This window comes from Mus caroli, unplaced genomic scaffold, assembly GCF_978045245.1.
Source record: "Mus caroli unplaced genomic scaffold, Mus_caroli_1 scaffold_13, whole genome shotgun sequence".
NCBI lineage: Eukaryota > Metazoa > Chordata > Mammalia > Rodentia > Muridae > Mus > Mus caroli.
This window is the reverse complement of record NW_028227268.1, coordinates 20,701,238-20,819,366: the sequence shown is the minus strand read 5'-3', so window position 1 is coordinate 20,819,366 and position 118,129 is coordinate 20,701,238. Positions and strand designations below refer to the sequence as shown.

At 47.7% G+C, this 118,129-nt stretch overlaps 8 protein-coding genes, 1 non-coding gene and 1 pseudogene across 10 annotated transcripts; 6 read left to right on the top strand and 4 right to left on the bottom strand.

Annotated features, from left to right (window-relative positions):
- Window positions 1-6,511: 6,511 nt before the first annotated feature.
- G6pc1 (glucose-6-phosphatase catalytic subunit 1) lies at window positions 6,512-16,973 on the top strand. Its single transcript, XM_021176916.3, has 5 exons — window positions 6,512-6,850; window positions 9,568-9,677; window positions 11,511-11,616; window positions 13,405-13,520; window positions 15,357-16,973. Exons 1-5 carry the CDS (start codon window positions 6,621-6,623, stop codon window positions 15,866-15,868), a joined length of 1,074 nt encoding a protein of 357 aa, XP_021032575.1. The 5' UTR covers window positions 6,512-6,620; the 3' UTR covers window positions 15,869-16,973.
- Window positions 16,974-36,278: 19,305 nt separating this feature from the next.
- On the bottom strand, window positions 36,279-36,469 carry LOC115032731 (U2 spliceosomal RNA). Its single transcript, XR_003838346.1, has one exon. It is a non-coding gene; the product is annotated as a U2 spliceosomal RNA (small nuclear RNA).
- Window positions 36,470-44,706: 8,237 nt separating this feature from the next.
- Aarsd1 (alanyl-tRNA synthetase domain containing 1) lies at window positions 44,707-55,983 on the bottom strand. Its single transcript, XM_021176377.3, has 12 exons — window positions 55,881-55,983; window positions 55,634-55,765; window positions 52,621-52,780; window positions 50,013-50,070; window positions 49,362-49,518; window positions 49,151-49,267; window positions 48,830-48,960; window positions 48,433-48,499; window positions 48,192-48,283; window positions 47,728-47,782; window positions 46,124-46,218; window positions 44,707-44,906 (listed from the first exon to the last, which is right to left on the bottom strand). The coding sequence occupies exons 1-12, from the start codon at window positions 55,917-55,919 to the stop codon at window positions 44,771-44,773; spliced, it is 1,239 nt and encodes a 412-aa protein (XP_021032036.1). The 5' UTR covers window positions 55,920-55,983; the 3' UTR covers window positions 44,707-44,770.
- Window positions 55,984-57,093: 1,110 nt separating this feature from the next.
- Ptges3l (prostaglandin E synthase 3 like) lies at window positions 57,094-64,057 on the bottom strand. The gene is made up of 7 exons (XM_021176378.3): window positions 63,694-64,057; window positions 63,236-63,349; window positions 63,058-63,124; window positions 62,868-62,966; window positions 60,945-61,034; window positions 58,332-58,385; window positions 57,094-57,836 (listed from the first exon to the last, which is right to left on the bottom strand). Exons 1-7 carry the CDS (start codon window positions 63,699-63,701, stop codon window positions 57,819-57,821), a joined length of 450 nt encoding a protein of 149 aa, XP_021032037.1. The 5' UTR covers window positions 63,702-64,057; the 3' UTR covers window positions 57,094-57,818.
- Window positions 64,058-64,139: 82 nt separating this feature from the next.
- Rundc1 (RUN domain containing 1) lies at window positions 64,140-74,942 on the top strand. The gene is made up of 5 exons (XM_021176376.3): window positions 64,140-64,690; window positions 68,496-68,654; window positions 70,371-70,569; window positions 71,110-71,226; window positions 72,503-74,942. The coding sequence occupies exons 1-5, from the start codon at window positions 64,181-64,183 to the stop codon at window positions 73,366-73,368; spliced, it is 1,851 nt and encodes a 616-aa protein (XP_021032035.1). The 5' UTR covers window positions 64,140-64,180; the 3' UTR covers window positions 73,369-74,942.
- A 5,250-nt stretch (window positions 74,943-80,192) lies between these two features.
- Rpl27 (ribosomal protein L27) lies at window positions 80,193-83,253 on the top strand. Of its 2 annotated transcripts, none has more exons than XM_021176974.2 (5): window positions 80,193-80,264; window positions 80,531-80,613; window positions 81,317-81,486; window positions 82,948-83,058; window positions 83,166-83,253. In XM_021176974.2, exons 2-5 carry the CDS (start codon window positions 80,533-80,535, stop codon window positions 83,212-83,214), a joined length of 411 nt encoding a protein of 136 aa, XP_021032633.1. In that variant the 5' UTR covers window positions 80,193-80,264; window positions 80,531-80,532; the 3' UTR covers window positions 83,215-83,253. The 2 variants fall into 2 exon arrangements, with proteins under 2 accessions (XP_021032633.1, XP_029338903.1); XM_029483043.2 differs by having other exon boundaries at window positions 80,224-80,458.
- Window positions 83,254-85,491: 2,238 nt separating this feature from the next.
- Window positions 85,492-96,365, top strand: Ifi35 (interferon induced protein 35). The gene is made up of 7 exons (XM_021177650.3): window positions 85,492-85,712; window positions 94,277-94,375; window positions 95,084-95,231; window positions 95,310-95,416; window positions 95,514-95,700; window positions 95,792-95,898; window positions 96,102-96,365. Exons 1-7 carry the CDS (start codon window positions 85,692-85,694, stop codon window positions 96,291-96,293), a joined length of 861 nt encoding a protein of 286 aa, XP_021033309.1. The 5' UTR covers window positions 85,492-85,691; the 3' UTR covers window positions 96,294-96,365.
- Window positions 96,366-96,585: 220 nt separating this feature from the next.
- On the bottom strand, window positions 96,586-104,247 carry Vat1 (vesicle amine transport 1). Its single transcript, XM_021177267.2, has 6 exons — window positions 103,719-104,247; window positions 100,940-101,147; window positions 100,418-100,588; window positions 100,214-100,303; window positions 98,271-98,512; window positions 96,586-98,121 (listed from the first exon to the last, which is right to left on the bottom strand). The coding sequence occupies exons 1-6, from the start codon at window positions 104,145-104,147 to the stop codon at window positions 98,038-98,040; spliced, it is 1,224 nt and encodes a 407-aa protein (XP_021032926.1). The 5' UTR covers window positions 104,148-104,247; the 3' UTR covers window positions 96,586-98,037.
- A 2,079-nt stretch (window positions 104,248-106,326) lies between these two features.
- Window positions 106,327-109,824, top strand: Rnd2 (Rho family GTPase 2). The gene is made up of 5 exons (XM_021177237.3): window positions 106,327-106,469; window positions 106,961-107,048; window positions 107,813-107,922; window positions 108,529-108,663; window positions 108,870-109,824. Exons 1-5 carry the CDS (start codon window positions 106,368-106,370, stop codon window positions 109,116-109,118), a joined length of 684 nt encoding a protein of 227 aa, XP_021032896.1. The 5' UTR covers window positions 106,327-106,367; the 3' UTR covers window positions 109,119-109,824.
- Window positions 109,825-113,601: 3,777 nt separating this feature from the next.
- Window positions 113,602-114,102, top strand: LOC147001393 (cytochrome c, somatic pseudogene; annotated as a pseudogene).
- The last annotated feature ends 4,027 nt before the right edge of the window (window positions 114,103-118,129 follow it).

Below are 118,129 nucleotides of genomic sequence, written 5' to 3'. Positions count from 1 at the left end.
CTACCATGGGGGTCCTGGGGATTGAACTCGAGTTCTCAGGCTTGGCCGCAGTCACCTTTACCTGTTGAGTCATCTCACCCAGAATCATTAGGGTTTGGGTGGAGCGGTGCCCGGGGACACAGTTTTCACAATTAGACAGGGCCTTGCTTTGTCACTCAGGCTGGCCCTGAACTGCTTGAGCTCAGGCAATCCACCTGCCTCAGTCTCTTGAGTAGCTGGCACTTAGAGGTACAGGTCATTGCACCCAGCAGACAGTATCTCAGTTTTCAGATTAGAGCTCTGTGGTGTGGGGAGTGTGGTGGGACATCTGAGCAGTGTCTTCCTAGAGGCTAACACACACAGACTATAGACTAACTTATCTTTTCTGTTAGCCCTGTGGCAGAGGACTTGCTGTCTAGGCACAGAGCCCTGGGTTCTAAAAGAAATAAGTTAGGCACTTTCTCTCGGGGAACACTTTCAGAGGGTATTACATCATCAGAATGGGAAGAGAAAGCCGGGCGAGGTGGCGCACGCCTTTAATCCCAGCACTCGGGAGGCAGAGGCAGGCAGATTTCTGAGTTCGAGGCCAGCCTGGTCTACAGAGTGAGTTCCAGGACAGCCAGGGCTACACAGAGAAACCCTGTCTCGGAAAACCGGAAAAAAAAAAAAAAAAGAGGGCTGGTGAGATGGCTCAGTGGGTAAGAGCACCCAACTGCTCTTCTGAAGGTCAGGAGTTCAAATCCCAGCAACCACATGGTGGCTCACAACCATCCGTAATGAGATCTGACTCCCTCTTCTGGAGTGTCTGAAGACAGCTACAGTGTACTTAGATAATAATAAATAAATAAATAAAGAAAGAAAGAATGGGAAGAGAAGATCCTCTGTGGTGTGTCACCAACCAGAGGACTAGCAGGAAGGACCAAATTTGACAGAAGGAATGATCCCTAAATACTGGAGGGTTTGGCATCACCAAAAGTTGTGTTGGGAATGAATAAAGACATCTGTCCCTGAGGGAACGGCTTGGTTGTCCTGGCAGAATCAGTTACTTCTTTCGGGGAGGGAACTTAGAAGGGATTGGCTTTGATTTGGAGAGAAGGCAGATCCTGGGCTGGCAGAAGGAAGGGAGAGAGCGGCTAGCTCTTCCTTGTTTGCAGTGGAGCAAGCTGCCTTTGGGTATTTTTCAGTGAACAAAATGTCCAGTCACTCCTGAGAGCCAGGCTTCGGCTGCCTGGTCAACAGGTGCTCAGGTCAAGGTCCTCAGCCTGAACTTTCTCACCGGACAGAGATAAGTCAGCCATTCTCAGCGGCTAGCAATCATTAACCCACCTCCACCTGGATCCCCGACTTGTTTTTCTATCGAATGAATTGGGTCACTCACTCTGAAGGTGACAACTGCTGAGCCAGCCTGTTTCCACAGACTATTGTGGCCTCCCCCATAGATTGTTTGATCGGAGAGAGGAAAAAAAAAAACAACTCAAACTTGTAAAGAAAAGAAATACTAACTTAAAATTATATGGCTTGCTTGTGTGCCTTGCCTAGCATGCACAAGTGAGTTCCTATAAACCAGAAGTTGTGGTACAAGGCAGTAATGCCAATACTCAGGAGGGGGAGGTCATTCAAGGTTATTCTTGGCTACAGAGAGAATTTAAGGTCAGCCTGGCTGGAGACACTGTTTTAGCACAGAGAGAGAGAGGAGACAGAGACAGAGACAGAGACAGAGACAGAGACAGAGAGACAGAGAGATGTTTATCTTTCCATTTTCACCTGATCCACACACTTCAGGGATACCTATCTACAGCTCAGAACCAGCTGTGCAGTGAATTCTGGTTACAATTTGTAAACAAGACTTATTCCAGCAACACTAATTTATAAAGTACAAGATGCCCCACTCTCCACAGAGCCCGGGGTCCCAGCCAGAATACAGGATTGTGCTTCTGATAAAATGAGACTTTCTTTCTGGCAGTAAATGCAGTTTCTGCTACTGTGCGTAGTGAATCACACTCCCTTCCTCTCTGCTCATCTGCCGGCAAGGAAACCAGAAGGAATGAGTCTCGGCAGAAGGTGGCAGCCCGGGCACTGTGCTACTTACCGATGAGCCAGACTGTACTTTCTGGCCCCTTCCCCTCATGTTCTTCTCAAACTCCTGGATGTCTGTCTATGGAAAAAATGCCCAGTGTCCTTGCTGGTTAGTGTCCCTAACAAAGCAAGCTCTAGGCTTTGTTATTTCTTAGGCTTCAGTGGATCCTCCCAGCGGGCATGCGTATGTCTTCCCCATTGAGGACTCATAAGGGGCTCACTGACATTTATACAAATAGAAGACAACTTCAATACCAGGAGCTCCAAGTCTTGGTCACTAGGTCTGGCTCCCTGACACCCCGCCCCCCCAGTGCCCCGGGGATCACTCAATGTTTAACTTGGAGTGCCTGTGGGTTCATGAAGCATTGTGCTCTGGAAATGTTGGTAAAATTGAACTGGAATTTTTTTTTTTCTCTGTGTAGGTCCTACTCTCCTGAAACTCGCTCGGTGGACCAGGCTGTGTGCTACCACTTCTGAGTGGAGAAAACAAAACAAAACAAAACAAAAGGCAAGACTTGGAGGGGCCTAGAGAGATGGCTCAGTGGTTGGGAGCATGTCCTAGTCCCACAGAGGACCCATGTTCAGTTCCCAGCACCCACACAGAAGCCCACAACTGCCGGGAACTCCAACTTTACACTTGGTACACAACCACACACACAACCACACACACACACACACGACCACAACCATACAAACACACACCCACAAACACACACACACACACAACCACATATACACAGATAAACTATACACATACACACAAACGCACACACACAAATACACACTCACAAACACAAATAAACATTACAATAAGTCTTGGAAAAAGAATCAATCTTTTAAAAAATTATTTAAAAAATAATGAGAGGCAGAGGGCAAGGTTTTTATCTTTGGAAATAGATTTCTGTTATTTTGTTTGCGTTGGCTTTTTATTTATTTGTTTGTTTATTTCTGTAGTGCAGCTGATCAAACACGGACGTGCATGCGCTCCACACAACTGCTACAACGCTGAGTTATCCTCTCCACCCGCAAGACAATCTGTTTGTTCTTTTTGAGACAGGGTCTTACTGTGTAACCCAAGCTGGTCTTGAACTTACAGCCTCCTGGGTTCACCTCCTACTAGGTTTACAAGTGTGCACCGTCATAGCAGATGAAATAATTCTTTAAACACCTAGACCCTTCACAATGCCTCTAGAAAACCAACTGTTTTGTGCACAGGGTTTGTGTTTTGTGACTAAGAGACTAGGAGGATCCACGGCTTCTCCTGTCAGTTTCCCAACAGGCTCAGGTCCTCTGGGGTTCACCTCTTTCTGCACATGATAAAAATTTGCTGGAAGCAGCAAAGAGCTGAGAGGTCAAAGGCAAGGCCTAGCAAATGGTCTCATGATGTAATCCACACTTGACCTACAGGGCCCCCCACCCAGCAGGCAGGCTGCAACAGAGGCTCCCACAGCCTCTTCACGATCAACCCTTATCAGCACTGGCGGGCAGTGCTCCCAGAGTTCCTCTGAAGATAGCGCTCTAGGTTCCCTCTCCATATACCGAGCACATGGCAGAACCCTGCCTGACACAGACAGCCCTGCTCCTCACCCTGCACAGACACAGACAGTGGCCTTTGGATGCTTTGTCAGAGAGTCTACTTTGCCCTCAACTCCTCTCAAACCACAGAAACTCCAGTCCGAGAATCACCACGGCTGTTACTCAATAACCTCTAGGAAGAGTTACCTGTAGAGGGAAGGGGCTGTCTCTTCTGGTGAGACACATTCCCTATGGCCCCCAAAGTCCTGACAGTGGAGGATGCTGTCCACCTTGTGTCCCAAGGCACTGAGCATTTGCCTTCTCTGTGGCCACGCAGAGCCAACACTACCTCGCCCTCCCTCCACTTTAGCAACAGCCTGCGTAGGGCAATCAGAGTCCGCTTGAGATAGCGGGTAGAGACGAGAAGCCAGGTCTCACCTCCAGGTGCAAGGCACACATCCCGGAAGATGTGCGGATGGATCATTTCCAGTGTGGGATGCTGTCAGCTTTTTCTACAGATTTATGAACTCTGAATTTCTTCTCACTGGCCCCAATCTAATCCGTATGTGAGAATGAATATGAGTTTAATGCTGGGAAAATCATGCGGGTTTTAAAGTATTTTATTCCTATTAGTTGTGTCCTTGAAAAATGCATGGTCTGTCATTGTATCCACTTCCCTGCTGCTCTCCAAGTCCTCTGTGACCTTGGAGTGAGGTTTTTGGTCTGTCCCTTGCTTGAGTGATTGTATAAACATATATGAAAGAATAATCAAGATAAAGATTTTTTCTTTTGTTCTTTTTTCCTTCCTTTCTTCCTTCCTTCCTTCCTTCCTTCCTTCCTTCCTTCCTTCCTTCCTTCCAAAGCAGGGACTCTCTATGTAGTTCTGACTATCTTGGAACTCAATACATAGACCAGGCTGTTCTTGAACTCACAGAGATCCTCCTGCCTCTGCCTCTGCCTCACGAGTATTGGAATTGAATGCAAGTACCACCACACCTGGCCCTAAAGCCTTTTTTCAATAATAACTGAGTTGAGGCTAAAAGGCCTAGCACACTTGCTGGAGTACATGGGAAACATGCATGAAGCCTTGGGCTGAAAAATCTCACACTACATGAACAAGGGCATGACTGTGGTCCAACACCTGAGCGACCCGAAGGTTAGAAGAGCATGGATAGCCTTTTGAACAGAGTAAATTGGAGACTTGAGATATATGAGATGGGGTGTCAAAGAGCAAAACCTTTTCAATAATTTAAAAAGTAGGCCTGGAGAGATGGCTTAGCAGTTAAGAGCACTGACTACTCTTCCAGAGGTCCTGAGTTCAATTCTCAGCAACCACATGGTGGCTCACAACCATCTGTAATGGGATCTGATGCCCTCATCTTATGTGTTTGAAGAGAGTGATTGATGGTGTACTCACATACAATAAATAAATGAATATTTTTTTAATTAAAAACTAAAAATTTCTAACACTTTCTCTAGAGTCTCTAGTTACCAATTTACTACATTCTAATTTCTAATCAAATGACACCAGATCATTTTAGTGTTATTGTATGAACATAGATTTGTTGTATCAATTAAAGGGCTGGAGACATAGCCCAGAGAGGACATGGTTGTCTAGCATGCTTGAGGCCCTACATTGAATTCCCAGCAACACATACCTTAAAATTCAAAATATCTTAAGCTTAAGGTAACTAAATTAGTGCATTAAAAAGTGACTGGTCAGGTTGGAGAGTTGGCTCAGTAATTGAGAGCACTGGCTGCTCTTCTAGAGGACCCAGACTCAATTCCCAGTATCCACATGGCAGCTCACAGCTGTCTATAACTCCAAGAGCTGACATCTTCACACAAACATACATGCAGGTAAAACACCAATGCACATAAGAAATAAATAATTTTTAAAAAGGATTGCTATTGGACTACATGAGATGACTCATGTAGTTCAATCCTCAATACCCACGTGGTGGGAGGAGAGACAAGAATGAACGTTCTCCACGACTTTAGGATCCAGTTGACTCATTACCTCCAAGTGAATTACACTCTCCAGACTGGTTCATCTTAGTGTCTGTGATCACTGACCTCAGAGACACCTTCTGTGTCCTCTTTCCTATCTGGAATCATCCCCTAATCTATACACACATGTGTACACACTAGATGAAAAAACATTTTAAATCTTTTAAAATGTTTTTTTAAATATTTTTATCTCATGTGCATTGGTGGTTTTTTGCTGCGGGTATATCTGTGTGAAGCTGTTGGATCCTCTAGAACTGAGTCAGTTACAGACATTTGTCATGTGGGTGCTGGAAACTGACTCCAGGTCCTCTTGAAGACCATCCAGTGCTCTTAACCACTGAGCCATCTCTCCAACCCAGGGGAAAAAAACATTTTTAAAGGATTGTTTTCTTGCCCTAAGAAGTATAAAACTCAATATTGGAGACACGGTTGGCTGCCCAAATCAGAGTCGGACCCCAGATCCACGTGAACTTGGTGAAAGTCCAAGAGAGTGAGCATTTCCAGGACAACAAAGCCCTACTGCTGTGTATTTTGTATATTTTAAATTAATAACTTAAAAGGTCACTTCTGGCAGTAGCAAACTTCCCTTTGTCTCCAAATAGATACAGTTGCAGACTTCAAAAAGCAGATTTCCTTGCAAGAGTCATGGTTGAAACAGACTCTGCCCTGAGCCTCTGGCCTGGCTTCAAGGACCAGGAAGGAGGGCAGCCTCTAGCACTGTCAAGCAGTGTGCCCAAGTTAATAATTGGCTCTGCCAATGGCCGATCAGGCTGTTTTTGTGTGCCTGTTTTGCTATTTTACGTAAATCACCCTGAACATGTTTGCATCAACCTACTGATGATGCACCTTTGATCAATAGATTTTAGACAAAAGTGGTTTTTTGAGTCCAAAGATCAGGGCTGGGTTGACCTACAGACTGAATCCAGGGCATATAAAACAGGGGCAAGGCACAGACTGATAGCAGAGGGATCAAGGCCAACCGGGCTGGACTCACTGCACAGGCTCTGCTGGCAGCTTCCTGAGGTACCAAGGGAGGAAGGATGGAGGAAGGAATGAACATTCTCCATGACTTTGGGATCCAGTCGACTCGCTACCTCCAAGCAAATTACCAAGACTCCCAGGACTGGTTCGTCTTAGTGTCTGTGATCGCTGATCTCAGGAATGCCTTCTATGTCCTCTTTCCCATCTGGTTCCATCTTAAAGAGACTGTAGGCATCAATCTCCTCTGGGTGGCAGTGGTCGGAGACTGGTTCAACCTCGTCTTTAAGTGGTAAGAACCATCCCGAGGGGTGATGGGTAGAGAAATGGCTGTCCTCCAGCAGGGGTACCCCATACTGTTCACCAAGCTACAGGTTAGTCCTCATTGGCTTGAGAGTCTCTACAGAATCCCACCTGTGCCTGGCAATGAGGAATGGCTATTTTGTCAGACCCGAGGGATGGAAAGACAGCTGCGTTTAATGAGAAGTCTGAGTGTAGCCTTTACGCTGGTTTATTTGACTTTATTATTTAGAGTTAGGGTCTTGTGTAGCCCAGGCTGGCCTCAAACTTACAAATTAAGAGACAACGACCTTGAATTGCTCAACTTCTGAGTGCTGGGATTACAGGTGTGTGCTCCCATGTGTAGTTTAGCATTGAACCTGGGGCTTGGAGCATGAGAGCAAAGACTCCCCCATGAGGCTATATCCCAGCTCCTGAGCACAGATGTTAAACCCTTTTATTACTATTTCTATGGGTGCTATAGAAACAGAGGTGGAAAAGAAGCAGTGAGGGGAGAGGGGAGTGATTTCTAATCTTTGGGTTAAGCGGTGAAAAGTGATCTGGATAGCCAGGACCTTCCAACTGGTCAATTACATAAACTCGCTGAACTTCTGTTTTAGAATCTATAAACCTTGGTTCTCTCCAGGATCTTAATAATATGCACAATCAACATTTATTGATCAGCTACTATGTGCCAGGCTCGCACTGTCTCTCCCTGTGTCTGTCTCAGTCTGTGTGTATGTGCACATGTTCATCAGGCTCGCACTGTCTCTCCCTGTGTCTGTCTCAGTCTGTGTGTGTGTGCACATGTTCATCTGCGTACATGCATGTGGCTGTGTTTGTGGAAGCCAGCGCAGTCATTCCTCAAAACTTATTAAGATAAAGTCTCTGATTGAACTGGAGCTCCAGAGTAAATTAGACCAATGAGCACTGGAGGTCTACCTGCCTGTATTCCCATAGCTATATGCCACCATGCCCAGAATTTCTTTTGATAGGATGGGGATGGAATTCAGGTTTTCTGTTTCATAGCAGGCACTTGATCTACTGAGCCTTCACCCAGTTCCCGATTCCCAGATTTGCTTGTGGATTTTTTGTTTGGTTTGTTTGTTTGTTTGTTTGTTTGTTTTGAGACAGAATCTCCCCTGGCTGTCCTGAAACTTACTGTGTAGACCGGGCTAGCCTCAAACTCACAGAGATCTGCCTGCTTCTGATTCCAGAGTATTGGGATTAAAGATGTGCACCAACAAGCCTGGCTTTTGCGTGTGCTTTTTAAGATGGAGGATGGGGTCTCTTCTCATTCAGTAACTCAGCCTGGCCTGGAACTGATTGAATAGTCCTGTCTGGTCTCAACACATGCCTGTTCTCAAGGGCTGGGATTACAAGTGTGAGCCACCATGCTTAGCGTGTTGGCTTTTAAGTTCTAGATCCTGAGTGTAGAGCCTGAACACGCTCTTTGTTACTGAACTATACCCTCAGCCCCATGAGATTATTTTTTTCTTACAAGACAAGGTCTCTTGCTGTGTAACCTAGACTAGCGTCCAGTTTGTAATCCTCAAGCCTCAGACTGCAGAGGGATTAGAGGTGTGTATAACTCTCCCCAGCTCCAGGGCATTTTTGTTTTGGTTTGGTTTTGAGTCAAAGACTTGGGTGACATGGGTTGGCCTGAAGTAGCTGATAATCACTGTGGGTTTTCAATTCTCCTCTTTCATCAGACTCAGGCTAGAATTACAGGTGTGTTCCTTTCTATCAGGTGTGTGTGTTTACACATATGCACACGTGCACGAATTCTTATACATATGGACCTCAGAGGACGGCTTACAGGAATCTATTCTCTCCTTTCACCATGTGGGTCTCAAAAACAGAACTCAGGTCATCAGGTTTGTGGGCAAGCACCTTTACATGTTAGCTATCTTGCTGCTGGCCTGACATCTTCAGATCTCACATTCTTTGCCCATAAATAGTAAAAGTCCTTAAGAGAAGAACAAATGAGGTTCAAGACTGAATCTAGGGCCTCATATATACTGATCCAGTGATATGCCACTGAGATATACCCCCAGCCCTCTTTTAATTTATCTTTATTATGAAGTGGGTTCTTGGGGTTGAGGTCGTGGCTCAGCCACTGTTTGTCTTATAAACCCAAGTTCTTGAACCGCTGGGCACCATGGTGTGCATTTGTAACCCCAATAGTGGTAAGGTGAAGACCAGTGGAGCCGATCCCTGGAGCTAATCTAACCTGATTGGTGAGCTACATTCAGATCAATGTGAGACCGGATGTCAAAAGAGACAGGTGGCCTTTCTGAGGTTGTCCTCTGGCCTCCACACCACTTCTCCTCGTACACACATACACACACACACACACACACACACACACACATCAGATTTGGAAAGGGCATGGGCAGGTGAAGAGGGATAGAGAAAAGGAAGGGCAGGACCTAGGCTAGCTCCAAAGTCTTAGTCTCAAATGATCTTTCTGTGTCAGCCTCCCCAGTAGCTAAGTCCACCACTGCATCGAACCTCTGAAGCTCTATGTTTATGTTTGAGTAGATAGGACATTCATTCACTGTTCAAATTTCAGAAATCATCTACTTATCATACATAGCACCCCCCAGACCTCTCCCCAGGCACCTCCAAAGGCAATAAACACTCAAGCTTCCTTCTCTCCTTGAAACTGTGGGCTTCCAGTAAAATCAGATACTGACTCACTCCAGACATTGGCTCTGCTCTCCACAGGATTCTGTTTGGACAACGCCCGTATTGGTGGGTCCTGGACACCGACTACTACAGCAACAGCTCCGTGCCTGTGATAAAGCAGTTCCCTGTCACCTGTGAGACCGGACCAGGTGAGAGTCCCAACCCTCACTGAGGTGGGGTGGACGTTGATCTTCATAGACTGACGCTAATGTCATGTGTGTGGGTCTGCACTGACCTTGGGGGTGGGGGGTGGGGTGGGGCTTCATGACAGCCATTGGTTTGTTCTATTGTCACAGTCAATTTGTCTTTCATGTAGCACAAATTCACCTTAAATCATGGCACCAGGGCTTTGCATTGCTAGTTTGGAAATCTAAAAATGATGCTCCCAGGATTAAAGTTACTACTCCAAAAGAGGCAATGGTATACCCACGGGCAATGGCTAGTTAGAGTAACTGAGCCAGAGCACTGTATCAGGCCTTGAGTGTCCTTCCTAGCAGCCTGCTCCAGTGAACAAGTTCTTCTAAGCGGATCGTTCCATACCTAATGCTACCTGCAGTTTTTGTCTTATTTGGGGGAGTCAGTTTCTTTGTTTTGAGGGATGTCCTCATATAGACCAGACTGGTCCTAAATTCTCTATGTAATTGAAGATGACCTTGAACTTCTGATCCTCTTTCCTCCATAACAAATCAGTAAAGCAATGTATTAGAAGATCGCCAGGATCTAATTGGCATCTCACAGCTGCCTGTAACTCTAGTTTTCGGGGATCTAATTCTTCTGTGAATACTGCATGATTGTGGTGAACAGACATACATGTAGGAAAAGCACACATACACATGATTTTTGCTTGTTTGTTTTTTGTTTCTGAGACAGGGTTTCTCTGTATAGCCCTGGCTGCCTGGAACTCACTCTGTAGACCAGGCTGGTCTCGAACTCAGAAATCCACCTGCCTCTGCCTCCCAAGTGCTGGGACTAAAGGTGTGTGCTACCACTGCCCGGCCCACATGATTATTTTTTAAATAGGAGAGAGAGAGAGAGAGAGAGAGAGAGAGAGAGAGAGAGAGAGAGAGAGAGAGAGAGAAAGAGAATATATTTGTCCACGAGACCTTCTGAATGTTGTGTGGAGTGGAGTTGAGAGAGCAGTTGACACCCACCAGAGCCACAATTGTTTGGGGAAGGGATGTGCTGATGGGCTGATGAACGCCAGTTGAGGCTAAACCTCACATGACCCCACAAAGAGAGCCCAACTAGAGATTTCTCTTCAAAAACTGTTCTGAACAGGTTGAGGGCACCAGCCTTTATGACATGATACAGACTAGTCATGGGAAACAGGCTATAGTTAGGTATAGGGTATACCATCGACCAAGATAGCTGTCTTCAGCCCAAAGACATGCCCATAAAAGGCTAAGAGTTAAGGAGCACCCACAACCAGCCGGAAAACTATCACTCCATCCAGGATGGGGTGTGGATGGCAGGTCAGGAGTGGGAAGCGACTTAAATTGGTTGGAGTGGGTCTTATTGAAAAAGTGAGTCTGAGACAAGATTTGAAGAAGCCAGGGAGTTGACCAGAGGAACTTTGGGAGAAAAGCATCCGTGATTCATTTAGGGGCAAGCAATGAGACAGTGTGGCTAGAGAAGAGAGAGAAGGAAAATATAGGGAAGCTGAGGGTGGACGGATCAGTGTGTAACTTACACCCTCCGGATTCCTGTGCAATCTGCAGACTGTCTGCAACCTCAAGAGCAATGGAGGACCTCTCTGGTCTGAGCACAGTCCTCCCACACCCCTGCACAATGCTTGGCACACGGTGTGAATTCCATATGTTAAATAAGTGAATTACAGTAAAGGAGTGGATAGTGAGATGGGTGGATAGCTAGTTAGACGGAAGGCATGATGACTGGATGGGCTTGATGGATGGATGCCTTGGCAGTCTCTCAGATTAACGTCTTTCCATCTTAAGTCCATTCATCTCTTTTCTTCCATGTAGGGAGTCCCTCTGGCCATGCCATGGGCGCAGCAGGTGTATACTATGTTATGGTTACTTCTACTCTCGCTATCTTTCGAGGAAAGAAAAAGCCAACGTATGGACTCCGGTAAGAACTCACCACTGGGGCTGGGGGTGAACAGGAAACTGCACACTCTGTAGCTGACCCAAGGGGTTCTTCCACCTTGCTAGCTCATTCTCACACCTACGGTTGGCACTAGTAAGGGGTGTCACATTTCTGCTGTGAGTTAGCATCACAGGATGCTTGGGCCAGAAGGGATCCACTAGGGTAGCCCTCGTTTTAGACTCTTACGGGTTTGGTTCTGGGTATCAAACTTGGGGCTTTGTGCATGTTGTATAACTAGTCTATCACAGAGCTATATGTCTAGCATTAAAAAAAAAAATCCTTTTCTGTATCATCCTGGAGTCACCTCATATAGGTTAAAATAAACAGACATAAGTTCCTAATGTGGGGATCCTGGGTATGCAGACATAGTGTAAATCCTTAGTTATTAAATGGTTAAAAATGGGCAGTTCCGATGCATACAAAGGGGAGCTAGTGAAATGGCTCAGTAGTTAGGAGCACTGGAAGCTCTTCCGGAGGACTTAGACTCAGTTCCCAGCACCCACTTGGTGGTTCACAGCAGCCTAGAACCCCAGTTCCAGGAGATCTGATTCCACCCCTGTGGACTCCAGGCACACACGTGGTATACACACATCCATGCAGGCAAACACACATACACATAGAAATGGAAGTAGATGATGCAGGTGTGATGGCTGGCACCTGAGAACTGGAGGATCAGGAGTTCAATGTCTCCTTGGTTACCTAGTGAGTTTGAAGCCAACCTAGGCTATATAAGGCCCTCCAGAAGAAAATTTAACTATTAAAAAAAAACAAAAACAAAAACAAAAACAACCCTCAGGGCTGGAGAGATGGCTCAGTCAGTAAGACCCTTGCTCTGCGGTCCCCATGAAGGTGAAGGAGAAAACCATTGCCAAGATGATCCTCTAACTTTCATACACGTGCTGTCACACATGCATCCCACGCCCACCACGGCAGGGAAGCATGGGAGCAGGAACATCTTCGAGCTCACGTGTTAAACTGCAAGCACCAAGCAGAGAGAACAGGCTCAGAGTCTCACACACACATACACACACACACACACACACGAGAAAATCTCTCTCACACACACACAAACACACAGAGAGAAAATATCTCTCTCTCTCTCTCTCATACACACACACACACACACGCACACATACAAAGAGACACAGAATCTCTCATACACACACAGAATCACTCTCACACACACATACACAGAGCCCTCCATCTATCACACACACATATACACAGATACACAAAGAATCCCTCTTACACACACACAGAATCTCTCTCTCTGTCTCTCACACACACACACTCACACAAAGTCTTTAAACTCTCAAAATCTGCAAGACCACACCTCCTAATCCTACCCAAAAAGAGCCCTAACTGGAGACCAAGTATTCAAATACCTGAGAATGGGGGCTCGGGGATTTCATTCAAAACATGACAAGCACCATGCATTTTTGAGCTTTTGGGTAAGACTTCCACTTTCGGGCTGGTGAGATGGCTCAGCAGGTAAGAGCACCCGACTGCTCTTCCAAAGGTCCTTAGTTCAAATCCCAGCAACCACATGGTGGCTCACAACCATCTGTAACAAGATCTGACTCCCTCTTCTGGTGTGTCTGAAGACAGCTACAGTGTACTTACATATAATAAATAAATCTTTAAAAAAAAAAAAAAAAAGACTTTCAGTTTCTAAAAGTTCCTCTGACGGAGCCTGGCAAACCCACCGGGACTTTTCTTTGCTGAAGGGTCTCCATCTGGGTTCTGGAGTGCTTGCCTATTGTCTTGCAGGTGTTTGAACATCATCTTGTGGTTGGGATACTGGGCTGTGCAGCTGAATGTCTGTCTGTCCCGGATCTACCTGGCTGCTCACTTTCCCCACCAGGTCGTGGCTGGAGTCTTGTCAGGTATCAGCAGCTCCGATTCCTTCCCCACCCACGTCCTATTTCTTCTGGATCTTCCTTGCTTAGCCTTTCAGAGTCAAAGGCCAGAGGTTGGGAGACTAAGGGTGTGGTTTTTCTGTAAACCAGCATGAGAACCTGCTGTGTAGATTTACCTGCCTTTATTCCAGGGTAGACAGAGGTGGGAGGATCCCCAGAGTTCAGGAACAAGCCAGCCTAGGCTAATTGGTGAGCCCCAGGTCTCAGTGACAGACTATACACATACACATGCACACGCACGCACACACACATACACACACACACGGTGGATGCTCCAAAGAACAATACCTGAGGCTGACCTCTGGCTCTGCATGCACATACATACATGCACACACACACACACACACACACACATACATGGTGGATGCTCCAGAGAACAACACCTGAGGCTGACCTCTGGCTCTGCATGCACATACATGCACACACACACACACACACAGTGGATGCTCCAAAGAACAATACCTGAGGCTGACCTCTGGCTCTGCATGCACATACATACATGCACACACACACACACATACATGGTGGATGCTCCAGAGAACAACACCTGAGGCTGACCTCTGGCTCTGCATGCACATACATGCACACACACACACACACATATACAGACACACACAATTTGAAATTATTAGTTTCCACAGCAGGCCCAGAACTATACAGCTAAAGTGTCCCAGGAAAGTTGCGTTGCATCGAGCTCAACTCACTCAACTGAGTTTGTTTAAAGTCTCCATGCTTCTGACATCTTTGTCTCCGATCTTCAATTTGAACTGGCTCTCAAGCTTCTTTCCAGAGAATCTCCCAAATGTACAGTGTCTTGGGGAGAACTCATTATTGAAATACATTCGTTTGCAGACCTAACATGTCTGCAGCAGATGTTTTCTCAGAGAGGTTTGTGCGTTTGCAATTTCTGAGATCCAGTTAGGAAGAGAAAGAAAAGATTTAGGTTAAGCATTAAAAACAAGACAAACAAACAAACAAAAACATTGTCTAGATTTGGAGCTGGGGGAGGGAGCAGAACAGATCAGTTGCAAGCCTGAGGATCTGAGTTCGGTCCCTGGAATCCACATGGCAGAAAAAAACCCACCCCAACCAATTATCCTCTGACTCCCACATGTGTGCTGTGGCACACATGCCCACACACATACACACAAAGACAGAATAAACAAAATGTGTAAATAAATAAATAAAAATGCCTGGTGAGTGAGCATACCCTTGGAGAGGCTATGTCACACAACAAAGATTAATGTCGTCAGCTGTGTGACAGCTTACTAGCTTCTGTGGAAGGAACTGAGAGCAATAGGTAGCATTCAAGGACAACAGTGATGTGATCTGATGGCTCAGCGGGCTACCTCATTTGTTACCAAGCCTGACAACCTGAGTTTGAGCCTGGGCCCCACAGGGTAGAAAGAACCAACTCCTGTCACTTGCCTTTTGACCTCCACACAGATACCGTGTCACAGGTGTGCCTGCCCACACAGAGACATACCTACATACACATACCCAATAAATATATAGATGTGAGGACATTTTAAATAAATAAATAGGATAAGTCCATTCAATTAGGTTGTCTGGCGGGACTACTCTCTGCACCCCCATCTTGAGAATATGCAAGATGAAACAGGATCCCATACACACAACAGGAAACTTAAGACTCGGTGGGAAGATGTATGTGATACGATTCTTCCATCCGAAAGACACTATGCTGGGACCCTCCACTTTGGTGTGTGATTTAGATTTATCTGTGGTATGATGGCATGTCACCCATAGCCGACCCTATTCATCGCGGCTCTTTCTCCCACACAGGCATTGCAGTGGCTGAAACTTTCAGCCACATCCGGGGCATCTACAATGCCAGCCTCCGGAAGTACTGTCTCATCACGGTCTTCCTGTTTGGTTTCGCGCTTGGATTCTACCTGCTGCTAAAAGGGCTAGGGGTGGACCTCCTGTGGACTTTGGAGAAAGCCAAGAGATGGTGTGAGCGGCCAGAATGGGTCCACCTTGACACCACACCCTTTGCCAGCCTCTTCAAAAACCTGGGGACCCTCTTGGGGTTGGGGCTGGCCCTCAACTCCAGCATGTACCGGAAGAGCTGCAAGGGAGAACTCAGCAAGTCGCTCCCGTTCCGCTTCGCCTGCATTGTGGCCTCCTTGGTCCTCCTGCATCTCTTTGACTCTCTGAAGCCCCCATCCCAGGTTGAGTTGATCTTTTACATCTTGTCTTTCTGCAAGAGCGCGACAGTTCCCTTCGCATCCGTCAGTCTTATCCCGTACTGCCTAGCCCGGATCCTGGGACAGACACACAAGAAGTCTTTGTAAGGCATGGGGAGTCTTTGGTATTTAAAGTCAACCTCCCTGCAAAGGACTAGGAGCAACTAAAGCCTCCGAAACCCATTGTGAGGCCAGAGGTGTTGATATCGGCCCTGGTAGCCCTGTCTTTCTTTGCTATCTTTACCAAAAAGGTGAATTTTTACAAAGCTTACAGGGCTGTTTGAGGAAAGTGTGAATGCTGGAAACTGAGTCATTCTGGATGGTTCCCTGAAGACTCGCTTACCAGCCTCCTGTCGGATACAGAAGAGCAAGCCCAGGCTAGAGATCCCAACTGAGAATGCTCTTGTGGTGTAGAATCTTCCGGCTGGGAAAAGTTTTGAGCACCATGCATTTGCCAGGAAGAGAAAGAAGGATCGGGAGGAGGGGGAGTGTTTTATGTATCCAGCAAACCAGATGCAATCTATGTCTAACCGGCTTCAGTTGTGTCTGTGTCTTTAGATACGACACATTCAATAATAATAATAGACCAACTAGTATAATGAGTAGCCAGTTAAAGGCGATTGATTCTGCTTCCAGATAGTCTCCACTGTACATAAAAGTCACACTGTGTGCTTGCATTCCTGTATGGTAGTGGTGACTGTCTCTCACACCACCTTCTCTATCATGTCACAGCTTTCTCCTTCTCAGCCTACCTCTGCATTCCCCAGAATTCTCCACGTGTTCCCTGGCCCTGCTGCTGGACCCTGCGGTGTTCCGTAGGCAACTGTGTGTTGGTGCTTTTGTAGGGTTAAGTTAAACTCTAAGATCTTGGGCAAAAAGGCAAGGAGTCCCAGGATTCCTCTCTCCAAAGGTCACTCCGATGTTACTTTAGATTCCTGGGGCAGAAATATGACTCCTTTCCCTAGCCCAAGCCAGCCAAGAGCTCATTCTTAGAGGAAAAGGCAGCCCCTTGGTGCCTGTCCTCCAGCCTCGGCTGATTTGCAGAGTACTTCTTCAAAAAGAAAAAAATGGTAAAGCTATTTATTAAAAATTCTTTGTTTTTTGCTACAAATGATGCATATGTTTTCACCCACACCAAGCACTTTGTTCCTAATATCTTTGAAAAGAAAACTACATGTGCAGTATTTTATTAAAGCAACATTTTATTTAAGAATGGAGTCTTGCTTATTACTCTATTTTATCTTGTTTTAATTATTTTTCTTTTTGTTTTATGTGTATGGGTGTTTTGTCTGCATATATGTCTATGCACCATGTGCGTGCTTGGTGCTTGCAGATTCCAGATCTCCTGGGGCTGGGTGCTAGGAATTGAACCCAGGTCCTCAAAATGCGTGTAAAAATACCAAGTCTGGAGCCGGGTGTGGTGGCGCACGCCTTTAATCCCAGCACTTGGGAGGCAGAGGCAGGCAGATTTCTGAGTTCAAGGCCAGCCTGGTCTACAAAGTGAGTTCCAGGATAGCCAGGGCTATACAGAGAAACCCTGTCTCGAAAAACAAAAAACAAAACAAAACAAAAAAAGAAACAGCACATGAGGTTACACACACACACACACTACAATACAATAAAAACCCTCCCTCCCTCCTTTAACCAAGTCATGGAATGACTATGCCATCATCCATTTATACGTTGCCTAGCCAATCTAAGTTTGGTGAACTACAGATTCAATGAGAGACCCTGCCTCAAAAAAAAAATAATGTGGAGAGGGATTGAGGAAGACAGAGAACATTGACCCCTGCTCTACACACAAACACACACACTCACACACTTTGGGAATCTGGTTCAGTGACCAGAGTGTATGCAAGGTCTTAAGTTCATCCCCCTAGTACCAAAGGCATTGAGGCTAAGAGTTTTTATTTCCTCACACTCTTCTCGTGCCCATTTCCCCATGTGCAGCTCCTGAGGTGTTATACAATCGACAGGCTGGGGCAGGGTGAGGGATCTACCTGAAGGCTCTCTTGCTGATCACTAAAGTCACCCTAACAATCATTGTGAAAGACAAGGGTCAGGAGAGGTTGAATGAGCAGGCAGAATACAATCTGGCCTCAGTGCTGAGCATCAGACCAAGTGGCCAAGACAAGACACTGGTTACCAGACCACAGGTCAGTAGGCACTGCTCTGGGATTACATCGCAATTTGGAGGAGCACGGGGCAGAGCCACTGCCAAGTGAAGCAATTGCATGAAAGCTGTGGGTGGAGGGAGCAGGACAAGACAAGTTACCTGCTGGGTTCAGCAAGGGTTAAGGGTTATAGGATTGAAAAAAAAAAAAAAAAAAAAAGCCCAAGGAAGCTTGAAGCACCCAGGAATGCTCAAAGAAGCTCCTTCAAGCCTCTGTTAGGCAATTTATTTCATCCTGGTTCACGACCCCTCCTCCAAAGCCTCACCCCGCCCCCTCCTCACCATAACCCTACATTGCATGAGGCAAGAGCTGATTGATTGCCCCAGACTCCTGGAATGTGTTTATTTCAGGGAGGATGAATGTTCATACCAATCTTGAGAGTTTCAGCAGTGATCTAAGCCTGGCAAAGACTCTCATGGTCCCACACAGGAAGAGGGGTGTTGGTTATCATCTGTCTGATCGAACCCCATAACTCAGGTTGGGGCCCGTGCTCGATGCTCCCGACTCTGGTTCCTTGCCGGAGGATGCTAGGTGGAGGGAAAGCATTCAGCATCCCAGTTGTGCCAGTGACAAGCCCACCAGTAACCGAAAACACTTGCCAGTTTGCTGTATGAGTTCTCTCTCTAGTTTATGCCATCTATGTTGTAGGAATTATTTAATCTCAGGTGTGGGCGGGAGGAGGTTTCTACCCCACCATTGATCATTCAGTTCCCATATAAAAGACCCACAACCTTTATGTGTATAATAAGCCTTTAAAGCACTAGAGCTGGACAGAACCTACCCTTTATGCTATTATATCTACTCTGTCAATAACCCTGAGAAATGACTTGCCACGTTCCACCTGAGCCGCTCTTACTCCCACTGGCCAGCCCTCATAGCCAGTTCTCACAATCCCTTACCCCATGGTGTCTTCCCCTCTCTCCACTCCTCTTCTCTTCTCCCTCCCTATTCATGGTCAGTCCTGCCTCAAACCCCAAGCCCAGGAACTGATACTGCACCTACCTCTCTCTGCTCAACTATAGGCTGTAGGCATCTTTATTCAACCAATAGTTTTGAATTAAGGAGCAAGGTTACACATAGCATCACTTGGTGTAGTGAGGAGGCAGCAAGATCTTGGGGACCAGTATTTAGCATTACAGTACATAGCAACAGACCAAACCTCAAAACAGCCATCCTCTCAACACTATTGTGGAGAAGTTACTATCACTCAACTCACATTACAAAGACTTAAACACGGGGGGGGGGGGGGGGGGGGCTGAGGATCTCTTCACAGTGGTGGGGCCATTTTAACAATCAGGAAGTCAGAGATGGAGAAGAGATGGAAGGGTGCCTTGGGGGAAGGGCAGCCCAGCCCAACACTGGGAGCTGGAGAAGTTTAGGGATATGCCAGCCAGAAGGACCCTTTAATAGATAGAGACTGAAGGATGCCGGGAGAACCTGGCAGCCAAGTTCCATTTGATATTATTAAGTTGTCACCTTAGGGTTCCAGGTTTGAGACACTAACAGTCATGTGGTCAAACTGCCTTTTAAATATTTATATCCATAGGTGTGCAGTCCTCTCAACCTCGGTCAGAGAAGTCTCTTTTTTGCAGTGAGTGTCCCTTAACAGATCTATAACTGGTGAGAGTGGAGAGAATAAGGGACTGTGTGTGAATTGTCTGTATTATAAGTAAATAGTGTCACGTAGTAATACTGGTTGGCACACAAATTGTAATTATGACATTCAATGTCATGGCCTGAATATTTGTGCTACCCCAAAACGCATACTGAAGCCCTAACCCCCTCAATGTGATATTTGGAAATGAGATTAGTAATCGTGATACAGATAGGCCTTTCTGATGTGTTTATTGATAAGAGAATCCAGCTTACTCTCTTTCTGTACCGTGTGAACACAGGCAGACATGTGCAAGCCAGGAAAAAGCCATCATTAGACTTGACCCGCTTGATTCCCTGACCTTGGACTTCCAGCCAGAATCTAATTTCTCTTAAGTCAGCCAGTCTGTGGTATCTTGTCATAGTAGCTCAAGCAGACTAATACATGGCAGAACTCCTAAATTAATGTATGGGACAATTTTTTTTTTTTTTTTTTTTGAGCTGCCCAATGTGTTCAGTGTTTGTTGCTGTTGGTTGGTTGGGTTTTTTGTTGTTGTTTTGGTTTTTGGGTTTTTTTTTTTTTTTTTTTTTTTTTTTGGTCCCTGTTTCCAGTTTGTGCAAATTAGATAAGGTTCTTTTTTTTTTGTGATTAAAAAAAAAAAAAAAAAAAAAGACAGCTGCCAGGCAGTGGTGGCACTCGCCTTTAATCCCAGCACTTGGGAGACAGAGGCAGGCAGATTTCTGAGTTTGAGGCCAGCCTGGCCTACAAAGTGAGTTCCAGGACAGCCAGGGCTATACAGAGAAACCCTGTCTTGAAAAAAACCAAAAAAATAAAAACTAAAAATAAAAACGTAGCCTAGATAATTAGGGTAGAGATGTTAATAAAAAAAAATAAAAGAAATACAGTTAAAAAAAAAGAAAAACTACCTTTTTTTTTTTTTTTTTTGGTTTTTCGAGACAGGGTTTCTCTGTGGAAAAACTACATTTTTACGTAGAATGACGTACACTCATTTAAAGCATACAGTTTTGGGTCTAAGGTATTTGTAACTCAGTGTGGATGCACTTGCCTAACTTGCATGGGTCCTTGTGCTTAATTAATCCCCAAGACTGAAAAAATAAATAAGACAAAATAATTTATTTTTAATGCACAGAGCTCCAGGGGCAAAGATGCTTGCCACTGCAAAGTGTATCGGCAGTGCTTATTAACATATCAAAGCAGAAGCTGGCTGCACTAGGGTTAGCGCTTCCGTTAGGATTAGCAAACCCCGCCCCCTAACCCTGCACAGTCCAGCCCAGACTCCCGGCCTGGCTTCCCACCCCACAGCTCCTCTGGCTCCCCTATAATTGAGCCATTCTGGCTAAGCCACTCTCTGGCCTCCCTCTCTTGGTTCCCAACTCCTCGTTTGGTCTCCTGTCCTCTTGGCCATCCCTCTCTCCCCTCCTTCCCCGCTCTGGTCATATGGAGTACCTGCTGAGGCTGCCAACAAGGTCCAGTCTGGACTCTTCCAGACATGTTTTCCTCTGTGCTTTCCCACATATCTAAAATAAACTCTCTCCATACTTTAGGAGTAGACACGACTCCTTCCTCCCTCTCCCACTTCTCCCTCTTCCCTTCCCCTCCCATCTCCCTTCCCCTCCCATCTCTCTTCCCCTCCCATCTCCCTTCCTCTTCCCCTCTCTTTCAATTACCACCAGACCTAACAATTGGAGTTCAGTTCCAGGTGGACCTGGCTTGCTATAAAAGGGACTGTTTGACCAGACAGTGGTGAACATGCCTTTAATCCCAGCACTCCGGAGGCAGAGGCAGGTGGATCTCTGAGTTCGAGGCCAGCCTGGTCTACAGAGCGAGTTCCAGGACAGCCAGGGCTACACAGAGAAACTCTGTCTCAAAAAACCAAGAACAAACAACCAACCAGGGACTGTTTGGCCTCTTCCTCTCTCTCTCTCTGCCTCTTTTCTCTCTGACCCCCTTCATCTGCCTGGTACCTGTGGGATGGGGTGAATGCCTCAGCATGGGCCCCCTGAGGTACCTCCCTCCCACCACACCATACCACACTCTATAAAACATATCCTTGACTTTATAAAAACACATCACTCACTCCTGCTGATTGTCCTCTGACCTCTTTAGATGTTCCATGGCTTGTGTGAGCCACCTTCCCCCAACACACACACATACACACAAAATAAATACATGAATGTGATTTTGTTGTTGTTATTTTTGCGTTTGGGTTTTTTTTTTTTTTTTTTTTTTTTTTTTTTGGTTTTTCGAGACAGGGTTTCTCTGTGTAGCCCTGGCTGTCCTGGAACTCACTTTGTAGACCAGGCTGGCCTTGAACTCAGAAATCCGCCTGCCTCTGCCTCCCGAGTGCTGGGATTAAAGGCGTGCGCCACCACGCCCGGCTTGACTTGGTTTTTAAGATAGGGTTTCACTGTGCCACACTGGCTGTCCTAGAACTTGGTTTGTAGACCAGGCTGGCCTCAAACTCACAGAGATATCCCTGCCTTTGCCCAAGAGCTGGGATTTAAAGGCATGCACTACCATGTTGGCCAGGTATCCATTTTGTCATGAACAGTATTTCACTGTAGGAATATGCTACACTTTGTTGGTTTATGACTCAGTTAGTGGATGTTTGAGTTGCCTCCACAATGAGGTTGTTATAAATAACACTGCTATGAATATTTGTAGGGCTGCATGATGTTATGTATCTTGGGAGTATCTTCAGGAGTGGAAATACCAAGTCTTATAGTGACTATATTTAACCTTGTAAGGAACTGCCAGCCTGCCTGTGGTTCTGCCTACTCGCTGGGATCACACCCAGTCAGGACTTTTGTCCACTTCTTTGCCTTGATTGGTCAAGGACTCCGATGTGAGCACCTCCCGCCTTCACTGGCAATGGCTTTGCTGTTCCACTGTATGGGCCTAGGCCATTTCATAAGAGGGCTCATCTGGACCTTGGAAGTTCCATGCCTCATCAACTGAGGGACTGTAACCCGTCCAGCAGTGCTGACTGTTGGTTGACACCCATGACTTTGGGTGCTGAATTATTAATATTCATTGATTTTAGTCTGCAATAATTGTTGAAGTGGGTCCGATGCGTTTGAGGCCTGTGTGTACTAGGAATTGCTTCAATTTTCCTAAATTACTTGTTCATTCATTTATTAATTAATATATTTATTTATTCATTTTTATTGGATTTTTGAGGCAGACTTTCTCTGTGTCCCTAGCTGTCCTGGAACTCATTCTGTAGACCAGGCTGGCCTTGAATTCTCAAAGATCTGCCTGCCTTTGCCTCCCCAAATGCTGGGATTAAAGACGTACACCACCACTGCCTGACTTTTTTTTTTTTTTTTTTTAGTGATCATTATTAATTCAATTAAAGGTTGTTGTATTTTATAAAAACAAAGAAAAGCCGAGCCAGGCAGTGGTGGCGCATGCCTTTAATTCCAGAACTTGGGAGGCAGAAGCAGGCAGATTTCTGAGTTCAAGGCCAGCCTGATCTACAGAATAAGTTCCAGGACAGCCAGAGCTATAGAGAAAAATCCTGTCTCGAAAAGAGAGAGGGAGAAAGAGAGAAGGCAAGATATGTTTGGTGGAGGGGTGGTAAGTGTGGGAGAAGGGGGTGCCTTTGTGGGCCCATGCTGAAGCATCCCTTCCCTGTGAGGGACCAGCAACATGATGGTCAACACAATGGCATAGTATACAATAGAGTTTATTCAGGGCATGGGGAGAGGAGCTGAGGAGAGAGAGAGAGTGAGAGTAGAGATTGGCCATGAGCACATGGAGAGATGGGGAGGGGAATGGAGAGAAGAGGGGGATGGAGAGAAAAGGGGAAGAGGGGAAGAGAGCAGGAGCAAGAGGAGAAGAGGAGAGAGCAAGAGAGTGAGGAGGGGGCAAGCAGCCCCTTTTATAGTGAGTCTGACACAACTGGCTGTCCCCAGGTAACTGGCTGGAGATACTGAACCAGGATGACTTTGAGTTTGAAGCCAGCCTGGACTACAGAGGTAGTTCAAGCCAGCCATACAGTGAGATGCTATTCCCAAAGAAGGGAGAAAAGGGGGCAGGAAAAAAGAAAGAAGGAGAGAGGATGGAAGAAAAAGGAAAGAAAAGAAAGAAAGAAATTGATGTCATGATTGGTGTAATGACTGGCCTAAGTCATAACGCTAAGTTGTCCTCAGGTCACCTCATTCTTAGCCCCGAGCAGCCTCCCCTCTGCCAGTCTCCTTCCTGTAATGGGTGGATCCGGCAACACACCACTGTTGAAATGGAAGTAAAGGGCTTGAGTAAACAGAGCTAGCTTGTTAGAAGCAGGCCTCAGCTAGAATACCTGTGTGTGTGGGGGGGGGGGGGGGGGTTGTTTGTTTATTTGTTTTGTTTTAAGTATGAGGCTATTTTTTCAGAGAGCAGCTTTTCCATACTTTCCCTTTATGCTGTCTTCTTGCCTTCTTCTGCAAAAGGAACATAATCCATGTGGCCCGTATAAAAGACACACAGTCCAGGTATTTTACTTACAAGCTGGAAGCTAGATTGGGCCGGTTTTAGACCTCCCAGCCACATGTCCCTTGGTACTTGTCATTTCTCCTGGCCACATGCTCAGGGTCCATCTCCTCTCATGGTGGCTTCCTCCTCCCTCGCTCTCCTCTCCTCTCTCTACCTGCAACCCCCAGCCAGGTAACAGAAAACCCATCCACCTCTATTCTCTGCCCAATCACAGGCTTTAGCCTTTTCTTGACCAGCTAAGAGGGGAGCAAGGTTGCTTAGCATCATTTGGAGTGAAGGAGGATCTCCTCCAGGGGCAGCCAGGTTTTAGAGGCCAGTACTTAGCATTTGAATAGCAGCACCAGACCAACCTCCTACATTTTTCTTTGCTCTTCCCATAGTCACAGCCTCCAAATCAACTCAACCAAAATTCTAATACTAGGAGACTGGTCAGGATTACTTCATTCTGGCTCTCCACCCGCAGAATGGGCAGCTGAGGTCCAGTCCCTTTACATATCTATATCTATATCTATATCTATATCTATATCTATATCTATATCTATATCCATACCCATACCCATACCCATACCCATACCCATACCCATACCCATACCCATACCCATACCCATACCCATGTCTATAACTATTTGTCTACCTAGTGGTGGGGGGGGGGTTGTTGTGTGTATGTCTGTGCTCCACATGTGTGCACTGACTTCAGAGGCCAGAAGAACGTGTTGGATTTCTCCAGACCTGGAATTATAAACAGATGTGAGCCAACATGTGGTTGCTAGGAATCAAACCCAGGTTCTCAGTGCTCATAACTGCTGAGTCATCTCTCCAGTCCCAAGTCAGTCCTCTTACCTGCTGAGTCACCTCTCCAGCCTGGGTCCAGGCCTTTTTTACTCACTCTATTGTTGCATAAACTTCCCCTGGGGAGATGTGAAGAGATGTCTCCTCCCCACCAACGGCAGATAATAACGACAACAATTCGACTGAAGTCCAACTTGGGAGAACTGATTGATGTATTTGTTAGGTTTACAGACAAAGCATAACCAAGCACCCACACTACTACGAAGTCACACCCCAGGATGGAAGACACCATCTCCATAGATGGAGCCCTCTTTCAGCTACCATCCCCATACTCTATAGTCTATCACTTCCCCTATCACAAGACCCATTTTGCTCGGGTAGAATTGCACATGGATGGCAGGGAGTTGTGGGAAGGAGCTGGGATCTTGAGTGGGTGTTTAATGGGGTCTCCATTCCTCCTCTGTAACAGAATGTCCACGGGTCCAATCTGGAGAATCTCTTGCCAGGAGTCGCAGCTGCTCTACCGAGGACAGTACTGACACTCTGCCTGGAGGATGGCGTTCTACAAGTCCTGTCTCTCCAAGGGGGAGCAAAATAAAAATCCCTTCATCTGCAATGTGGACTTTATACAAAACACAGAGAGAGAGAGAGAGAGAGAGAGAGAGAGAGAGAGAGAGAGAGAGAGAGAGAGAGAGAAGCCCCAGCATCCATTTCTCTCTGCTTCCTGATGTCGGGCACGATATGACCATACACCACCATCCCTACTGCCAACCTTCCCCACAGGGACCACACCCTCAGACCATAATTCAGAATAAACCCTTTCCCCCTTAAGTTGCTTTTTGTCAGGTTTTTCTACCACAGCAATGAAAAAAAAAAGTAACTAACATAGACCATATATTTAAACTGCCAAGGCCTTCCTTACCAGTCCACTTTGCTTCAGTGGGGTGACATGCATGCCTGTCCCTACAAACTGTTGTAAACCGCCATGACACCACAGCAGAGGGCTCCTTGGTTCTGAAGCCTTGGGTAGAGTTCTGAGGGGCATCAGAGTGGATTCACAGAAGTGAATATAGTAACCCCAGTCTTTGCCAGGCTCTCCACATTTGATCAGCAGTCCCATTGGTCACAGTAGGTACCAACTCACTTCTAGAAATAGGGCCTTCCTCATTTACAAAGCCATGAGAAATTTGTAATGAAATATAATGCATTGAGGGCAGGGAGGAGTATCCTAGGCAGGCCAAGTCACGGTGTATCTGAGAAATTATACCAGGCAACAGGTCTAGTGTTCTAAAATTTTATTAATTCGTGTGTGTGTGTGTGTGTGTGTGTGGCATGCATATTATACATCATCCGTCTGAAAGTCAGAGGGCAGTTAGTGGGAGTGAGTTCTCTCTCTCCTTCCACCATATGAGTCCCAGAATCAAATACAGGCTATCAGGATTAGGGGCTAACACCTTTATCCGATGAGCAATCTTGCCAGCCCTTTTTTTGTTTTTGTTTTTGAGACAGGGTCTCTCTGTATAGCCCTGGCTGTCTTAGAACTCACTTTCTTTTTTTTTTTTTTAAAGATTTATTTATTTATATATAAGTACACTGTAGCTGTCTTCAGACACTCCAGAAGAGGGACACTCAGATCTCGTTACGGATGGTTGTGAGCCACCATGTGGTTGCTGGGATTTGAACTCCGGACCTTTGGAAGAGCAGTCGGGTGCTCTTACCCATTGAGCCATCTCACCAGCCCCAGAACTCACTTTCTTGACCAGGCACTCTCTCTCTCTCTCTCTCTCTCTCTCTCTCTCTCTCTCTCTCTCTCTCTCTCTCTCTCTCTCTCTCTCTCTCTCTCTCTCTCTCTCTCTCTGCCTCAATGCCCCTCCCTGCCCCTGCCCCTGCCTGCCCCTGCTAGGATTAAAGGTGTGCACCACTACCCAGTTCCTCGTTCTTTAAAGGCAAAGCATCCTATAACCTAACGGCCTCAAACTCACTACATAGCTCAAAAGGACCTTGAACTTTTGAGGAGAAGAAAGTGGAGGTTGTCCTTGAAGTTGATTTTTTAAAAAGCCCTTTCCCAGTTCTATCTTACATGGGAGATATATTGCTCTAAATTTGAAAATATTTCCTCCAATCAAGTCTAGCTGTTAAAGCAACCAGAGTCACTTCATGCAGATTCACTGGAGTAAAGCTACTGTGAGCTTTAGGGTAAGAGCCCTACTCCCCACTCTCCCCGCTCCCCGATGTTGGCTAATTCACCCACAGGTGCCAACAGCTCTGGACTCTAGACTAACTGAGCTTCTCAGCCAAAGTTCGAGTGAGATAGGCCAAGCCTGACCCAGCCAGCCATTGTAGGAGTTAGGGGGAGATCATGTGTCTCCCCAAAGGGTTGGATGTGCTTAACATTGTTGTGAAATCACCAAGGAGAAGGAGCTAAACAAAGCATATTCTCTTGTGAACCAACACAGAACGGAGTTAAGACAAACAGTTTAACTCTGTTCGGACTTCCAAGAGAGAGAGAGAGATGGAGGAGATAAAACAGGTCCTATGTCTGTCCCTTCCTCCCTCCCTTCCTCCCTTCCTCCCTCCCTTCCTCCTTTCCTTCCTTCCTTCCTTCCTTGCTTCACTCAGCCTAGCTTGATGCTCTCTGGTCTAGAACTTGCAAAGAAAAAAAAACAAAAAAACAAAACAAAAACCCCAACCTCCCAGGCTGAATAACTGTCTGACATGAAGAATTCAGTAGAAAAATGAGGTCCCTCTTGATGTGTAAACATTAAAGTAGCAACATTTCTTCCAGTGGACAGCGCTTGCTTTCTGGTTGTTAAATAGTAACTCACATTCAAGATACATGACTTTAAAAATGTTCTGCATACAAGGCTGAAGACACAGCTTAGTTGGCGGGGTACTTCCGGGTAGATGGGAACTCTGGGTCTGATGGTCAGTGTCATAGAAAACTAAGTGATGGCCGGGCATGGTAGCACACGCCTTTGATCCCAACACTCGGGAGGCAGAAGCATGCGGATTTCTGAGTTCAAGGCCAGCCTGGTCTGCAAAGTGAGTTCCAGGACAGCCAGGGCTACACAGAGAAACCCTGTCTCAAAAAAACAACAACAACAACAACAAAAACCCTAAGTGATGACGCTTACCTGTAACTAAGCACTTGGGAGGTAGAGGCAGGAGGTAAAGGCAGGAGGTCACAAACTCAAGGTCACATTAGACTGTCTGGCAAGTTTGAGGCCGGTTTAAGCTACTTGAAAGCCTGTCTTTGGATAGATAGTTCAGTAGATAGATAGATAGATAGATAGATAGATAGATAGATAGATAGATATGTGCCAGTGTAAAGGTTCTTTTCCTCAGGACTGAGTTTGATCCCCAGGGCCCGCACAGTGGAAGGGAAAAATCGATTTCCACAAATTGCCCTCTGACACCCCCACCCCACATCCCATTGGAATGCTCACCTACCTACACATCAACCAATAAAATGTAATACAAAATTAAAATAGAGTCAGGAGCAAGGTTCAGAGATGAAGAACACTCACTAACTACTCTTCCAGAGGATCTAAGTTCAAGTCTCCACCCACAAGGTAGATCATAACTACATGTAACTGGTCAGATGTCCAGGGCTGCAGTAGATACTGCAGGTCACTGCACCTTCACAGAAGGCCTTAATGCCACCCCTCCCTGGTGTTTCTGCACTAACACACACACACACGTTCTTTTTTTTTTTTAAGATATATTTATTTATTATATGTAAGTACACTGTAGCTGTCTTCAGACACACCAGAAGAGGGAGTCAGATCTCATTACAGATGGTTGTGAGCCACCATGTGGTTGCTGGGATTTGAACTCTGGACCTTCGGAAGAGCAGTCGGGTGCTCTTACCCACTGAGCCAATCTCACCAGCCCCACACACACGTTCTTGTAACTTCTAGTAGTCAATGTACCAGAGACACCGAGGCTACCCCTGGCCCTGAGAGCCGAGTCCTGAGGCTGCCCAGGTCCCTATGCTACACTGGCCCAGTCATTCCCTTATTTGGCATTGGAACTGGTTCCAGATTTCACTCATAAATAGCACATAAATATCTTTACAAAAATTACATTTCCCCCTTTTTTGGAATATTATTTCCTTGGGGTATTCTCCCAAAACTGGTATTAGTGGGTCAAAGGTTCAAACTTGCATAGCTCTTACTACCCTCTTGCCAGAACATTTCTGGAAGATGGTGAGATATTTGAGCAGTTTGATTTTTTTTCAATACTCTGGTTTTGAGAACCATAATAACTCCTAACATGGCAAGACTTTTACTGCCTTTTCCTAGATTTCTACAAAAACCCATTTAAATATTCCCCGAGATATAAAGTAAGATTGAGCTTCTTCTCCCCCTTCCTCTTCCTCTTCCTCCTTCTCCTCCTTTCTTCCTGTGTGGGGAAAAAAAGTTGGGAAATGTCAAACAACACCAACACAGTGACATCAGATTATTCTTTCTGTGGCTGTGCTAGATCTCTTTCCAGCTAGCTTGGCTGGAGATGTTGGCTACTTAACACACACACACACACACACACACACACACACACCATACACACTCCACATAATCCACACACCACATACACACTCCACATACTACATACACACACCAAATACACACCATACACTACACATATATATGCATGCATGCACACAGACACACACACTATAAATCACACACCGTTGCGTGTAGTTTTAAAAGCATGCTACTGCCATGCCCAGGAGCTGCTGCACTCTGGCCCCTCCTGGCTCCCTTTTGTTCCACCTGGCTTAGCTCCAGGATCAATCGCAGTCAGCCCCAATCCAGCTTCCTTTTCTAACCACCTTTGCTCCGACTTGGCTCTGGGAGGGGTCGCATTACTAGCCCATTCCTAAGACCCTTGAAACCGCAGATAAAGGACACTCAGACAGTTTTATTACTTTAGAACTTGCCTGCTAGTACAATTGCTGGGCGCAAATACCCCCAACTAGGAAATGCGTACCCTTATAAATTTATTATTTCTGTCTCTCCCTCTGCCCTAAAACTTAGTAGCTTGTATCACCTAGCCCCTGCCAATCTCCTTAGCCATCTGCCCATAGTGGAGGCCGCAGGCCCCAGCCGTCCCGAGGCCTTACATGATTGCAGCATCCTCTTTCCTCCAAAGCATGGCAGAAAAAAAACCTTCTCCTTCCTCGCACCTGCCTTTTCCTCCTGGACTTGAAAGTCCCACCTGTACCTTCTGCCCATCAATTGGCTCCTGGCCTTCTTTACTGACAAATCAAGAACCAATTAGGGAGCCGGGCGTGGTGGCGCACGCCTTTAATCCCAGCACTCGGGAGGCAGAGGCAGGCGGATTTCTGAGTTCGAGGCCAGTCTGGTCTACAAAGTGAGTTCCAGGACAGCCAGGGCTATACAGAGAAACCCTGTCTCGAAAAACCAAAAAAAAAAAAAAGAACCAATTAGGGAACTAGACCTTAGTATCTGAACCTCCCCTTACAACATAGCACACACACACATACATTCCACCCACGTATGCACACATCCAACCCCCCACATACATACCATACATGTATGCTGTACTGGCTAGTTTTGTGTCAAGTTGACACAGCTGGAGTTCTCACAGAGAAAGGAGCTTCAGTTGAGGAAATGCCTCCATGAGATCCAACTGTAAGGCATTTTCTCAATTAGTGATCAAGGGGGAAAGGCTCCTTGTAGGTGGTGCCATCTCTGGGCTGGTAGTCTTGGTTCTATAAGAGAGCAAGCTGAGCAAGCCAGGGGAGGCAAGCCAGTAAAGAACATCCCTCCATGGCTTCTGCATCAGCTCCTGCTTTCTGACCTGCTTGAGTTCCAGTCCTGACTTCCTTTGGTGATGAACAGCAGTATGGAAGTGTAAGCCGAATTAACCCTTTCCTCCCCAACTTGCTTCTTGGTCATGATGTTTGTGCAGGAATAGAAACCCTGACCAAGACATACGCACACACACATGCTATATACCACACACATTACATACATATACACACACCATACACATATCTACCCCCACATACATCACACATGTACACACACACACATACTCACACTACACTCCACACACATAAACAACTATATGCCACACACACATGATAGATAGATAGATAGATAGATAGATAGATAGATAGATAGATAGACAAATCAGAAAATCCCTTAGGTATCTAACTGGACAATCAGGTCTTTCAGCATGCTGAGCAATTACTCAGCCACTAAGCTACATCATCCCCAGCCTGATTTATTTGTTTATCTTGTTTGGGTTTTAGAGGAGTGGGGTCCATTTTTCTTTACTTTTTAAATATCAACAACAACAAAAAAATCTTAGAAGTATTTTAAAATCTTGTTTACCTGTCTGTGTGTGCGTACACATTTGCAGTCAGGTGTCTGTGCCACTGTCGCACATGGAGGTCAGAGGGCAACTTGGTGAAGTTGGTTCTTGCCTTCTACTATCTGGGCTCCAGGGCCAGCGCTTGGGTCCTCAGGCTTGGCAGCAAGCGCCTTTCCCCACTAAGCCATCTCACCAGCCCAGTTCTTAGCATCATGGAAACTTACCTAAAAGAAGCGTAAGCCACAAGTACCACACATGGAAGAACCATGTGAGTTCCTGACCCTGATGCTTGTCCATGGACTTCATTTTCAAAAGTGGCAATGATTTCCAACACCTGGCTCATTTTCTCATGTACATTCTACAAAGGCTGCCTTTTCTAAGTCTTGTTTTATATAAAGTAATTAATGCTGCCAGTTAAAAGCTACCTGGACTCAGCCAGGTACACACCTTTGTTTGCTCCCAGCATTTGGAAGGCAGAGGCAGGTGGATGGCTGTGAGTCTGAGGCCAGCCTAATCTACAGAGCAAGTTCCAGGATGGCCAGGGCTACACAGAGAAACCCTATCTGAAAAACACGAACAAAAAGAAGCTAATGAGAGCCTGGCGTGGTGGCCCACTGGAGGCTTTGCCTTCATAGCTAAGGGAGCATTGGAGTTAAATGCAAAGATGAAAGAAAGAACTGGAGAGATACATCAGCATTTGCTGCTCTTACAGAGACCCAGGTTTGGTTCCCAGCACTGACACTGAAGCTCACAAGCATCTGACCTTTCCTGGCCGCTGCAGGCACTGCATACATAGGATACACAGGCAAAGATCCTGTGGTGGTTTGAATAAAAATGGCCCCATAGGCCCAAAGGGAGAGGTAGGATTAGGAGGTGTGGCCTTGTTGGGGTGGGTGTGGCTTTATTGGAAGAGGTCTGTCACTGGGGGTGGGCTTTGAGGGCTGAGAAACTCAAGCAAGGCCCAACATCTTTGTAGCTTGCTGCTGCCTGCAGATCCAGATGTAGGACTCTCAGCTTCTTCTCCAGCACCATGACTGCCTGCATGCTGCCATGATTCTCACCAGGATGACAAGGGACTAAAATCCTGAATTGTAAGCCAGCCCAAATTAAATGCTTTCCTGTATAAGAGTCGCCATGGTCATGCGTCTCTTCACAGCAACAGAAACTCTAAGACAGAGCCCGTACCTATAAAATAAAAACAAATACAAAGGAGAAGGCAGAAAAGAAGCAGCCAGGCATGGTGGTGCAGGCATTTAATCCCAGCACTTAAGAGGCAGAGGCAGGTGTGCACACATGCCCATGTGATCCCCAGTGAGGACAAATATGTGTGCACACACTTCAGGACACACACACACACATACATACATACAGGAACATACAAGTTAAGTGTTAAATCTTATAATGAGGTCAAAATGAACAGTTGTATAAAAATAAAGCACCCACTGATTACTAGTTAGAGACATCGAGATTGTGTGTGTGTGTGTCTGTGTGTCTGTGTATACCTGTGAGGGAGATGCATGTGGAGATGAGAGATCAGTCTTGGGCCTTGTTCCTCCTCAGGTACTGTTATCTTACTGTTTTTGAGTCAGGGTCTCTCACCAACCTGGAACTCAGCAGGTAGGCTTAGGTTGGTTGGCCAGAGGCCCCAATGATGTACCTGTCCCCACCTCTTCAGCACTAAGGTCAGGACTCTGCACTCTCACATGCGGCTTTTTAGGCTGACGTTGAGGACTAAACTCTGGACTTCCTGCTTGTGTGGCAAGCACTTTATCGACAGTGCCATCTCCAGATTCCTTACATCCAGACTCTTATATAGAAAATTTACATAGAGCAAAGGATACGGGAACTAGGCAGAAACACGGACCTTTGTTGCTGCCTTTGTGTCCCAGTGAAGAGCTGGGAAGCTGTACGAAGACGAGGAGAAAATGTGATCTAGGGTCCGAGGAAGATGGAGTTTGAGAAGCTGAAAAACTAGAGGCAACACTCAAACCTCACTTTAAAAAGAACATACAGAAGGGCTGGAACCATGGCCAGTGGTTAAGAGCACTGGCTGCTCTTCCAGAGGACCTGAGTTCAATTCCCAGTACCCGCATGGCAGCTCACAACCCTCTGTAACTCCTGTTCCAGGGGAATCAAATACCTTCATACAGTCAATGTACAGAAGATAAAGATAGATAAATAAATAAATAGAACCCAGAAACCAGGCAGTGGTGGCACAGCCTTTAATCCCAGCACTTGGGGGATGGGGCAGAGAGTGAACAAGGCAGGTGGATCTCTGAGTTCGAGGCCAGCCTGGTCTACAGAGTGAATTCCAGGAGAGCCAGGACTACACAGAGAAAATCCTGTCTCCAAACAAACAAGCATCTATCAAATGGACACAAAAGAATCCAAAGGAACACTGGCAACCAAGAAGTCAAGTGCAGCCTCTGAATTGCTTCTGGGGCAGGCACCATTTTGAGGCCTCTGAGCTCGCCAAATGCTGGAGATGCAGGAGCAAAGGCATAAAATGTCCATGTATCAGCAGCGTGAGCATGACTCTGTGGCAACTCCTGCGCTCAGGGGCACTGAAGCCCAGGCACCAAAAATAAAGGTTGAGGAAAGTCTAGAACTCCTTAAAAGGAGAAATGACAATGTCATGCTAAGCAGCACACATCTGGTGCCCTGGCTATTTGAGTTGTCCAGGCAGGAGGACAGCGGAGTCCAGGAAGTCAAGGCCAGGCTGTGCAATATAGCAAGACTCCTACTGAAAGAGGGAGGGAGAGAGGCTGGGAGATGGTTCAGTCCATAAAGTGTTTGCCATGCAAGCATGAGGACCTGTGCACACACATGTAGCAGCACACATGGAACGGTATGCACATGTACACATACACACTCAGAGAGGGAGAGGAGGGAGAAGGGAGGGACAGAACATAGTTTCCAGAAGTCTACAAGTCATTTCTTGTTTGTGTTTAGAACTCCCCTTATGTTCTACATCCTAGGAACCAGGAAACCATGCCTGCCTAACTGGACAAGGGCTCTTTTATCCTTGTTATTTCCCTTATTTAATTAGTTCATTAATTAACTTGGAGACGGGGTCCAGGCCAGCTCCATCAGCCAGACTGTGTACCAAACTGAGCTACACCCCAAGCCTTCTCTGGCACTGCCGGAGGTGTCAGCAAGCACAGGCTCCCAGCGCCCTCTGCTGTTCTATCTATCACAAGGGCTGGGTTATTGGGACTGACATTACTGAAGGATCCTGATCTGGGCAAGAAGCTGTAAAGGCAGAAGAAACTGCAAAGATTTGCACAAAACTCCGGACGAGCTCACTCGCTTGGATCACAACACAGACACTGAGAGGAAGCAAAGGGAGCCAAGGGCCCTGACCTTTGCCACGATGATGGTTTTTTTCAGACTTTCTAAGCCGAGTAGAAACCTTCAAGACATCCAGAGCAAAGGCATCAAAGGTGGAACGTTAGGATCACTTAATGCTATGTGTTAAGCAGGGTTACAGAAACAAGGAAGAAAAACAGCAGACTCAGGAAGAGGTAGAAAGAACTACAGGCTTACCTTTAGAGCCCCATAAAGATCAATTCCTGGAGCCCAGGAAGACAGACTAGAAGGTAAGAGCATTTGCTGCACAGATGTGAGGACCCCAGTTCGAATCCCTAACACCCATGTAAAACATGGCTGCACATGTCTGTTTCCCCAGCAGTGGGAGGTGGAGGCAGGTGGGCCTGGAGTTCACTGAGCATTGGCCTACATTAAATAGCGAGCTTCCAGTTCATAGAGAGATGGAGACAGAGAGAGTCTGTCTCACAGGAATAAGATGGAGAGGGGTAGAAGACACCTGACATTGTCCTTAGGTCTCCTCATGTGCAAAGACAGACCAGAAGAAACCCTGGCTGTGGAGAGCTTTTGGGGCCCACTTGGTGGGAATTTGACATTGGGCCAGGACAAGGAAGTAAGCTCAGGCAGGAATCTAATTTTAGGCTAGAACAAAGAAGTAGGCTTCAGGCAAGAATATGACTTTGGGCTTGGACATGGAAGTAGGCTCAGATACCTTGGTCATCCTGATAACGCCTTAGAAACAGCGATCGTGGGACTTTGTTTATTGCCTTGCTTGTTCCTTGATGATTTGTGTTTATGGTCTTGCTTGTTCCTCAAACTAGAGCTGACTTTATCACTTACATGTAACTAAAATGGTATAAAAGCAGATTGGGAAAAAAATTATTTCACCTCAGCCTCAGAACTGGCTGGGGTCATGCTACAGTCTTGTCTAATTGCCTTTTTCTTTTGAATCCTCGCTCCCGCAGCAGCCTCAAGCCAGCCTGACTCTCCTCCACCTCCTCCTCCTCCTCCTCCTCCCACTCCTCCTCCTCCTACTCCTCCTCCTCCTCCTTCTCCTTCTTCTTCTTCTTCTTCTTCTTCTTCTTCTTCTTCTTCTTCTTCTTCTTCTTCTTCTTCTTCTTCTTCTTCTCTATAAGGACAACAATTAACTGGGGCTGGCTTACATGTTCAGAGGTTCAGTTCAGTATCATCAAGGTGGGAACAGGGCAGCATCCAGGCAGGCATGGTACAGGAAGAGCTGAGAGTTCTAAAATCTTCATCTGTAGGCTTCTAGCAGAATACTCCACTCTCTACCTTCTAACAGCTGCCATATTTGAAGGGTCATGGACAACCCAGTTCCTTCTAGGCTCTGAGCAACTTTGAGGCAAAGTGTTTGCAGCTCGAGAATTTAAAGGAAGGGCTCCTAGTGGCCATCCTGTTGGAAGAGAAACCAGCCAGCCTGTGTATATAGTTTGGTCTCTTCAGCACTAGTGGTCCAAATGCTGGCAATCAGGGGACCAAATCCTCCCCAGGCCTCATGGTGCACCCACAACTCTTCCCTGCCTGCTTCTCCTTAATAATATAATCTACTTCCCTGTTCTGTTTGTTTTCCTTGTTTATTTTTTTTATTCCAAAATCACCAATGGGCCAGGCAGTGGGGGTACATGCCTTTCATCCAGAGGCAGGTGAGTCTCTGAGTTCAAGGCCAGTCTGGTTTATAGAGTGAGTTCCAGGACAGCCATGGATACACAGAGAAACCCTGCCTCAAAAAACAAACAAACAAATAAATAAATAGAATTTTTAAAAATTTCACAATGGATGTACCATTCCTGGAGGTATTGCAATACCAGGCTGATGCGTGGAGTGGACAGAGCAAGCTCCTATTCCAACTCCTACTTCCAAAAATCCATTTAATATATTGTCCTCGGATAGAGGACGTATCAGATATTAAACTGATAAGAACAGATACTACACTTGATCTTCGCCAAAAGGCCGAGAAGCAATTATTTTCCTTAAAAGTTTATTTTAGACTTATTTTGTGTATGCGTGTGTATTTTGCCTGTATAAACGTATGGGCACCATGTATGCTCTGGTGCCCAGGGAGGTCAGAAGAGGATATTGGATCCCCTAGCAGAACAGAAGTGACAGATGGTTGTAAATGTGTAAATGTTGGGAACCAAACCCAAGCCCCTGCAAGAGCAACAAATGTTCTTAACAGATGAGCGCTCTCTCTCTCTCTCTCTCGATTCTCTTTTTATTTTTCTTTCCTTTAATAAGATTTATTTATTTTAATCTATATGAGTACACTGTTGCTGTCTTCAAATGTAAGGCTCTGGTGAGCCTGGGCATTCCCTTAGTGAAAAACGTGGAGCCAGAATCAATGCAAAAAGCAAGAGGTGGGGTTGGAGATTTAGCTCAGTGGTAGAGCGCTTGCCTAGCAAGCGCAAGGCCCTGGGTTCGGTCCTCAGTTCTGGGAAAAAAAAAAAGCAAGAGGCATTTATTGTTCCACTGCACTGGGTTTGTCCCAGACCCGAAGGACAGGCAGCGACCCCCAGAGGCCCATTCGGCGAGTTTTTATATGGTTTTCAGGGGCAGAATAGAGCATCAGCAACTAGGCACAAAATGATTGGCAGAACAGTACGCCCTTTAAACTGATTGGTCTTTAGGGAATGAGGTAGTAGGAGCTTACTCAGCCTCTCCCTTCTGGCCTACGCACTTTCTGACCTGTCTCTTCCAAGAAGGGGGTGGGAGTGAGGGTCCGGTGAAATTTTCTAATGGCTGAGCTGACCTCTTTATAGACACACCAGAAGAGGGCATCAGATGGTTGTGAGGCACCATGTGGTTGCTGGGAATTGAACTCAGGACCTCTGGGAGAGCAGTCAGTGCTCTTAATCACTGAGCCATCTCCCCAGCCCTGATTCTTTTTCTTTTTGACCCCACAGACTTAAGTGCATTCACACCCTCTGTGTTGGCTGGTCTTATGTCAACTTAAAACACAAACTAGAGTCATCTGAAAGGAAGGAACCTTTAATGAGAAAATGTCTCCATAAGGTCCGGCTGTAAGGCATTGTCTTAATTAGTGATTGACTGAGGGAGGGGAGCAGCCCATTGTGAATGGTACCACTCCTTGGATGGTGATCCTGGGTTCTGTAAGAGACAGGCTGAGCAAGCCATGGGGAACAAACAAGCAAGCAGCACCCCTCCGTGGCCTCTGCATCAGCTCCTGTGTCCAGGTTCCTGCTTTGAGTTCCTGTCCTGACTCTCTTTGGTGACGAACAGCGATATAGAAGTGTAAGCCAAATAAACCCTTTCGTTCCCAAGTTGCTTTTTGATTGCAGCAATAGAAACCCCAACCAAGATGCCCCTTCTCTTCCTGCCTTTATTCTTTTCTGTATCGCCTTTTTTTCTCCCCAGCTACAACTGCCTGAAGAACACGGTCCACAGCTGTATGACTCATGATCTCGGGACCTTAGGACACACTTAGCTCTCAATAAACATCTGAGTGAATAAGCAAACGTTTTCTGGGCTCGGTGGTTATAGACTCAAGTCTACCGCAACACCAAAAATATAAATTGCCTTGCTGTAAGAGGAAAAAAGGCTTGTTCTGTCCACAGGCTTGTTGGTTATTTCTTTTTGAGACTCCTTAACTTTATTTATTTATTTATTTATTTTTTTTTTTTTGGTTTTTCGAGACAGGGTTTCTCTGTGTAGCCCTGGCTGTCCTGGCACTCACTTTGTAGACCAGGCTGGCCTCGAACTCAGAAATCCGCCTGCCTCTGCCTCCCGAGTGCTGGGATTAAAGGCGTGCGCCACCACGCCCGGCTAACTTTATTTATTTTAATTGGCAAAAAATTACATGTATTTACCACAAAACTTGATATTCTGAAATGTGTGTACACTGTAGAATGGCTCAGTGAGCAACTGTTTCTATGAGCCAACTTGGACATTACTTGACTATTACTATCTATTCTCCTTACAAATCTTAAGAATCCAGCAGTGAGGCCGGGCATGGTGGCGCACACCTTTAATCCCAGAACTTGGGAGGCAGAAGCAGGCAGATTTCTGAGTTCAAGGCCAGCCTTGTCTACAAAGTGAGTTCCAGGACAGCCAGGGCTATACAGAGAAACCCTGTCTCGAGAAAAAAAAAAAAAAAAAAAAGAATCCAGCAGTGATGACAATGTGGCTCAGTGAAAAGCCCTTGCCTAGCAAGGGTTAAAGCTCTAGGATTGATCTCCAGTGCACCTTCTCTCCCCCACCCATGAGGCACTGTGGAATTCTTTAAATTTTTCTGCCTCCCAAAGAAAGAAAGAAAGAAAGAAAAGAAGGAAGGAAGGAAGGAAGAAAGGAAGGAAGGAAGGAAGGAAGGAAGGAAGGAAGGAAGGAAGGAAGGAAGAAAGAAAGAAAGAAAGAAAGAAAGAAAGAAAGAAAGAAAGAAAGAAAGAAAGAAAGAAAGAAAGAAAGAAAAGAAAAAGAAAGAAAGAAAGAAAGAAAGAAAGAAAGAAAGAAAGAAAGAAAGAAAGAAAGAAAGAAAGAAAGAAAGAAAGAAAGAAAGAAAGAAAGATTGCAAGCCGGGCGTGGTGGCGCACGCCTTTAATCCCAGCACTTGGGAGGCAGAGGCAGGCGGATTTCTGAGTTCGAGGCCAGCCTGGTCTACAAAGTGAGTGCCAGGACAGCCAGGGCTACACAGAGAAACCCTGTCTCGAAAAACCAAAAAAAAAAAAAAAAAGAAAGATTGCTGAACACCGGGGCTCATGCCTTTAATCCCAGCACTTGGGAGGCAGACACTTCAGGCCAGCTTGGTCTAAATAATGAACTCCAGGACATCCAAATCCATAGAGAGACCCTGTCTCAAAAATCACACATTCATTTGTGGGTACAAGTTCAAATGTGTGTTTGCGTGCCCTTGCGTATGCATTTATATGGAAGTTGAAGGTTAATGTCCCACATCTTCCTCTACTTATCTCTGCCACCTTATTTTTTAAGGAAATGGGAGCTAGCTGATTGGGCTTGGCTGACTGGCCATGGAGATCCAGGGAATCCTCCGGTCTCTGCCTCCTGATATTTATGTGGGTGGGTAGCAAGTATTGTACTAAGCTATCTCCTCACACCATCCCCCTTTTTCTTGTTTTTGTTTTGTTTGGTTGGTTGGTTCGTTTTGATTTTTTGAGACAGGGTTTCTCTGTATAGACCTGGCTGTCCTGGAACTCACTCTGTAGACCAGGCTGGCCTCGAACTCAGAAATCCACCTGCCTCTGCCTCCCAAGAGCTGGGATTAAAGGTGTGTGCCACCACCGCCCAGCCCCCTTTTTCTTGAGAACAGGTTTTGTTTATATAGGCCAGGGAAGTTTCTAACTCAAGGCAATCCCCCTGCTTTACCATCATGAATGTTGGGAATTACAGGCATGTGCCACAACACCAGCTTTGTATTGAGGTTGATGCATTTTCTGTGTGTTTGTTTTTCAATTTGAGACTCAGGACTTCACAAATCCTGAAACCGGCATTTTAAGAAAACCAGGGAGCTGGCCTGTGGTGGCTCACACCTTTGATCCCAGCACGTGGGAGGCAGAGGCAGGTGGATTTCTGAGTTTGAGGCCAGCCTGGTCTACAAAGTGAGTTCCAGGACAGCCAGGGCTACACAGAGAAAACCTGCCTCAAAAGATTTTAAAATAATAAATAAATAACAGGGATACAGGGATATTCCCATCAGGCCTCAGCCAAGGCTGCAACAGATGAGAGGCTTTCCCTGGGAGAGCTTCTTCATCTCTAAGCACAGCCCAGGACTGTCAGGGAAGACCTGCTCTTGACTCTCAGAATGTGAAGCCTGGTGTCCTGCTGGCTGACACTGCACAGAAAGTGTAACACTTTCCTCACTCACTCACTCACTCACCCCCTGAACAGCCAGGCTGCCCTCTGCTGAGGACACAGTAGTCAGAGTTGACTCACGTTCAGGAATAGAAAACAGGGGCAGGCACTTTCTCCAAGAGATTTTCTCATCACAGTGTTTTGCCACCAGTGCCGACAGAGCCCCAGAGTTTATTTAAGGTCTCCTGAGGGGGGGAAAAAAAAAAAAAAAACAGACATTCTGGCATAGTGTGGTGGACTCATAGCTTTCCACCCAGGAACAAAGGGTGAGGTGGGGACGAGGGACATTTCTAACTCAACAACTGTTGGCCTCCTGCTCAAGGGACTCCCTTCTATTTTTCACACTCCAAGAAGACGGTTGTACCTTAGCACCATAGCTATGCTGCAGAAAGTATGATCTCTATATGTACACATAAATAATTCCTTTCAGTTTTTAAAAAATGATTTATTTTTCATATGCATTGGTGTTTTGCCTGTATGTCATGTGAGGGTTCAGATCCCCTGGAGCCAGAGTTACAGACAGTTGTGAGCTGCCATGTGCACATGCTGGGAATTGAACGTAGGGAAGAACAGCCAGTGCTTTTGACTACTGAACCATCTCTCCAGCTCCCCTTTTACATTTTCTTTTAAAGATTTATTTATTTATTATATGTAAGTACACTGTATTGTAGCTGTCTTCAGACACTCCAGAAGAGGGCGCCAGATCTCGTTGCCCCCCCTTTTACATTTTTATTTGTATGGGTGTCTTGTCTGGATGTGTGTCTGTGCATAACGTGCCTGGTGAGAAGCCCAGAGAAAATTAGATCCTCTAGTACCATAAACATAACCAGTTATAGCTGGTTACTACAGAGTTGCCATGTGGGTGCTGGGAATTGAACTTGGGTTCTCTAGAAAAGCCAGTGCTCGGGCTGGTGAGATGGCTCAGTGGGTAAGGTCCAGAGTTCAAATCCCAGCAACCACATGGTGGCTCACAACCATCCGTAACGAGATCTGGCGCCCTCTTCTGGAGTGTCTGAAGACAGCTACAGTGTACTTACATATAATAAAGAAATAAATCTTTAAAAAAAAAAAAAAAAGAAAAGCCAGTGCTCTTAAGAGCTGAGCCACCTCTCCAACACATTATAAAAATGTAAAGTTTTATTCCTGTTACATGTGTGCACCTGTCTGAAGAGACCAGAACAGGGCACCAGATCCCCTGGAGCTGAAGTTACAGGTGATTGTGAGATATCCAATATGGGTGCTGGGAACCAAACCCAAGATCTCCAAAAGAGCAGCAACACTCTTAACTGCTGAGCATCTCCCAGGGCCCTCGACTCTTCTCCAACAAATCAGTCCATGCCGTTGTGCTTTCTGGTGACCCTCATCGGACAATCCACCCCTTTCAGGAACACACAGTTCTTGACCCGGGCATGGGATTAGGAACCCTGTGACAGACTGGAGTGATGTCCTCAGTTCACACTGCTTATTTATCCTGCTCCACACACCTAATTTCTGTTTTCACGTAATTTGCCCCAGTATTTATGCCTCCTCATAATTGAGTAATTTCAGAAAGTTCCTTCTCTCTGAGAACATTATGCTCATGTCCCCAAGGCCAGGTCAAGGAACTGGAAGCCTCAGCAGTAAGCCAGACAACCATGTTTGCCCAGCAAGGCGGGTTTATGACTTGTTCTAAAGTGAGCCAAGTTTGAATAAACCATTCATGCTCCAAGTGAACAGAGCCCACCCAAGTGATGCTGAGTAAATGCCCAGTCTACCATTGTCTTATTAGTCCTATGGCCTCAGTGCTGTGTCCCCTGGAAACTCCCATCCTAGCTCCCCAGTGAGGGGTGCTTAGGGGCTGCAGCCTTAGGGTATGATTATTGATTATGTGATGTAGGCAGGACACTCATGATTGGTGCCCTGAAAGAGGTCCCAGGGCCTGGGCTGGCTCAGTAGGCAAAAGTGTTTGCTGCAAGCCAGATGATCTGATTGCTGAGTCCTGGATCCCACATAAAAAGTCCAGTTGGGGTAGCAAAGATGGCTCTGCACCTAAAGGCACTGGACTCCATGACTGTCAACCTGAGTTAAATCCCCAGAACACACATGGTAGAGACAACGGATTCACACAAAGTTATTCTGTGCCATCCACAGACTTGCCATATACACAGACAAAATAAATACATATTTATTTTATTTATTTTAGACACTGTAAGACAAAAAACCAACCAACCAACCAACCAAACAAACAAACAAACAAAAAGACAAAAAACAAAACAAAGCAAAAAAACCCATGCTAGGTGGTGGTGGTTCACATCTTCAACCCCCTCAGAAGGAAGAGGCAGGTGGATTTCTGTGAATTCATGGCCAGCCTGGTCTACAGAGTGAGTTTCAGGACAGCCAGGGCTACACAGAGAAAACGTCTCAAAAAACCAAAAACAAACAAACAAAAAATTATAAACAAGGGAGGACACAGCAGCATGCATCTGTAATCCCAGCACTCCTATGGTGAGATGAGAGGCAGAGACAGGACACGGACAACGACACACGGACACCACACACACCCATCCATCATACACATGGACACTGCACACATTACATGTATACCTGCACTCACAAATATACCATACACAAAGAGTTCTGACAAACTGAAGAACTTTGTCAGTTGACAAAACCTTGGAGCCACAAGGAATTAACGTGATTCTAAGAATCTATGTTAAAAAATCAGACTTGGCATGGTGACTTTATGGCCAGCCTGGTCTACATAGTGAGTTCCAGGACAGTCAGGGCTACACAGAAAACCTGTCTCAATAAACAAAAACAAAATGAAACAGGCGTAAATGTAGGCTTGTAATCTCAGGCTGGGAGACAAAGACAGGGCTCACTGACCTGCATAGCCTACTTGGTGAGTTCCAGAATAGTGGAGGTGCTCTTGCAAAAATAAATGAAAAAACATGTTAAACGGTGAATGGTATAGTGATGATTTTCCAGTTTTGGTTTTTCTTTGGGTTTTTTGAGACAGGATTTCTCTGTGTAGCCCTGGCTATCCTGGAACTCACTCTGTAGACCAGGTTGGCCTCGAACTCAGAGATCCGCCTGCCTCTGCCTCCCAAGTGCTGGGATTAAGCGTGCGCCACCACTGCCCGGCTTCCAATTTTGGTTTCTTTAAAAAATACAAAAATAGGGCTAGAGAGATGGCTCAGCAGTTAAGAGCACTGGCTGCCCTTCCTGAGGTCCTGAGTTCAATTCCCAGCAACCACATGGTAATGGGATCTGACACCCTCTTCTGTCACATGGCTGTACATACATGCACTTGTATACATAAAATAAATAAAATCTACAAACAGAAATAGTCTAAGAATCTGTTTTTGTTTCAATCCCCAGCGTGAGATACGGTTCTGCTCTGCAACGGCTGACTATGTTTTGCCTCATGCTCCAGCTGTAATGTGAATTTACTGGCTTCCGATAGTTTCTGCAATTGTGCGACTTTGGAATTCTGGGGACTCTTCAGAGGGATGGGTGGGTTGTTGTTGGCGGTCGTGGTTTGTTAAATAGTCATGCACAAAGAGGAAACAAGAAGGAATTAGATATCCTGACTGCAAAGATCAAACTTGCAGGAAGGAGTCTATGATGGCACTGCCCTCTTTCCCACCCCTTTCTATTCAGGGATCTCTTTCCTTTCCTCTCTATTCCTTTTTTTTTTTTTTTTTTTTTTTTTTTTTTTTTTGATTTTTTCGAGACAGGGTTTCTCTGTGTAGCCCTCCCTGGCTGTCTTGGAACTCACTCTATAGACCAGGCTGGCCTTGAACTCAGAAATCCGCCTGCCTCTGCCTCCCGAGTGCTGGGATTAAAGGCGTGCGCTACCACTGCCCGGCTCCTCTCTATTCCTTTTCTCTCCTACCTAGTGTTAAGGGGTTCAAAGGGTGGAAGAAAAGGCATGGAGAAGGGTAGGAGAAAGAAGAACCCACAAAGTAGCCAAAGACCAAGACCAGTCTCCATACACATGTTCACTCATGTACACACACACACACACACACACCCCACAAAACCGAGGTCTGAAACCTGGCAGCCCATGCCCACAGTCTCAGCACTCAGGTGAGTGACACAGCAAGACTGTCTCAAAAAAAAAAAAAAAAAAAAAAAAAGACAAAATAAAGCAAGGAGATTTGGATGAGGCTAAGCCCTAGGTGAAGCCTTGCACTAGCCATAAGCAACTCTACCACAGCATGAAGCTTTAGAAAGGACCTAGCTCAGTACCTTTCATTGATTTAATTTCCACTCATAGAGGTTACACCTAATGGAGCCAAGTGAGAAACCACTCATACCGGTGCTAGTCGAGTTAGCACACTGGAACACGCCGTGCAGATTACGCACACTAACATAAATGGCAGTATACAACCATGTTTGAGTCACGACATTTTACTGTTGGAGAGAGTGCTGTGGTCACAGGGACGATGTCCTGGCCCCTTACTCCTCAGCACTCTGTGTGCTGATATAGTCCTGCAGAAGCGCCTGCACCTCTGCCCGGCGGCTCATCTTGGTGGCTTTGCCCTGGAAGCGGCCCTTCTTCCCTGCTCCTTTGCCTTCCAAGATTTCAGCCACCCTAGAGAATGAAGAGATGGTTATGGAGATAGTGCCAAACCAGACTTCAGGCCACCAGAGGCTGCCTGTTAGGAGTCTCCATTATAAATAACTATGTTTTCCTGTGATGTTTCCAAGGAACACATACTCCAGAGAGCCAATGATGACTGAAAATTCTAATGCCCAAAGGAACTGGAGTCTACCTCTGAATGTAGTTAAAACAAGAAAATAATAAACCAGGCATGGTTTATTTGGTCCCAGTACTTGGGAGGCAGATCTCTGAGTTCCAGGCCAACCTGGTCTACAGAGGGAGTTCCAGGACAGCCAGGACTACACAGAGAAGAGAAACCCTGTCTCGAAAAAAAACAAGAAGAGAAAGAGAACTACAGGACAGAACCAGCACAGTGGGCTGCGCTGTACAGAGGCAGAACGGGAAAGGGAGAGCGGACGGGCTCTGCAGGACTCCGAGCTCAGGGAGAGCAACTAAACAGAGGCAAAGGCACAATACCACATGTGCATTCTTCATGCAGTGAGCTCCAGGTTCCCGGCTTTGAGACCTGTCACCCATGCTGGGTAGGGCTTTGATAACACAGCCATCTTTAAGTAATTTTGGCTCCTATAAGTAACCCAAGTAAAACTAAATGGACTTTGCTGGTATCTGTACTTTGGTCTGGGGTGAGGAAACATCTGTTCACAGTTCCCCAGGCACAGTGTCAGAGAAGACCTCTTAGGGCTGTGGCTCTCAAACTGTGGTCATGACCCGATTGGGGGATGAATGACCCTTCCATAGGGGCTGAACATCAGATATCCTGCATATCAGATATTTATACTAAGATTCATTCATAACAGTAATAAAATTAGTTATGAAGTAGCAACAAAATCATTTTAGGGTTGGGGCTCACCACAGCATGAGGAAGCATATTAAAGGGTCGCAGCATTAGAGGTTGAGAGCCACTGCTTAGGATCAAATTTTCTGTTAAAATAAATAAATAAATAGAAAATAAAGCAAGCCCTGGGCTCTCATCTCCTTCTGCCCCTTTTACTGTGAGGCCTCAAGTGCATGATATAAGGTCCCTCATCTGTCAAACTAGGCGTGCCTGTGTGAGACCACATCTGCTCAGCCTGCCTCACATGCCTCTGTGAACCAAGGACATCACAGCGTGATGCCCTGCAGGAGCACAGGCTGCAGCAGATGCCGAAATACACAACCTCCCCCCTCACAGGAGCCACTCACATTACCTGGGCCCCAGGGTCTCCACAGCCTCTGCCGGGCCTGCCAGTAAGAAGAGCCCAGCACCCTTCTCATCCCCCACAGTTAAGAACAGGAGGGTCTCCTAGAAAGTAAGACAAGGAGATGAGCACACATGGGGTCCACTCCCCTACACCCTACAGTCCTCTAAACCACAGAGATGTCACTGATGGTGATGTTGCAGCCTCCCACTCTGGCTGGGCTGCCAAGCTCTGTGAGAATGGCCAGGAGGTTAAACACTAGGAGAAGGCCACTGACCATACTGAATAGAAGACACCGTTCACAGCCTCACTTCCACCATCCTTTCCTGTCTGTGCTGAACCACACACCCTAGCTGCCATTGCCTAAACAGCCACACCACTGCTTTCTGCTGGCCACTCTGCTCCTTGGCTACCTGAATACCTCTAAGCAGGCTCTGTGGCCTAGCCCTGAAGCCTCTCATTCTCTTTAAGTAATGTGTTCTGCCTCCAGCATTTACCACTCCAAATTACAAATGCTGAAGTCACATGTCTCTCAGGCTAGAACAGGGATCTGTGAGACTCAGTGCTGTGTATCGAGCAGAATTACAAAGAGACCTGAGGATTGAGCCCAGGAGGCATTCCATAAAGAGTTTGGGGCTGGGGCTGGTGAGATGGCTCAGTGGGTAAGAGCACCCGACTGCTCTTCCAAAGGTCTGGAGTTCAAATCCCAGCAACCACATGGTGGCTCACAACCATCTGTAATGAGATTGGGTCCCTCTTCTGGAGTGTCTGAAGACAGCTAAAATATAATAAATAATAAATAAATAAATCTTTAAAAAAAAAAAAAAAGAGTTTGGGGCTGAAGAGATGGCTCCGTGGTTAAGAGCACTGACTGTTCTTCTAAAGGTCCTGAGTTCAATTTCCAGCAACCACATGGTGGCTCACAACCATCTGTAATGGGATCTGATGCCTTCTTCTGGTGTGTCTGAGGACAGCTACAGTGTACTCATATACATAAAATAAATAAATCCTAAAAAAAAAAAAGAAGAAGAATTTGAAGTAAGAGCAAAAGAAGCTTGGCAACCTCCTATGCTGGACTATTAGGATCAAGAAAGGCAGGTGACTGCCGGGCAGGGCAGTGGTAACACACACCTTTAATCCCAGCACTTGGGAGGCAGAGGCAGAGGCAGGCAGATTTCTGAGTTTGAGGCCAGCCTGGTCTACAGAGTGAGCTCCAGAACAGCCAGGGCTATACAGAGAAACCCTGACTCAGAAAAAAATAAAAGAAAGAAAGGCAGGTGAGACTTGAGACAACAGAAAAAAAAAAAAAAAAGAAAGAAAGGCAGGTGGTGAGACTTGAGGCAGAGGTCTTCAAAGGGTCTCACCAACCCGACATTCTCTAGCACAAGGATCCAGGTGCCTTTCAAGCTTTCTTGACTACAGAGATTGATCTCAGCTAGTATTTGAATACAATTGTTTCAGCTCTTCTTGTGTTAACCTGAAGGGACTTTGGCTAAGCTAACTCCCTCATCCATGCCTCCCAGGGCCTCTGCACAGTGGAGGAAAATACACACTCTCTCTCTCTCTCTCTCATTCACACTCTCAATATCTCTCTCTCTCTCTCTCTCTCTCACCTCTGATCCAATCTCATTGGCAATGATATTCATGAATTCAGAATCGCCCTCTTTCCTACGACAAAGGACACAGACATGAGACCCAGGATGAAGCGGTGGTGCTGTGACACTGTAGGAGGCCAGGTTCCTCCTCTAGAGGCAGGACTAAAACTGACAGTCCTGATTGCTTCCTGTTTGAGTGCACAAAGTCCCAGACCCCTCAGCATAGAGAAGATGCCCTCAGCCTCATTGGCTTATACCCATGGATCCCCAGGATCCTGGCAGATCTGACAGAAGGTGAGAGAGCCAGGAAAGGAGCTAATGAGGCCTACATAGTTACAGTGAAGATGCTTCTATTAAACCCAGGAAGTCAGTAGCACCCTTCCTGGGGTCTGCTAACTAGCAAACCAACCACTTAGCAACCCACATCCCACTGTGCATTGATCTGTGGGGAGAGGCTGAGACCCGGGCCCTTCAATTCTCACCTGTGTAGTGTGACCACACCACCCCAGGCTGGGCTGCTCCTGAGGCTGTGGGCAGTGTGCACAGCCAGGTCTCTAAGGAGGTTCAGGTTGTTCTGAAATGGATATGAGAACTCAGACATGTGCAAAAGATAACAGGGCACCATCGTCTTTCCTCCTGCACTGCCCTCAAACCCTCTTGAGAATCCACACATGGGCTGAGGCGAGGGGCCCAGGCCCCTCCAGTGCCCACAGGATCCATCACCTTCTGCAGGAGCTTGGTGGCATTCTGGAGTTTTTTTACTGCTTCCACGTGATCCTCAACGCCACACCTATAAGACAACGGTTAATGGAGAATGGCCAACTGCCCAGGCCCTTCTGAAGCTGGGGACAGAAATCTATGATACCCTCCTTGCTGGGGTACCTTCCTCAAGATGGGAACAATCAAAGAGGTCCTTAAGCAACTGTAAGGTAGGGTACAGGACTAAAGCATTCTGTGGGGATCTGAGCTGCTGTCCAGAGCACCTGACCCTTCGGAGCAGGTCACTCTGTCTCTCTAGTGGTGGAAATGCTAAGCCCAGGGGTGCAGACCTTGGGAGCAGGGAGTGTGGAAGGGGCATGGCGTGGCGTGGCATGGTGTGGTGTGGCAGGGCAGAGCATACTTAAGTAGTGAGGTCAAGGCCTTTTCACTTCCATGACTTCGCTCCATCCACTTCAGTACCCGGTTCCCAGCCAGAAATATCAGGTTGCTTTTGTTCTTTTTCCCTTTCTCAGTCCCCAGAATCTTAATGACCTACACCAAAGGGTAACACACAGAGACACAAACACACCCCAGTGGGTCTTAGGACACAAGGGCAAGAGAGACCAGACCCCCTCTTTAGCTCTGAAGTAACAAAGGAGAGACTTAAGAGACTCTCCCACCACCCCCAGCCCTGCTCGCCCACACCCTGTCCACACACACTCCATCGCCCTTCCTCACTTACCTGAAGGTCACTGAGATTGCTCACGTGCGTCCCACAGCACATGTTGGAGTCTACACCTTCGATGGTAACAACTCGAATGGGCCCAGCATGATCATCGGGCAAACCCCGACCCCTCACCTGGAACAGAGGGAAGGGAACAGGGCTGTCTGAAATTTGATGAGGAGCCCTTGGAGAGCCACTCTGTGGAAACTGCTGTCAGCTCTCTCCTCACCTGCTCCACCTCAGGGTCATCCAGGCTCAGCTCTCGAACACTCACAGGCAGCCGGTCTCTGATTTTCTGATTGACACTCTTCTCGATAGCAGCCACCTGCTCAGCAGTCACAGAAGGGCTGTCCAACTCAATCACACTCCGGAGTCTCCCTAACTCCCTGCCAGAAAAAGCAGCACAGACACAGCGTGCTGGGAGTTTGTGAGGAGTACTCACACTGAGTCTGAAGGCGCAGGCCCAGAATCCTAGTGCTGGGGAGATGGCAGGAGGCCGGGACTTTAAGTCACCTGTGTATTCACAGTGAGTTCAGGTTCCTATAACAAAAGGGGTGGGGACCACACTTATGTCGACTCAGGAGCTAACTGCTGTGAATTCAAACAAACAAAATCAATAGGTAGAGCTTGCCATTCCCATTTTACAAAGGCAGCATTAAATAGGAATACGACCAAAGCCATGCAATGGAAGAACCATAGATTTAGCTCCAGGCTCTATACTCTATGTTCTCTCCCAATCAGAGGCAGATGTCTCCTCTTAAAGTTTCTCCTAAGAGACACAAGAGCATCCATGGCCCAGTCTTCAAGAGAAGGCAGGCACGGTGAACACTGTCCTAACCCAGCACTGGGACCTCTCACCACACCACATGCCTCTGCTCACCATGACGTTGTCTTCAGCCCGAAGAGAAGGTCAGCAACCGCAGTGATGAGATGTTGCCCTGAGTCAAGAGCGGGATGGGAGCAAGGTGAGAAGCCCAGCCACACAGCCACCCAGCCATAGGCCTGACACGCATTTTCACTGAAAACCATAAGGGCCTGAAGCCTGTCTCAGTGACAGAGTGCTTGTCTAGTAAGTATAAGGTCCTAAGCCAATTCCCAGCACTGGGGGGTGGGGGTGGGGTGGTGTTGGAGGCAAGAGATAGATAGATGATTGATTGATAGATGATTGATTGATAGACAGATAGATAAATCCATCAGCTAGAGAATTCCTCCTGCAGCTTTACAACGCTACTTGTGAGGAAACTTGCCAAGGCAAAGTACCTCCTCAGAAGCGGGGGTCTGAGGAGGAGCTCTGACATGTGGCATTCATTCATCTGACAAATGTTTACTGAGCGCCTACCACGTGCAGAACGCAGAGCTCAACTTCCGAGGTGCACCTGCACTCCTGACTGATGAGAGGGAAGAAGACAGGAAGAACAGGAAGAGGAAGAATTAAGCAGGAAGACAGAAAAGAACTGTCAAAGCCTTGAAGAGGGAACGGGTGTGATGTGTACCAGTAATCTGTTCAAAAAGATGGGTGCTGTGGGTGTTCTGATGAGGTCAGAGCATATCCACGAGCAGCCACAGCAGGTCTGTAGCCTTGGTAACAGCTTTACACACAAGGAAGATTTGAAGATTTCTTTTCTTTTCTTTTCTTTTCTTTTCTTTTCTTTTCTTTTCTTTTCTAAGGATTATTGAGGCTGCTCTGTGACAGAGGGCTCAGCTAGCACAAGCAAGGCCCTGCCTTCAATCTCCAGCAGTGCAAGGAAATAAAAGGACTGCTCTGTGGCATAAGGTCCTGGATTTAGTCCTTAATATGAGGAAAAGAAAAGGCTGCTTGGGCTGTTGTATAGGAACAGAGGAGCAGGAGAAAGACTACATGTGAGGAAACCAGCCAGAGGTCATAGGGGAGATGGTTAGGGCTGGGACTGGGACTACTGCAGTGGGTGGAAGCAGAAAGATAATTGAGGATAAATGGAGACGCTTGATGACTGACTCAATGTCTCCAATAAAGAATCTGGAATGACCTGAGAGACTGAGGAGATGCTGTGAGTGACTGGGGGGGGGGGAGGGGAATGCTGTGAGTGACTGGGGGGGATGCTGTGAGTGATTGGGGGGATGCTGTGAGTGACTGGGGGGGATGCTGTGAGTGACTGGGGGGATGCTGTGAGTGACTGGGGGGGATGCTGTGAGTGACTGGGGGGGATGCTGTGAGTGACTGGGGGGGATGCTGTGAGTGACTGGGGGGGATGCTGTGAGTGACTGGGGGGGATGCTGTGAGTGACTGGGGGGATGCTGTGAGTGACTGGGGGGATGCTGTGAGTGACTGGGGGGGATGCTGTGAGTGACTGGGGGGATGCTGTGAGAGACTGGGGGGATGCTGTGAGTGACTGGGGGGATGCTGTGAGTGACTGGGGGGATGCTGTGACTGGGGGGGATTCTGTGAGTGACTGGGGGGGATGCTGTGAGTGACTGGGGGGATGCTGTGAGAGACTGGGGGGGATGCTGTGAGTGACTGGGGGGGATTCTGTGAGTGACTGGGGGGGATGCTGTGAGTGACTGGGGGGGATGCTGTGAGTGACTGGGGGGATGCTGTGAGAGACTGGGGGGGATGCTGTGAGTGACTGGGGGGGATGCTGTGAGTGACTGGGGGGGATGCTGTGAGTGACTGGGGGGATGCTGTGAGTGACTGGGGGGGATGCTGTGAGTGACTGGGGGGGATGCTGTGAGTGACTGGGGGGGATGCTGTGAGTGACTGGGGGGGATGCTGTGAGTGACTGGGGGGGATGCTGTGAGTGACTGGGGGGATTTGTGAGTGACTGGGGGGGATGCTGTGAGTGACTGGGGGGGATGCTGTGAGTGACTGGGGGGGATGCTGTGAGTGATTGGGGGGGTACTGAAGACCAGCAGGATATCAAACAAGCATAGAGAAGGCAGTGACCTTTCCACTTCATTTTGGGACATTATGAATTTGAAAACCTATAAGACATCCAGATAGAGACATCAAGTGAGACAGTAACCGGGTAGGCATGGTATGCTTGTAATCCAGTATTTAGGAGGCAGGAAGTCAGCCTGATCTACATATTGAGTTTTGGGCCAACCAAGGCTACATGGGAAAATACTGTACCCCAAAACCAAGAAAGTACTGGCGAGATAGCTCAGTGATTAAGAATCTGCCTGACAACCTGACATCAACTCCCAGAATCCATGTGGTTGAAGGACAGAACTGATCCTCACAAGTTGTCCTCTGGCCCCCACAGGCATAATATGACATGTATATACCCCCTTCCCTGTTAAATTTAACAAAATTAAAAAGGAGATAAAAAGGGCCAACAGTTCTTCTAGAACGTTAATGTTCACGTTGTTTTCACAATGGTCATAGCACAGTACCTGGATCAAAGCTGGTTCTAAGGGTGTTGCCCCCCAGAGAACTGAAACCCCAGCTCAGCCACTATGACACGGCTATTCACAGCCCGTCTTCCTGGGTGTTCCCGTCCTGTGGCCCTTACCTGAATGCTGCTGCATGTGGTCAAACCTCCGCTCCCAGTCCACCCGGACCTGGACTTGACTCCCAGGGGACAGAGGTGACTCCGTGAAGTGATCGGCCTGGGCCCCACGACGGGTCACCCTCAGCACAGAGATGTCATTGATGGTACCACGGTCATCAGGCTGGGAGAAAGAAGTAAGTAATCAACCATGGAGCAGGGCTCACCCTACCTAGAGAAGAAAAGCCTCTAAGGGAGGCTCCCAGAGACACAGACTGGGAATCTGAGCTTCCTAGTGGAAAAGAAGACAACACCAACCCCATGACCGATTCTCTGTCCTCGCTTTCAACACCTTTGTTTTTTTTTTTTTTTTAGGGCAGAATAGCAGCATTAAATCAGAAGGAAATATGCACAGCACTGAAGATTTTAGTAAAATTCAAAAGATCCTAATCCTTGCTGCTGGCACCTTAATTTAGTGGTTCTCAACCAGCGGGGTCATGACCCCTTGGGGGTTGTATGACCCTTTCACAGGGGTCATATAGCAGATAATTTACATCACAATTCTTAAGAGCAAAATTTCATTATGACGTAGTAACAAGATAACGTTACTGCTGGGCAGCACCACAACATGAGGAACTGTATTAAAGGGTCACAGCTTTAGGAAGGCTGGGAACCACTGACTTGGATTCTCTTTAACAGACTAAAGTGGTCTGAGCGTCCCTGCCTTTAATCACTCAGTCCTCAACACTGACACCAGGACTAGATTAAACAATATCCAAACATCATCTAGAAAACTATCAAGTGCCAACTGCTACAAGCCATCCAAATAAGAACATGTAGATAGGACACACAGATCACGCCACAGAAACTCCATCTAAAGAGATCTAATAGCCTGGAAATCAGGGAGACAAAGAGTACTGTCTAACAGGAAAGACTCAGGGCTGTCAGGATGGCTCACAGGTTTAAAGGTAATTGCTACCAACCCTAATGACCTGAGTTAGATCCCTGGGACCTGAAGGAGAAAAACCAGCTCCCACAAGTCCTCTGACACACACACCCCAGCACATACACACACACACACAAATAAATAAAAATTAAATGAATAAATGTAATTTTAAAAAATAATAAGCCGGGCAGTGATGGCGCACGCCTTTAATCCCAGCACTTGGGAGGCAGAGGCAGGCGGATTCTGAGTTCAAGGCCAGCCTGGTCTACAGAGTGAGCTCCAGGACAGCCAGGGCTACACAGAGAAACCCTGTCTCCAAAAACCAAAAAAAAATTAAAAATAAATAAAATAATAAAAATAAAAGGCACTCTATAGACACTTGGGGATCAAAGGTCTCTTTCTTTAGCAGATCAGATGTGGGATGTGGGGGAAATAGGAACTGATAACAAATAAAAAATAAAGGGCTAGAGAGATGACTCAGGGGTTAAGATGACAGCTCTTCCAGAGGTCCTGAGTTTAATTCCCAGCAACCACATGGTGACTCACAATATCTGTAATGGGATCTGATGCCCTCTTCTGGTGTGTCTGAAGACAGCTGCAGTGTACTCGTATAAATAAAAAATAAACTTCTTTAAAAAAAAAAAAATTGGGGCTGGCGAGATGGCTCAGCAGTAAGAGCACTGACTGCTCTTCCAAAGGTCTTGAGTTCAAAACCCAGCAACCACATGGTGGCTCACAACTATCCATAATGAGATCTGACGCCCTCTTCTGGTGCAAAGCTACAATGTACTTAGTTACAATAATAAAATCTTTGGGCCTGAGCCTGAGCCAACAGGGGGTTCTAAATTCAATACCCAACAACCACATGAAGGCTCACAGCCATATGTTCAACCATAGTGCGCTCATATACATAAAATAAATAAATATTAAAAAAAACCCAAAAGAAACAAAAAGTTAAAGATCCTTTCTCAAAAACAAACAAAAAAAACCAGATAACTGTATTACAAAAAAAAAATTAAAAATTAAAAAGCAAAAACTGAAGCTTGGCTGGGCGGTGGTGGTGCATGCCTTTAATCCCAGCACTTGGGAGGCAGAGGCAGGCGGATTTCTGAGTTCAAGGCCAGCCTGGTCTACAAAGTGAGTTCCAGGACAGCCAGGCCTACACAGAGAAACCCTGTCTCAAAAAAAACCAAAAAGAATCAAAAAAAAAAAAAAAAAAAAAAACCAAACTGAGGCTTTCCCCTGGTCTACCAAATTCTTCCTTGCCTCAGATCTTGCACAGCTCGCTGGTTTCCTGAATGGAGTCTATACCTTCCTAGACCCTCCAAGGCCCTCTGTTCCAAAGCTCTCTAGCTTGTCCTCAACATGCACAAACTCCAGCACTATCCCACCGCTTTGTTTACAGTTAGGAAGATTCTTTCAGGCTTCACTGTCCTTGTCTATGCTATCAACCTGGCTGCTAAGAAACCCTCCTAGAGCCCCCACTCCGGGTGGCACTCTCTTTTTTTTTTTTTGTAAAATGTAGCTAGGTTCTCCATCAAAACATTCAAAAGGTCTGCTCTGAAAGGCACCGCCCCTCTTCTGAACTCTCAAAGCAGCATCTTAGTCCCTGTAAAATGCTTCGTGCTGATTTCCATCTCAGGGTCTTTGCACAGCTCTGCTGTCTACCTGAACTATTTCTCTTGCCCCAGAACCACTAAATAGCTACATTGGCTCATCCCTTCCCTTCACAGACAACTACCCAGTAGTCCAGAAGGCTCTCTACAGAGGAGAGCATCCCACCGCTCTTTCCCTTTACCCAGCTTATTTCTAGGGACATTATCATTACTTATATCTGGCATACCGGGCTGTCTGCAATAAGCACTCCACGTGTATTTGGAGGCACTGTCTGGTTCAGTCTCTCTTCAGCGCCTGGAATATGACACACTGCCTGTGTCTTACCTACATAAGCATATGCTGAATGAATAATGCATTGAACTAACGTCCCTGGATTTACTGAGGCTGAGAAAGGGCGAGCGCATCTTTCTGCAGGAGCGAACTGGAATGTGGGGGTTCCGGGGAGGGGGGTCCAGCTGTGGCTGCTCCTAGTACCTGTCCCCCGCCCTCGGGGAAAAGCAGCGTGTCTTCCAGAACCACATGGAATCCGCTCAACACTTCTTTCTTGCCTCCGCTCGCGTCCGTCTGCAGCTCGGCCGGACAACAGGAGACCACGGTGGTGGTGAACTGCGCAGGGAGAGGGGTGCGAGCATTATCCCTCTTACGCCGAGACTAGAGCCTGCAGCCACCCTCCCTCCCGATGGCCCCCTCAGTCTCAGGACCCTCGCCCACCAGTCCGCACCTCCCGTGCGTAGCTGTCGCGCTGACACAGGAACGCCATCGCGGTCTCCTAGGCCGGACAGACCCGCGCGCGCAGAAAAGCCGGGCGACGGACGGAGAGCGATGTGGGACAAATTTTCTTAAGCGTTACCGGGCTCGGCACGAAGTGGTATAGAGTGCCCAGATTTACTGAAACTGCCAACTGTGGGTGTTCTGTGCTGTTTTGCCACCGTTTTGAGACTGGAAGACCACAAAACTAAATACACAGCTGGAGCTAAGACGTTCTTCAGCTCTTGGGGCCTTGTGATTTGGCCAGCAGAGGCCCTGCGGCATAAAGGTGGAAATGAGAGGGGCTCGACAGAAATACACAGACATATATGTTAATATTTTACTTAAAACCAATACCCATAATATTTCATCATGTAACTTTTTTTAAACTGAAGGGAAGAAATTTAACTCAGAAACCTATGATTTATGATAATTTCTATTTTTGGATGGTGGTGGTGTTTTAAGAGAGGATTTCACTGTGTAACGTCCTGACTGGCTGTCTTGGATCTTGCATTGTAGACCAAGCTGGCCTCGAACTTACAGATATCCTCCTGCCTCTACCTTCAAAGTGCTGGAATTGAAGGCATTCACCACGACTGCCCAGCAATAATAGGCTGAGTGGATTTTTAAAAAAGATTTTTTTTTTTTTTTTTTTTTTTTTTTTTTTTGGTTTTTCGAGACAGGGTTTCTCTTTATAGCTCTGGCTGTCCTGGAGCTCACTTTGTAGACCAGGCTGGCCTCGAACTCAGAAATAAAAGATTTATTTTTATTTTATGTATATGAGTATACTTTAGCTGTACAGATGGTCGTGAACCTTCATGTGGTTGTTGGGAGTTGATTTTTGGGGTTTTGGGGGGGTTGTTGTTATTGTTGTTGGGTTTTTTTGTTGTTGTTGTTTTTTTGTTTGTTTGGTTGGTTGGTTTTTTTGAGACAGGGTTTCTCTGTATAGCCCTGGCTGTCCTGACTCACTCTGTAGATCAGGTTGGCCTCGAACTCAGAAATCCGCCTGCCTCTGCTTCCCAAGTGCTGGGATTAAAGGCGTATGTCACCACTGCCTGGCAGGAGTTAAATTTTTAGGACCTCTGCTCACTGGGCTTAACCCCATAAATAAGTACACTGTAGCTGTCTTCAGACACTCCAGAAGAGGGCATCAGATCTCATTAGAAATGATTGTGAGCCACCATGTGGTTGCTGGAATTTGAACTCAAGACCTTTGGAAGAGCAGTCAGTGTTCTTCTTACCCACTGAGCCATCTCACCAGCCCCGATAATTTGGATTTTTAAAATATTATTTTTACTTATGTGTACGTACACCAAGTTACAGGTGATTGTGAGCCACCTGGTATGGGCACTGAGGACCAAACTCTCGTTTTCTAAAAAAACAACCAAACAAAACATTTCATACTCTGGTACAGGAAGCTAAAGGTCCAGGCGTGACAGGGACCTATCTGGGTGAGCAGTCTCTGTAACACCTTCCTACTGCAAAGTGGCCACAAGCTCTGCAGTAAAAAGGGGCTTTCCACAGAGAGGGGAGAATACAGGAAGGGAAGGGAAGGATCATTCCTAGAATTTATTATAATCTCTTTCTTCTTTGGCCTTTGCTTTACCACATTTGAACACATGTCCCAACACCCAAGCATCCCAAGCACAGATTCTAAGTCACGTCAGTGGGAAGTCAGCCCCAGCAGTCAGCGTCCCACCCCACCTGATGCAGGAGCATGCTCAGGCAGGTGCCCAGGAGGAAGACCTAACACATGGAGAGGCACCCTTCAGAAAGAGCTTCTGGAAGAGTTCAGAGGTCTCTGTGGATCTTGATGCAAACAAAGTAATTGAAGAAGGCAGCATCCCAGCTTTTCAGCATGACAGAAGGTAGCTACTGCCTCCTCCCTGGCTCCACCATCACAGAAAGCTAGTTAGCTGTCAGAATCATCCTGGAAGGAGAAGACAGAGCACCTGTGGTTTCTATGGCAGCCTTCACAGATGCTGCTCCCTCCCTCCCTCCCGCTGCTCTCCTGGAATCCTAAGAGTCACTTCTCTTAGGAGGCTCACTTTGGGGAATGAGGTAAAGCACCAGGACTCAGCGATCAGGACTCTATTGTGCACCCCTTGTTTTGAGGATTTCAAACGGCGGCGTCACTGCTCTAAGGAGCTGCAGGTGTGTTCTAGGATGGGGAGGAAGAAGGGGCGGCTTAGGGAACACTCAACCTTGTGTCAAACTCAGAATCTGCAGAGGACCACTGTGTGCTAGAGAATGTGATGCACATTCTTATGTTTGTGGGGCTTTTTTAATCCTGTTCTTTTTTGGAGCATGGGACTCGTGCATGGTGGGAAAACTCTCTTCCCAATATTGGGGCTGTATCCAGCTCTAATGTGTTATTTGTAAAGGCTTAACGGAAGCTGAAAGATCTAGGGAAGGTATTACTTACGTCCAGATCATCCATGGCAGGGGGAGGCCTCTTAGTGCTGACCTTGTTCAGAAGCTAATAGAAAGAGAAGCAAGGGGGAGGGGGTGTGAGGGCAGAGCAGTCTGAATAGTAGTAGAGATGGGAGATGGTCCCAGCCAGAGGGTGCTAGATATGTGGTTCAACAGTTAAGACCGGACTGGTGAGATGGCTCAGTGGGTAAGAGCACCCGACTGCTCTTCCAAAGGTCCAGAGTTCAAATCCCAGCAACCACATGGTGGCTCACAACCATCCATAACGAGATCTTGACTCCCTCTTCTGGAGTGTCTGAAGACAGCTTATAATCAATAAATAAAAAAAACAAAACAAGCCGGGCGTGGTGGCGCACGCCTTTAATCCCAGCACTCGGGAGGCAGAGTCAGGCGGATTTCTGAGTTCGAGGCCAGCCTGGTCTACAAAGTGAGTTCCAGGACAGCCAAGGCTACACAGAGAAACCCTGTCTCGAAAAACCAAAAAAAAAAAAAAAAAAAAAAAACAGTTAAGACCACTTGCTACTCTTTAAGAGGACCGGCTTTGGTTCCCAGAGGCCACCTGGTGGCTTACAAAAGTTAACCTGGGACAGGTGATGTATGTTGGCACTTGATTGCAAATACTAGAACTTAACAAGTGGAGGCAGGAAGGTTAGGAGTTCAGGGCCAGTCTCAGCTCACTACATAGGAAGCTCTTCAAGATCAGCCTGGGCTTCATGAGACCCTATCTCAAAAGCACTAGGGCCAGCCAGATGTGGTGGCACAAGCTTTTAATCCCAGCACTCAGGAGGCAGAGGCAGGCAGCTCTCTGTGAGTTGGAAGCCAGCCTGGTCTATAAAGCTTGTTCCAAGACAGACAGGGCTGTTACACAGAGAAGCCCTGTCTCAAAACAAAAACAAAACTAAACAAAAAGGGGGAGGGAGCTTGGGGCCTAGAGAGATGGCTCCATGGTTAAGAGCACTTCTGCTCTTGCAGTGTAACCAGGTTCAGTTCCCAGCACCTCTCTCAGGCAGTTACTGCTCTCAGACTTCCTCCATCAACTTCCTGCACGTGGTACAGAAGCTCGAGTAGGCACACATACACATGATAAAACAAATAACAAAGCATGATGAAAATTACTTAAAGAAAAAAAACTAAAGTGGGTGTTACAGACCAATCATTCCAGCATTCACAAGGCTGAGGCAGGAGGATAGCAAGTTCAACATCAGCTTAAGCTACACAGGAAGACTGAGTTTCACAAAGAAAAAAAAATCAATCAATTTAAACACACTCAGAAAGCACCTTCCATGTCAAAGTCTGGGGTCTGTGAGTCCTTTTACAGCCTGAATTAAGGAGTTTCTGGTCTTCTAAAACCAAATCACAGATGCCAGGTGCTATTTATGGGGAACCAGTGACTTGTGAGTTTTATACTGGTTAGTATTAGATTCCTATGAACTTTTCTAGCTCAGGAAAACCACCTAGAATCATAGAAGAGAACAGAATTATAGAGTGGTGGGAGAGGTTTTGTTACATTTTTACTGAATGCAGACAGTACTCTGCAAACAGTAAGTGAGGTTGTGAGAAATTTTACTGATATGGGCTGGCAAGATGGCTCAATAAAAATAGGCAGCTGCTGTAAGCCGGGCAGTGGTGGCGCACGCCTTTAACCCCAGCACTTGGGAGGCAGAGGCAGGAGGATTTCTGAGTCCGAGGCCAGCCTGGTCTACAGAGTGAGTTCCAGGACAGCCAGGGCTACACAGAGAAACCCTGTCTCAAAAAACAACAAAAAAAAACAAAAACAAACAACAAAAAAAGAAAAAGAATAGGCAGCTGCTGCCAAGCCTGAGAACATGAGTTCAATTCCTGGGACCTCCATGTCAGATATATAAAACAGACTCCCAAAATGTATCTTCTGATCTCCCCATGGGTACTGTGGCTTGTGTGCATCTGCCCCTCCCAATAAATAAATAAACAAATAAAGAAACTGTATTAAGTTGTTGGGTTTGGTTGTCCTACGTAGATCAGCTGGCCTTGAACTCAGAGATCTGCCTGTTTCTGCCTCCTGAGTGCTGGGATTAAAGGCGTGCACCACTATTCCCACCTGGCTGTTTGTTTGTTTGTTTGTTTTAAGATGGCTCAGAGTACTTGCTTCTCCTCCAGAGGATTCAAGTTTTATTTCCAACGCTCACATCAGACAATTCACAACCAACTGTAACTCCAGAGGTAACTCCAGAGGTCCAGCACACACACACACACACACACACACATACACACACACACACACACACACACACACATAATCTTAGGCATGGCGAAACACACCTTTAACCCCAGCACTAGGGATCCCAGAAGTGGATCTCTGAGTTTGAGGCCAGTCTGGTCTATAGAGTGAGTCCCAGAGCTCCATAGTTAAGATTCTGTCTCAAAAATAAATAAATAAAATAATAAATCTCTAATTTCTCTTGTTTCTGCTAAATATACAATGAGTCAAATATACAGTATATTAGCATCAGCACGTGGCCTGCTGAGGAAGTTCTAATATCCCGGTCTGGGCCTTGATATTCCCCAGCTACTGTGTGCAGTCAGACGCAGAATGGTTAAGATGACCGGCAGGTGCTGTACTTCCTACCTCTGCATAATGTTCCACCTGAGCCAGCTCCACCTCATCGTCTCCTTCCCAGTCTCTCCAGTTATCGAAGTCCACAGAGAGCCACACAGGCTGTAAGAGGAAGCGCAGACCATCTCAGCAGGGAGGACAGGAGCAACAGTGCAGGGAAAGGGTGGGGCATGTGCATAGACAAGGAACTCAGAGGCAAAGGTCAGTGTGGTACAGGGCCCCCAATCTGCCCTCCAATGTGCATCCACAAATGTTCACCAGAACCAACTCAGTACCAACACCAATGCCAAAAATGCAGGGTCTGAAAAAGCAGAGTTCTACCCTCCAAGGGCTGATGGACTGGGGTGGTCAACACAAAGCATCCTAGGATTCAACCAAGCAAGACGTCTGAGTAGCAGTGAGCTGGGAATTGAAACTGAGTCCTATGGAAGAGTAGCCATAGGACTTAAAAGCTCTTAAAAACTGGGCCTCTCTAGCTGGGTGTGGAGGCACACTCCTTTAAACCCAGTACTCTGGAGGCAAAGGTAGGTGGATTTCCAAGTTTGAGTCCAACCTGGTCTGCAAATTGTGTTCTAGGATAGCCAGGGCTGTTACAGAGAGAAACCCTATCTTGAAAAAACAAAAACCAAAAACAGAGAGAGAGAGAGAGAGAATCCAAAAACAAAACAAAACAAAACTAGGTCATCTCTCTGGTCTCATAGTTTATAATTAAAATATTAAGATATTTATTTATTTATTGGAAGGGGCATGTCACTTTACACACAAATGGATGCTGCATTTGTGGGGTTTGGTTCTCTCCTTCCAGGATGTGGGACCTGAGCCTCAAACTCAGATCGGTAGCAAGCACCTTCACCTGCTGGGCCATCTCGCTGGCCCCATAATCTACATGTTTTTAATGTCAGCAACAAGTAAAAAAATTACAAATGTCAATAGCCAGTCAATATAATTTTTAAGAATTATTTATTTTATCTTATGTGTATGAATGTTTTGCCTGAATGTATCTGCGTGTACCATGTGCCCATGAAGATAGAAGAAGGTGTTAGCTCTCTTCGAACTCAAGTTACAGATGGTTGTGGGCCACCACTGTGGGAACTGCCCGTTGAACTTAGGTTCTACAAGAGCAATCAGTACTCTTAACAGTCAAATGTCCAGAATGATTTTTTAACTGTGAAAAAAAACCTACTAAATAAATGTAAAATCAAGATTCAGTTAGCAGATGGCCAACTTTCAGCTTTTAGAGGAGTAGCAGCTATCAAAGGGTCTTAAGTGTGAGAAAGATAAAGTCAAGGCTATGTTTAACAGAACCCACTGAAAGCAATGGAAAGAGTGGCTAAGAAATGAGACAGAAGGGCTGGAGAGATGGCTCAGCAGTTAAGAGCACTGGCTGCTCTTTCGAAGGTCCTGAGTTCAATTCCCAGCAACCACATGGTGGTTCACAACCATCTGTAATGAGATCAGATGCCCTCTTCTGGTGTGTCTGAAGACAGCTACAGTGTACTCATATAAATAAAATAAATCTTTAAAACAAACAAACAAACAAAAAAGAAATGAGACAGAAAATAGGCAACGATAATAATACCTGTAATGTCATACACATGCTTGCAATATCAATGTTCAGGAGGCTGAGGCAGAGGGATGGCAAGTTCAAGGCCAGCCTGAGCAACAAAGAAAGAGCCTGACTCAAAAACAAAAGCGAACAGACAAAAACCTACTTCCCCCAACAAACCCTGGTGGTTGCTGTCTAGACTAGGAGGAAACATATAGATTTCAGAATAATTAGAATATCAAATACACAAGACCCAGAGGACTCCCTCAATAGTGACTGGAAAGAAGCCAAACACAATTCCAGATATAACTCTGATGCTTGGGTGCACAGAGAGAGCACTCAGATGAAGGGAGAGCACAGGAGTAGACCACTCCTGCACACACACTCACCTTTATATCCTCCTTTGTGAGCCGAGGCCAGGCCACCTTCTCCTTCCATTTCCTCACGAAGCAAGTAATGGAGCGACCAGAACGCTTATCCTGGGAGTCCTGTCAGACAGACATTTTAGGATAAACCTCCAGTCTTCTTGCTTGGCCAGCCTTTCTTGTTCAGATATGACTATCCTTACCCTGCCCTCACCTTGGAGTTCACCTTGGCATAGAACTCAATCTCGTTATACAGCTCCACTCCATCACCATTCCTGCAGCTAAAGTTACAGTAAAGAGACATAGGAAGTGACAGGACAAGTTCTTGAGACACCAGGAGGATAGGAACGGTTCTTGAGACACAAGGCCAGTCCACAGGGGAAGGCTACTACCTGAACACGACGCGGTGGTCCTCAATGAGCACACTGACATCGGTGCTGTCCTCAACGCAAAACTCCATGAAAACATATTTGGGTCTGTCGTACCACAGAGTCCTGGCAGGCTGCCTGAAGAGGTTGGAGGTGGGGCTTGGTAGGGGTGGGCAAGACTGAAGGCAATATGGAAAGGTGGAGGGAGGAGACAGTAGAGTCGTCTGTGGTGCCACTGAACCAGAGGGGAGTGGTGGGAGTGGGCAGAGGTGGCGAGAATAAACCCAGAGAGCCAAGGGAAGTAAGGAGTTAGGAAACACATTCAGATCTCACCACCCCCTCTCACCCACAGTCACAGAGACGTGGAGTCTGGGGCGCTGGTGGGCAGACTCAGCGGCTTCTACAAGATGTGGGAGAGGAAATCTGCAGGAAAACGGACAGGGGAATATGCAGGACCTGTTTGATGGCGGCCTGAAACTCACCGTTCCATGGTGACTCCAGCTGCCCCGTGGCTTTTGGAGTCCCAAGCACAGGCCTCTATCTTTAGATCCTAGGAGGCTCCTAGCAGCTGCCTCTCCTTATATGGTAGGAGGAAGGGTTGCGAGGGAGGGAAAGGCGGCTTGACAGCAAAAGTGATTTGGACTCCAGAAGGACACTGGGAGCATTTTTAACATCTCGGGGTCTCCAGAAATAAACAGATCAGGAATACAATATCTACTCCCTATCCAGGGAAAGGGCTACTCTAGCCCCTATAGGTAGGACGTTACTTGTTCTCGGTTTCATTCACTTGTTCCTCCAACGCAAAGTGTCTAATTCACAAAATGCTTTAAAGAAGTCCCGAGGGGGCGGGCCCTCCCGAGATTGGAGGAATGCAAGACCCGCCCACCACTCGTCCAGGCTTCCCTGCCAAAGCCCGTTGCCATGGCAGCAAGGGGGCGCCATTGACGTGCGGGCGGCGTTTCCGGGAAGATGGCGGCGGTGGAAGTGGCTACGGAGCTAGGAACTGTGGTGACCGCTGTCGGGCCTAAGGCGAAGGACGAGGAAGAAGAAGAAGAGGAGGAGGAGGAGTCGCTGCCACCATGCGAGACTGTGCGCTGGGCTCCCGTGGGGGCAGTGGCCGAGGCCGGTCCTGGGGCAGCGACGTTCTCAGAGGCGGCGGCAGCCGAAGAGCCTGGAGCGGCTCCGGGCTCTCCATCCGACGCGACTGTCCGCACGCTGAGGCGGCTGGAAGCCGAGCGGCGGCAGCTGGATTCGGCCCTGCTCGCGCTGTCCTCGCACTTCGCGCAGGTGCAGTTCCGTCTGCGCCAGGTAGTGCGCGGGGCGCCGGCGGAGCAGCAGCGTCTCCTGCGCGAGCTCGAAGACTTTGCCTTCCGCGGCTGTCCTCACGTCCTGGGTTACGAGGGGCTGGCGAACCCTTGTGGCGGTGACGAAAGCGATGTGCTGCCGGGGGACCGGCCACGGGTGCGGGGTGAGGACCAGGTGAGTGTCTGCCGCTAGTTCCGGATGCGGATGAAGATGATGCAGGCGGGGAGTTGGTGGGTGGTGATGCTGACACGGACCGAGGTAAAAAGGGTGAGGAGCGACCGAGCTGGAAGTACTGTAGGTACGTGTATGCAAGATAGAGAGAAGAGTCAGGAAGATGCAGAAAGACATATGGCGAGCCTTAAAGAGTGTTGAAAAGGCAGTTGGTAATGGAAGCCGTGCTGCCTCTGTCGACTTTGAGGTACTTGAGTGTGTTTGTGTGTCACTCTCTCTACCCTGAAGTATATACCCTGAGCACTTGTTGATAGAATGAACAGTGGGAACGGGAGAAGTGTTAAGTGTAAGGGAAGTGAATTGGAATCCATGGAAATTGAAATTAATCCCCCGTGCTTTTTTTTGGCATATAGATAGGCTGTAATCTTTATGCTGTCTTATCTCAGTGAGGGCTTTGGTGAACAGACACCATCCCTTGGCAGTGGAAAGAAACACACCTGATTATAAGGGTGTCCTGACAGTGTCTTCAGACTGCTCTGCCATCCTGGTTAATAATGGGGTTCTCTGAACGGGGCCTTCTGACTGACAAGTGCCCAGTATATGCTTCAGTATACCGAAGAAGCAAGGAAATTCTGTAAACCACAACTCGGGAAGGTTCCTTACAAACTTTGAACGTCTGGAAGCTGGAAGTTTTGAGACAGGCTGCCTTTTCCGCTTCCTGTTGTGCAGATTGCAGTCCACATGTGGCTTTCTTCCTACTCAAAATGGTTTAGCCAAGAAATCTTATTGGTAGGAGATATTGACTTATGCTGATCTGAACTGTTTCCAGTTGCTGCATTCTCATACCCATATACCCTTGCACAAGGAGCAGTCAACCACAAGTCAACAGACTTAAAAAGTGGCCAGGCCCTGTCTAGTATTGAATGCCATGGAAGGTCCTGGGAAGAGATGGTACTGTCTCTATTTTTTATTGTCACTTTCAGAAAAAATTGTCAAGGTAAAGACATAAAAAAATGGCCTCGCCGGGCGGTGGTGGCGCACGCCTTTAATCCCAGCACTCGGGAGGCAGAGGCAGGCGGATTTCTGAGTTCGAGGCCAGCCTGGTCTACAAAGTTAGTTCCAGGACAGCCAGGGCTATACAGAGAAACCCTGTCTCAAAAAAAAAAAAAAAAAAAAAATTGTTCTCGCTCTGCCGATTAAGCAGCTGTATTGTTAAGTACATTCTTTGGGCAAAGTGATATACTTTTTCTTCTTTGGGGGGGCAAAGGGAACAGTCTTGGGGGTAGCACCCAGGAAGTTGCATGTTGTAGACAAGCACTCTGTCACCAATTAAGCTATGTCCTCAGCTCTTGAAGATTATTATTATTGATTTTTTTAAAAGACAGGCTCTCTGACCCAGAACTTGCTATAGAATCATCTTGAAGTTTTTTGGGTTTTAGTGTGTGTGTGTGTGTGTGTGTGTGTGTGTGTGTGTGTGTAGGAGCACAGTGCTGGTGTCACAGCCTACTTGTGGAGGTCAGAGGACAACTTTCAGGAGTTAGTTCTCTCCTTAGAATGTGAGTTCTAGACTTCAAGCACAAGCCATCAGGCTTGGTGTTCCTAACCTTGAATTTCTCCTCGTCCCACCTCCATCTTCTGGATACTGAGATTATAAGTAGGTGGACCATCCCGAGTTATTCAGTGCTTGGGTTTGAACCCAGAACCTAGTACACTCGAGGCAGGCACACTACCAAGTTAGCTATCTCCCCAGTCTCTCCCAATTACCTTCAACTTTATCTCAATGTGTACTGGACATTAAACATATTATTTCCTGCCTTGCCCCAGAACTTATTTGGTCTTGCTGATAAACTTGTTTGCATAATTCCAGCAAATATGCTATAACGATGACAGCGAGTGACAGACTTGGCAGGTGTAGTCATGGAAACAAATCAGAATTTATAGCTGGTTTCTTTTTTCATTGGCTTCACAGAGGAATGACAAAGATAAGACTATGTTTTTGTTTCTTTCTCTTTTGGGTAGTTAGACAATTTCCTCCAGTTCATTATTTGGAGTTTGTTGTTCTGTACCTAATTTAGTCCAAAAACATAAAAGAAATATGTAATGAGGTCTGGAGAGATGGCTCAGTGGATCAGAGCAGGCTGCTCTTGCAGAGGACCCAGGGTTGGTTCCCAGTATCTACACAGCAGCTCACAACTGTCTATACATGCTGTTCAAGTGACTGGGTGCCCTCTTCTAGGCTCTGTGGGCACCAGACACTCCTGTAGTGCACAGACATACGTGTGAGCAAGTCATCCAGGAACATAAAATAAAAATGTAAAGATTTTTTTTTTAAGGAAAAGAAAGAAATATATTGAGAATTCACCCATACTGGGCACAGTTCTAGGTGTATTGAAGATCAAAAGTCAAGGTCCTTGAGTTTGTAGATTAGTAGAGACAAGTCCTAAACAAACACTATACTGACTAAGTGTATACAATACAAAGGAAGAAATGACTTGTTCTTCCTGGAGAAAACCAGAGGAGGCTTTCAGTGGAGGCCTAGTCAGTAGCTGAGGAAAAGAATGGGGCTATGAGGAACAGCGGCAACACTCAGGAAGAGCTGGAGAGCATCCTGAGGCATCACCAACAAAGCTAAAGGGAGGGGATTGCTCTTTACAAAGCTGGATGAAAACATAATTCTTTTTTTTTTTTTTTTTTGTCTTTTCTCTCTCCTCTCCTACCTTGCTGCTTGAGGGCTTGGTAAGTAACACTTTAAGGCGACTTTAATACTGTGTAGATCCTAGTTTATAATGCAGCCTTACATTTATGAGTGGTTTAGTGCCTCTGCTCCTTTTTTTGTTTTGGTTTGGTTTTGGTTGTTTAGTTGGTTGTTTTTTTTCAGTGGTGGTTGTTAAGACAGAGTCTGTATATGTAGCCCAGGCCAGCCTGGAACTCACTGAGGAGTACATGTGTACATATCACATCTGGCTTGTGTTTTGTTTTGTTTTGTTTTTGTACTCAAAATGATGACGGCCCAGTATCTAAAGAATATGTTGGCAAGACTTGATCCCTGTAAAGGACACTTAATAACATAAAGACAGAAGCTATGTGGTAGCTGGTAGGGAGAAAGGGGTTGTTCTCAGAAATTTTCCCCACACATACACCCACACACCACACTGTTAACGTCCCATCCCTGTGATTTGGCTTCTGTATTTCTATGCCTTAGGCACTTACATTTCATTGTTTCCTGTTTTACAGAAATAGCTATAACCTTTCCAAGTAGCTTTGACATTTTATAAAACTGGCTGATTTCTATATATGTAAGCCTTTCTCTATAACTCAGCTTCCCGCTTTGCCTTTTGAGATAGAGTCTCTTGTAGCTCCCCCTCAAAGCAGCTATCTAGCTCATGCTGGATGCTGGACATGAACCTCTGATCTTCACAAGGCACCACCCCTGGCTCGTTCCCCCAGACAGCCGTGCAAAAATTGGTTTGCACAGAATAGTGAGGAATTATGCTTTGTCGACTGACCATACAAGATAACACCTTTAACTCCTGGAGGCCATCTTACTAAGTTTTCTCTCTCCTGACTAGACCTTTATAAACAACAAGCCTATTAGCAAAGGCTTCATCGTGTTTGTATCAAGTTCCAAATGAAAACACAGATGCAATCAGTTGCCCTGGGTGAAGCACATTGTTACTGCTAAGCCTGCCTTGCCTGTTGTTTCACTGAAGCCTTATGTATTTCCCTAGTCGTTATTAGCCTGAGAGTCTTTAAGTGCCTTTGGCTTCTCTTTTCTGTAAAATAGACCCAAGTATATTTGTCATCACAGAGTGAACAGGAGAAACGGGAGCGCCTGGAAACCCAGAGGGAGAAGCAGAAAGAATTGATTCTGCAGCTGAAGACCCAGCTTGATGACCTGGAGACGTTTGCCTATCAGGAGGGTAGTTATGACTCCCTGCCGCAGTCCGTGGTCTTGGAAAGACAGCGGGTGAGCAGACCTCAGAGGCGACTCCGGCATTTCTCATGCTTGCTGTGTCCCTGCTGGTGGTGTTCCTGCATAGCCTCTGCCCAGTGCACTTCTCCCATGGCCTTACAGAGAACCCAGGGTCCAAAGCAAAGGGAAAAATAGCTACTTCCTGGAACCAGTCTCTCTCTCTTGCTTCCTTACTTCCAAAGTTCCTGCATCATTTGTTTTCATCAGTAATAAATAAATAAATAAAAAACATGAGAAATTAAGACATAGTGAGTGCCAGGTAGTGATGGTGCACGCCTTTAATCCCAGCACTTGGGATGCACAGACAGGCAAATCTTTGAGTTCAAGGCCAGCCTGGGCAACAGAGTGAGTTCCAGAACAGCCAGGACTACATGGAGAAAACCTGTCTAGGAAAAAAATAAGTATATATTCACTCAAAAGCCTTTAGAGAAAGCAAATATGAAGCTTTGGAGCCTGTTTGTTTGTTTGTTTGTTTGAGACAGGGTTTCTCTGTGTAGCCCTGGCTGTCCTGGAACTCAATCCGTAGACCAGGCTGGCCTCGAACTCAGAGTTCCGAGTTCTGTCTGCCTCTGCCTCCCATTCTTTTTTTTTTTTTTTTTTTTTTAAACTTTGGGGATTTTATTTACTTTTTATTTTATGTGCATAATTATTTTGCCCACCTATACTTTCTATCAAGGTTATCAAGGAACTGCCCATGGAGGCCAGAGGATGGTGGCAGGCTGAAGTTGAGTTACAGAGTTTGTGAGCTACCATGTAGCTGGGAACCCAGCCCTGGTCCTGTGACAGCGTGTCAGTGCTCTCAACTGCTGAGCCATCTCTCTAGCCCAAATATGAGGCTATTGGTTCTTTAGCCACTTGGAGCATTCACCCTTCTACTGGGTGAAAGCTTACTGGCCTGTTAAATTCACAGTTCATGAGAGGTACCATTTCTGACCAAAAGGAATTAGGTGTTCTTTTGTTTTGTTTTCTTTTGTTTGTTTTTGAGACAGGTCTCATATAGCCTAGGCCATACTCATTATATAATCAAGCATAACCTTGAACTTGTGATCCTCCTGTCTTCTCTCTCCAAGTGCTTAGATGACAGGTGTTCATCTTCCCACCTACTTTATACGGTACCAGAGAGCGTGTGCCCAGGTTTCTATTCATGTTAGGTAAGCACTCTACAAATAGCTTCATCCCCAGCCCTGAGCTAAGGGGTCTTGTTACCCTGGAAGGAGAAGAGAGGCTGTGTTTCCATCTTTCTTCTTCTTCTTTTTTTTTTTTTTTTTTTTTGGTTTTGGTTTTTCAAGACAGGGTTTCTCTGTGTAGCCCTGGCTGTCCTTGAACTAAGAAATGGCTTGCGTCTGCCTCCCACATGCTGGGATTAAAGGCATGCGTCACCACCGCCTGGCTACCCATCTTTCTTCTTAAATTATCATATTAGTGTGTGTGTGCACATGTGCACAGCACCCGTTCTCTCCTTCGACCTTTATGTGGGCTCCAAGGTCTAACTCAGGTCACTGGGTTTATATAATAGGCTCTTTTATCTGCTGAGCCATCTCTCAGGCTCTGTCTTAATCAGCAGCTGCATCAGTTTCTCCTGAAGTGGAAGGGAGGTCTGTGCAGGTTTTATTTCCCTTTGAGCACAGAACCTTCTAAGATTCTCCCCCCGCCCCCCATGCCCTCTGCTGAGAACTGCAAAGGGTACACTCATTGCTGTGGTCTTGATAGGTGATCATCGATGAGTTAATAAAGAAACTGGACATGAATCTGAATGAGGACATCAGTTCCCTTTCCACTGAGGAGCTTCGTCAACGTGTGGACGCAGCAGTAGCTCAGATTGTCAACCCAGCTCGGGTGAAAGAGCAGCTGGTGGAGCAGCTGAAAACCCAGATCCGGGACCTTGAGATGTTCATCAGCTTCATCCAAGGTCAGGGAGTGTCTGGGAGGAGGAGGCAAAGACAGACAGACAGACAGTGTGGTGGTTCTGTGTGGACTGAGAACATCTATCTCAGGGGCCAGTTCCTACTGTGTTTAAGAGACTTGAAGTGGGTATGGTGGTACATGCCCTTAATCCTTGAATTCAGAGAGGCAGAGGCTGGCAGGATTCAGCTATAGGTCAGCCTGTTATATAGTATGAGTTCCAGGCTGGCCTACAGAGTGAGCCCTCTCAGGTTTGCCACAGTAGGATGGAAAGAACATGATCTGAAGGTGCTTCAGGCCCACCGCTGGCCTCATGGCCTTGAGCAGATTTCTCCCCGTTAGTCTTACTGGGGATGATCCATTCCTCGCTTACTTAGCAAATATTATTGAGCCAACTGTGCTGTACCAGGCACCTCTCACACAGGGAAGCGCAATAATTTATAACATTCTGATCATGTAGTAGACACCATTAACTATTCTTTTTCCTGTAAAATTCTACTATGAGGGGAATAAATACATGTCTTGCTTTTGTAACTTCTGACGACAGATGAAGTGGGAAGCCCCCTGCAGACAGGTGGACACTGTGAGTGCCAAGCCAGCGGGAAGGCGGGGATCAGCTCCACCAGGGTGGGTGGCAGCACACTGCCCCCAGGACCCGGCAAAGGTAAGTACGGCTCCTGGAACGCACAGGCTACAAAAGCAGAAAGTGCAAGGTGGAGGCAGGAGGATCGGGAGTTCAAGGCCAATCTGAATTACATATTGAGAGTCTGTCTGGCAAAAGGAAGGGACAGTGAGATTGTCTCAGCAGGTGCTGGCACTTGCTGCCAAGCCTGAGGACATGAGTTGGTTCCCAGGGACTTACATGGTAGAAGGAGAGAGCAGACTTCCTTGGGTTGCCCTCTGACCTTATAACCTTAGGAGTATTTGCACATGTGGGTGTATACACATACACACACATACACATACACACATGCATACTCACACTCTCTCTCACACAAAGAGGTAGGATTATAGGTGTTTTCAGAGAGAGAGATTAAAATTAATGATTGCTTGGGTCTTGGGAAGAAATGGGAGAGAGGAAATGATATGGCCCAGGATGCCTTTGGGGATAATAAATGTGGATCGTGGTAATGGATGGACAGCTTTTTTTTTTTTTTAAGATTTATTTATTTATTTTATGTATATGAGTACACTGTAGCTGTACAGATGGTTGTGAGCCTTCATGTGGTTGTTGGGAATTGAATTTAGGACCTCTGCTTGCTCTGCCCAACCCTGCTTGCTCTGCCCAACCCTGCTTGCTCAGTCCCAAAGATTTATTTATTATTATAAATAAGTACACTGTAGCTGTCTTCAGACACACCAGAAGAGGGCGTCAGATCCCATTACAGATGGTTGTGAGAGCAGTCAGTCTTAACCGCTGAGCCATCTCACCAGCCCCGGATGATCAGCTCCTAAGTATAATTTTGAAATGACCAGATCTAGGAGATGTGGCTAGTACATGCCTAGTGTAGATGGGTTCCTAGAGCCCTGGGTTTAAGCCTGAGCTGGGGGAAAAAAAGAAGTGGCATACACCTGTAATCCTACCACTTCAGAAATTGAGGCAGGAAGAGGCAGAAGATAGTTTGAGGCAAATCTGGACATGGTATGCCTGCCTGAAATCCCAGCAATAGAGAAGCTGGGGGGTGAGGACTGCCATGATGGCAAGATCCTGTTTGAAAAGAACAAGAGCTGAATTGTATATTAAAAAATGATGAGCTACACAGTATCTCAATTATAGCTTGTATTACCAGCTGAAGATAAGCCAGTCCAGTTACATCCTGGCCTTCATATGACATCTGTACTGTGCTCAGAGGCAAGGCTTGCTCACAGCTTGTGATGTGTTGAATGTCCTGTGTCACTTCGACCTCTTTCTAATGAGTCACTCGCTGTTTTCTAAGCAGCAAAGGCAGAAGACGCCAAGAAAGCCCGGGAGACAGGGCTGCACCTGATGCGGAGGGCGCTGGCTGTGCTCCAGATCTTCACTGTTAGCCAGCTGGGCTGTGCCACGGGCCAGATCCCTCAAACCTTGTGGCAGAGGAGCCAGGCAGACAGAGACTACTCCCCCTTACTGAAAAGACTAGAAGTATCGGTCGACAGAGTAAAGCAGCTAGCCTTGAGACATCAGCCACATGACCATGTCATCACTTCGGCCAACCTCCAGGACCTCTCTCTGGGAGGCAAGGATGAGCTCACCACAGTTGTGAGGAAGGAGCTGACAGTGGCTGTGAGGGACCTGCTGGCCCATGGACTGTGTGCCTCCTCCTCTGGGATGAGCCTTGTCATGGCCCCCATTGCTTGCTTGTTGCCAGTTTTCTCCTCAGCCCCTGAGACCATGCACCCATGGGAGCTCTTTGTAAAGTACTACCATGCCAAGAATGGCCGTGCATATGTGGAATCCCCGGCCCGGAAGCTCTCACAGTCCTTCGCTCTGCCTATAATGGGTGACACTGCTGTGACCCCCAAACAGAGCCTTCTGACAGCCATCCATCTGGTGCTGACAGAGCATGACCCTTTCAAGCGCAGCGCTGACTCAGAACTGAAGGCATTGGTGTGCATGGCACTGAATGAGCAGCGCCTGGTGTCCTGGGTGAACCTCATCTGCAAGTCAGGGTCCCTCATTGAGCCCCATTACCAGCCCTGGAGCTACATGGTCCACACAGGTTTTGAGAGTGCCCTCAACCTGCTCAGCCGCCTTAGCAGCCTCAAGTTCAGCCTTCCTGTAGACTTGGCCGTGCGCCAGCTCAAGAACATCAAAGATGCCTTTTGATGAGAATGCCTAACCTTAGCCCCCACACACCTTGCTGTAAAGACATAGATGTCGGCCGGGCGTGGTGGCGCACGCCTTTAATCCCAGCACTCGGGAGGCAGAGGCAGGCGGATTTCTGAGTTCGAGGCCAGCCTGGTCTACAAAGTGAGTTCCAGGACAGCCAGAGCTACACAGAGAAACCCTGTCTCAAAAAAAAAAAAAAAAAAAAAAAAGACGTAGATGTCCTAGAATTGTAGATTAAAAGCCAAGGAGTCGGAGGAAGGGTTGGAGATAGGTTTTTTCGACCCTTTTCAGGTGGTCAGCTAATGGAGGCAAAGCCTGTTCTTCTCTTAGCATTTTAGAAAGATGTGCCAGAGCCTCTCATCAAAAATAGTGCTGGGGCTGAGAGACAGCTCGCCAGGTCAAGATGCTTGCCATTACACCTGGCAGTCTGAGGGGTACAAGCAGAGAACAGAGCTCTCACTACCTGTCCTCTTACCTCCACACATGAACTGTGGCACATGGGAATCCCTGCCCAAACACAAATCAATGTAATAGTAAAATCTAAAACAGAAACAGTATCAGGACCAGAGGTGTAGCTCGGTGGTATGGTGTATGCGAAGCGTGCACAGCCAGTGCTGTGGATGTTAAAAGCAAACAGAAGGAGCTGACCCTAGTCCACCGCAGTGTGCCCGGCCTGCTCTTGGAGCCTGTGGTAATAACAAAGTCAGTTACCACACAGCTAATGCCCAACTCACCGTGCCGTGTCTGAATTTTAGAAAATGTGTGTTGTGGCCACCCTTCTCTTGCTGTATGAGGCAGCATCTTGCTGTATGAGGGAGTTCTGGAAGACACTGACTGACCTTGAGGCTCCTGCTAGACAAGCTGGGAACTGTCTTCCTTTACCAGAAGCAGCTTTGAGAGCCCTAGGGCCAGAATTGTAAGTGCAGTTATGACTTCTGATTCCCCTTTGTTCAGAGGGAGTTTTAAGATGAGCCTAAGATGAGAATGGAAGTCTCCCTGCTGAGGCGATCCTCACACTCAGTCAGCACTCCTCTAGTTATAAAGAATGACAGCTGATGTCCTGGGCTGTTTCTCGAAAGTCACTTTCTTCCGTGGGCCTCTCAGGACTGACCAGTCTTCAGGAGTGAAAGCGCTCAGAAGAATCCCTCAGGAGCATACTGTACTCGTGGTGATGGGTGCCACAGCCCCCGGGGTGTGACTCATTGGCACCCCTTGTTCTGGAGACAGGAGCGTGCAGAGTGGCAGGGCCTGCATGACTGTGAAGGCTTGCAGTGGGCACTTGCTCCAGGACTCACTGAGGATGGGAGAACCAACCTGCCACCTGTGCTTTGTTCCATGAAATGCACTTTACCTTGTTTCTGCAGTGTGCACTTAAGATGCATCATTGACTTCGTGTTCAAGAAGCACGGCAGTGTTTGGGCTTGGAGTGCAGCTCCGTGATAGAGTGCTTGCCTGGGAATCCTTAGCACCAACCCCAGGGGGAAAGATAATTGTAAAATATCATGAATAATGATATAACTGTGATTGCTAATAAAGTTTCAGTATTTTGTGTAGCTTCTCTGCAAAGCCCATATCTCCTCTGCACTCTCTAAGTCTCTCTAATCCTATCAGCCCATGTAATCTAGGTCAGCATTTATTTAGAAACTGTCCACTTCCTCTCTGCCCGGGATTGGTCAGGATCTAGTGGCAGTCTAGGTTTTGTGTATATGTTGTTTTTGGTCACATTCCCTAAAGAGGCCTTGGTCATTTTCTTTTTTTTTTTTTAAAGATTTATTTTATTTATTATATGTAAGTACACTGTAGCTGTCTTCAGACACTCCAGAAGAGGGCGCCAGATCTCGTTGCGGATGGTTGTGAGCCATCATGTGGTTGCTGGGATTTGAACTCTGGACCTTCGGAAGAGCAGTCGGGTGCTCTTACCCACTGAGCCATCTCACCAGCCCCCGGCCTTGGTCATTTTCATTCATCTTGCTCAGGCTATAGCGTCAGCACTGCAGTGAATGGCATACACACTGCTTCTGAAAAAGCAGTACTCTTTAAGTCCAGGCTGTCAGTGTTTGGGTTGGATGAGATGTCTATAGCATGGCCCAGATATACCCTTGTATTGTCTTTTAAATCTGCATGTGTATGGTGGGGGCAGGGAGCATGAGTTCCATGGCTCTTATCTGGAGTTAGTTCTTCCATCAGTATGTGGGTTCCAGGAACTGAACTGAACTGAACTGAATTACTATGGGATGTGGAAGTAGCCTGCTAACGTGAGTGGGACAGCTCTCTGTACACAATAGACCCTGAAACTGACAGCCTTAAAAGTGACTGCCGCAGGGCTGGAGAGATGGTTCAGCAGTTAAGAGCACTGACTGTCCTAAGGTCCTAAGTTCAAATCCCAGCAACCACATGGTGGCTCACAACCATCCATAGTGAGATCTGATGCCCTCTTCTGGTGCATCTGAAGACAGCTACAGTGTACTTAGATATAATAAACAAACAAACCTTTGGGCCTGAGTGAGCGGGGCCAGAACAGGAAAAAGAAAAAAAAAAAAAAAAAAGAGTGACTGCCACTGGGTAGTGACACCCTTTTTTTTTTTTTTTTTTGGTTTTTCGAGACAGGGTTTCTCTGTGTAGCCCTGGCTGTCCTGGCACTCACTTTGTAGACCAGGCTGGCCTCGAACTCAGAAATCCGCCTGCCTCTGCCTCCCGAGTGCTGGGGGTAGTGACACCCTTAATCCCAGCATTTGGGAGGCAGAGGCAGGCAGATCTCTCAGTTCGAGGCCAGCCTGGTCTACAGAATGAGTTCCAGGACAGCCGGGCTACACAGAGAAACCCTGTCTCAAATAAAACATGTTCTAAGTCCTCTGGAAGAGAAGTGGCTGCTCTTAACTGTAGCACTCCAGCCTTTTGGGTTTTGTTTTGGTTTGGTTTGGTTTTTGGTTTTTTGGTTTTTCAAGACAGGTTTTCTCTGTATAGTCCTGGCTGTCCTGGAACTCACTTTGTAGACCAGTCTGGCCTTGAACTCAGAAATCTGCCTGCCTCTGCCTCCTGAGTGCTGGGATTAAAGGTGTGTGCCACCACGCCCTGCAGCCTTTTAGGTTTTGGGGTTTTTTGTTTGTTTGTTTGTTTGTTTTGTTTTTGTTTTTGTTTTTTTTTTTTTTTTTTTTTGGTTTTTCGAGACAGGGTTTCTCTGTATAGCCCTGGCTGTCCTGGAACTCACTTTGTAGACCAGGCTGGCCTCGAACTCAGAAATCCGCCTGCCTCTGCCTCCCGAGTGCTGGGATTAAAGGCGTGCGCCACCACGCCCGGCTCTTGTTTTGTTTTTGATGTTTGAGAAAGAGTCTCTCTATGTTTTCCTAGAGCTCCATATGTAGACCAGGTGGGCTGGAATTCAGAGATCCTCCTGCCCCTGTGTGTAGCAGGCTTGTGCCACCAGGAGTCCTTGTTTTGTTTTTGAGGCAGTCTTCAATAGCCTGTGCTGGTCTTGAACTCACGTAGCCGAGGATGACCTTGAACTCCTCTGATCCTCCTTTTACAGCCTCCTGTTGGGATTATAGTCATGGGCCACCACTCTGGACACAGGTCCTCTTGTTGAGCCTCATAATAGTGTGTCAAAGACATCTCCTTTACCATTCATTTTGGCTCTCTGTAGTGCTTCACACTTGGTGTTCCCCGATGCAGTCGGCCCAGGGTGACACTTGTCAGGAGGCCACCTTCAGGAGATGTCAGTATGCACCTGCAGGCTCACACTGAGCACCATGGAAGCCATGATGGATAGGGAAGTTGATGTGCAGACAAACATCAAACCAGGAAGGTGGAAGAGGCCGAACATCGTAGTCAGCTCCTCCCTGATAAAAGAGTCCATTTCAAAACTGGTGGACAGGGAGACATCACAGTGCTTAAGAGCATTGGCCGCTCTTCCAGAGATTCCTGGGATCAGTTCCCAGCACCCACATAGTGGCTACCAAGCATCTATAACTGCAGTATCAGGGAATCTGATGCTCTTTTCTGACCTGCATGCAGGCATGAATGAGATACACAGGCAAACATTTAGGTAAAACACACCACATACACTAAAAAAAGTTTATCCTATAGGTGGAACAACAATATGAACTAACCAGTACCCCCCTCCCCCCCGGAGCTCGTGTCTCTAGCTGCATATGAATCAGAAGATGGCCTAGTCGGCCATCAGTGGAAAGAGAGGCCCATTGGTCATGCAAACTTTATATGCCTCAGTACAGGGGAACGCCAGGGCCAAGAAGTGGGAGTGGGGGGGTGGGGGTGGGGGAGCGTGTGGGGGGCTTTTGGGATAGCATTGGAAACGTAAATGAAATACCCAATTAAAAAAAAAAGGAAAAAAAAAAGAAATGAATAGTGTTTAAAAAAAAAACAGGAGAATTATATAAAAAATAAGGACCTCAGATTTATTGTAATAAGAAAGTTTAAATTATTATTTTATTGTCTGTATCAGAAAGCTTAAATTATTTTGTATAATTAAAAATTTTTGTTTAATCGTTCCAATTTTCAAAAGTTACCTCCATTGTAACTTTTAAACTGTTCAGCCTTTATTCCAAAGCAAGTTATTCACACCCACACTGGGTTTCTATGCACCTTAGTTGTTTTTTTGTTTTTTTTGGGTTTTTTTTTTTTTGGTTTTTGAGACAGGGTTTCTCTGTATAGCCCTGGCTGTCCTGGAACTCACTTTGTAGACCAGGCTGGCCTCGAACTCAGAAATCCGCCTGCCTCTGCCTCCCGAGTACTGGGATTAAAGGCGTGCGCCACCACCGCCCGGCTTATTTCTTTTTAAAATTGATCTTATATTGTTCATATTTAAGATGTATAATGGAGTATTATAAAAATACATATGTAGTGGGATAGCTGCTACTGTGAAAAAATTAACAGAACAGCCATCTCACATAGCTGGACGATTGCTGTCCCACACACCTATGGCTAGAGTACCTGCAAAGATTCAGCAAAAATCTTCATGTGAGACACTATATCACCAAGTGATGGGCTATCGTCCTTATAGTCACTCATTCTACATAAGAGAGGTTTTATGGAGGGCACACACAAATTCCACTGTCAGGTAAACCTAGCCAAACTACAAATATTTGACTTTTGGCAACCCATAAATCTCTATGCTATTTTATTCTCTATAAAATTGGGAAATTCACTCACATATGTAAAGAAATTAATACACACACACATAGAGAGAGACTACATCATATATAATTTATCTGAAACTTTCATGTATATCAGCATATGTGTAAAATGAATGTCGATCTCTATAAAATGTAGGCAGCCTAGTCCGTCCAAAGTCCAATAACAGGCGTCCCTTCCTTATATCTAATATTTTACATTTTTCTACATACTTAATTTTTTCTTTAATAATCAACATTTTGCTAATTCATACTGACTTCACAATTAAAAGTAAGTTCCAATAAAATGAAAAAAATTAAAAATGTTTTTAAAAACTGGTAGGTAGGAGAGAGCAGGTGAAATGTATTCTAGAATTGGTAGGTGAGGGAGCCTGGTCTTATTCATCACCTTGGGAAATGCTACCTCCTGCTTCAGAAAATATTTTAATTGCAGCCAGGTATGGTGACCCAAGACTGGAGTCACAGATAGAAGAGGCTGATTCAAGAGGATTGCTGAGTTCAAGTGCAGCTTGGGGTACACAGTTTAAAAAAAAATATAAAACCATTTTTAGCCGAGCAGTGGTAGCACACGCCTTTAATCTCAGCACTTGTGGGGCAGAGGCAGGTAGATTTCTAAGTTCAAGGCCAGCCTGGTCTACAGAGTGAGTTCCAGGACAGCCAAGGCTACACAGAGAAACCCTGTCTCGAAAAAAACAAAAAAAAAATCTAAATCTCAACATATATGTATATATATACACACATATATATATGATATATATTTTAATTTAAAAACTTAATTTAATTTTAAAAACTAAGAGTACCACATGCTTATTGTAGTCAATAATATTTGACATCATCAGGTTGAACGTTGGAGATAAGGATACTGTCTGATCTTTTCCATTTTTCATCTAACTGTGCGCGAGGAGGTCATTTTGTTTCTTTTTTTTTTTTTTTTAATTTATTTATTATATGTAAGTACACTGTAGCTGTCTTCAGACACTCCAGAAGAGGGCGCCAGATCTCGTTACGGATGGTTGTGAGCCACCATGTGGTTGCTGGGATTTGAACTCTGGACCTTCGGAAGAGCAGTCGGGTGCCCTTACCCACTGAGCCATCTCACCAGCCCCGGTCATTTTGTTTCTTATGAATATTAATTTTAAAGTATTTAAATTAAAATACATTTTAATTTATTTACCTATGGAAGACAGCGTCTATGTAACCTACGTTGCACTAGAACTGGAACTCCTGTCTCAGCCCCTCAAACGAAGGGATTACAGGCTTATGTTGCACACACACACACAAACACACACCCCGCCCACCACTCACACACACACACACACACACACACACACACACACACACACACACACACACACACACACCCCGCAAAGCCCCCTTCTATCATCCAAAGCAAAACTGTGAATTTCAGACTCTGTCCCCCTCCTAGTGGCAGAGTAGGGGACTACAACAATGAAGGCGACAGAACAGAGCTCACATTCAGGTGTCATCCTCGCTCCTCCCTCCACACGCCGGAACCGGAACGCTCTGTTCCTGTCTGCTGCTCGTGCTGCTCATAAAGGTTGGTTCAAAAACCCGGTGCCCGACCCTCCCTGACGAGCTCCTTCCGCCAACAACTTTGACCACCAACCGCGTGGCATGGCTGGGCCTGGGAGGCGGGACAGGAAGTGAAGCCACCACTCCGTAAGGTGAAAGGTTAGCGGAAGTGCCCTCCTTTCCTTTCTGCTGGGTGCGGGCTGCCTGCTGTCGGTGAGTAAAGGCCTGGAGAGGGTCTTGCAATCCGCCGCCATCGCGGTCCCGGGGTCGGGTTGCTGGGCTCATTCGGACTCTGAGCCTCTGGCGGCTTCACGGCGAGTCGCATCCCTCGAGCAGGACCTCCCGACCGCGTGGCGGAGTCGGCAGCGGGTGATCTAAAGTCGCAGGCCTACGACCGGGGCTCGCAGGTAGACGTCGGCTCCGGGGCCTTCCGCTTTACACACTTGTGAGCGGCTCCTTCCTTGTCTTTGTCTCTGCAGAGATGGGCAAGTTCATGAAACCCGGGAAAGTGGTGCTGGTCCTGGCCGGACGCTACTCCGGACGCAAAGCCGTCATCGTGAAGGTACCAGACCCCCGGGGCTCTTGGGACTGCTTGCATGTGCAGATTTCGGCTGCTGGATAAGATGAGCCGGGTGGGAATTTAAGATCTGTCCTAACAATAGGCACTGGCGAATGCATAGTGGGTAGTAATGGTGGCCACTGTGTATTGAACTTATTACAGCTGTGGTGTGTAGTTCTTGCAGTAACCTAAGTAACTTAATTTCCGGCACTAAGGCTTCGAGGTGTTAAGCTACTTAAGGTCAAAGTAATGGTTGCTGCAGATAGGTGAGAGGATGTAGGATGGGAGACACTACTTCCACTTAGAGAGCATCCCCTCGGTGTGTCTTAAGCTTATTGCTACTTGCCTCTTACCCAATTTATACCCCTTGTGGTCCTAGCCACAAGACCGCTGGCCTCTCCAGCTTCCTGCTCCTGTCATTTAGCTAGAACGGGTTAGTTAAGCTGCCCGCTTTGCAGTCTGGGCTTTAACCTTAACTAGCTTCATGGGGGAAGGTGTTAGGGGTCACTCTGAGTGTTAGCCTTTGATGGACTTCTGAATCTCCTTGTGACAGGAGTAAACACTGGCTAACTCAGTTGCTATCCTGTTGACTCTTAGCATTAAAGGAGTGGTCTAGAGATGTGGAGGGTGTATTCAGTAAACATGGTTTTACTAAGATGGGGCCAAAGCAGTAATGTGGCTTTTCTTTTTCCCTTTTCTCATCTAGAACATTGATGATGGCACCTCGGACCGCCCTTACAGCCATGCCCTGGTGGCTGGAATTGACCGCTATCCCCGGAAAGTGACAGCTGCCATGGGCAAGAAGAAGATCGCCAAGCGATCCAAGATCAAGTCCTTTGTGAAAGTTTATAACTACAACCACCTCATGCCCACAAGGTGAGCCTTCCAGAAATGGAGTTGCAAGTTCGCATCCTCCTCTGAGGAAGAGGCAGCCTTGTGGTTGCTGTGGAACAAGAAAGGGCCATCATATTCCCTGCTGCCCCTGGATCGTCTTCCCTCCATCTTGAGAATGCTAAGCTTGTATAACTATAACCCAGCAGATACAAGACCCTGGGTTTGACCACAGCGCTGTTAGGGGAGGGGAGTAGACTTGATAGAGTCTGTAGTTCATTAATCTTTCTGCATCCATTTTTGTTGGTCTTTTAGCACAAGGCTATCCTCACATTAGGAATCCTGTGTTCTGGGTTTCAGGTGTGAGCATCCTGTCTCAGGTCCCTTTCGTTTTCTGTTCTCCAGCTTGCCCTTATTAAGTGCAGGTTGCTGGATCTGTCTTCTAGGGTACGCAGGACAGGGTCTGCCTTCTCTCACCTTTGTACGAGATGATTTTCTATATGATTTTCTTTGGGCTGTGAGACAGCTTAGGGCCTGGTGTTGGTGGCTGGAGTTCAATCCCTGGAACCCGAATAAGGGTGGAAGGAGAGGGCTCTGTGCAGTTTTGTTTTGAAGCAGGGTAGAAAGAAAGCTTAGTCATTGGGATACTTACTTTTGTGGAGCTGCTGGGTTCAATTTCCAGAACCTGATGATGTGTTAGGATTTGTTTTTTCCCACATAAGTTAAAGGCTAGCTTGAACTAGCTAATCCACCTGCCTCTGTCGAGTGCTGGGATTAAAGGGATTCGGCACCACCACCCAGTTACTGTTTTTCTTTGGATGGTTCTGGTGTTTGTTTTGATGGTGATGTTTTATGTATGTAGATGTTTTGCCTGTGTATATGGCAGCAGCATTAAATGCTGAGAAATCCTAGGTGCTGACAGTTGACTACTGTACACCCACCCCACCCCCAATCTCTGTGGTAATGCACAGTTAGGATCCTAGCATTTAACAGGCTGCAGCAGGTGGATCTTCCAGCCAGAGCTGTACAGTGACAGGTCTTTCTCGAACAGTCTCTTTATTACCATTGAAGAGACTGCGAGAATTGAGGGGTCCTAAGCTACATTTCTTGGGACCCTACAGCATGTGTCTTTAAGATTTGTTGCTGGGGCTGTCTGACTCTTAGGGTCATGCAAGTTCACTCAGCTCAGGCTAGTCTGAGAGCTCAGCCCCTGGGATGCTAGTGTTACAAGTGTGCCCCATACCTGGCTAAGGAAAACCTAGCTGGAGAGACAGCCAGATATTGCATTGAAGGAAGGTCTGGTGTGGTGAATCTTACCTCTTAAAAGGAGTTTCAGAAATTTGAGGACAAAATGAGAATTTCCAGGGAATTGCATGAAGGTGTAGCATGGCTTCCATAGACATTCCTGGCTATGCTGCTGAGGGTTGTAGCCTGACCACACCAGATGGTCAAGGAATTGCCTTCCTGGTATCCCTAGCTGATCTTGCCTCTGTACTGTTAACCCAGGTACTCTGTGGATATCCCCTTGGACAAGACTGTTGTCAACAAGGATGTGTTCAGGGACCCAGCTTTGAAACGCAAGGCCAGGCGGGAGGCCAAGGTCAAGTTTGAGGAGCGGTAAGTGGGTCCTGTGTTCCTTGAATACAGTTACTGCTTCCTGTCAAAGAATTTGTTTTCCTGTTTACTTTTTCCTGTGTGTCATTTGTTTATTTTTTCCTTTCTAGATACAAGACAGGGAAGAACAAATGGTTTTTCCAGAAGCTTCGCTTTTAGGTATATTTTTGTTTTGATCATTAAAAATTAAAAAAAATATATACAAGTGTCTGCCTATTGCTTTTGTGTGGGAAGAGACTGGGGAAATGAAACAGGTGTGCTGCTGTGAACCTGGGCTTGACAGCCTGCTAGAGGAAAGTGAACATTTGCCCACGAGCTATTCCTGGCATTTTTAATGAGAAACACAAGTGTCCTCAGAAGCAGGGAGGGGTGAGGCTCAGCACTGCCTCCCACTAGGAACCTCATTCTGGTAGCACAGGGTCCGTGACTACAGGAAAAGAAGATTGAACTTAGAGCCACACTGCTGGGCGGTGGCAGTGGTGCTGCTTCCCATTAATCCCAGCACTGGCAGATCTTTGAGTTTGCAGCCAGCCTGGTCTACTGCAGTTGGCAAACAGCCAGTCAAATCTAGATGGTAGGTTCCAGACAGCCAGGGTAACAGTGAAACCTTGTTGTGAAGCCACTCCCACCCCTTACCACATGCATACATTGAGAAAATGCAAGCATGTGATGGTACTCAAGCAGGCAGGTGGATCTCTGAGGCTGAGGCCAGCCAGTGTTGCACTGTGGCACCATCTCTGAAGCATAAGGGAACAACTTCAAGTGCTGGCTAGTGCAGGGTTAAGGGGTTTTGTCCAGGGTACTTTCTGTCTTGTCAGTGCTAAATGACTCAGTGAAAGATTCACTAAGAGAAATCCTGAGGCTGGAGACACTGATGGTTCAACAGTTCAGAACTCTGTTCTTAGCCAGGCAGTGGTGACGCATGCCTTTAATCCCAGCACTCAGGAGGCAGAGGCTGGCAGATTTCTGAGTTCAAGGCCAGCCTGGTCTACACAGAGAAACCCTGTCTCGAGAGAAAAAAAAAAAAAAAAAAACCTCTGCTCTTGGAGTTTTGTTTCCCAGCACTGATGTCACATACACAGCCCATGCTCTGGTTTTATAAGAGGGCAGAAGCCTAACCCTGATGTACACCAAGTCCTATTCCCAAGCCTGCACAGTGGTGCCTGGGGACCCATACAATAAACAATTTTTAAAGATCTGGATGTGCTGGGCTTTTTTTTTTTCTCATGATGTGGTTTTATTTTGGCCTTTGTGTATGTCTGAGGGTGTCAAAACTTGGGAGTTGTGAACTGGGAGGGGAGAGGGGGGCTGGAGAGATGACTCAGCAGTTAAGAGCACTGACTGAGCCTGCATGGTTGCGCACTCCTTTAATCCCAGCACTTGGGAGGCAGAGGCAGGCGGATTTCCGAGTTCGAGGCCAGCCTGGTCTACAAAGTGAGTTCCAGGGCTATACAGAGAAACCCTGTCTCAAAACAAAAAGAACTGACTGTTCTTTCAGAGGCTCTGAGTTCAAATCCCAGCAACCATATGGTGGCCCACAACACCTGCTCACATCTGTAATAGGATCTGATGCACTACTCTGGTGTGTTTCTGAAGACAGCTACTGTGTGCTCATATAAATAAAAGTACTTTTTAGTTGGGCTGGTGAGATGGCTTAGTGGTTAAAAGCACTGACTGTGCCAGACAGTTGTGGCTCATACCTTTAATCCCAGCACTTGGGAGGTAGAGGCAGGCGAGTTCCAGGCCAGCCTGGTCTACAAGACAGCATGGTTACAGGACAGCCAAGGCTACACAGAGAAACCCCTGTCTCGGAAACAATAAAACCAACAAAAAGCACCGACTGCTCTTCCAAAGGTCCTGAGTACAATTCCCAGCAACCACGTGGTGACTCGAGACCATCTGCAATGTGATCTGACTCCCTGGTCTGGAGTGTCTGATGACAGCTATAGTGTACTTACATATAATAAATCTTTTTAAAAAGAAAAAGGTTACCAACAGCCATGTGGATACTGGGAGTTGAACCTAGGTCCTCTGGTACTCAACAGCTGTGGCCTTTATATTTTGGGTTTTGGAGGTAGGGTTTCTCTGTGTACCTGTGGCTGCCCTGAAAAGTCACTCTGTAGACTAGGCTTGACTGGTCACAGAGATCCGCCTGCCTCTTTGAATACTGGCATCATAGACGTGCTGCCACCACGTGACTCACAGTTCTTTAATCACAGCTTTTTGGAGGCAGAAGCAGACAGATCTCAGTAGTGTGAAGCCAGCTAGAGCTGCAGTACTGAGAGCCTGTCTGTCTGGAAGTCTTAAGAATCCTACCAATTGGTTTCTGCTAGAACTGGCTGCCTGGGAAAGTCTTCCCTTTGCGGCCCCAGGAGCACGTGCCTGACTGGGTAGTTAGATTTGATGACTTGGAAGGCTCCGCCCAAGGGTGGGGCTGTATGCTCACAGGCTGAATTCACAGAAATGAAAGTGGAAGTGAGGCCGGCAAGCAAGCAACAACAGTGGAAGTGTGTTTTGGACACTGCTGGAGGCTGAGGAGACCAGAGCCACCTCTGAGGGGACAAAGAGTTTAGTCCTTCAGAACTCTCCACTGCCAACCCTGCTCTGAAGCCCCAGCTTCTGCCAGAGTGAGAGCCATGTCTGTGACCCTGCAAACTGTAAGTACGGGAGCAGGGGAGCATTTGCCGCTTGTGGGGAGGGCGGGAAGACAGTGTTCTAGGCTTAGACCTGCTCAGCTCAGGCCTGCTAAGGGTGGAAGAGAAGTACAGAGCTTAGGGTACCTTGGCCTGTGGATCTTGTCATTTACCTATTGTCAAAACCAGGACTCTGACACCTAAAGTAAGGACCTTGATCATTCTTTTTGGTTTTTCAAGACAGGGTTTCTCTGTGTAGCCCTGGCTGTCCTGGAACTCACTTTGCAGACCAGGCTGGCCTCGAACTCAGAAATCCACCTGCCTCTGCCTCCCAAGTGCTGGGATTAAAGGTGTGCTCCACCACTGCCCAGCCTTGATAATTCTTTATGTGGATGTATGCTTCGGGGTTGTAGAGAGCTGTGAGCATCAAAGGTTTCTGGCTATTCTGAACAGCAAAGGGAGTACTCTGAGGTACTTCCCAGCCAAAAACTCCTCCCTTCCAAATGCCATGTCAACCTGACCATTGGTCCTCTCTGGGACAGGTGGTCCTTCTAAGTGCCTCTGACTGAGACCACCTCAGTTAGGCTAGGTTAAGTTGTGAAGTCTGCCTGCCAACAGCCAGTGAGGCCTCAGGAGGAAGCACAGTGGGCAGCCACCTGCGAGGAGGAATCCAATGCAGCTCTGCCTCCTGTTATTAGTTCTCTGGCACCGAAAACTTCAGATACAATAAAAAGAGAGAGATTTGGAGCCAAATAAGGAAAAAGAGCAATATTGAAGAGCCAACCTGCCTGGTTTCAGACCTTAGTTTCTTCAGACATGTTGCACTGGACCAAACATTAGCTTTTATTTTTTTTTCTTTTTTTTTTTTTGGTTTTTCGAGACAGGTTTCTCTGTGTAGCCCTGGCTGTCCTGGAACTCACTTTGTAGACCAGGCTGGCCTCGAACTCTAAATCCACCTGCCTCTGCCTCCTGAGTGCTGGGATTAAAGGCCTGCGCCACCACCGCCTAGCTCCAAACATTAGCTTTTCTAAAGTTGACAGTCTAATCCATATCTCTTTACTTACTAGGTAGGGATATTAAACTTCTTCACAAGGATACCTAGAGGGAAGGCTAGGGAGCTAGCTCAGTCTATAAACTGCTTACCTTAAGAGTATGAGAAGAGGGGCTCAGTGGTTAAGAGCACTAAATGCTCTTCCAGAGGTCCTGAGTTCAATTCCCAACAACCACATGGTGACTCACAACCATCCTTAACGAGATCTGACTCCCTCTTCTGGTGTGTCTGAAGACAGCTACAGTGTACTTACATATAATAAATAAATAAAATCTTTTAAAAAAAGATTAAAAGAAAAAAGAACTGAGATAACAAAACAAAAAAATAGCACAGTAAGCTGGCAAGATGGGTCAGTGGGTAAGCACTGACTGCTCTTCTGAAGGTCCTGAGTTCAAACCCCAGCAACCACATGGTGGCTCACAACCATCCATAATGAGAGCTGACGCCCTTTCCTGGTGTGTCAGAAGTCAGCTACAGTGTACATAAGTACACTGTATAATAATAAATGAAGCTTTGGGCTGGAATGCGCAGGGACTGAGCGAGCAGAGTTAACCGGAGTGAGCAGAGGTCCTAAAATTCAATCCCACCAACTATCTGTACAGCTACAGTGTGCTCATATACATAAAATAAGTAAATAAATCTTTTTAAAAAAAATAGCACAGTGGCATATGCTTGTATCCAAGCATAGCCGTGGGGTTTGCTGGTGAGCCACCCAGCCCTACTGAAACAGCTCTAGGTTAGTGAGTGAGAGACCCTGTCTTGAAAAGTGAAGTAACATCCTGGAGAGTTGGCTCAGCAGTTCAGAGTATGTGCTGCTCTTGAAGAGAACCCAACTTCAGTTCCCACCACCAGCCTGTTGGCTAAGGACCATTCATAACTCTAGTTCTACTTCCTGGGGATCCAGTGCCCTCTTCTGGCCTCTCCAGGCATGCATGTGGTACACTGACATACATGCCTGCAAAACACCCATAAGTGTAAACAATTTAAAAATATACAGATTTTTTTGTTTGTTTGTTTTTCGAGACAGGGTTTTTCTGTGTAGCCCTGGCTGTCCTAGAACTCACTCTGTAGACCAGGCTGGGCTTGAACTCAGAAATCCACCTGCCTCTGCCTCCCAAGTGCTGGGATTGAAGGTGTGCTCTACCACTGCTGGGCCTTTTTTTTTTTTTTTTTCTTTTTAAATCCTGGCAATTCCACTAGAGAGATGGCTCAGTGGTTAAGAGCGCTGATTGTTCTTCCAGAAGAACAGAGTTCCATCCCTAGCACTCACCTGGAACCCAACAACCTTCTGTAATTCCATTTCTAGGGGATCTGGTGCCCTCTTCTGGCCCCCTCTGGTACTATATGCACATGGTACTCAGACCTATGGGCAAAACACACATACACAGAGGCAGGCGGATTTCTGAGTTCGAGGCCAGCCTGGGCTACAGAGTGAGTTCCAGGACAGCCACGACTACACAGAGAAACCCTGTCTCAAAAAACCAAAAAACAAAAAAACAAAAAAAAACAAAACTCCAAAAAAAAAAAAACCCAAAAAAGATTCTGGTAACTGACATAGGTCCTCTGCAAGAACAGCAGTGTTTGTAACAGCGGAGCCATCTCTGCAGGCCCTTGTCTTTTTTTAAAAAATTGCTTTAGAGCCAGGCAGTGGTGACACACACACAGAATGAGTTCCAGGGCTGCACAGAAAAACCCTGTCTCAACCAAAAAATAAACAATAACAATAAATTTGTTTTAGATTAACTTTATCTTTTCTGAAAGATTTATTTTTTTTAAAGCTTAAAGATTTATTTATTTATTATAGGTAAGTACACTCTAGCTGTCTTCAGACACCCCAGAAGAGGACATCAGATCTCATTATGGATGGTTGTGAGCCACCATGTGGTTGCTGGGATTTGAACTCAGGACCTTCGGAACAGCAGTCAGTGCTCTTACCCACTAAGCCATCTCTCCAGCCCGAAAGATTTATTTTTATCTTTTATCATTTTATATATAGGTGTCTTGCCTGTAACATGCCCTTGCGTGCCCTGTAGCTATGGAGGATAGAAGATGGTGTTAGGTTACCTGGATCTGGAGTTACAGTAGATGATTGTGAATCACCCCATGAGTACTGGGAATTAAACTGATATTTAATTCGCTACATTTAGACTCTCTACAAGATCAGCCAGTGTTCTTTACTGCTGAGCCATGTCTCCAGCCCCAGGTTTATTTATCTTATCTTGTGTGTATGAGTGTTTTGTATGTATTGTATAATGTGCATGTATGTATTGCACCATGTGCATGGCTGGAATCCTCAGAGGTCAGAAGAGGGTATTGGAATCCTCCAGGGGAGTTAAGGATGCTCATGAGCCAACATGTGGGATGGTGGGAACCAAACCTGAGTTCTCTGCAAGTTCAGTCAGTGCTCTGAACTGCTGAGTCCCCTCTCCAGCCCTGCCAATAACGTGTCTTTTAATCACTTCATAATCTCTATTACTATTGTTTGTGTGTGTGTGTGTGTGTGTGTGTGTGTGTGCGTTCGTGCGTGTGTGTGTGTGTGTGTGTGTGTGTGTGTGTGTGCGTGCGTGCGTGTGTACACTTGCCATGGTGAGCATGTGCCAGTCACAGGACAACTTTCCGGAAGTTCTCTCCTCCCACCACGGGATCTGGGGTCAAACTCAAGTCATCAGTCCTATGTATCTTGTGCTTTTATCACTGAGCCATCTCACCAGCAGCGCCCCCAACCCCCAAATTTTAGCCTCATGCTATTTATCCAGCAGGTGGGGGAAGTGGATCAGTGACTCCTGAGGACTAGTTCTGTGTCAGGTGTAGATGGGACGCTCAGTTAAGTATCAGAAAATCACCCCGTAGGCTGGGGTGCAGCTCTGGGACAGCGCATGTGCTTAACATAAGTCCGTGCTTCTGTCCCCAACGTGGGGATTGGGGTGGAAGGACGGCATGGGAGGGACAGTAAATCACAGAAGTTTAGCAACTGGAGCATTTGGATTAAGCAATTAACAGTTATATTTATCATAAAGGCAATGATCAGAAGTTAGCGCTCGGGCTGGTGAGATGGCTCAGTGGGTAAGAGCACCCGACTGCTCTTCCCAAGGTCCAGAGTTCAAATCCCAGCAACCACATGGTGGCTCACAACCATCCGCAACGAGATCTGGCGCCCTCTTCTGGAGTGTCTGAGGACAGCTACAGTGTACTTACATATAATAAATAAATAAATCTTTTTTTTTTTTTTTTTTTTTTTTTGGTTTTTCGAGACAGGGTTTCTCTGTACAGCCCTGGCTGTCCTGGAACTCACTTTGTAGACCAGGCTGGCCTCGAACTCAGAAATCCACCTGCCTCTGCCTCCCGAGTGCTGGGATTAAAGGCGTGCGCCACCACGCCCGGCAAATAAATAAATCTTTAAAAAAAAAAAAAAAAAAGAGAAGTTAGCGCTCACACACTCAGCAGGGAGTGTCTTCTCTCGCTGTTTACTTTTGTTTTGCTTTTGAGGCAAAGTCTCACCATGCAGATTTGTTTGGCTTGTAACTCTCCATGTGTGGACCAGATGGGGCTCAAACTCTCTGAGTTCCACCTGCCTCCCCAGTGCTGGGGTTAAAGTCGCGCTCCACCACACCTAGCTGGGAAGTGCTCTTTGAATTTTGATCTTTTCCATTTGTGATATGATGTTATCTCTGTGTACGGCACGGAGTCATGCGGGTGGCAGCTGATGTCTGCCACGCTAAACCACGGCAAGTGAATTCAGAGTACTTTCTCTGTATGGTGCTTGCCGTTTTCCCTTCCTACTTATTTACTGGGACAGGGTCTGGATATGTAACCCAAGCTGGCCTCATATTCAGTTTTCCTGCTTCAGCCTCCCTAGTGCTGGGACTGTAGGCTTACCACAACTGGTTTATGCAATGCATTTCTTGCAAGTATAATTTAATGATTCTCAGATGTTTGGTGTTCTTTCTTATGAAGGAAGTTTTTTTTTTTTTTTTTTTTTTCACATGGGCTTTGGTAGCAAATCTGAATCAGGTGGAGGTGTTCAGTCCTTCCAGGCTTCAGGAAAATGATTCCTGACCACCTTACTATGAATGAAACGGCTCGTGCAGTCATGAGCTCCACCTAAAGTCTGGCAAGCACAGGACCATCAAAGACACTTACTTCAGAAATGGTCCTGGCGGCAGCAACCTCTACTGTGTTCCAAATAGCAAACTTCGTAGTGGCTTGTTGTAGTAGTGTTGTTGTGTCGTTAGCGTAGGGAATCAGCTGCAGGTGGTTCTGGTCCTTTTTGGCTCCAGTGTTGGTTCTTGTGGTTTTGGTCAGCCCAAATGCTAGTGCATTTTGGATTAACAGTGGTTTCTACTCACAACAGGCTCATCCCACTGTGAAGGATTACTATTTTTGTTTGATTGTTTTTTAAAGATGTATTTATTTATTTCATATATGTGAGTACACTGTTGCTGTCTTCAGACACCCCAGAAGAGGGCATCAAATCCCCATTACAGATGGTTGTGAGCCACTATATGGTTGCTGGGAATCGAACTCAGGACCTCTGGAAGAGCAGTCAGTGCTCTTAACCACTAAGCCATCTCTCCAGCCCGCAAGGATTACTCTTGTAGCATCTTCTCTAACAGGGGAAAGGCAGGAACATGGTGCATTCCCATGATTCCAGTCAGTGCTCTGGAGGCTGAGGCAGGAGGATTGTTGGTGTTTAGGGTTAGCTGGGCTATCTAGAGACCTTGTATCCAAAACATCAATACAAAAAAGAGAAAAATGAAAATGTACATGACCAATAATAGGTTTAAAAAGATAAAATGTTACATAGTAGGGGACATGGCTCAGAGGGCCTGGGCTTGAATCCCTAGAGCCCAAGTAAAGCTGGGCATAGTATCTTGCATCTATAACACCAGTACTCCAATGTCAAGGTGGTAGCTACAGACAGGGAAGTCCGCAGAAGTCCAGTGCTAGCCTAGTCTGTACAGTGGTGACACCTGAGAGACCTTGTCTCAAACAAGGTAGGAGAGAACTGACATCTGCCTTGTTCTTAGACTTCCACATGTGTGGATGTGTACAAATGTGTATGTACATTCTCTTTTGCACACACACACACACACACTCACACATACACCAGATCAACTGTGTGGTACACACCTTTAATTCCAGAACTCAGGAGGCAGAGGCAGGGAAAAATCCAGCTTGGTCTACAGAGTGAGAGCCAGGACAGCCAGGGCTACACAGAGAAACCTTGTCTTAAAAAAACCCAAAACAGCCGGGCGTGGTGGCGCACGCCTTTAATCCCAGCACTCGGGAGGCAGAGGCAGGCGGATTTCTGAGTTCGAGGCCAGCCTGGTTTACAAAGTGAGTTCCAGGACAGCCAGGGCTATACAGAGAAACCCTGTCTCGAAAAACCAAAAAAAAAAACAAAAAACAAAAAAAACAAAAAACCAAAACAAACAAACACCCAAAACAAAATAACAAAAACAAAACAACAACAAAAATTATTTCTAAAAAGAAAAAAAAAGAGATTATTGGAACCACATCTTTGTGGAGAAATATAAAACCACTCCTCATTGTCCCACAGAGATCCTGACTCCCTGGTGTCATCTTACTGGCCCTCAAACACCGTAACCTCTGAGTCACAGCTATAAACAGGAACCTTTCACCATTCCTGAGCAGACATAATGTGGTTCAAGCTCTAGTTTTCTTCTGCTCCAAACGGAACAAACACGGAGTGTCTTCAGCGACACCTGTGAGGGGCTCCTATCCTGTCACGCGTTTCACTTGTCGCACGTTTACTGATGCCTGTTTTGTTCCAGAGACTTCTCTAGACATTGGGGATACAGAGATGGAGTCAGGTTGGATCATTCCAAGTAAAGCTGACATTCTCTGGGTCAGTCTTAATTATCAGGTTTCCTCATGCCCTCCTGAGCTCTGCCAGCCAATGTCTGCACTCTCCCACAAACAAAGGTGCATTCATGGGTATTCCTCCCTCTCTGTTCTGTGGCTGTTCTGTTTGGACTCGCTCCAACGCACACCAGCCTGAAAGGCTGCTTGGTGTGTGGAAAGAGGAAAGCTGGGATATGCAAATTCCTTCTCCACTCTGGACTTCATTTCTTCCCTGGGAAACGCTGATTGACAGAGCCTTCCGGCATCATTTGGCCTGGCTGAATGACTTTTGACAAATCCTTTAACCTTTTTCAGTTCATCCCTTCATCTGTAAAGTCGGGACAAGACAGTTACATCCATAGCATTGTAACAAGAATTGAGTGGAACAGTCATTTTGAAAGGTTTAGTTTATGGGTCGGGCAGCTCATGCCTGTAATACCTGAACTCTGCAAGCTGATGTAGGCTTGCTGTGAGGTTGAGGCTAGCCTGAGCTATGTGGTGAGTAGAAGTCCAATTGGGACTTCTGTACATGACTGTACATGACTACTCCGCCTGGAGATGTAGCTTAGTTGGATAGAATATGTACTTAGAAAAGTCCTGAGTTCAATCCTTGTATTGCATAAATCAGGCACGGTGGTACATGCCTGGAATTTCAGTTCTGGGTAGGTGGAAACTGGAGTTCAAGATCACCCACGGCTTCATAAAAAGTATGAGGCCAGCCTGGGCTACCTGAGTTTTGTTTTTTTGGTTTTTGTTGTTGTTGTTGCTTTTGTTTTCCTTTTTGAGACAGTGTTTCTCTGTGTAGCCCTAGGCGTTAGGACTAAGGGCATGTGCTACCATGCCCAGCCTGCTACTTGAGACTTTTATCGTCAGAAGAAGGAGGAAGAAGAGGAGGTGGAGAAAAGAGGGGTGAAAGGTGCTTGCTGAGCAAGCCTGGCAACCTGAGTATAATCCTCAGAACCCTCAGGGAGGGAGGAAAGAAAGAACGGACTCCGCAGAGTTGGAGTCCTCAGGGATCCTCACCCAAATAAATGTAGAAAGCAAGCAAACAGAGCTAGCTCAGTAAATATTAACCAACAGTCCGGGGCGCGGAGCTCAGTGATAGTGTGCACCTTGAATGCCAGGTTGAAAGATCAGGGTTCAAGCCAGGCCCAGCACTTGGGAGGCAGAGGCAGGTGAATTTCTGAGTTCGAGGCCAGGCCAGCCTGGTCTACAAAGTGAGTTCCAGGACAGCCAGGGCTACACAGAGAAACCCTGTCTCCAAAAACCAAAGAGAGAGAGAGAGAGAGAGACAGAGACAGAGACAGAGAGAAAGAGAAAGACCAGGGTTCAATCCCTAGAACAACATTTAGCAAAATGGTCTGAAGCCTTGCTACTGTAAGCCCTGGCTCCTTCTCGAGGATCAGTTGCTTTCAAATCTCTTTGCGCCAGGATTGCCCTGTCCAGGGCCTTGTAACTTGAGCTAGGCTCTGGACCTGGCTTGTGAGTCAGTTGTAGCTGCTGCAGGCCCCCTGGGTAGACTGGGTTAGGACCAGGCCAGGAAAAAGGGGTTGGGAGTGTTCAGAGATTTGAACATCATCTCTGCTCTGGAGAGCCCAGCCCAGCCCCCGCTCCCTCCTCCAGGTTCTAGAAAGGCTGATGGTTATCTTCTTATTCCCTTCTGCTCCAACAGGTCCTCTACAGTCTTCAGGAGGAGCAAGCCAGGCTCAAGACGAGGCTGCAGGAGCTGCAGCAGCTCAAAAGGGAGCGCACAGGCTCTCCCAGAACCAAGGTCAGGTGGGAACTGAGGTATTCCTGGTGGTAGAAAGGGATTGAAGAGATGGCTCAGTGGTGAACACTTTGCAGCTCTGGCAGAGGACATAGGTTCAATTCCTGGCCCCTACACGGGGCAGCTCATAACTACCTGTAACTCTAGTTGCAGGAGAAACAACACCCTCTCCTGGCCTGGACAGGTACCTGGAGATACACACACACACACATGGACACGCACATGCATATATTTAATTATTTCCTTGCTATGTGAGCTCAAGAACATTGTTTGAGCTCTTTGATCTCAGTTTTCTCATCTGTGAGGTGAAGTTACCTACCTCTCAGGCTTGCATGAGGATGAGAGCTTGTATGAAAAGTGGCTGGTGCCGGGCGTGGTGGCGCACGCCTTTAATCCCAGCACTCGGGAGGCAGAGGCAGGCGGATTTCTGAGTTCGAGGCCAGCCTGGTCTACAAAGTGAGTTCCAGGACAGCCAGGGCTATACAGAGAAACCCTGTCTCGAAAAAAACCAAAAAAAAAAAAAAAAAAAAGAAAAAGAAAAGTGGCTGGTGTGTCGTGCCTGTATCCACACAATCCAGCTCTTCTATGAAGGCTTTCTGCACTGCACATCAATCAAACAGAATTGGGGGACACATTCTGCCCAGAAGGGGAGTGGTGGGGACCTCTCCTACTTTTCAAGGTTGTTACGTACCTCCTTCTCCCAACCTCCAGATCCCATTCCCGGTACCTGAAGTTCCCCTGGTATTCCAAGGCCAAACTAAGCAGGGCAGGCAAGTGCCCAAGTTTGTAGTTTCTAACTTGAAGGTCTGCTGCCCTCTGCCTGAAGGTTCTGCTCTGGTCACCTTTGAGGACCCCAAAGGTTAGCCTTGGTGTGTGGGGAGGCTCCGAGGGGAGATCATAAGGTCTCCTAATAGTGACCCTGTCCCTCTACCCACAGTGGTGGATCGCTTGCTACAACAAAAGGAACACAGAGTTAACATAGAGGACTGCCGGCTGCGGGTGCAGGTCCAGCCCTTGGAGCTGCCTGTGGTGACCAACATTCAGGTGACAGAGTGGCAGGGTCCTCCATGCAACAGGTGGGATTCAGCATTTGGGTCCTATGGATGAGTGGGTCAGCTGAGCCTGCCCTGTCTCCTGCTAGGTGTCCAGCCAGCCAGATAACCACAGGGTGCTCGTTAGTGGCTTTCCAGCTGGACTTCGGCTGAGCGAGGAGGAACTGTTGGACAAGCTGGAGATCTTCTTTGGCAAGGCCAAGAATGGAGGTGGGGATGTAGAGACTCGGGAGATGCTGCAAGGGACCGTCATGCTAGGGTTTGCTGATGAAGAAGGTAAGGGTCCTACAGAAGAGGTAGGGGGCCAGGGGGTGCATGAGACTCGAGAAGAAAAGCCTTCAAGGCCACCCTTCCCTGTCTCTCACAGTGGCCCAGCACTTATGCCAGATTGGCCAGTTCAGAGTTCCACTGGGCCGGCAGCAGGTCCTCCTGAGGGTCTCTCCCTATGTGAGTGGTGAGATCCAGAAAGCTGAGGTACGTGAAGGTGGGGCTGGGGAAGCGTCTCCTTGTCGGGGAGAGCTCAAGGCCCCCCAGCCTCTCCGGCCTACACAGGAGCCTGAGCTTCCAGACTCATCCCATGTTTTTTGTGGGATGGTCCTTGTTCCAGCCTCTGCTCGCCACTGCCCTGCATTCCCATGAGCCCTTGCAATTCATTCATTTCCTGTCTCTTTTTCTAGATCAAATTCCAGCAAGCCCCTCATTCAGTGCTGGTGACAAATATTCCCGATGTCCTGGACACCCAGGAACTGCATGACATCCTTGAGATCCACTTCCAGAAGCCCACCCGTGGGGGTGGGGAGGTGGAGGCCCTGACAGTTGTGCCTTCGGGGCAGCAGGGCTTGGCTGTCTTCACTTCTGAGTCAAGCTAGGTCTGCATGTCCACCTGCTGGGGACTGGGACCACTTACTGCCTAATGCTACCAAGAACGGTCAAAGTGCCAACCTGGTGTGACGGTCTTCTTTACTTCAAGATGGCTGAGAGAGGGCAGAACACAGACCTTGACACTGGCTTTCTGATCTCTCCTCTCCTCTCCCCTCCCTCTCTCTTTTCTTCTTCTTCTTCTTCTTCTTCTTCTTCTTCTTCTTCTTCTTCTTCTCTCTTTCTCTCTCTCTCTCTCTCCCACCACCCACTCTCCAGCAACTCTCAGGATACAACATCTGGTCAGGACTCAGGGTTTGGCTTTTTATTGACACAGACACAAAGGCAGCTGTGGTAATGGGGTGGGGTGGGGGAGGGGGACACAAAAGCAGAAATCACACTTCCCACATGGAGGCCTCAATTCCACAAGAGAGAGGCTGGGTCCCTCCCTCCACACTCCCTCTGACAGTGGCTGGAGTTAAGAGCTCTCTCTAATCCAAGCTCAGAAGCAGCAGGTGACCCCCACCTAGCCTCAAAGGTTCCCACTTTGGCTCCAGTAGCCCTGACTCTTTTAACCAGCCTAGTTATTCCCTTGCCCGAGCTCCTCCTTCCCTACCAGTGTAAACAAAGTTTGGGGCTGAACAGCAGAGCTGCCTCCAGGCTCTGGGAGGGCAGCAGCCTCCCTACATAGCAAAGGAAAGAAATGTGCTTGAATTCTCACTTTGGTCCCAGAATAAGACCCAGCGTTGTCTCCCAGAACTCTGGCTGATCCAGCTTACTGCCTTTCTTCACCACTGACAGAGACAGGACAGGCCACAGACCACAGTAAAAGCAATTGGTCCCCAGAGGCTGGAGCTGTCCCCTACCCCCAGACCCCCGACCCCTGGCACATACACAGATTTTTGGCAGTGTTGGACTGGGGAGGAGTAGGCCTCAGCTCCACCAGGACGAGGAAGGCACTGGGGAGAAGGGTGGAAAAGGAGCCAGAGATAGGGGCTGCCCCTACACACACACACATATACAAGCACAGGTTTTCAGATGCGAAGTAAGGCACTGAGACAAATCCAAAGGCCTCAGTGAAGGGTGGGGTACCCAGTACCCCTCCCAGAGCGTAAGCTAGGGAGTCGGTCTGATTCCTGCCCTTGCTGTAGGAGGCAGCAAACTGGAGCTGGAAGAAGTCTAATTGTGCTTACGACATTGGGGACAGGAGACAAGGTTGAATACTGATCAAGTCCAGGGGTGGGCCTCGTCGGCCTGGGCTGCGAGGATACTACGGGGGACACAGGTACATGCTGGACTCACACAGATCGGCCCCACATCCTGAGCTGACGCATAGATTCTTTGGGTGGGGGTGGGGCAGGAGGGACGATGAGGCTGAGGTGGAAGCACACAGGATAGGGCAGGGAGGGACTGGCTAACCTTGGCACAAAAGCAGCATGGTAGGCCCAGGGGGAGGGCAGGAAGCAGCCAGCCTCCTGCTGACCCCCCCTGTCCCCTTGGCAGGGCCCAGACATCCAAGTGGTCACTTCCCAACCTCTCCTGAGGGCAGGAAGGGGTGGGGGGGAGGGAGAGCCCTGAGCGAAGGGCAAGGGCAAGCTCAGAGCAGGGAAGCAGTCATCAGCAGGGACCTTCTCTGGGGGAGGGAAGGAGGGTAGAGCATCGTGACAGGATGAAATGTGAGAGGCTGGTGGGCAACATGACAGGGCTTGCCATCTTCTCCCTCCCCGGCTCTCCAGGGCCCTCAGCCTGCTGGCCCTAGGTCTCCTTCTCAGGCCCAGGAACCAGGAGGACTTTGCCTATGTTCTTCTTCTCCTGCATCTGCTTCATGGCATCTGCCACCTGGAGAGAAAGAGAAGACCATCCCTGATGCTGTCCGCCCCACCTCACAGAGCCCGGCTAAAGAAGACAGGAACCATCTGCCCCTGGGTCCTCCCCTGAAGACCTGGGCCAAGTCCGACTCACTGTCCTCCCATTGTCCTCACGCTCACCTTCTCAAAGGGCCAGACTGAGTCAATTCGAGGTTTGATGTGGCCCTGATTGTACAGAGCCACGAGGCGGGTGACCACGCTATTGACGAGCTCCACCTCTCCATCCAAGTAGCCCAGGTGGAAGCCACACACAGCTCGGTTGGCCTGCAGCAGCTGCAGAGCTGTCACACTGAACTGATTCCACCAGGTGCGGGCCATAGCCATCAGGTTCCGCTTGGGGCCCGTCAGCAGGTTAGCCATTCCTAAGGGACAGAGTGACATGTCCAGTGATCCAGCTGCCAGGTAAATCTCGGTGTGTCTGAATCCATGTCTGCCTGGCTCCTTGATCTCCTTGTTAACACTCAACACCCGGACAAATCCTGGAATTTAGGATTAGGCCCAAACTAATTCTTTGCACACACACACACATACACACACACACACACACACACACACACACACACACACACGACCCACATGATGGAAGAAGAAAACAGAACTGATTCCTGCCAGTTGTCCTCTGAATTCCACATGTGCACCATGGCACCTTTATGTGCACACACAATAAACATACATTTAAAAAATAAATAGCCGGGCGTGGTGGCGCACGCCTTTAATCCCAGCACTCGGGAGGCAGAGGCAGGCAGATTTCTGAGTTCGAGGCCAGCCTGGTCTACAAACTGAGTGCCAGGACAGCCAGGGCTATACAGAGAAACCCTGTCTTGAAAAACCTAAAAATAAATAAATAAATAAATAAAAATGCGCCAGGCGAGGTGGTGCACACCTTTAATCCCAGCACTTGGGAGGCAGAGGCAGGCGGATTTCTGAGTTCGAGGCCAGCCTGGTCTACAAAGTGAGTTCCAGGGCAGCCAGGGCTACACAGAGAAACCCTGTCTCGCAAAAACAAAAACAAACACACACACACACAAAAAATGCACAGCCAGGTGGTTGTTGGCACATACCTTTAATCCCAGGCAAATCTCTGAGTTTGAGGTCAGCCTGAGCTACAGAGTTCCAGCATAGCCAAGGCTACACAGAGAAACCCTGTCTCAAGAACGGAAAACAAAGCAAAACCACCAGCAACAAAATTATACACACAAGGGCTAGGGACGTAGCTCGGTTGGGATGGTTGCCTACCCTGAACTATGTAAGTCACGTGGATGTGTGGTGTGAGCCTGAATCTCAGCATTCGGGAAGCAGAGACAAAGACGAGACGTTTGAGCTCATCCTTGACTATACAGTGGGTTTGAAGGCAGCATTCTATACCGAAACCTTACCTCAACAAACAAACAAACAAACAAACAAAACTAGAGAGCCGGATACAGTTCTAGTTCTCGGGAGAGAGAGGGAGGTAGATTTCTATGAGTTCCAGGCCAGCTAGAGCTTCATAGTGAGATCCTGTCTCCCTCTAACCGCCAAAAAGGGACGAAAAGGAGATGGAAGATTGCGCCCCCCCCCAGATATGGCACCACATTCCTGTCACCTCAGCACTCAGGACATGAAGGCTGGAGAGGGAAGAATCAGGAGACCTTGGCAGAGAAAGAGAGGGCTCGTGCTCTCCCAAAATTGCTCTCATATTTCTATTTACATTTTTGTGTGTGTAAAGTTGGTTTTAAAATAAATATCCAGCTTGCCCAAGAAGCCCAGGTGGTGCTGCAGGAAGCAAGCAGGCTGGATGGTTTTGCATCAGGAATAATCCCCAAATAGGAACACCGATTTATGATGACTCACAGGAGATTTATGAAAGAGAGTGAGTGGCTGTCAATCTTATTCAAATATCCAGGACCCTTCCAAACCCCAGCCTCACTGTAGAGCTCTGGACTCCCCTTTCCTCCCTTATTCAAAAGCTCAGGGCCCTGTATCCCACCCTATCGGTGGGATTCTCTACCTATTCGTTATTATGAATTAGTCCCATCCTACTGTCCCAGGCAACTTCTTTGCGTTTGGTACAACCAACAACTCACCGTAAGTGACAACTTTGCCCATGGGTTTGAGGAGGTGGTAGCCCTTGGCCGTGTCTGATCCACCCAGAGGGTCCATGACTATGTCTACTCCTGTCAAAGAGTAAGACCCAGGGGGACAACCCATTAATACCCACAGATCTGGAGACCCCTTGCCCCATCTCCCGGTGCTGTGCCAACCTCCCCACTTCCAGGCCCTGCCCCCACCTTTGGGGGAGATCTTTTTGATCTCGTCCACATAGTCAGTCGTGTGGTAGTCGATGGGGTGTGTGACCCCGTTCTCCTTCAGCACCTCGTGCTTGCTGGCTGAGGCCGTTCCAAACACTGTCACGTTCTCCACAGTGCGGCACAACTGCAGGGCTGCCATGCCCACGCCACCTGCAGCAAGAAGCGGGCATGGAGTCACTTAGGTACTTAGTCCATCACTTTCATTGTGCCTTAGCTCCTTTTGGGGCCCAGGTTCAAATTCCATAATTGAGAACTGGAGGGACAGAGACTGGACAGGAGATGGTGTGTGGTGTGGGGGTGAGGGCAAGCTGCTAAGAATGGCAGGCTGGACCTGGTGTCTAAAGGTTACCACGGCAACTATGCTGCAGAGGCCTCTGGGCTCCACAGGCCAGGCAGTCTGGTGTTGCTATGACAACAGACCAGATAGGCTACAGAGAGGGGCCTGGAAGGGAAATCAGGTCGGGTGAAAAAAATAAAAAAATAAAGGAAGGGACCTGTCACCTGCAGCCATGTGTACCAAGACGCTGTGGCCCGGTCTCAGGTTGCCGAAGTCGAAGAGAACCATGTAGGCGGTGATATAATTGACCAGCAAGGCAGCAGCTTCCTCAAAGGTCATGGCCTCAGGCATCAGGAAAGTCTGGGCTGATGGCACAGTTACTTCCTCCTGCCACATCCCTGACCGGTTCAACACCATCACCCGATCCCCTGCCTTAAAAAAAAAAAAGGAAGAATGTCCGTGATTACTAATTCATTTACCCACAGGTGCCTTACTTTTCCCTGCCATGTTCCGGTCCCTTGGAGATGAAGTTTGGAGATGAAGTAGCAGACACAGCCGGTTGTAGCATTAACAGCACCAACTCCTGAGTGTTTACCTAGAACTTCAGAGGGAAGTGTTCAGTCAGTCCTCACAGCAGCGCTGGGCTGCCCTTATCTCCACATAACAGATCATATACTTCATTATTGCATAAGATTCCTGACTGCGAGAAACTTACAGTTGGGGCAAGCGTAACTATTGTTCAAGAGATCAAACTGCTTTGATTACAAAAGTGGGCTCCACCGTTTTAATGACAGGGCAGCCCCGAGCAAATAAAAATTATTTAACCAGTTTTCTCATCTGCAGGAGGGGAACTTTAAGATCTCTAATTAGGAAAACAACAACAACAACAACATTCAGTGATAGCGTGACGTATATCATATAGTTAATAACTTAGCAATGTTAGCTAACAACAATGACAATAACGGCAAGGAGAGGAAGTCCGCAAATAACTGTAGAGAGAGAGGGCTGCACAGAGCAAGGGCCACACTGTAGCGCAGGTAAATGTGCCCCAGTTGTAAACAGTAAACGGTTGGGTGTGACCAGCCCAGAGTCTTCTTCAGTTGTATATAGGCTTACAATGGCAGCCCTAGAAAATACATGAACCCGAGATATGGCACGCAAGCCTGACGCTCACGAGCTCACGAAGAGCAACCCATTCCAGCCACAAGGAAAAGGCGTTGTCTTTCATTCCTTGTCGCTTGCACTTGCAGGAGGGTCTTTCTGCAGGAGGCAAGGGACAAAGACAGAAGAATCTCTCCAGTTTAGCCACTAGCTGGGCAGGAGGGGGGAGTCCGGTCAGCCATGAGTCCTCCTGGCTCTCTGTGTGGGTGCTGTCCTAGACAATCAGGGCTCATCTTAGCTCCTTACAGGACATTTAGGATCCACAGGGTAGGAGAATGAGACCCCTACACAGGCCCCTTTACATGTAATCAAGTCCCCGTATTCCATTGAAGAGGACAGCTTTTCTGTGAGTTCTGGCCTGGGCAAGGAACCTCAAAACTCAAGTCCAGAAGACACAGTAGCAAGCCAAGAGAGCTAGCTACAGAGCAATAAACCAGTCAGCCCCAGATGTAATCTAGAACAAGTATCACTTAATCTGACTCATACCTAACCTTTAGCCCTCCCAACTCAGGGCCATGACCCCTCCCCAACTCAGCCACCAGGAGGCTGGGAAAGCCCTCCCCATAGAATCCAGGCTCTTACAGCAGATTCTTGCCTGAGGCAGGAAATCCTGTATTTACCAGGCGGAAAGTGTGGGGAGGAGTGGGCAGACGGGTGGCCTTCAGCAGTAACATGAACTATTAACTTCCCCTTCCAACCCCTACCCTCCAAAGTCCTTTTAGCACCATCCAAGAGTAGGATTATATCTAAGTCAGGGCACGGGTGTGACCACAGCTGGATTCAGAAAGAACGACTTTAAGGAGGAGCTGTTTTCAGGTTCAACAAATGCAGCAAACCCAGCAGGTTAGCAAAGGCTCAGACTGCTCTGGAGCAGCATCTCATGAAGGTGCTGGATTTGAAAAGAAACTCCTAAACACTTGATTTAAAGAGGCCTCAATCGAGATCTCTCAGAAAGCTGGTCTTCTGTAAGTCTCATGTGGCCAAGGTTATGGCTGTGATTAATGATAAACGAGAAACAGACCGGCAAAGCTGGGCCGACCTGCTCAAGGTGCCACACCTCCCTACCCTAGTCCAAATGGGCTCCGCCTGGATTTCGGGGGCTGGGGTCCTCTGAAAGGGAGGAGCAGCGGTTTGGGCCGGAAGTTCCCAAGGGTAGCCCTGGGTCGTGGCCTGCTAGCTGAGTCACTGAAGAAGGGATGGAGTTGCAGTCACGAGAAAGCAAGCCCAAGACAAAGATGGGAGACTGATTCCCGCCTCCCCCACGGCAAATACCCGAGTAGTAGCGTAAGGCCCGTGGCGGTGGGGGAAGCCAGCCTCTCTGGGCTCCATGATGGGTGTGTCCCCTTTGGCCCAGCTCGGGGAGGGGCCGTCATACACCCCCATACACCACGGGGCTGCATGTGACTAGCGCTCTGGCACGGCCTTTGAGCCTCCGCCTAACCCCATCTACATAGCTTCTCAAAGCTCCCTCGGGAGGGAAAGGGGGAGTTAGCCACCACTCAGAGTCACAAACCACAACTGCCCCGGGAGTGTTTAGTGGGCAGGGGTACAGGTGTGGTTTTACTTGGGGAAGGAGGGGGGCGAGCAGGTCATCCTGCGCATGCGCCTGGGCGCCTTATTGTTTTCCCCCCCAACTCCGCTTGGGGCGGCGGCCACTACTAAAAAATGCTTTGGGAAGGGGCAATAACATTGTTGCCAGTTCCCAGTAAATCCTTTTCCCAGGCGCCTGGAGACATAAATTGCTTTCCATGTGTTCCATGTTTAGTCCACCCGCGTCCGTGCTGGCTTCCCGGCCCGGCCACACCCCCGGCACGCGCCCACTCCTGCCCTGCTACCGCTCACCTTACGGTCGCCGACGCCTTCGCCCACTGCCACTACGACGCCCGCGCCCTCCATGCCCGGGGTGACCGGCAGAGGCGGCAGTCGGTCGTACAGCCCTTGGCGGCCCATGAGGTCGGCGAAGTTGAGCCCACAGGCTCGCACGCGCAGCGTCAATTGACCGGGACCCGGGGCCGGGGGCACCGCCGGCCGGCTCTGCAGCTTCACCTTATCGTAGCCACCGAAGCCGGTGAGTACCAGGAAGCGCAGTGGCGGGGCCGAAGCGGATGCTGACCCTTCGGGGGCCGGGGGTGGCTGCGGGTCGCTTGCCACCTCGACTGTCGGGGGCTGCGAAGGCGCACCCTCCCCGGCTCCGGTCCCGGTCTCCGCCCCGGCCTCGGTCGCCGCCGCCGCCACAGTGGCCGCCTCGGCTGCTTCCCTCTCCGCGGACATGGCTAGACTCGCGACGTGCGTTCCCAGCTGTACAGAACCGGTGCACAGCTGGGAAGGGCGGGACACGCGTCAGGAAGAGCGCAGGCTGCGGACACCAGTGGGTGGGGCGGGGCCTTGCTGGGGGGTGGAGCTTCGCGGGCGGACTTAGGGCTAGGCCCTCTGCTGACCGAGCTGCGAGGGCGCGAAAAGACTAGCGGTGCAGGTGGAGGGTGGTGGTATATGTGCGTGTGACTGATAAGCATGAGGAGATTCTGGGGCATGCCGAGTCTAAGACTTGATTTATTCGTAGAAAGCCTTATACGAATTAAAAGTTGTCGTGGCGCAGTCTGAAGGATAATTTAAAATCTGAATTTATAATCTAGCCACCTGTGGATCACCTATGAAATTGTGCCGCAGGTCGAACTCTACCGTTTAGTAATAAGCAGACTTTATTCACTATGTTCTTTTGTTTGTTTGTTTTTGAGACAGGGTTTCTCTGTGTAGCCCTGGCTGTCCTGGAACTCACTTTGTAGACCAGGCTGGCCTCGAACTCAGAAATCCGCCTGCCTCAGCCTCCTGAGTGCTGGGATTAAAGGCGTGCGCCACCACGCCCGGTTTATTCACTATGTTCTTGCAGTGGCAAACTACAAGCATGAGAACCTCTAAGACAGGGTCTTACCATGTAGCCCTGTCTGGCCTGGAGCCTAGAACGTGCGATGAATACAAGGCTGGCCTTGAACTCGCAGAGATCTGCCTATCTCTGCCTCCGGAGTTCTGTGGTTAAAGGCATGTGCCACCACCTCCCTTTTCTTTCACACTCTCTTTTCCTTTTGTTGGAATTGAGGATAGAACCCAGAGCCTCATGAATGTAGCTCTACTCCCGAGTTACATCTCTAACTTAAACTTAACAGTTTTGGGTGTTAATGCTGTGTGTCTGTTTACTTTTTGTAAAACAGCGATGAGATTGCGTGCTTGAGTTACCTTTACACGGTTATTCAAAACGGGATAACATTAAAACGAACATCTTCGACTTAAGGAAGAGTTTTGTTTGTTTTGAGACAGGATTTCTCTATTTAGACCTAGCTGTCCTGGAACTCATTATATAGACTAGGTTGGCCTCAAACTCAGGGAGATCTGCCTGCTTCTGCCTCATGAGTGCTAAGACTGAAGGCGTGCAGCACCATGCCCGGCTAAAGAAGGATTTTTTTCACTTATGTATGTATGTATATATGTATGTATGTGTATTTATTTATTTGTTCATTCATTCATTCACTTTACATCCCGATCACAGCCCTCCAAGCCCCTTTCTCCATCCTCTTCTAGGCAAAAGATGTCATGCAAATGGCAGTTTGCTTATTGCTAGTATGAGATGAGGCTGAAATTGGCGTTGGGGCTTAGCTCTGGCCCAGCTTAGCTGTCAAAGGATTCTAGCTTCCTTACCCTTCCCTTTGCTCTTTCTACCAAAACATCCACCAGAGGACGCAAAAGCTCCCCTAAAACTTTCCACTCAGTACTTGGATAGAGGAACTTAGTCCATGCTTCTAGGTTGGTCACAGGCCTAGATCCCGCCACCCGTCGTTATGGAGATGGAAAGCTATGATGTCACTAATGTAGGGTGGGAGTGCTAAGGTCCGTACTTCCATTTCCCTAAGCTCTGTCTGGACCCGAGAGTGGAGGAGGGAGACAAAAATCAAAAATCCTCCCTTTCCTAACATCTCACGCCCCCCTGTGTTCGGGAAATAGATTGCTGCCGCCGCGCGTGTCCGCCGCACTAGCACACCTGCGTGCACGCGTGGGCACACAGAAGGCTCAGGCCTTGCGCTCGTGTATGTAGCTTCGCAGCTGACCCTTCAGAACTTCGCCCTCGGTCAGCCCAGCCTCCATGCTCGAGGAACTCAAATAAACGGGGCTCGCTGGCCACAAACCCTCAGGCGCTCCTGGGGTCACAGCTGCGCGCTAGAGTCTGACTCGGGTCCCCCTCCCCTCCTCCCAGGCCCCGCCCCGTCCCGAGCCCCGCCCCTCGGCTGTGCGGGTGGGAGGCGGGGCCAGAGGTGCGGCCCGCGGGCTAGGGGCGGGGCGGAGGGGGCCCGCAGCCCCGGGCGGGGGCTCGGCGCGGGCCCGCGAGATGCCGGTGTCGGCGGCCCGAGAGGCTGCAGCTGCAGCGGCGGGGGAGGAGGCGGCAGAAGCGGCGGCTGTGCCCGGGAGGGGGGCGGCGTGGGGGGCCGGCGCGTAGCCGGGACCATGGAGGGGCAGAGTGGCCTCTGCAAGATCGTAGTGGTGGGGGACGCGGAGTGCGGCAAGACAGCGCTGCTGCAGGTGTTCGCCAAGGACGCCTACCCCGGGGTGAGGAATTGGCGTCTGGAGAGAGGGGCACCGAGGCTGCGGGGAGTGGGTTATAGGGGCCCTGGGGGCCGCTGGAAACCGGTACCAGGGTAACCAGGGAGGAGAGAAAGAGGCTCAGAGGAAGGGAAGGAGGCGTTGGGGGCTCTGAAAGGACTGCAGAGGATTGGAGTGGAAGGAATCAAGGAACGCGGTGAAATGGATGGGGCTTCGGAGCATCAGAGGATCCGGGAGGGCGCTCTGGGAGAATGACTGAGGTCCCGGGCATCCGAGAGAGAAAAAACTAGGGGCTAAAGGGACCCGGAGGGGGGGGGGTCTGAGAGTCTAGCTAGGAGGTGGAGGCAGTAACTCCCCGGATCGTCTGTAGCCCAGCCTCAGACCAACTTCTGTCTAGGGACTGAGCTGGACCGAGTGTCGAGGGAGGAGGGCAGTTGTCAGGGCGAGTGAGTACTGGAGAGCAGCTCTCTCTCATTTTGACCCATCCGTGTCTGCAGAGTTATGTCCCCACGGTGTTTGAGAACTACACTGCCAGCTTCGAGATCGACAAGCGCCGCATTGAGCTCAACATGTGGGATACTTCAGGTAGCCAAGTCCCTCGGGGTCACCCTGACAGCGGCCAAGGTCCCTTCCTCTAGCCCCTCCCTTGGCTAGAACCTGTGGTTCCAGGTCAGCTCAGACATCCATCCAGTTTTAGAACAGAACATCAGTTTCTGTTTTGAGCCAGGGAAACTGAGGCAGAGTTTCTTAGGCCTGACAGAAACCATGTAGGAAGTCTAATATCGGCCCTGCAGCTGGGTTCTGCTTACCCAAGGAACTTGGAAAGAAATGATTTATTTTGGAACATGTTTCTTAGGAAATAAGACTGGGTTTAGGAAAGCTATTTAGAATTACTGGGGGGGGGCGGTGGCGGTGGTGGAAAGTAGTTTTTTTTTTTTTCCTCTAGACTGAACTAGAGTCCCAGGAGAACAGGAGCACTGGCTCCCTGTCCTTGCTCCAACCTCATGGGAAGGGTTTTTATTTTTACTCCGTTCCCTGGAGGACTTTAGAAGATGTGTCATCAAAGCCCAGAAAGCACACACAAAATTTGTCAGACTGGTGGTAGATTTTTCTGAGATTCTTCAAGGGCTTCCAAACTCCAGAAGATTACAGATTATCAGTGTGAGATCAGAGGAACCCATAAGCCATTTCCCACTGGTTCTGCTCCTCTCTGCCTACTCTTGAGACACACTTTGTGACGGGTATTTGCTTTTTATCCCTTGACCAGGGTCACTTGAGTCCCTTACCCGCTTCCAGGCCAGCTGCTCCCTCAGATTGTCTTATCTGTTTGCCTTCTTTCTTTCTTCCAGGTTCCTCTTACTATGACAATGTCCGGCCTCTGGCCTACCCGGATTCTGATGCTGTGCTTATCTGCTTTGACATTAGCCGGCCAGAAACACTGGACAGTGTCCTCAAGAAGGTGGGAGTCTGGGGAACTACAAAGGAGAGTAGGCGTGAAGGGCTTGAACCCGGAGAAGGGGGTAACAGTAGTGGCTGAAGTCGTCATCCCTCCGCTCCAGCCCCCTTGCCTTTCACCTGCAAGTCTGTCTCTGAGCTGGAAGTGGTCCTGGGGCCTTGGGTTCTGTTTAGCTGCCTTCCCTATCTCCTTGGCGGTGGCAGGGCTGCGGATTCCGGGGGGCTTTGGAAAGCCCTGTGGCTGGCTATCCAGGCTATTGTTTCCATAAGAAAAGTCCTGGGTTAAAGCACTAGAGTCGGTCAGGGTCAGGGAGTCCTCGATTCCCAGAGAGGAGAGGGTGTGGTTGGTCTGTTCTCTGGACAAAGTAAGGGAAAGGGGAGTGCGAGTGAGTGTGCAGACTGCAGGCTGATAGATAACCTCGGAGTCCTCACTGAAATCCTCTTCTCCCCAACTTCCACACTGCCCTGGTAGGGACCCAAGACCAGCTTTCCACATCATTTCTTACCGAGGAGGTTTAGAAGGATACGTGATTTCTATATGCATGGAGCAAAGCTTTTCCCTCTATCCCTTTCCACCCCTCCATAACTCTTATCTTCCACCTCCAACCAGTGGCAAGGAGAGACTCAGGAGTTTTGCCCCAATGCCAAGGTGGTGCTGGTTGGCTGTAAGCTGGACATGCGGACTGACCTGGCCACACTGAGGGAGCTATCCAAGCAGAGACTTATCCCTGTCACACATGAGCAGGTGAGACCCCTTTACCTCCAACTGAATTCCAACCTAGACCTCACACCCATGTCTGGTTTTTTTGGAGTTCCTGATTTTTGCTCTAACCTCTGACCCTAACTTTTAATTCTTCCCCATCTCCGTCTGACCTTCCACCTTAGCCCACAGCCCTCACGCTCCTTCCCAAATGAAGGCCTATAATTTCCACCCATTTGCTGCTTTTCCAGGGTACTGTGCTGGCCAAGCAAGTGGGAGCTGTGTCCTACGTGGAATGCTCCTCCCGATCTTCGGAGCGCAGTGTCCGGGATGTCTTCCATGTGGCCACAGTGGCTTCTCTCGGCCGTGGCCATAGGCAGCTACGTCGTACTGACTCTCGCCGGGGACTGCAGCGATCCACTCAACTGTCGGGACGGCCAGACCGGGGAAATGAGGGCGAGATGCATAAGGATCGAGCCAAGAGCTGTAACCTCATGTGAGGGGTTGCAGTGGGGCAGAGAGGGGAGAGGGCTGGGTGAGAGACACGGTTGTTCTCGTGGGTGCTCCTGGACTTTTTGACCTCCTGGCTCTGGCTGGAAGGTCAGGGCAGGCAGAGGAGCAATTCTGGTTGGAGGAGCTAGAGGATAGAAGGCTGTCACCCCTCACCCCATTCTCCACACCCTTATCCCTTCTCCGCTGCTAGCTGAGAGAGCTGACAGGGTAGGCATCTGGTACATGAACTTGGATAGGGCAGGCTGGGGTTCGGGAAACCAGGCAATGACTTTGGTTGAGTCTCCTATATAAAGTGTACCTTCCTTGCACACCCTGGTCCCCATATCCCGTCTGCCTTCCCCAAGGAAAGCATCCATTTGATGACCTTCTCTGTCTCTCCCCTCACGTCCACATCTGTTCTTGTACATGCTAACCTTCAGGCAACGCACACTAAATTTTAAAGCAAGAAGCTCTCTCCTCCCATCAACCTACCAACAGGTTCTAGCTTGCCCTTTCTCCAACAGTCCGCAAATAAAGCCCATGACCATGGAAAACAGCTATGGACTTAGTTTTGTTCCTTCCCTTCCCTTCCCCAATCCCCGCCCAAAGAAAAGCAGTTTACCAATGTCCTCTCCCCCAGAGAAAACACAGGAAAAAAGCCACATACTGAAGGATAAAGTTTAAGAGCCCCGGGGGTGGGAGAGTAAAATACCTCAGGACTCTTCGGTCCAGCTAATGTGAGTGGACAGCCCTGGGGGAGGAGGACTTGGGAGTGAACTGACGATGTCCAACTGCTCAGCATGACTGAGCCTGGCTGGGTGTCCTGCTAGCATGGCAGAGGGCCTGCTGAAGTGGCACAAGCCCCTTGTTCACCATCTCTGCCCTGGCTTGGCGCCTTCGATGCTCTAGAGATTATGAAGACAGGAAGGCATTGAGAGCCTCCACATCATTGAATCTGAACCCTGTATAAGGTGAAGTTCCCTAAGGGTCTGGTAACCCCTGGGGTCTCCTCAAGAGGTCCAAACTGAGAATTGAGGCTCTCCCTCAGTTCTGTCTTGAGCTCTGTCGGCAATTGGTGGGGGAGCATCCTCTGTAATTGAGAGTCATCCCCACCCCAACCCCTGGCGAGGGAAAGCTGGTGGAGGGAATGGCCGGAGTACTTGTCAGCAAAAGACAGTGCTGGTCTGTTTTCTTGGGAGTCTGGTTTCAGATTGTCCTGTATTCCCTCCCTGGCTCTGGTCCCACTGGCCTCTTTTTGGTGACATTCTCCCCCAGGAACCATCACTGGCTCTCCCCTCCCCCAACCTCGCCCAGTCCAGTTCTCCCAGACAGGAGAGAAGGAAGGCGGGCCTTTCCTTCCCATCTGCTGGGACGGGTGCACACCTCTTCCCTCCCTGCACTAAGTATGTGCTGTGCTAACGGAGCCATATACTGAGTTGAGAGATGAAGACAGTCTCTGAGCTTCTGGAGGCGAGGGAAGTGAGAAACCCTAAATGTGGACCAGTCGTTCTCAACCTTCCTAACGCTGCTGCAACCCTTTAATTCATGTTGTGGGTGGGAACCCCCCAACCTTAACATAATTTTCATTGCTACGCCATCACTGTAAACTTGCTACTGTTGTGAATCATCATGTCAGTATTTTCTGAATGTCTGAAGGGACCCCCTATGAAAACAGCATTTGACTCTTAAAGGGGTGGTGACCCACAGGTTGAGAATTGGTACAGATGGTACTTGGCTTGAGGGACCCTATACACACGCAGGCTGCTGTGGGGCTCCCTGACTCAGTCCCAAGGGAGTTGGCCGGGGGGTTGGGGAAAGAAAGGCTCCATTGGCAGCAAGTGCAGATGATATACACAGGAAAGAGTGTGACTTGGGACGGCTCCACAGCAGGGATGAGGAAGACAAGGCTGGAAAGGTCCTGGGAGGCTGCTGAAGAGCCTACAGGGAGTCAGAACCTTTTTGTGAGGAACCATCAGGGAGTTTAGGCAGAAGCGGTTGGATTTGGTGTTTTGGATAGATGGATGAGGAGGTAGAGAGTGAAGGTTTGGGCTCTTATGAAATATAATAAATATCTCCTCCTTTCCCTCTACCAGACCCCATGCTCTAGGGAGGAACTTTCCCCCCATTTTCTGGCTCACTGAACCCCTTCCTCCTCCCCACCTGGGAGCTCTGGGATTCCTACCCCAAAGCCATTGCTGCCAATCAAGAGAATCTAGATACCAGACATCACATTATCCCCTCCACTGTTTTGGGGCTACTCTGAGACCTTCCTCAGGGACCCCAAGTCCCGAGCCAAGAGGTGCTGGAGGGGGTAGGATTCTAGCTCTCTCGGAAGACTGATTTTTTCCCCAGTAGGAATTCACCATAAAAAATGGAAGTGAGCCGGGCAGTGGTGGCGCACGCCTTTAATCTTAGCACTTGGGAGGCAGAGGCAGGCAGATTTCTGAGTTCGAGGCCAGCCTGGTCTACAAAGTAAGGTCCAGGACAGCCAGGGCTGCACAGAGAAACCCTGCCTTGAAAAACAAAAACCAAAACCAAAACAAAAAAAAAAAAAAAAAACAAAAAAAAAAAAAAGGAAGTGAGCCTGGTGGTTAGTGCCTGAAATCACAGTACTAGGGAGGCTGAGGCAGGAAGACTACTGAGAGTTCAAAGCCAGCCTGGGTTATGAGAATGAGACTCACCCCACCTTCAAAACAATTGAGAATTTTGGCAGGGCACTTCTGATACAAAGCAGGTTCAAGCCTGTAGTAACCACAGTGCAAGGTTTGTACCCCTTCAGTTGCCCAATCTTCCTCCTGTGCCATTTGTGCTTAGAGAATGCAAAAGCATTTCAATAACTGCCTAAAGCAAACATAATTAGGAAGATAAATCAGTGGGAGGAACCCCCAAAGTTTAATATAAACCAGTGGGGAGGGAATTCGGTTCCCTCTTCAGGGCTGTGTTGCCAGACCTATTTCTGGGGAGGAGGATGGGTTTCAGGACCTAGGATCCCAAAGGGTGGGAAGAGGCAGTGGGGATGTCCATAGGTCCAAAGAAGTCCTTGCAGGCTGGAGGGGACCGTCCGTCTACTCCCTGGTCCAGTGTGCTAGAGTTAGCTTCTTCCTCTGCAGCTGTTCCCTGCCCCCCCACCCCCATTTATACACCAATGTAGCATCGATAACCATCTAATGAAATAAACAACCAATTGTGCTGTGGTACTGACCGTGTATTATTTAACCTTGGCCATCAGCCAGGGGTGGGTGAGAGACTCCTGGGCTAATCTCGCCAACACTTCAGCTTATGAAGCCCCAAACCTAACAATGACTCCGGCCCTTCCTGGAAAGAGCCCTAGGGCTTGTGTCAGGCCCTGTAGCTGTCCCCCTGGGGAGCACTGGGCAAAGCCCCCGGCACCTGCTTGACCCCTTGATTTCAATACTTAGGAAAGGGGGATGGCCATAGCTATCTCCTTGAGAGGAAGTTTCTGAGAGCTGAAAGACAATAAGAACCCAGTTTGACTCTTTGACAGGGTCTTTTGTTGTTTTGAGAAAAGGTTTCTGTCTGTAACAAACTCTGGCTGTTCTGGAACTAACATAGTTGACCAGGCTGGCCTTGAACTCACAGAGATCTGTCTACTTCTGCCTCCCAAGTGCTGCAATTAAAGGCATATGCTACCATGCCCAGCCTGGTGTCAATATTTATAACCAACATGGCTATAGACTTACGCGCATTTGAATTGGGTCTGAAGAATCAGGTTTTTCCTTTCTTTCCTTTTCTCTCCATCTCTGTCTCTCTCCCTCCCTCCCTCTCTCTCTGTTTCTTCCTTTCTTTCTTTCTTCCTCTCTTTTTTTTCTTTCCTTTCTTGGGATTGATCCTAGGGTTTCACGTTTGCTGTGATACGTATATCCATTGCCCCTTTTATATATATATTTTTGAGATAATTCCATAATGTCCCTCCTTCCCTTTCCCTTCTCAGCATTTCCCATGTACCCTCCCACCCTGCTCTCAGTCAAATTCATGACCTCTTTTTAAAACATTATTATCATTCTAAGTATAAACAGACAACCTGCTCAGCCAGTATAATGTCACTCATATGTACGTCTCTGGACTGACCATTTCCCTGGGGACTCCCTTTTTATCTTTTGTTTTAAAACAGGGTCTCACAAAGTTGCCCAGGCTGGCCTTTAATATAGGAATTTCCTCCAGATGGGCATGGTGACACACACCTTTTATCTCAGTACTTGGGAGATAGGAGCTAGCCAAGCTACACAGTGAGACCCTAATTCGGAGAGAAATATGTTCTCTCTCTCTCTCTCTCTTTCTCTCTCATATGTGTATATATATATATATACACATATGAGCATATATATATATATATATATATATGCTCCTAAGAACATCAGAAAATGGCTCTTGACATAGGCGTGGGCCGGAGTGTCCTTGGGCTAGAGTGCGAGATATCTGTCTTCAAGTCCAAACATTCGTGGTGTTGACCAGTCCGGAGCGAATTAAAAAATGGGTGATGTTGAAAAAGACAGTAAGATTTTTGTTCAGAAGTGTGCCCAGTGCCACACGGTGGAAAAGGGAGGCAAGCATAAGACTGGACCAAATCAGCCGGGCGTGGTGGCGCACGCCTTTAATCCCAGCACTTGGGAGGCAGAGGCAGGCGGATTTCTGAGTTCGAGGCCAGCCTGGTCTACAAAGTGAGTTCCAGGACAGCCAGGGCTATACAGAGAAACCCTGTCTCGAAAAACCAAAAAAAAAAAAAAAAAAAAAAAAAAAAAAAAAAAAAAAAAAAAGACTGGACCAAATCTCCATGGTCTGTTTGGGCAGAAGACAGGCCAGGCTGCTGGATTCTCTTACACAGATGCCAACAAGAACAATGGCATCGCCTAGGGAGAGGATACCCTGATGGAGTATTTGGAGAATCCCAAAAAGTACATCTCTGGAACAAAAATGATCTTCGCTGGAATTAAGAAGAAGGGAGAAGCCGGGCGTGGTGGCGCACGCCTTTAATCCCAGCACTCAGGAGGCAGAGGCAGGCGGATTTCTGAGTTCGAGGCAAGCCTGGTCTACAAAGTGAGTTCCAGGACAGCCAGGGCTACACAGAGAAACCCTGTCTCAAAAAAAAAAAAAAAAAAAAAAAAAGAAGAAGGGAGAAAGGGCAGACCTAATAGCTTATCTTAATTCCAGCATTAGAGAGGCAGAGGCAGGCGGATTCCTGAGTCCGAGGCCAGCCTGGTCTACTAAGTGAGTTCCAGGACAGCCAGGGCTATATGGAGAAACCCTGTCTTGAAAAACAAAACAAAACAACAACAACAACAAAAAAAAAAACAAAACAAAAAAGAAGGCTACTAATGAGTAATTCTACTGCCTTATTTATTACAAAACATGTCTCGTGGCGTTTAATGTATACCATAATTTAATTCATACACCAAATTCAGATCATGCTAACAATGTTCTTGTTGGACAGTCCTGGTTTAAGTAAAACTGACTTGTCATTAAAAAAAAAAAAGAAAAGAAAAGAAAAGAAAGAAAATGGCTGCTTTGAGGGGTACAGGCTTGGGACACAGTGCCCAACTGTTTTTGTTTTTCAGTCAGGGTCTTACTATATAACTCAGACTGGCCTTGAACTTGTAATCCTCCTGCCTCAACCATAACAGTACTGGGATTACAGGCATATGCTATCGTGCCCAGCTCTCTGAAGTCTCTAAGGACCCACGTTGCCAGAGCAACCTGCTCAGATCCACTCGTATTTGTCCAGTGGCCTGAAGAGGAGGGCAAGTTGTCATGTCTCTAATTTCCCAGTGGACATCAGGACCCTGGCAGGCTGTCCTACTGCCGCTTTCTCTGCTCCACCCTCTTTCCCAAGAAGAGCTCAGCTCTTTGTTCTAGAGGTTTCCTCTATAATTTTGGTTCCCCTCTGCCCCCCCTTTCAGCTGAGCTCCAGGTTGCCCTCCATCTTTAGCCAACCCCCACTTCCCTTCCTCAAGGCTACAATGAAGTCAGAGAGACGGGGTGCTCCAGATTCTGGGGGGCTAGGGTGAGTCCCAAGCAGCTATCCCACAGTAGCCAGAGAAGAGAGAGATGTACATAAGTACCCCTCCCCCCCAAGAAAATGCCTCTGCTGTTGACTCCTAAATAACAGATGTCTGTCTGCATATTAATGAGATTGGACGAATAATTGGCGAGTTTTTCATTCAGTGTCAGAATGAACCCGGAGGCCTTATGTTCATGCACACAGACACCCCGTCACCCTGACTCTCCCTTCCCCCCAGAGCACAATGAAGCAGATTCAAAACCTGGCAGCTTTGACCCACCAAAGGGAGGGGCAGATGGGAGTAGGGAAGGTGTTAGCAGGAGGGAGACCCCCGTGGTCTGGTTTGCCAGGTTGCTCTGTCTGGATCACCGCCTCCCTGTCACCCCCAGGGGGGTGGTAAAAGCCTTGCATCTGTGCTGTTCCACCATCCTGCAAAGGGGGCCCAGAGAAAGGTGGGAGTCAGTGTAGGTCCTCAAAGGGGCTATCACTGGAGAACAGATCGGTCGGTGGCTGCCTTCTGTGAGGCTGGGCATGGCATGAGCCTCTTACCACTCGGCGTTAGACTCTGTGAGTGGATGTCTAAGGAAAGAACAGAGGGGTTTTCTTTTGCTTTTTTTGTTTGTGTTTGTTTGTTAAGACAGGGCCTCTTTATGTAGCTCTGGTTGTTCTGAAACTCAATGAAGACCAGGCTGGCCTCGAACTTAGAGTTTGGATGGCCTCTGCCTCCCAAGTGCCAGAATTAAAAGTGTATGCCATCACACCCGTCTAGGTTTTTTTTGAATTAAATAACTATTACTCAACAAGGCAGTGGTAGTACATGCCTTTAATCCTAGCATGTGGATTTCTGAGTTCGATGTCAGCCTGGTTTACAGAGTGAGTTCCAGGACCAGTGAGTTTCAAGACAGCCAGGGCTATATAGAGAAACCCTGTCTCAAAAAAAACCAAACCAAACCAAACCAAACCAAACCAAACCAAACCAAACCAACAAACAACAAAAACCCAACTATCAATGGCCAGCTGGGTATTCCTGCCCAAGTTACTCAACCTCTCTGAGCTGCGCTCTACCTTGAAAGATGGTAAGAAATAAAACATGGCTGTCTTCATGTTTGGTTTATAGTAGGCTCCAAGCCAGGTTTGGTAGTGCATGCATGCCTGTAACCCGGCACTCACTCATCAGTTAGAGGATCTCAAATTGGAGGAGAGAAACCAGCAACAAAACCAAACCAAAAAAATGACACCGTGACGTGACGTGTTCTGTCCTCACCTGTCCCCAAAAACACAGAGTAGTTCCCACATCACAAATGTCCACGCCACTCCTGCAAAATCCATCCTTATAAGGGTTAGAGGTAAGGAAGGGTGAGGAGATGAGCTAGGAGACACACACAGGAACGAGCACACCGGACACCAAAGACCAGAATAGGAGACGGAGAGCTAGAACCCCAGGTGAGAAAGAGGAAGGGGGAAGAGACCGCAGGGCTGAAGTGGGCTGAGCCCGGAACAAGAATCTGGACTCGGCTCCTGGTACCGGAAGCCCCAGCTCTAGCTGTTTGACTGCATGCAAGTCTCACATCCTCTCAGCACCTCTGCCAAAGGAGGGGATTGGTTGGCGTTGGCAGGTCCACTCTCAGCGTGCAAACAAAAGTTCCCGTGGCTGATGGAACGCAGGGGTGGAGGGTTGCTGCGCGCCCCCAACACCACAGCCTATCAGTCACTTGTCCCCTGTTTCCCTTGGTAAATGATCTGCTGCGCCAGCAAACAACTGTCCATTGTCTCCTAATGAGGGACGAGCAAGGAAAGCCAATCGCTTATGATGCAAATGAGCCGACGGCTGTGGCCCGCGCTTTCACTGGGTGACTCTTTTCGGCTGTAGCCCTGCGTGGCCCAGTTGGGCCTTTCTCCCTGAGTCCCAGTTCCCATCTGGTGGAGGAGGGGGGGGGCGGGGGGAGGGAGAGGCCCAGTCTAGCCCTCACATTGTCTGGCATTGCCACTCCCTGCAAGGAGCCCTGACCCTTTCAAAGCCTCAGAGCTGGGGGCTCAGGTCTCCCTGCTCTTAATGTGGAATTTTGTTTTATTCAGAGTGTACATGAAATTCATAGTACAAACAACTTCTCTTTGTAAGGCGTACAATTCCATGGCATTTAGTACATTCCCAAGGTGGTATAACCACCACCTTTCTGTTCTTAGGCACTTTATCCCCCTGCCTGGGGACTGGAGCCTTTGTGGGATAGCGCTGACTCCTCAGCACAATGGAGGAGTTGTGGAGCCTTGTGTTGGAAAAAACCCTAAAGCTCTTTAGGAATGGAGGGCGAGTCCCGTGCTTGGCCTTTGGTGGGAGAGTGCTCGATGTATGGGTTACACAATTCCTTTTGATTTTTTTTTTTTTCTTTTTTTTTGGTTTTTCCAGACAGGGTTTCTCTGTGTAGTCCTGGCACTCACTCTGTAGACCAGGCTGGCCTCGAACTCAGAAATCCGCCTGCCTCTGCCTCCCAAGTGCTGGGATTAAAGGCGTGCGCCACCACGCCCGGCTCCTTTTGATTTTTAAGCTTTCGGTGAGGAGCCAGAGTCGGTTCCTGCACAGATCTTGGTTTTGTGGTTTTTCTGAGCCTCTACCTGTCTGGAATGATCTCACCAGCAGTTTTAGAAGCCCTAGGAGACTCAAAGACAACCCCTGAAAATCCTTAGTTCCAGGAACCCTCTCCTCACCAGGTGCCAGGGGCAAGGCTTGCCAAGGCAATATTTCTAACTTAGTCCATAGTCTATTTTATTCTAGAGCCCTCGAGACTAGGAGTTGGGAGGACCCCCTAGCTGTCCCTGGAGTGTCACTTGCTGATACAGTCATTTTGTCCTATGCAATTTTCAAGGGAAATGGCAAGATACCTGCTTACCCAGTTCCTTTCTTCCTCCAGGACCTTGGGAAGGATTTAAAGAGAGGGAGGGGCTGAGGAGATGACTCAGTTGATGAAGGAAGGACTTACCTGCAAACTTGTGGACCTGAGTTAACCC

Bases quoted from the DNA above. Each gene is read 5' to 3' on its own strand.
- Rundc1 (XM_021176376.3), top strand. From the start codon at position 64,181: ATGGCGGCGGTGGAAGTGGCTACGGAGCTAGGAACTGTGGTGACCGCT. The intron at 64,691-68,495 runs GTGAGTGTCTGC...TTGTCATCACAG, and splicing joins GGGTGCGGGGTGAGGACCAG to AGTGAACAGGAGAAACGGGA. The intron at 70,570-71,109 runs GTCAGGGAGTGT...TTCTGACGACAG, and splicing joins GTTCATCAGCTTCATCCAAG to ATGAAGTGGGAAGCCCCCTG.
- Aarsd1 (XM_021176377.3), bottom strand. From the start codon at position 55,919: ATGGCGTTCCTGTGTCAGCGCGACAGCTACGCACGGGAG. The intron at 47,783-48,191 runs GTGAGAATTGAA...CCTTTGTCGTAG, and splicing joins GGTGTGGTCACACTACACAG to GAAAGAGGGCGATTCTGAAT. The intron at 44,907-46,123 runs GTAATGTGAGTG...TTCATTCTCTAG, and splicing joins GTGGAGACCCTGGGGCCCAG to GGTGGCTGAAATCTTGGAAG.
- Rpl27 (XM_021176974.2), top strand. From the start codon at position 80,533: ATGGGCAAGTTCATGAAACCCGGGAAAGTGGTGCTGGTCCTGGCCGGA. The intron at 80,614-81,316 runs GTACCAGACCCC...TTTCTCATCTAG, and splicing joins GCAAAGCCGTCATCGTGAAG to AACATTGATGATGGCACCTC. The intron at 81,487-82,947 runs GTGAGCCTTCCA...CTGTTAACCCAG, and splicing joins AACCACCTCATGCCCACAAG to GTACTCTGTGGATATCCCCT.
- Rnd2 (XM_021177237.3), top strand. From the start codon at position 106,368: ATGGAGGGGCAGAGTGGCCTCTGCAAGATCGTAGTGGTGGGGGACGCG. The intron at 106,470-106,960 runs GTGAGGAATTGG...CCGTGTCTGCAG, and splicing joins CCAAGGACGCCTACCCCGGG to AGTTATGTCCCCACGGTGTT. The intron at 108,664-108,869 runs GTGAGACCCCTT...CTGCTTTTCCAG, and splicing joins TCCCTGTCACACATGAGCAG to GGTACTGTGCTGGCCAAGCA.
- Ptges3l (XM_021176378.3), bottom strand. The intron at 63,125-63,235 runs GTAGTAGCCTTC...CTGTAACTTTAG, and splicing joins GACCACCGCGTCGTGTTCAG to CTGCAGGAATGGTGATGGAG. The intron at 58,386-60,944 runs GTAGGAAGTACA...TCTTTCTATTAG, and splicing joins AGGTGGAACATTATGCAGAG to CTTCTGAACAAGGTCAGCAC.
- G6pc1 (XM_021176916.3), top strand. From the start codon at position 6,621: ATGGAGGAAGGAATGAACATTCTCCATGACTTTGGGATCCAGTCGACT. The intron at 6,851-9,567 runs GTAAGAACCATC...TGCTCTCCACAG, and splicing joins TTCAACCTCGTCTTTAAGTG to GATTCTGTTTGGACAACGCC. The intron at 13,521-15,356 runs GTATCAGCAGCT...TCTCCCACACAG, and splicing joins CGTGGCTGGAGTCTTGTCAG to GCATTGCAGTGGCTGAAACT.
- Ifi35 (XM_021177650.3), top strand. From the start codon at position 85,692: ATGTCTGTGACCCTGCAAACT. The intron at 85,713-94,276 runs GTAAGTACGGGA...CTGCTCCAACAG, and splicing joins TGTCTGTGACCCTGCAAACT to GTCCTCTACAGTCTTCAGGA. The intron at 95,701-95,791 runs GTAAGGGTCCTA...TGTCTCTCACAG, and splicing joins AGGGTTTGCTGATGAAGAAG to TGGCCCAGCACTTATGCCAG.
- Vat1 (XM_021177267.2), bottom strand. From the start codon at position 104,147: ATGTCCGCGGAGAGGGAAGCAGCCGAGGCGGCCACTGTGGCGGCGGCG. The intron at 101,148-103,718 runs GTGAGCGGTAGC...TTTTTTTTTAAG, and splicing joins AAGGCGTCGGCGACCGTAAG to GCAGGGGATCGGGTGATGGT. The intron at 98,513-100,213 runs GTGAGTTGTTGG...TCTGTCCCTTAG, and splicing joins GGGCAAAGTTGTCACTTACG to GAATGGCTAACCTGCTGACG.